We start from the raw sequence: 113,702 nt of genomic DNA on the forward strand, positions 1-113,702 counted from the left end.
GGATCGGGGCCTGGTTCTCAACACTGATTCTGCCAGCCTTAATCCCCTCACCTCCTAAGGGCAGCCGGTCACCAAACTGGAGGGCAGGGGCCGGGAACCACATTGGTGGGGATCTGCGTTGGGCTTTTGAAGTTGAATTTGGGAGGAGACTAGCAAGACCTGAGGTTTGCTGAGCTCCCTACTGTGTGCCACCACTGTGCCTCTCATCGAAGCCTCACAGCCGCCGCAGCTGTGGGTCTTCAAGGAGGGCAAAGGAGAAGGGGGGCAGACTGGAGAAGCACACAGGAGGGAAGTTGGAGCAGACGCTTCGCTGCAGCTCCTCTCGGGACCGGAGGTCACCGCTGTACCCCGGGCAGCGGCACCCGGGGGTTCACACAGGCGCCGGGCCCGCTGGGAATCTGGAGGGGCAGGGCAGCTGCTCTTGCTGCGGCAGCTCCTGTCCTCTCTGGAGGCTGAAGTGGTCGAGGGGACTCTGGGGGTCTCTGCAGACACTTCAGCACTCTTGAGTTTCTGTCCCAGAGAGCTCCGGGGCGGAGGGCGGGGGGCTCCCACCAGGCATCATGTGTAATCAGTGCCTGAGGAAAAAGGACATTACTGGAGAAGGAAGCTGGGGGAGTGATGGTTGTGAGCGGCTAGGGCAGACGGGCCTTGAGGGCCGTCCTCAGCCCCTCCGGTGGCCAGACCACCACCGCATGGGGCAGGTGTCCTGGGCCCCTCTGTCTTCTGGGCGCCCCACCGTCATTCTCATACGCCTCTCCTGAGTGGCGGCCCGCCCCTGGGCTGGAGCCCCTGGCTGGCCATCTCCCCTCTGGCCGCCCTTTGCCCTCTTCTGCCCCTGGGATGGGTCAGGAGCTTCTGGGGCGCCCGCCGGCTTCTCCCTTCACCACACCAGCCCGTCCGGCACTGGCATGGCGCCCTGCAGGGGCCCTCAGCTGCTGACAGGAGGTCCTCTTCAGCGGTGCTGCAGGGGGAGGCTGGGCTCGGCCCTGGGGCCGCCTCTTCCCTTCCTGCGGCTCAGTCACACCATCTCTCTGGTCTGGGTGGTCAGGGCTGCTGGTCTGACCATGGTCACCGCCCTGTTTGCCTGCTGGGCTCCAGGTGTGGGACACGTGCCGGACTTCCTTTCCTTCCTCCTTGAAGCAGCTCAGTTCCTTCTGGGCTATCTTTCCACCTTACCCTCTGCTCAGACCCCTGCTTCCTGTCTTGATGCAACGCAGCATCCTCCGAGCCCTGGTCTCCAGAGCAGATCTTCAGCCCCAGGAATTTGTCCCGGCCTGGCTCCCAGCTGGGAGCCAGCACGCCGAGTTGCGGGACTCTGCACCCTCGCTTTGCAGCAGCAGGAGCTCAGACCCATTGGCGTGGATGACCTTTCAGCACATTTGTATCAAGCACCCGCCACGTGCCAGGCACGGTGCTGGGCCCAGAGGACGGGGCAGAGAGCAAGATCGCTGTGTCCCTGCTGTTGCAGAGCTGATGTTCTGGTGAGGGGGAAAAGCATTACCCAGATTAAGCACCCCAATGTCAAGGGCTCAGGTGTGAGGAGGCAGAATCAAGCAGAGTCAGGGTCCATGTGATGGCACAGTGTGGTCAGGGGCCTCTGGTGAGATTGGGGAGAGCAGTGCCTCATCAGTGGGGAGCTGTGTGGACCCCCAAGGACAGAGTGTTCCAGCAAAGACCCCCAAGGGAGGGTGTGTGAGGATGAACAAGGGGGCAGCCAGGCTGGATGGAGCGCAGCGGCCCGGCAGGGTGGTGGGTGGGCTGGCCCGCGGGGAGGGACCGACGGTTCTGCACCTCATGCCCATCGTGGAGCAGGTAGGAAGTGTGGTTCCAGGTTTCCATGCTGGAAATTCACAGATTTTCCAGCAGTGGGGCCAGGTGTCAGAAAATTTAAAAAATTATGTTTTTATTTTTGGCTGCATGCATTCTGCAGCACAGGGGGATCTTAGTTCCCTGACCAGGGATCGAACCTGCACCCCCTGCGTTGGAAGCATGGAGTCATCCCTGGACCACGAGGGAGGCCCCATCAGTCATTTTTCTAAAAGCTCCCCAGCTGACCCCAGTGCGCAGCCAGGATGGAGTCCTGTGGGGCATGGGAGGGACTCTGGATCTCACTTTGAGCTGGGAAGCCCCTGACCCCTGCTTTTAAAGGCTGAGAGAGGCCAGTAGCATCCACGGGTCCCCACACACAGACACACAGACACACACATACTGGGAGGGTTCGTCTGCGGAGCCTCCCTGGGAGCGGACTCTCGCTTCCTTTCCCGCAGTGAGCCTGAGGCTCTGTGCCCCGTGGAGCAAGGGGGTTGTCAGAGCTCACACCCCACCTGCCATCCCGAGGTGTGGCACTCACAGGACGGCCCCTGCCTTCCAGGGCCGTGTGGGCGGCTGGCACCTGGCTTGCCTGCTGTATTCCTGGCAGCTGGGAGCAGGCCTTCGCCCTCGGGTCACCTGCGGATGTGGCTAACAGGCCGCCAGAAGCCCCGGATGGCGAGGCGCTGGGCCCCACCCCACCGCAGGCCCCTGCCATTGCCCAGCCCCTCCGGGCCTCCCCACCAACTCAGCAGGCAGCCTTGGGCACTGGGGGCCCAGCTGCCACTCCAGCGCTGTAGGTGACGTCCGTTTTGACGGGCGGTGCCCTGTTCCAGGGAAGGGGGCCAGCTCTCCTCAGACAGGACGGACGGGGTGGCGGCTGGAGGGACTGCAGAGGCCACTTATTGGTGCCTTCTGTCTCTCTGCCCCTTCCCCTCTGCCAGCTGCTCTTTCTGCTCCTCCCCCATCCCTTCCTCTTGCTGGGGGGCCACCTGGAGTAACACATGTCCAGAGATGAATCATCTGATGCAGCGTCTGCCTTAAGGAAGCCTCTCCTAGCTGCTCACCCAGCCCCCAGTCCCTGGGAAGTTGTCTCGATGCTGGGCACCATCGCTTTCTCCTGCACCCGAGTCCTCCCCATCCTGGTGAGGTCAGCACGAGGCATGGCTGTGCAGCACTGTGTCACTCGGGGGCCCATCCGAGTGGCAGGGACACGCTCAGCCCTCTAGGATGCCATCAGCGGTCCTCCCTGCTCAACCTTCTAGCCCAGCCCCTCATCTTCCTGTCTCTGAGCTCCTCCCACTCACATTTACTCATTATTCATCCAAGACTTCCTGACCACATGCGCTGTGTTTCCAGTATCTGAGACACCAACTCGACCCTGACTGGGACCCCACTTGCAGGAACTCAGAGTCTCAGCGTCAGTTAGGAAGTGGTCTTTGCTTCCTCTCATGAGGTCTGGGTTACTTGGGGGAGGGGGAGTTGTTCATTTGAAAAAAAAGTACCAAGAGTTTTTTTGTTTTTTTTTTTGCTTTTCTTTTCTTCAGACACAACCAAGACTTTATACCATCCGTGTTTTCCCTGGGGGAGGGGTCAGTGGGGTCCTGGGTTTCCAGGGAAGATTCTTGCACATCCAAGGCTCCAAAATACAGGAATCTGGATTCAGATCCCTGCTCTGCTGTTTGCAAGCTGATAAATTAGATCATACTTTTTTCCTTGCATTCTTCACCCTTGATAAGATCTCTAGTAGCAAGAATGTATTAAGCACTTTCTATCTAAAAGATTTTGCAAGACTTTAGGATGACTTCATCCTGGTTTTGTTTCTACAGAGCTTTAAGTATAGCTGGGGAAGTAAACATGCAAAGAGTTTTATGATAAAAAACACTGGGTCATGGGTATTACTTAGTGGATCAGCTGCCTTCTGAGGTGGTGAGCTCTCTGTCCCTAGAAGCATCCAAGCAGAGGATGGGAGACCACTTGGGAATTCCAGTGGCATGCAGTGTTTCTGGCAAGTCTTACCAGGTTGCATAGGAAGGAGCTGTCTTGGGGTTGGCCGGATCTCTACTTTGCCAAGGACAGGAAGATACAGCTCACAGGTAAGAAGCGTCCCTCAGAGATGCTAAGAGGAATGTTGCCAGCCGTGGTTGTAGGCTTGCAAACCCTTCCACCTGGATTGCAGGATGCGGGCCATTTGCTTTGAGGCCAGACCACCTTGGCTTTTCTAGACCTGGGGCTGACTCTGGTTGTGGGAACTCCTAAAGCTGGAGCTGATGAGGACAGAGGGGAGGGCTGCCTTGGAGCAGGAGGAAGGGCCCAGCAGTCAGGGCCCAGTTTCGTGCCTTGAGGTGATGACTTGAAGTTTACCCTCAACCGCCTGTGTTTCTACACCTCTGCTAAGTGTTCTGCTCGGTGGCGGAACTGGCTGCTCCGCTTCAGGGTACCAGAGGAGGCAGGGAGGTTGGAGTTCCCAAGCGACAGAGGCAGAGGAGCAAGACGGTCGAGAGCAGAGCTCTAGTGCTGGGCTGTCTTGGCTTGAATCCTGGCCCCATCACTTCCTAATTGTGGGATCATCGAAAACGGCTTCTCTGTGCCTCAGTTTCCCCATTTGTAGAATGGGGTGATCACAGGACTGGTGTGAAGATTAGATGAGTTAATACATGGAAAGCACTCAGAATTTCTTGGCCACGGAGAAAAGCACCGCCTAAGTGTTGGCTGTTGCCATGTTGCCTGTCCCCTAGGGTGGAAGCCAGCATCATTCTCTCAAGGGGGAAGGGTTGTAGGAGCACAGGAGGGAATAAAATCCATCTGTCCATGGGAACCCACCCATCCTTCCAAACTGCCACTAGAGTTTCAGAATTCTGATGTCCCTTGGGCTTCCCAGATGGTGCAGTGGGAAAGACTCCGCATGCCAATGCAGGAGATGCAAGAGACTTGGGTTCTGTCCCTGGGTTGAGAAGATCCCCTGGAGGAGGAAATGGCAACTGCTCCTCCAGTATTCTTGCCTGGAGAATTCCCTGGACAGAGGAACCTGGCGGGCTACAGTCTGTGGGGTTGCAAGGAGTTGGACATGACTGAGAATGCTCACACACATTCATTCGTATCCTAACAGATGTATGTCAGGCAAGGTACTGTGAACTTAACAAACCATTACCTAAATCAAAATTTTTAGGTAACATTCAGTTCAGTTCATCGCTCAGTCGTGTCCAACTCTTTGTGACCCCATGGACTGCAGCACGCCAGGCCTCCCTGTCCATCACCAGCTCCCCCAGTTTACTCAAACTCATGTCCACTGAGTCGGTGATGCCATCCAGCCATCTCATCCTCTGTCATCCCCTTCTCCTCCTGCCCCCAATCCCTCCCAGCATCAGGGTCTTTTCCAATGAGTCAACTCTTCACATGAGGTGGCCAAAGTATTGGAGTTTCAGCTTCAGCATCAGTCCTTCCAATGAATATTCAGGACTGATTTCCTTTAGGATGGACTGGTTGGATTTCCTTGCAGTCCAGGGGACTCTCAAGAGTCTTCTCCAACACTATAGTTCAAAAGCATAAATTCTTTGGCACTCATTAAAATTTAGATAACAAACCATTACCTAAGTCCACATTTTTTTCTTTAACAGACATTTATTAAAAATCTCCTTGGTCCAAACCACTCTGTGAAGTGCTAAAGATTCAGAATTGAGTAAACTCCTCACGGAACTCACAGATGCAGATAATCCCATAGGGTACGAGCAACCTGTCTAGGGTCTTTTCACTTACGACCACCTTCCCTCCCCTTCCTCAGCCTCTGCGTACCTAGCAGTGTTGCAGGTTTCAGAGAGTGAATTGGATCTCTGGGCCTCATAGTTCATAGTTGTGAACGAGAATGAATTAACATTGAAATGAAATATCCGATACGTTAAGAACTTGCTGGAACCCACCTCTGCAAGCCTTCCCTTCCTCGCCTGTTCCCGGGTAGTGAGTGCCCCCAGGTGACCCTCAACTTTGAGTTTAGACCTCTCTAGACCTGTGCCATTTAGTCACATGGTAAAGTCAGTCTTATTTCTAGGTGTTTCCTTACTCTACTCCTCCAACCCCCGTCCCACCCCCAGAATACTCAAAAGAATGTGGCCCTGGGCCACAGAGGTGCTCCTAGAGGCCTCAAGACATCCTGCCGGTTCCCACCATCATCTCTAAGGGGCTGTGCGTACCCCAGCGAGGTGCCCTCTGGGTCCCAGCCCTGACCCTCCTCTCTCTCCAGTTCTGTGTCTGACCCCCCACTGCACACTCCTCTCCCACTAGCAGACCAAGGATCACCTTTCCCTGGAAGGCGACTTCTCCTTCAAGTCTTTGAACCTCTGCCTGGACATCCCCTCCCACATCCTGCAGCAGCTCAGCCAGACGCTGGGCCTCAGGCAGGTGCTGGGCCTCAGTGCTCCCGTCCCTACAGTGATGGGGGTTGGGGGTGTAGATGCCCTCAGAGTGACCTCCCTGCTCCTGATTTTTCATCAACGTGTCTGTTTTCACTTTAGGGTTTTGTGGGAACCTTTTCCCTCTGTCTTCCTATTAGGCACGCCTCAAATCTTCCTCCAGGAAGCCTTCCCTGATCAACCCCTTGAGCACTACGTGCTCAGTTCTGTTGATGCCAAATAGGCCTACAGCAATGCTGATGCAAGGGCTTCACGGGGGCCTTAGCCCCTTATAACCTCCATTTCCCAAAAGTGAAGTGAAGTGAAGTGAAGCCGCTCAGTCGTATCCAACTCTTTGCGACCCCGTGGGCTGTAGCCTACCAGGCTCCTCCGTCCATGGGATTCTCCAGGCAAGAACACTGGAGTGGGCTGCCATTTCCTTCTCCAGGGGATCTTCCCGACCCAGGGATCAAACGAACCCGGGTCTCCCACATTGCAGACAGATGCTTTAACCTCTGAGCCATCAGGGAAGCCCTTTTCCAAAAGGCCACCCTAAATATACAGGACGCTAAGGAAAAACACAGAGCTTAGTATGGAACTGTGGCCTCCCGGTAAGTTCTCCAGTAAACGCTTCCCTGCTCCCTCTCCACTTATCCTACCCCACCCTGGCCCCCAAGCCTGTCTGAACATTCTCACAGCCTGTGGTCAGCACTCACGTGTCCATGTTTCCAAGCTGTTAGATCTCTTCTCTGGGTTCAGGTTGCCAGCTGGCTGGGCTGAAGAGGGCCATGTCCTCACGGGTGTTTCTCCCCAGGCATGCCACCTCACTCCCCAGTCCCTCTGCAATGACAATGACACCAGTGATGTGTTTATGGTTACTGAGGGGCTTTCATGCATGGTAGCCCATTTTGCTGTGAGAACACCCTGTGTAGTAGACAGGACATACAGGAATACTCCCATTCAATGGATGTGGAAACTGAGGGCCTGGGAGGTTTAACAGCTTGCACAGTCAAGTAAGTGCAAAGCAAGGCCTCCCACCCGGTGTGCCTACCTGCTGACTGACCTCTGAACAGCTTTGTTTACCAGGTCAGGTTTTAGTCCATTTCAGTGTCGGGGCTGTTAAGCAGTGGTCTCCGGGGACTGGCAGGGGAGCCAGAAAAAGCAGATTTGACTTGTAATCTAACCCACCCAGCTTGTTCCGGAGGCAGCCAAACTGGGGAGATCTGGTCCTGCTTCCACCCCCTTCCCCTCCTCCACAGCTGCCCTTTGCCTCCCTCTGCACCGCCATCCCCAAACTCTCGGAGCCGCAGGGTGGGGCCCCAGGAGGATGTGAGCCTATGGACAGGCGGGATGTTTTTCCTGCTCTGCCCATTGTGTGGGCTGAGAGCACGACATCACCAAGTCGCCTGGCAAGCTTTCAGCGGAGCGGGGAGTGTTTCCCGAGGGAGCTGACCCGTTATGAATGGCTGAAGCTTTTTACAAGTTTTGGCATTTCTTTGGATCAGCCAGACTAGGGGAGCCCGGGAAAGGAAGGACTTGTAGACTCCCGGTTCCTGGCAGCCTGCTGCAAGGCTGAAGGTCCCAGGGACCCTGGCCAACCAGAGGTTTGCCAATGCCTGACCCTAGCTAGGAATGGCTCACACCTCAGGGTGGGAACGGCCCTAGTCACCTTGAAAATGTCACTGAGCTCACCCCAGAGGAAAGGCAGGGTCAGAATTGTTTTAAAGCTGCTCTGTGTTTGCTGGGGGGTGAGTAATGTGCAGCGCTTCCCTCCCAGGGGAGGCATTTATGTCTGCATCCTCTTTGCCACTAGATGGGGTGTGCCTTCAGAGCAGGCTGGATGCCTGGTGCTTTGAATCAATTTTCTCAGGGTCTGATTGAATCCTCACAGCAAGACCAATAAATAGGCCGGTATAGTACGCCATGTCTTACAGATGAGAGGTTAGGAATTAGTTCCAGTCCACGTAGCTACCTCATGGTAGGCCTGGGATTTGAACCCAGGTCTGTGACACTCCACAGTCCATGGTCGACAGCAGGACTTCTCAGCCATTCACGTGCATAAGAGTTGACCGGACTGCTGGCCAAGTGCAGATTTCCAGGCCCTGCATTCTCCCCTACTCTAATTCAATAAATCAGGGTGGGGTAGGAATCTGCATTTTTGCCAAATAAGAGGGGATTCTGTAGCATGTGAGCAGGTTGAGAAATACTGCCTTGGTGGCTGGATTCTGTTTTGTGATTTCAGGCAAGAGAGCAGCACACTGGTCTAAAATAGAGGCACAGCCTCAGGCTCCTGCTGAGACCCCGAGAGGTGGTCCTGTCCCCTCACCTGTCCCTGCCTATGTGCAAGACCCAGGAGAAGCAGCCTGGAGCCTCGGAAGACAAAGGGAACCCATCTGCAGCCTAGAGGAGTCTCCCGTCAGCCTTCATAATATTCGAAATACATAGAAAACAAAGGCAGAATAAAGGGGCCCTCTCCATGGGAGCTTCCCGGGTGGCATAGCGCTAAAGACCCTGCCTGCTGACGCGGGTGTGATCCCTGGGTCTGGAAGATCCCCTGGAGGAGGGCAGGGCAACCCGCTCCAGTATCCTTGCCTGGAGAATCCCATGGACAAAGGAGCCTGGTGGGCTACAGTCCATGGGGCCACAAAGAATTGGACACAACAGAAGCGATTTAGCCCACACACAAACCGTGGGAAAGGGCTTGGGACAGACGCCTCTGAGATGGGGAATAGTTGGGCGCATCAGGAGCCTCCTTCTTCAGAGATACCTGGGGTTTGCTAAGAGCGCAGAGTCCTGGGCTCCGTCCCAGCCTTCAACAGTCAGAATCCGTGGTGGTTGAACTCTAGGAATCCACATTTTGTTTTAAATGTGTTCTTCAGACAATTCTGAAGCAAATAGAGAACTGGTGGCCGGAGGGTCTGGGGAGGAAAGGAACTCCCGAGGTGAGGCCCCCAAAGCTGCAGCCGCTGGGGGGTGCCTGGGGCGCAGCTGTAGACAAGTGAAAGGGGCCCCACCCCCACGCTCAGCGTGTGGAGTTCTGGGTTTGAATCCTGGCTGGGCCACTCTGCACTCCAGGGCAAATGACAGCCTCCCTGGGCTCAGCTCCGCACAGACCAGATGAGGGTCATCTGGTCCACCTCTGCACGTGGCTGTGAAATCCTGCAAGCACGCAGGGCTCCCTGCCTGGACAGCAGCAGGCGAGCAGTGGGAGGAGTGGACCCTCCGTGTCCAGGCCGTGCTGACCGAGGGCTCCCAGCAGCATCCACCTACCGCTGACCCACTTCACTCTGTTGAGAGCCAAGGGCTGGGCCGGCGGAGCGGCGGGGAGGGGGGTTGTCAGAACTCAGAATGAGACTGTGGGCTCTGATGAGTGGCCGGGGTCACCCTCAGAGGGTCAGGGGTCAGGCTGTGGCCTGCAGGACCCTGAAGCCCTGGTCAGGTCCGGAGGGCTGCTTCCACCACTCCACTCCTCTGTCTGTCCACTCCCCAAACCCTCAATTTCACGCCAGGAATCACACCAAAAGCATGCACTCTGAGGGGTCATCCCAGGGGCCCTTCCCACACGACCCACACTGCTGCTCAGGCTTATTTCCCTGGAGTTGTCTCTGTTGAGCTGGGGGACCTAACCATTCCTCCCTTCCTCCCCATCACCTTTGCGTGCCTCCAAGGATCCCTATCCTCTCTTCCTCGACCACCATGCCCTCTTTCGAGGCTCCTTTTCCCCATCCTCATCTCAAGAAGGCCAGGGGTCATCCTCAGGCAGGATCTGATAAACCAATTCATCTCCAGTGGTGGACGAGGCAGGCCTGCGGCCCTCCCCTGGAATAGGTGCACTTTACAAGCAGCTGCGAGAAAACGGTCCCGGGGCACTTGAGAAGGCCTCTCCCCTGGCAGAATAGCCTGAAGGTTAAGAGCGTAGGCTCTGGAGGCAGAGGGTTCATCCCGGCTAAACCATTCATTAGCTGAGTGACCTTGGGCCACTTGCTTCCATTTCCTTAGGTATCAAACAGAACTATAACGAGTGTATTTGCTTCTTTAATGCAGGAGAAGCACCCAGAGTGTGTCTGGCACATACTAAGAACTCAGTAAATATTACTCATTATTGCTCATTAATGGAAGGATTCGGGGCATGGAGGAGACCCTTAGTAGTTTGAATTTCATAGGTAAATGCCCGTGTCCATTCCAGGGCTATGTGCCCACCACGTCCAGTCTAGCCCTGACTGTCATACAAAGCAGACGCTGTAAGTGGGGCCAAGTGTCTGAGTTCTTGGGCTGAGATTAGTAAATCTTAGTAAATCTTAGTAAATCTCTTTGGGAATAAGGATATGGATGAGAGCAACAGCAGCCAGATTAGGGGAGAATGTTTGTATCTCTTAAGCCGGGGCTTAAGGGAAAGCATAGATAGATCTGAAGGGAATTTGACATCTGCTCCTCTCTGCTTTTAAGGCTCAGTTGCCCGCAGACTTGGGGCAGGGCTTGGTGAATCACTGGGTATCTGCACTCTGACAGCCGGGGAAGGAGTGGGATTCTCTGACAGCTTTGTTTCTCTGTACCAGTCTGTGAGTCTGTGATGAGGCAAAGCACAGGCTCAGATCCTCCAAGAAAGGGGATGGCTGATGGGGCCTCCTCCTCCTGCTTCTATCTGCTTCCCTTCCAGCCAATTTCCCTCTGGAGAGGAGTGGGAAGGAAGACTCAGAAGGCACCTGGAAGGGATTGGAAGTCTTTGGGACAGAGACATCTCCCAGCCCCACTTTCTCCAACAGACATGAGAAAAACACCTCCTCTGTCTTGGGCAGACCAGCCACCCTGGGCAGAGTGCGTTCCCCTCAAACTGGACTGCTGGGGGCTAATCTGTGCAGTTCTCTGTGAAGAATCCCACTAGGTAGAGGGCCCCACCGGGATGGGAACAAGGACTGCAGCCAGGTCCGCCAGGACACCAAGATCACAGCCCAGAAGCCCACAAACAGAAAGGAGACACCAAAGCAAAGTGAGCTTTGCAGCCAACAGTAACTCTCTTAGCACCTCCGTCTTGCAGAAGGTAGAGAGAGCCACAGGGGAGACGCTGGGCCCATACTTTCCCAGCGTCCACCCTGAATCCGCCCCTGGGCTGCTCCTGGGGACCCAGTGACTCAGGAAACAAGGGCCACATGCCTAAGGAGTCCATTCCCGAGGTCACGGAGCACAGAGGAGGGCGCCACTGATTCTGTCTGGGTGCGAGGACGTTTGAGCTGGATACTGACGTCTGGGTTGCATTTCTGTGGCACAGGGAGAGCGGCCGAGGAGTCTGTTCAGGAGTCACAGAGCCTCCTGTAGGGGCAGTGGGAGGGTTGATAGGAGAGGAGGGAAAACACAGGCAGGGCCTCAAAAGGCGCTTTGAAGTCACTGAGCTTCATCCCTGGACGGAGGGGAGTGGGAGCAAGCATGGTTTTTTCCTGATTATTAGGAGCAGTTACCTTTGGCATATAAACCAGAGAAACAGGAAAAGTATAAAGAAAATTTTTTTTTTTTTTTTCACTTGCTCACAGGAGGCTGCCTGTGAGGTCTTGTACCCAGCACTGGAGTCCAGACCTCCTGGTGCAAAATGACTTGGCTGACATCTCAGCTCCTAAAGAAAATTAAAATCATTTCTATGTCAACTACCCAGAAATAATCACTGATGTTTTCCTTTCAGACTGTTTCTTATAAAAAGACCTTTAAAACAAATATATGTCGGATAGATACAACATGCAATATATAGTCAAATTAGTATAGCAAAATACATATTTCATATTAAAAGATTGTGTTATATTAAACATATTCTGAATTCATAGAATAGATAAACATATGAGTTATTTTATAATCATTCAGTGTAATACAACTCCTTAAAAAACTAAATTGAGATAATATAAAGAGGGAGTTTTACTTTTTATTCATTTAATTTTAACAGACAACACATTCATGTGCTCCATAAATCAGAAGGCATGAGAGGGGTGGGTTTGATCCCTGGTCAGGGAACTGAGATCCTGCATGCTGCATGGCATGGCCAAAAATTATTTTTTTTTCAAAGAAAAGACTCAAGAAGTTAGTTATAGAGTGAAAAGACCCCTTTCATGCCATCCCCAACCATGCATCGCCCCTCCTTGGACTCAATAAATGTTCTTGTAAACTTCCAGGAACTTTATGCATAGACAAGAAGATAAACACGTATTATTTTTCCCTCTTTAGAAAAATGTTACACAAGCGTTAGTCCCTTACGTTGCATCCTTCAGTTTTTACTTGGTATATCTTAGATACCATTTCCTATAAATATATAAAAGTTTTCTTAGTCTTTTATGACTGCATACTATTCCATCATATTGTTGAAGGGAAAAGCCAATTCTGCCTCCATGTTGGAACTGTTTCTTTGACTTGCTTTCCTTTGCTTTTATTATAATCATATATAATAGCCTGCCTCAGAGAACCCTGCCCCTCTACTCGACTGTTAAAGCGCCTTTGTTCAGAACCCTGTCCACCTGTAGATGGCAGGAAGTGAAAGTGAAGTTGCTCAGTTGTGTCTGACTCTTTGAGACCTCGTGGACTGTAGCCTACCAGGCTCCTCTGCTGCTGCTAAGTTGCTTCAGTCGTGTCCGACTCTGTGCGACCCCATAGACGGCAGCCCACCAGGCTCCCCCATCCCTGCGATTCTCCACGAAAGAACACTGGAGTGGGCTGCCATTTCCTTCTCCAACCAGGCTCCTCAGTCCATGGAATTTTCCAGGCAAGAGTACTGGAGTGGGTTGCCATTTCCTTCTCCAGGGGATCTTCCCAACCAGGAAGAAATAAACACATCCCCTGCCTGAGGCTCGCCATTCTAGGAGATATTCGCAAGATTAATGGCTGTTTTACTTTGCTTCCTCACCTCTCCCATCTCTGATCCATAAAAGAAGCTGGCATCCAGACCCCACCAAGATAGTTATTTAGAGATATTATTCTGCCGTCTTCTCAGTCAGCTGTATTTCCAAATAAAGTCATATTCCTTGCCTCAACACCTCATCTCTCAGATTCATTGGCCTGTCATGTGGCAAGCAGAGAGAGCTTGAACTTGATAACAAATTTGGCTTAGCCATCCAGGATCCTTGCTGCTAGAGGCTAGCTGGCCCCAGTCAAGGAATATTGGGACAAGGCCCTAGCAGCTGCCAGGACCATCTTGATCTTTCCTTCAAGATTCTGGGGAGTGGCACCAGCTGCCCCAGTGCTTAGCAGTTTGAAATAAGGAACTGACCAACTTCTACAAGTCAATGAACTCAATTTCATAGGGTAAGTCTCCCCAGTTGATAGCCAGTTGATTTGTTTGTGGCTTTGCGTGCCCTTTTGTGTTATGAGTCAACAGACTTGATTTTGTAGGGTATGTCGCTCTGCTGTGCACGCTGGGAACATATTTCCCCCTCAATTTGGATTTTTCCTTTATGGGACAAACCTATTTGGTGGGGTACCCTGTTGGAGAGGAGAATTATTGCTGGACTCTACCTCAGTCGGAACCAGTTCATTGGGGAACTAGTTCTGACGTGGCTAGGCTGCCTAGTTGCAATTAGTTCATTTGTTTTGTAGAGTAAATTTACTTACCTGAGCCGGGATCCAGTTGCTCTGTGAATCGATGCTGGAATTTGTGCTGTCTTTGTTGAAATTCACCTACATCTTTTGTGTTTTGGTGTTATCAAACTTATAGAAGTGGGAAATATTTCATCTACCCTAAAGGAAAGCTCTCTGGGGCATATATTAGATATGTTGAGATCAGAAGAGCAACGGCCCATGAATGGCTCACAATTATGCAATCTTGCAGTTAGAAGTACTTTGCAAAGGAGGAACACTCTGAGAATGAGTGAATAGCTCTGGAGGCTCCCTTGGACTTGGTATCCAATTCCAGTTTCCCCTCTAGGAGCCCTGGGTAACTTTGACAGTGGAGAACTTCAGCTGCAGCTTGGGGAGCTTCCCCTGCGAAGGAAAACTCCTTTGATAAAGCATTTTGGACAAACGCCATAGATCTAATGGAACTGGGAGGTCACGTTAGTGTGACTTTCCAGCTAGCTAGGTTTTGGTTTATTTTGGTTGTTTGTAATTTGGTGATGCACAGACATCTAGTACTAACTGCTTAAGCTAAAATGAGACGTGCTTCCTCTAAGGTTCCTGCCCACCCCCACAGCAACTCTCTCGTTTCTCTCTCCTCAAACCCTCTGTAAACAGGCTACTGGCTGTAGAAGCAGTTGAGGAACTCCCGCCAGGGTTACTCTCTGGTGTGTTCTGAAGATCCCACAGCGCACTGTGGCACAGTAGCTATCCCCCAAGGAGGTGAGGGCTCTCCTTTAAGCTGAGGACCAGGTCAATTAAACTTGTGTGCCATGGGGTCAGGCACTTAAGAGCTATTAGGGCAGCTGCTGCTTGAAGACTCCCACAGCAGGATAAGAGGGTCACAGAATAGACCCGGCTCCTAGGGCATCTGCCCCCAGAAAGACTACTTCCGTGCAGTGACAGCACGTACTGGTTCAGGCACCACTGGCCCACTTCTCTGGCTGCCGCCTTCCCAGGAGGCCAGGGCCGCGAGGTGGGCTCCTCAGCCTGTCTTTCCTATTACCTGCACCTCTTTCCCCCTCAGTATTAAACAAAGGGTAGACAAAGTCATCCTAGGAAGAACTTGCCCGTATCTTTGAGATGAAAATGTCCTATCTGGTCTTCTCAGGAACCCTCATCTCTGCTGTCTTCTAAAATTCAAATTTTAGAGAGGGTAAAATAATTTAGAAGTTGGCTCGTCCAAGGTAATTAGAAATCTTAAGTCCTTTTTCTGCAAATATTTAGCCATCTACCCAAGTGAGCTTGCCTTGTTCCATGTATGAGAAACCCAATTTTAATCCAAGCTTTTTTGTAAACTTATGGGGTTTACATTGCTATGCCTGACTCAGGACTAAAATCTTGAAATAAGCACTGAGGCCACTCTGTGGATTTGGCCTTTTGGCTAAGATCAAGTGTAGTATCTTCCCTGGTGGCTCAAATGGTAAAGCGTCTGCCTACAATGCGGGAGACCCGGGTTTGATCCCTGGGTTGGGGAGATCCTCTGGAGAAGGCAATGGCAACCCACTCTAGTACTCTTGCCTGGAAAATCCCATGGACAGAGGATCTTGCCTGGAAAATCCCATGGACAGAGGAGCCTGGTAGGCTACAGTTCATGGGGTCCATGGGGTCACTGAGTGACTTCACTTTCACTTTTTGCCTTTGGATAACATTGCTGTGGTTGATTTGTAAAAGAGCTCTATTTAATTGGCTTAAATAAAAGTAAGTGCTTACAAACCAAACAATTCTAAATACAAGAGAAATTAAGCTAAATGAATTTCAGGTTCACAAGAACTGGAAAATATTCATTATTAAATTAGTACCTGGTATTTTGTTAAAGTTTGTTGATGTAATTAATATAGACATGTCTTAAGTGATCAACATATTAAATACAATATTAAGTATAATACTTTCATTGTGCCTAGGTTTAACATAAGCTTAATAAGATCTTTTTTTTAAAAAAGTATTTATTATTATTTTTTGGAGGCTAATTACTTTACAATATTGTATTGGTTTTGCCATGCTGCTGCTGCTGCTAAGTCGCTTCAGTCGTGTCCGACTCTGTGTGACCCCATAGACGGCAGCCCACCAGGCTTCTCCGTCCATGGGATTCTCCAGGCAAGAACACTGGGGTAGGTTGCCATTTCCTTCTCCAGTGCATGAAAGTGGAAAGTGAAAGTGAAGTCGCGCAGTCGTGTCTGACTCTAGCGACCCCATGGACTGCAGCCCACCAGGCTCCTCTGTCCATGGGATTTTCCAGGCAAGAGTGCTGGAGTGGGGTGCCATTTGCCAGACATTGACATGATATGTCAGCAAGGAAAGTAACTCAGTGTGAAGAAACTTTTGAGGAAAGAAAGTGCAAATGGGAAAAGAGTTTTGAGTGAACTTTTAGAAATATATGCTTTAGGATCTCTCCAGATATTCTAAAACTCAAAAGTTAAAATTGTGCTAAAATACGTTAAGGGATGAAATATTTGTGGAAGATGGACTCCCAAAAGGGTTTTGTACATGATCAGTCAGGACTAACTTTAAAACAAGTTTACTTGAGTAAATGAATCTTTAAAGTAAGCTGGTGCAAAACATAAATTTAGTTTTTCTCTCTGTCAAAACAGACAACTTTTCTAAAGATGCTAAACTGCCCTTGATAACATATTTTAAGTTTCTTTACCTTTTAAGTGATCTGTTCTATATTTACTTTTGGAATTTTTTATTGTCACTTTGGCTAAGTAAATAACTATTTTTTCACAGGAAGCTATGATCCTGTTGTACTTTTAAATGTTTTTTAAGGTTCTTTTGACAAAAATTCTCAAATCAAATTACCTCTAGCCAACTTTGGGATGCTTCAAAGGGTCCCTGAAACACCCCAAAGGAAGACATTAACCTAACTAGGTTTCTTTGGTATGTTAAACTACGTGAGAGGTATTGTCACATGAGCAATAAATTTTAAGTTATATGGTAAATGATACAGATATTCTAGAGAGTATATGGAGTTCCCTAAAATCTATCTCCTGGTAGAATATTATCAGTCATAATTCCAAATATCTGAAAGTGTTGCATGTCACAGCAGTAACTGGGTTGCTTTGTCAACTACACTGCAATCAGATTTAAACTTGCCTTCATAAGTCTTCTGTCATTATAGACAGTTATTCACACTGATGCCTTTGCAAAAATGTCTCCTCTTCAAGAAGGTTTATAAAAAGGACGTTTGGATAAAACACAGGTTTCTGACTTTCAGGTTATAATGCTGAACTGGGAAAGACATGGAAGAATTCTAATAGGGAAACTGATGGCTTCATAAAGCTGTTAACAAAAAGGAATAGTTACATACAACTGAGTAAACTGCAAATATGGTTATAATTTCTATGGTTTCAAATACAGGAAAAGATGCTCAACATCACTCATTATCAGAGAACACAAATCAAAACCACTATGAGGTACCATCTCATGCTGGTCAGAGTGGCTGCTTTTAAAAAGTCTACAAGCAATAAATGCTGGAGAGGTTGTGGAGAAAAGGAACCCTCTTACACTGTTGGTGGGAATGCAAACTAGTACAGTCACTATGGAGAACAGTGTGGAGATTCCTTAAAAAACTGGAAATAAAACTGCCATACAACCCAGCAATCCCACTGCTGGGCATACACACCGAGGAAACTAGAATTGAAAGAGACATGTGTACCCCAATGTTCATCGAAGCACTGTTTATAATAGCCAGGACATGGAAGCAACCTAGATGTCCATCAGCAGATGAGTGGATAAGAAAGCTGTGGTACATTTACACAATGGAATATTACTCAGTTATTAAAAAGAATGCATTTGAATCAGTTTGAAAGTGAAGAAGAACTAAAGAGCCTCTTGATGAAAGTGAAAGAGAAGAGTGAAAAAGTTGGCTTAAAGCTCAACATTCAGAAAACTAAGATCATGGTATCCGGTCCCATCACTTCATGGCAAATAGACGGGGAAGCAGTGGAAATAGTGGCTGGCTTTATTTTTCTGGGCTCCAAAATCACTGCAGATGGTGATTGCAGCCATGAAGTTAAAAGACGCTTACTCCTTGGAAGGAAAGTTATGACCAACCTAGATAGCATATTCAAAAGCAGAGACATTACTTTGTCAACAAAGGTCCGTCTAGTCAAGGCTGTGGTTTTTCCAGTGGTCATGTATGGATGTGAGAGTTGGACTATACAGAAAGCTGAGCACTGAAGAATTGATGCTTTTGAAGTGTGGTGTTGGAGAAGACTCTTGAGAGTTCCTTGGACTCAAGGAGATCCAACCAGACCATCCTAAAGGAGATCAGTCCTGGGTGTTCATTGGAAGGACTGTTGAAGCTGAAACTCGAATACTTTGGCCACCTGATACGAAGAGCTGACTCATTGGAAAAGACCCTGATGCTGGGAAAGATTGAAGGCAGGAGGAGAAGGGGACGACAGAGGATGAGATAGTTGGATGGCATCACCGACTCAATGGACATGGGTTTGAGTGGACTTCAGGAGTTGATGATGTACAGGGAGGCCTGGCGTGCTGCGGTCCATGGAGTTGCAAAGAGTCTGACACGACTGAGCGACTGAACTGAACTGAACTGAATGAGGTGGATGAAACCGGAGCCTGTTATACAGAGTGAAGTAAGTCAGAAAGAAAAACACCAATACAGTATATTAACTCATATATATGGAATTTAGAAAGATGGTAAGAATGACCCTATATGCGAGACAGAAAAAGAGATACAGATGTAAAGAACAGACTTTTGGACTCCGTGGGAGAAGGCGAGGGTGGGATGATTTGAGAGAATAGCATTGAAACATATGTGAAACAGATCGCCAGTCCAGATTCGATGCATGCGACAGGGTGCTCAGGGCTGGTGCACTGGGATGACCCAGAGGGATGGGATGGGGAGGGAGTGGGAGGGGGGTTCAGGCTGGGGAACACATGTGCACCCATGGCTGAGTCATGCCAATGTATGGCAAAAGCCACCACAATATTGTAAAGTAATTAGCCTCCAATTAAAATAAATAAATTAATTAAAAAATAATTTCTATGGTTTCTATCTAAAAGGATTACTGGTTTAAATCTGTGTTTTCCAGTTATAAGGAACACTTTCTCCTTAAACTAATTATGACTTACAGTAACTTCATAAATTATATCTTTGTAAGCAAAATGGAAACTTTTTTCTCTCCAACTGGTTGATCCTGCCAGTAGCACACACTTCTCTCAGAGATTAAGCTATGCATAGGTGTGCATGGCCAGTACAATGAAACTGCAGATAGCAGTTAAATCAGTTACGGCTCCGTTGGTCACTAGATTACGGCAACTGGATTTCACCTGGTTACATCAATCTTTGTCTTCATTTGTTCTTGTTTTCACGCTGTGCTCTGTGTCTCCCTGCTTCACTACTTCATTGTCAAATGTTACTAGCTGCGTTACTTACATCCTGTCTAATTTATAAGATTGTCTCTTACAGTACCCAGTGTATAACCAGGCCTTCAACAAAACTTATCTAGCTAGACATCATGAGAAAACAGATCACATCAGTAACATAAAATGGTTGTAATAGTGTGATTCTAGGTATGGGGAGAAGCAACAAGGGAATATGTCTCTTGGAGTATAATTAGAATTCAGAGGATCTTTAATTATTGATGGGGCCTGGTTCAAAATTTAGCACCTAGAGTGGCTTTTCAAAAATTTTCACCTGATCTGGAATGAGTCTCCCAGCACTGTGGGACACAATTTGATCACGAAGTATCTCCCAAATATTGGTCAAATTCCTGACCAAGAGGGGAAAGTGAAGTGAAAGGGAAAGTCGCTCAGTCGTGTCCAACTCTTTGTGGCCATGGAATTTTCCAGACCAGAATACTGGAGTGGGTAGCCTTTCTCTTCTCCAGAGGATCTCCCCAACCCAGGGATCGAACCCAGGTCTCCCACATTGTAGTCAGATACTTTACCAGCTGAGCCACAAGAGAAGCCAGAGAATACTGGAGTGGGTAGCCTATCCCTCCTCCAGCAGATCTTCCCCCTCCCAGGAATCAAACCGGGGTCTCCTGCATTGCAGGCGGATTCTTTACCAACTGAGCTATCAGGGAAACCTGACCAAGAGGGGAGGGTTTCTGAAAAATGGAAACTTTCCTGCCATCAGGGGTTGCAGCCCTCCAAAGTAAGCTGGTGAATCCTGAGGAAAAATATCTGCTATCTAGCAGCCATAAGACGGTGGCCACTCCCTGTGGTGAGTACTGAGAAAGCTCAGAATATGAGAACACAGGATTATAGACCCCAGATAGCTGAGGTGCACATCAAGAAAATAATTGTAATGAGCCCTGACTCTTGCATCTTCCCACACGTAGGAAAGCGCTAGATTCCTTGAGATGCTGCGTCCTGGGTTCAAAGTTCAATATTTCTAAGTCTACAGGTGTAGACTCTTCACAAGGGGAGCAGAGGAAGACAAACGTCAACACTTGAACACTGGCACCAATGGCAGACGCTCTCAGAAAGAGCCACCTTAGGTAACAGTCAGAAGGGTCATTGCCTCCCTTTCCACAAGATTGTGGAACAGACTTTGACAGTGGGGAATGCTAAGTCACTCCAGTCGTGTCCGACTCTCTGCGACCCCATGGACTGCAGCCTACCAGGCTCCTCCATCCATGGAATTTTCCAGGCAAGAGTACTGGAGTGGGTTGCCATTGCCTTCTCCAGACAGTGGGGAATAACTGCAGGGAAAAGCCAATTCTGACTCCATGCTGGAACTGTTTCTTTGACTTGCTTTTTGTTGTTTTTATTATATAATCATACATAATGAGCTGCCTCAGAGAATCCTGCCCCTCTGTCTGACTGTTAAACTAACAGTGTCTTTTTTCAGAACCCTGTCCACCTGCAGACGGCAGGAAGGAAGAAACGAATACATCCTCTGCTTGAAACTTGCCATGGGGTCGCTAAGAGTCGGACACGGCTGAGCGACTTCACTTTCACTTTTCACTTTCATGCATTGGAGAAGGAAATGGCGCCCCACTCCAGTGTTCTTGCCTGGAGAATCCCAGGGACAGGGGAGCCTAGTGGGCTGCCATTTCTGGGGTCGCACAGAGTCGGACACGACTGAAGTGACTTAGCAGCAGCAGCAGCAGGAGATATTTGCAAGACTGATGGCCTTTTAACTTTGTTTCTTCACCCCCACCCCCAGCTCTGATCTATACAAGAACCTGGCATCCAGACCCTGCTAAGGTGGTTATTTAGAGGCATTAGCCTGATATCTTCTCGGTCAGCCAGTTTTACAAATAAAGGCATATTCCTTGTCTCAACACCTCATGTCTCAGATTCATTGGCCTGTCCTGCAGCAAGCAGAGTGAGCTTGGACTCGGTAATGGTGTGAATGTATTCTAATTTAGTTAGCAAATCTCTACTAATAGTCAACTGGGTTGTCTCCAATCTTTTGCATTTATAAACAGTTATTGTGCTGCCACAAATAACTCTGTACATATGTCATCTTGCACAATAATAACTCCATATGCAGGAAAACTTCCTAGAAGTGCAATTACAGGTCAAGGGACAGGTGCAGTTATAATTTTGATGGGTGTTGTCAAATAGCCTTCTGTAGAGGTGATACTAATTGCTTTAAAATGTCCTTCCTTTAATGTAAATGAGGGATAAAATCAGGTCTGAACTTCGACTAAGGAAGCTGGATTAAAGGTGGGCAGACAGCCTCCTTAGAGGCTGTTGCAACAGAGCAGGAGAAACCCACCTGGACAAAGGAGCTGGAGCCGTGAATTAAGAAACGTTATGGACTTAGAACTGAGAGAAGACACAAATGGCATTTGGATGTGCGTGTGCAAAGGTCTGTGACAGGCTGACTGGGTAGGTATGGAAACGGTGTCTACAGTAAGACAGGTGAAACAAAAGCAGGCAAACAGAAGTAAGGGGTCCCCCGAAGTCTCCCCTTCTCAAAGTGTAGAGACATTTGTTACAATAATAAAGCTCTTAATTTGTTTCATTCTCCTATGTCAAGGAAAATGAGCTCCACTCTGAAAAAAGGTAAAACGGACACATTAAGAGGGGATTGAAGATCCCCATGAAGGACAGTTTCTTGGCCACACGTGTTTGCCACCTCTTCTGTGACCCCACTAAAATGACCACAAAGCAACGAGGAAATTTTACTCTCCTAATGATGAAGGGAATAGGAGGGAAGTCACTGCAGATAAGCATTGTCAGGAAACACACAGGAGCTGAGAAATGGAGAAAAGAGGTCACTGACGACGTGGGTGGAGGACAGAGGAGAAGTCAGCAAGACAGCTGCACACCATCCTTGCAGAACCAGAGGGGGCTCAGGCCTTGCAGACACCGTGAGGGGCAGAGGCGAGAGACACAGCCGCCGCTGAAGTGAGGGGGACGGGCCGGCGGCACACGGAACAGTCAGTTCCCAGCAGCAGGCTTGCAGCCAGGGGTACGCCCGCAGATGGAGGGTTCAGTGCAATGCCTCCAGAGCAGGGGCTTCGCCTCTAATACTGGAGTCCTCGTGCGATGCAGGCTCACTGCCAACCTCCCACCTGACCTGACCAGCCTCACTCTTAAATATGAAAAGAAAACGATCATCAGACATTTGGAAAAAAAAGTCTCTGGTATGAATAAAAGATACAGATAAATTTGGGGGGCGGATACTCCATAATAAAAATATATAATTTAGGGAACAGAAAAGTAAAGAAATTTTCAATAACTAATAGGTAATCAGGGAGATTTGAGGAAGTGTTACATACCTAAACAAGTACAGGATGCTATGAAAGGAGAACCAGAAAATAAATGTGAGCACCTGGAAATTAAAGATAGGATTATGGAAATTGAAATTTCAAGAGAAAGTGTTGAGAGGCAAGAGAGTTAGAGAATTAGTTTGATGACTACATGAGAGAAATATCCAGGAAAAAAAGAAGTAAAGAGAAAACAGAAGGGAAGAAATTCTCAAATAAGAAAACAAAATAATTCTTCAAAGCTGAAGAACAGCTTGTAAAGGGGACACCGAGGATCCAGCACAATGAGTGAATAAGGGACCCGCTTATGAACATCATCATGGTGAAATTTTAGAATAGCCATGATAAAGACAAGATCCTAAACATTTCCCTAGAGAATAAGAAAATTTTACCTTTAAAAATGTAGGAATCAAACTGACCTCAGGGCTCTCATTAGCAAAAGCTGGAATGATGCCATCAACATTCTGTGAAAAAAACAATTTTCCACAAAGAAGTCTATATCCATCCAAATCATCATTCAAGTATGAGGATGGAGCTGTAACACGTTGAGGAGCTAGAGACTCAGAAAATCTATGACATACCACACTCCTTCTTTCTAAAGAACCATTTTTTAAAATTGAAGTAAAGTTAATTACAATGTTGTGTTAGCTTCAGGTGTACAGCAAACTGATTCAATTACATAGGTGTAATACATATGTAACCAAGTATATATATATATTCTTTTTCAGATTCTTTTCCATTACAGGTTATTACAGGACATTAAGTATAGTTCCCTGTGCTATATGGTAGGTCCTTGTTGTTGTTTTATACACAGGAGTGTATCTATGTTAATTCCAAACTCCTAAATTATCTCTCACCCATACAAACACTCCTTTTAAGAAATTACCTGAGATGTGGTGCAGCAAGATAACAGCCTACACAAAAACAGAGGGAGGGAGGGACAGAATAAAGAAGGAGGGAAGGGGAGGAGAACAGCGGGACCAGCTCGGGCAGCAGTGAAAAGAAGCGCCCGGCCAACAGCTGCCTAACAGAAAAGCAACAGGCCCAAATTAGAGCATATAACGGAGGGGGCCCTGTGTGAGGCGCCTGGGGAAGACAGGAACCTCAGAAATAGAATACTCAATAAGCAGAAAAGTCAGAAACAAACATGAGGAAATCATCATGGCAAGGACAGAGAAGAGAAGGGTTAAGAGGAAGGAGAAGAAAGGGAATCTGAAACTGTAAGAAAAGAAAACAAATAAAAGAAATGTAATTACAGGGCTTTGCTGGCTTTGCAAAAGATATATTTACATGGTTACAAATGTAAACATTATTTATTGGCTTAAACTTTTAGAACCAACTAATAAATGGAACACAGAAGACAATTACACTTAGAAAAATTATACATACAGGTTATCAACATTGATCATCTAAAATAAACACGCAGAAGACAGAAGCTGGGAAGGGAAGCCAAACGGAGAGGTAGGGGTGATATCCTTATCCTACAAAATAGTGGGTCAAGACTACTGTCAATAGCTGATGGGATGAGACATAAAGATGTAAATCTGTTACTTAAAGCAGAATAGATAATCAACACACTTATTTTTATTTTATTTAGAAGATCTAAATAAAAATAGCCTGAGGGGTGCATCCTGCCCCTCGGAGACCAGACCCCACCAGCAGCGGGCACACGGTGCCTCTGAAGCACAGGCAGTAGACGTGCCAAGTTTGGTGCCCATCTGAGCCCAAGGGCCCCAGGCTCACTGGCTGTGCTGCCCAGGGAACAGACCAGCCGAGGGGCGAGCGGACTCGCCCAGCACCACCTGGCGAGTGGACAGCAGAGCCAGGACGGGCCCCGGCCTGTCCCCCTCGGCCAGGGCACCCACCACACCACACGCGCGGCCTTGTCCGACCCAGTCCTACGCGGAGACCTGACGCCCCGCAGCCCTGCTGCAGCCTCTGACCACGCACGGCTCGGGCGCCTGACCTGCAGTCACTGGTCATGGAGGCGGGCTGACCCCGACTTCCAGGGGACTGTCACTGTGGACGCCCAAGCGGCATAACTGAGATAAGGTGAATAAGAAACAAATAAAGCCGACTTTTTACAAAAAAAAAAAAAAAAATAGCTATACAACCACGTTGTGAGGGGGTAGGGGGGTTATTTGGATGATGTATATGAAATAAATTGTTATCTTTTATAGTTATAAACAAAGAAAGGATATTTTAAACTGAGAAATCCAGAAATAGTCACATAAGCACATTATTTAGAGATATAGAAGTCCTTCCCAGAATAAAGTGCTAACAGACTTAGAAGCAGTTGCCTCTGGGAGCAGGACTACAGGGAGAAGGAATGCGGTGGGACTGTTCGTTGTAAGCTCTTCTGCTTTATTTTTAACCATGAACACAAATTACTTGGCTATAAAAACTGAAGTCCATCACAAGACATTTGAGAACTTATGTGGCTGCAGATGAATTCTGGGGGCCAGATTCAGATGAATTAGATATACAGTCACGAAATAACTTGCAAGTAGGAATGAAAAACAACCTGGATAAACCATGAGGAAATTGGAGATAAGAAAACATTCTGATTTTCACAAAGAGACAGAAGGTATTTCTGGAAACTATAGACCAAATGGCTCAATACAGAATCCTGGCAAAAGTCTAGCACAGATTATTAAACAGATGGCTTGAGAGTGCTTTGTGATTTATTTATTTATTTATACTCTGCCTCCTTGCAAAAAGAAGGATTTGCAGTGGCTTACAGAGATACATACAATACAATAAGATCAAAGAATTTTAATGCGAAAGGAGTCTCAAAAATTTAAACATAGAAGTACTATATGATCTGACAAATGCACCTGTAGGTATATACCCAAGAGAACTGAAACATGTTCACAAAAACTTCTGCTGCTGCTGCTGCTGCTAAGTCACTTCAGTCGTGTCCGACTCTGTGTGACCCCATAGACGGCAGCCCACCAGGCTCCCCAGTCCCTGGGATTCTCCAGGCAAAAACACTGGAGTGGGTTGCCATTTCCTCCTCCAATGCATGAAAGAGAAAAGTGAAAGGGAAGTCGCTCAGTCGTGTCTGACTCTTAGCGACCCCATGGACTACAGCCTACCAGGCTCCTCCGTCCATGGGATTTTCCAGGCAAGAGTACTGGAGTGGGGTGCCATTGCCTTCTAAATGAATGTTTAAGCAGCATTATTCATGATAGCCAAAATGTGGAAACCCAAAAGTCCATGGAAAAACAAAATGTGGTACTTTCATTCTGAACAATGGAATATTATTCAGCTATGAAAAGGAATAAAGTATTGATACAAGCTTCAATGTAAGTGAACTTTGAAAACATTACACTAAATTAATGAAGCCAGACATAAAGGACCACATAATTATATGATTTCATTTATATGAAATCTCCAGAATAGGCAAAACCATAGACAGAAAGTTGACCATTGCTTGCCAAAGGCTGAGGGGAGGGGTGAAGGAGGAGCAACTGCCAATGGGTAAAGAGTTTCTTCTGGGGGTGATGAAAATGTTCTGCACTTAGTGGTGCTGCTCTCAGCGGTGATGTGACTATACTAAAAATCACAAATTGTACACTTTAAAAGAGTGAGTTTTAATGTGAGACTTAGATGGTGCATGATATGTAAGCAGCTCTTGTTGATAAAATGTGGATTCTTTGGAGCAGCGGTTTCCAACTTTGGCTGCACATTAGAAAGCCCTGGGGAGTTTTTGCAAACTGCCAACATCACAAGACTCCATGAGCCAGAAAGTCTGACATTTTTGAGATTTCAAATTATTCTAACATTCATACGTTCCAACTTAAGATGGCTCACTTCTAACATTTTGACTTGACAATGTGATATGCGCTCAGTAGGACCCATACTTGGAATTTTGAATTCCGGGCTGTCTATATGCAGTACAATATCCTCTCCTGATCCTAGGCGGTGGCAATGAACCAATGTTCCCAAGCAGCCGTGGGATCACAGACGAAAGCAACTGATGTGGTTACATTTTGCTTTTCACTTTCAGTACAACATTCAGTTACAAGAGATGTTCAATATTTTATTATAAAATAGGCTTTCTGGGACTTTCTTGGTGGTCCAGCGGTGAAGAATCCGCCTTCCAATGCAGGGGATGTGGGTTTGATCTCTGATCGGGGAACTAATATCCCACATGCAGTGGAGCAACTATGCCTAGGCGCCTCAACCAGAGAGCCCACACACCACAACTAGAGAAAGGCCTGTGCACCACAACGAAAGATCCCTCATGCCCAGCGAAGGTCCTGCGTGCCACACTGAGAGTGGATGCAACCCCAAATAAATAAATATTAAAACAGGCTTTCTGTTGGATGATTTTGCCCAGTGGCTAATGTAAATATTCTGAGCATGTTTAAGGTAGGCTAATCTAAGCCATGATGTTCGGTAGGTTGTGTATTAAATGCTTTTTTTTTTTTTTTTTTTGCCATACCATGTGGCTTGCAAGATCTCAAATCGCTAATCAGAGATTGAATCCTGGCCATGGAGGGGAAAGCCCAGAATTCTAACCACTAGGCCACCAGAAAACTCCCTATTAAGTGCACTTTTGACTTATAATATTTTCAACTTTGGGCTTACCGGGCTGTAACTCTATCATAAGTTGAGCAGGATCTGTATAGCCAGGTCTGAGAAGTACTGATTAAATAGAAGAGTTGTACATCCCTCATGGAATCCTCTATGAATATTATTTCTTGCCTCAGTTTTTCATAAATTCAAGATTATGATAATTAAACATGTATTTGCATAGCTAATATTTTCTAAATGCCACTTATATGCTGGGTGCTTGCTGTACAATGCCCTGATAATTAATGTGTACCCCAACTTCCATCCTCAAGGAGCTGACAGTTGATCCACATTATGGACACCCCAGTTAGTGACACAAGAAAGGGAGGTAAGTGAGGAGACGAGGGGGACACAGGGCAGGCACCTGAGGCAGCCCTCAGTGGGCTCCCAGTAGAATGTACAGCTCATCTGAGGCCTGAAGGAAAGATTCAATAGGAGAGAAGGGTGGAGAATGGTGCAGTGTGTTCAAAACTTTTCTCAGTGATTTGGGTGAGTACAGTCATTCCTGGTTCTGGGACCCACTGTCGATACACAAATCTGTGGATTATCAAGTCCCAGAGTCAGCCCTCCACATCCCAGTTTTTGCATCTGAGGATTCAACAAGCCACGGATCATGTACTGTATTTACTGAAAAAAAATCTGCCTGTAAGGGCGCCCTCAGAGCTCAAACCTGTGTTGTTCAAGGGTCAACTGTATTAGTAAATATACATTATGAGTGTGAGTTGCCATCCTTCCTCTGGAACAGCTGGAGGAGTAGCCCTTCTGCTACATGGCTGAATTGTAACCCAAAGCGTGCTGCAGGGGAGAGGAACTCAAACCCAAACTAACTGAAACTCGGGAACAGAAGGCAAGCAAGAAGTGTGAGCAGCACCACAGAGAGTCTGCAAGCTGTTGTGCGCGTGCTCACATCTCATCCCACCACAGCACTGTAAGAATCTGATATTTTACATTGAAGAAAATCAGATTTATAATGGCAGGCCCTGAGTCGACACAGCCAGGGGGGGGAGCCAGAACCTAGTGAAGGCCTGACCTTCTCCCAGGTCCAGGTTCTTCCCGTTATTCCATGTATACTAAGGCTTATACTTGGATTCAAGACATCAACTGCTCCCAAATGAAATGGGAAGACTTAGTTCAACAGTGGTTCCTGTGGGTGAAAATATTCACAGCTATAAGCTTAAGCACACATCTTACATGTCTAAGAAAGAGTATAAGAGGCAAATGATATCATGGGAAGCAGTCAGATGCTGGAATCAGGAGACCTGGCCCCAAATTCAGCCTCATTATTTTCTAAGTGTGTGACTTTGGGCAAGATACTGCGCATTCCTGAGCTTCAGTTTCTTTTTTCATAATATAGGGTTAATAATGCCTGTCTCACACGATCTTTAGTTAGTCGCTCAGACTCCGTTGTGTCCCACTCTTTGTGACCCCATGGACTGTAGCCCACCAGGCTTTTCTGTCCATGGGATTCTCCAGGCAAGAATCCTGGAGTGCGTTGCCATTATCTTCTCCAGGGCATCTTCTCGACCCAGGGATCGAACCTGGGTCTCTTGCATTGCCGGCAGATTCTTTACCATCTCAGCCACCAGATTAAAGATAATGTAGGTATAGGTAAGAAGCAGTTGTTTACAATACACTTATCAGAGAAAAGACGCATACCCAGAATATATCAAGAACCCCTAAATAAGTTTTTAAAAGACAAGACAGTCCAATTTTGTAGGTAGGCAGAAGACTTGAAAGGGCATTTCACAAAAGATGACATGCAGGTAGTCGGTAAGCATTTGATAAGATACTGAGCAGTATTTATTGCAAGGGAAGTGTAAATTAAAACCACTGAGATACTGGTGGATACCACCGAGACTCTACCAACACAACGATTAAGGCAATGCCAAGTGTTGACAAGGAAGTGGAGCAACTGGAACAGGTCTGTACTCTGATCTTATCACTTTGGTAACTGGCAGCAGCTACTAAAGCTAAGCCAGTCCCATGACCTGGCAATTTCATTTTTGGGCATAATCTCAATAGAATGAGAGCTCACGTCCACCAAAAGACAAATACATGAAATGCACACAGCAGCTTTATTTTCAATAGCGCCAAACCGGATACTGCCTGAATAGCCATCAACAGTAGACAGGGTATAAAAAGTGTGGTGTATGCATATAAAGGACTCCTACATATCAGTGGAAAACAAAGAACTACTATCATAGACAGGACACCGAACAATCACAGTACTGTTTCTGGGGTGGGTGCTGAAAGTGTTCTATAATTTAACCTGGGTGGCGGTCACTTGAGAATGTAAATACACATATAAAAATTCAATGTGTTCACTTAAGGCTTGTGCACTTTGATGTATATAAAGTTAATCTCAATAAAAAAGCAAACAAAAAGTTTTTGTATGTCACGTGGTTGGCACAGAGGGGGCACCCAATAAATGGCTGTCAAAGTTTCTAGGGAAGATGAAGCAGCTTTGTTTGTAAGTCTTTCAATACGAAATATGTATTTATTTATTCATTTATTTTTGGTGCCTTGGGTCTTCGTTGGGGCACACAGGCTTTTCTCTAGCTCTGCCACGTGGGCTCCGGAGTGCATGGGCTCTGCAGTTTGCAGCACGCAGGCTCTCTGAGGTGCCTAGGCTCAGCAGTTGTGCTACCAGGGTTTAGTTGCTCCATGGCATGTAGTATATTAGTTCTCCAACCAGGGATCAAACCCACATCCCCTGCATTGGAAAGCAGATTCTTAACTACTGGCCCACCAGGGAAGTCATTCAATAGAAAGTTCAGTTCAGTCACTCAGTCGTTTCCGACTCTTTGCGACCCCATGAATCACATCATGCCAGGCCTCCCTGTCCATCACCAACCCCCGGAGTTCACCCAAACTCATGTCCATCAAGTCGGTGATGCCATCCTGCCATCTCATCCTCTGTCATCCCCTTCTCCTCCTGCCCCCGATCCCTCCCAGCATCAGAGTCTTTTCCAATGAGTCAACTCTTCGCATGAGGTGGCCAAAGTATTGGAGTTTCAGCTTTAGCATCATTCCTTCCAAAGAACACCCAGGACTGATCTCCTTGAGAATGGAATGGTTGGATCTCCTTGCAGTCCAAGGGACTCTCAAGAGTCTTCTCCAACACCACAGTTCAAAAGCATCAATTCTTCAGCGCTCAGCTTTCTTCACAGTCCAACTCTCACATCCATACATGACCACTGGAGAAACCATAGCCTTGACTAGATGGACCTTTGTGGGCAAAGTAATGTGTCTGCTTTTGAATATGCTATATTGATGATCAAAAATATTTGTCCCTCAATGCCAGGTGGTTGCTACCTGCCCTGGGTCCATCATATCCCTTGGTGCTGGGTCTACTTTTTGCTTATAGATATTTGCCTAGTTATCCATATCGAGAGAAAACTAATAAGACATACTGAACAAGCTTAGAGGCATACTAATCAGAAAACATTTTATACACTACATATTTTTATCAATTATACCAAATTGTTGCACAAGCATCATACATGTGCTTCTAGCAACAGACTCACAGCAAGCTCTGATATACATTGTGGGTAGTTATACCCTGTGAGAACTTCACTAGAGAAACTTCTTTCTATCCTGAACATTGGAGGCAATAGTATGCTTAGACGTAAAAGAATAATTTCCAGTTTTGACAGAGAGATGTACAGTTGTTAAAAAGTGCATTGAACTGGTAGGATGGGTCTTACAGGTCTGGTCTGGATTCTTCGGTCAACTGTCTACCGTGGCTGTTGTCATCATTTTATGCTGGTGTCATTTGGGATTAGCAGTCCTTTCTATAGACCTGTTCAGGGCATAGGTCCTTCTTAAATGGGAAATACGAAGTCAAGAGTCAATTTCCTTCAGTTTTACTGAGATTGAGCTACTTAAGACTATTAAGGAGATTTTCTTCTAGGCTGGAGCAGTCCTTTCCCATATACATAATCTCATGATTACAGGTCATGGAGCATCTGATCTTCATCCAAACACAGATTGCTGTGATAAGCTTCAGAAACAAACACAGAGTGCACTTTTAATAATTCAATTAAACTTTACAATAATGTAACTTACCACTGGGAAGTGAGTCTTAGGCAATAAACACAGATCTTAATTAACAAAACTAGAATTTAATATTCACTGAAACATAATCTTTTTCTCTAAAATCACCCTCATTTCTACCAAATAAAGCCAAATTAAGACTAATTTGTTTGTAATTTAGTCTGATCTCAAGCTTGGTCTGATTATTTCATATATGTTACTGATCACAAAGGTTGTTTTATTTTACTGGCCACACCACATGTCTTTTGGGATCTTAGTTCCCTAGCTACAGACTGAACTAGGCCCTTGCAGTGATCCTAACCACTGGATCACCAGGGAATTCACAAAGGCTCTTTTAAATTAGATGTGCTGGAACTTTTCATGGGGAATCTTAGAACTTCCAAATGTCCAAGCTGGGTTTAGAAAAGGCAAATGACTCAGAGATCAAGTTGCCAACATTTGCTGGATCACAGAGAAAGCAAGAGAAGGCCAGGAAAACATTTACCTGTTTCACTGACTACACTAAAGTCTTTGATTGTGTGGATCATAGCAAACAGTGGGAAATTCTTAAAGAAATGGGAATACCAGACCATCTTACATGTCTCCTGAGAAACCTGTATACAAGTTAAGAAGCAACAATAAGAACCTTGCGTGGAACCACTGACTGGCTCAAGATTGAGAAAGGAGTATGACAAGGCTGTTTATTGTCACCCTGTTTATTTAACTTATACACAGAGCATATCCTGTGAAATGCAAGGCTGCATGAATTACAAGCTGGAATCAAGATTTCCGAGAGAAATATCAACAAACTTAGGTATGCAGATGATACCACTTTAATGGCAGAAAGTGAAGAACTAAAGAACCTCTTGATGAGGGTGAAAGAGGAGAGTGAAAAAGCCAGCTTAAAACTTAATTTTAAAAAAACTAAGATCATGGCATCCAGTCCCACAACTTCATGGCAAACAGAATGGGGAAAAGGTGGAAGCAGTGACAGATTTCCTCTTCTTGGGCTCTAAAATCACTGCAGATGGTGACTGCAGCCATGAAATTAGATGATTTCTTCCAGGCAGGAAAGCTATGACTCTTGAGAGTCCCTTGAACAGCAAGGATATCAAACCATTCAATCTTAGAGGAAATCAACTCTGAATACTCATTAGAAGGACTGATGCTGAAGCTGAAGCTCCAATACTTTGGCCACTGGATAGGAAGAGCTGATTCACTGGAAAAGACTCTGATGCTGGGAAAGACTGAAGGCAGCAGAAGAGGGTGGCAGAGGATGAGATGGTTGGATAGTATCACCAGTTCAATGGACATGAACTTGGGCAAACTTTGGGAGTTGGTGATGGACAGGAAGCCTGGTGTGCTCCAGTCCGTGGGGTCACAAAGAGTCAGACACAACTTAATGACTTAACAACAAGAACTCAGAATGAACTTTTAAAAAGCCTCCCAAGGCTAGAAAAACTACATCAAGGACTTGCCATCAAATTCTGTCTGTGATATCTATAGGTTTGGCTGAATTCCTCTCTTCTCAATTTCCTTAAACTATCTTGAGATTCCTGCAACAGTAGGAAGGTGGCCCTTCTTATTCGCCTTTTAAAACTATGGGAAACCTAAGAGTTTCCAATTTCTACAAGGATCAGGTAGAGAGAAAAGGTAAACGTTTCAATTCTGTGTATAAAGGAATAATTTGCTAAATTGCTGTAAGTCATAATTAGCATAAAGGGAAAGGTTTCTTTATATCTGGAAAACATAGTTTCAGTTCAGTTCAGTCGCTCAGTCATGTCTGACTTTTTGCGACCCCATGAACCGCAGCACCCCAGGCCTCCCTGTCCATCACCAACTCTTGGAGTCTACCCAAACCCAGGTCCATTGAGTTGGTAATGCCATCCAACCATCTCATCTTCTGTTGTCCCCTTCTTCTCCTGCCCCCAATCCCTCCCAGCGTCAGGGAGGGATGATGAGTCAGCTCTTTGCATCAGGTGGCCAAAGTATTGGAGTTTCAGCTTCAACATCAGTCTTTCCAATGAACACTCAGGGCTGATCTCCTTTAGGATGGACTGGTTGTATCTCCTTGCAGTCCAAGGGACTCTCAAGAGTCTTCTCCAACAATATAGTTCAAAAGCATCAATTCTTCGGCACTCAGCTTTCTTTATTGTCCAACTCTCACATCCATACATGACCACTGGAAAAACCATAGCCTTGACTAGATGAACTTTTTTTGGCAAAGTAATGTCTCTGCTTTTTAATATGCTGTCTAGGTTGGTCATGGAGAAGGCAATGGCACCCCACTCTAGTTCTCTTGCCTGGAAAATCCCACGGATGACGAAGCCTGGTAGGCTGCAGTCCATGGGGTCGCTAAGAGTCGGATGCGACTGAGCAACTTCACTTTCACTTTTCACTTTCATGCATTGGAGAAGGAAATGGCAACCTACTCCAGTGTTCTTGCCTGGAGAATCCCAGGGACGGGGAGCCTGGTGGGCTTCCGTCTATGGGGTTGCACAGAGTCAGTCGGACATGACTGAAGCGACTTAGCAGTAGCAGCAGCAGGTTGGTCATAACTTTTCTTCCAAGGAGTAAGCATCTTTTAATTTCATGGCTGCAATCACCATCTGCAGTGATTTTGGAGCCCCCCAAAATAAAGTCTGACACTGTTTCCACTGTTTCCCCATCTATTTGCCATGAAGTGATGGGACCAGGTGCCATGATTTTAGTTTTCTGAATGTTGAGCTTTAAGCCAACTTTTTCACTCTTCTCTTTCATCAAGAGTCTCTTTAGTTATTCAAGAGTCTCTTTAGTTTTTCTTCACTTTCTCCCATCAGGGTGGTGTCATCCACATAACTTAGGTTATTGATATTTCTCCCGGCAATCTTAATTCCAGCTTGTGTTTCTTCCAGCCCAGTGTTTCTCATGATGTACTCTGCATAGAAGTTAAATAAGCAGGGTGACAATATACAGCCTTGATGTACTTCTTTTCCTATTTGGAACCAGTCTGTTGTTCCATGACCAGTTCTAACTGTTGCTTCCTGACCTGCATACAGGTTTCTCAAGAGGCAGGTCAGGTGGTCTGGTATTCCCATCTCTTGAAGAATTTTCCACAGTTTATAGTGATCCACACAGTCAAAGGCTTTGGCATAGTCAATAAAGCAGAAACAGAAGGGGAAAAAATGGAAGCAGGGACAGATTTTATTTTCTGGGGCTCCAAAATCACTGCAGATGGTGACTGCAGCCATGAAATTAAAAGATGCTCGCTCCTTGGAAGGATAGCTATAAGAAACCTCAACAATGTATTAAAAAAGCAGAGACATCACTTTGCTGACAAAGGTCTGTATAGTCAAAGCTATGGTTTTTTCCAGTAGTCTTGTACGGATGTGAGAGTTGGACTAAAAAGAAGGCTGAGCGCCAAAGAATTGATGCTTTTGAGCTGTGGTACTGGAGAGTCCCTTGGACTGCAAGGAGATCCAACCAGTCCATTCTGAAGGAGATCAGCCCTGGGATTTCTTTGGAAGGAATGATGCTAAAGCTGAAACTCCAGTACTTTGGCCACCTCATGCGAAGAGTTGACTCATTGGAAAAGACTCTGATGCTGGGAGGGATTGGGGGCAGGAGGAGAAGGGAACGACAGAGGAAGAGATGGTTGGATGGCATCACTGACTGGATGGATGTGAGTCTGAGTGAACTCTGGGAGTTGGTGATGGACAGGGAGGCCTGGCATGCTGCGATTCATGGGGTCACAAAGAGTCGGACACGATTGAGAGACTGAACTGAACTGAACTGGATATTGTGTCTATACAATATAACTTAATGTTTATCACCACTCATTTGACAATGTTCTCATGTAATTTAACACTTCAAGTAATCCTAAATTAGCTTAATCTCTCTCTCAGATGCCTCAGAGTTCCTTGGAAACATCCCAAAGTTAACTGGAGGTCAAAGGAAATTCAATTAGAATGTGATATTTGGGGAGTTTATCAAAAATGTTGAAAACAAAATTTTAAAATACTTGGCCGAGAGAAGCCACGATGGCGCAGGTGTAGGTGGACGTGGAGCACATCTCTCTCCGTGGATGCATCAGGAGCACATCTTTAGATGCAGAAGGTCTTGCAGAACACCAGCTGAGAGCAGGCAGGAGACCCTGATCACCAGAAAGGAATACATAGACCCACGCAAAACTTGGTAAGACAAGCGAGGAGAGAAAAAGAGGAGGGAGGGTGAGCAGGATTGACCCTGCTGCACCTGAGCTGTGGGGAAACCGAAGCAGGGGTCAGATCCCCATATCGGGGTAACTGTTTGGGACAGAGGAGAAGCATTTGAGACTGTTGGAGAATACAGCAGCTGATCTGTGACAGTCTGAATGGAGCGAGAACCACACAGACAATCCTGGCTGCAGCCCTCTGTACCCTGGGCAGGGACGCAAGTCCCCTGGAATGTGAAGCAGCTGGGAGCTGGAGCGTAGGGATGGGAAAGCAATCCCAGCGGGAGGTCTGGTGTTGACTGCTGGGAGACGGCCTGAGGGGATGTGAGGGAGAAGATCTTAGTGGGGAATGCCTTTGGAGGAAAGCCAGGCAGCCATGGAGACGAGGTGATACTGCTGAATCACGCGCAGGGGATGGAGACCTCACTGTAGCTTTTCTCTCCCCAGCAGCACTGGCAGCTGACCAATAGAGAGAGATCCCAGAGACAGTGGTCCTTTAAGTGCCTGGTGCCAAAGCAATAGAGAAGAACCCCTGTCAGCCAGGCCTTTTGGTGCCTGACACACAAAGCAATAGAGAAAACCCCAGCCAGGGAGGCCTCTGAGCACCTGCTGCTCCAAGCAGCAGAGAAGGACCAGCCAGGGAGGCCCTTTGGGTGTCAGCTGCCAGAGGTTAGAAAAAGACTCTGATAGTGCCTCAGCACTATTTGCTATCTGGATCTCAGCTGCCGGCATCCTTTGCTTCACTGTCAGAGTCCACCTCCACCTCCCTAAGATGCCTTCTAATACTGGACCGGACGCTGACCTGCTGTGGGGACAGCTTACTTTATCATGGCCCTGCTCCTGCGTGTTCTTGCCTCAGCACCCGAGGCAGCTGGAATCCATCCACACTTGGTACCACCAGGTCTCTGAGATCCAAGCAGCTGCACCACCTCCACACTCAATCCTCACTAGGGCAGAGCTGCCAGAGGCTAGGAAAAAAAGCCCTAAAAGCACCGTATCTCCCATGCCAATGACTGCTGGCTCCCTTGCATACCTGGTGCTTCCAGGGTCCCTGAAAACCAAGCAGTTACACCACCTCCAGCCAGGTACTCACTGGGGCAGACCCAAGTCCTCCAGCGCAGCCTCAGGAGTAAACTCCTGCAGATGATCCACATGCGGAGGTGGGGATAAAGCCACAGTTGAATGCCAGGGCAATGTGGCTAACAAAAAGAATCAAAAACCTTCCCACCAGCTGTGCAAGCTGAACATTAAATCCACACAGGCAGACTCTGTATCTATAGAATATATAAAAGGACAACAAGAGTTCCCACACACAAAAACAAACACATTAGCTCTCCCAGCTGTGGACACTGGAGGCAAGAACACGCAGGAGCAGGGCCATGATAAAGTAAGCTGTCCCCTCAGCAGGTCAGAGTCCGGTCCAGTATTAGAAGGCATCTTAGGGAGGTGGAGGTTGACTGTGACGTACAGTGAAGGAGAGGATGCCGGCAGCTGAGATCCAAAAAAACCATTTCTTTCTATCCTTATATTTTCATTTGTTCTATAGTTGGTTCTGGATTTTCTTCTTCTTTTTTTATCTGCTGCTGTGGTTATAGATTTTATTATTACTGTTAACTTTAAGCTTCTGAGAACTTTTTAAAAAAACTACACTTTTAATTTCCTTTATATACTTTTACCTCTATGTTGGCTTTTTGCGGTTCTGTGGGGTTTTTCTCTTTAAAACTTTTGTTTTTGCTTTTGTTCTTGTTTTTTTGTTTTCCTTATTGTTCTTTTCATTCTGTAGTTATACTTTAATATGTACAAATCTTTTTTTATATACTTCTGTTTAACTTTGCTTTTCTATTGTTTTCTTTTCTCTTTATTTCACCATGTTTGAGTGTTTGTTTTGTTTTATTTGCTCTGTTTCCCAGTTGGCAGTCTGGTTTTGTTTTGTTTTCAGGTTTGTGTTTTGGTTAGTTTTGTTTTTAATTGGTTGATACCATTTTTGGTTTTCTTTGCTCACCAGGTTACTCTCTTATACTTTCTTTTCTTACCTTTCTTTTCTTTTTGGACTGTTTTGGTATTGTGTGTGTGTGAGTTCCTTTGTTTTTATTTGTCTGATTTTGTATTTACGATTTGTCTGGGATTCATCTTTTATTTCTTGTTGCTTTTGTGTGTTTGCTTGTTTTTGTGTGTTTAATGCCATGACAAATGGATTGTGGAATCTTGGTTCCCTGGCCAGAGACTGGGCCTGAGCCTTTGGAGTGGGAGAGCTGAGTCCAGGACCCTAGAATGCCAGAGAACTCCTGACCCCAGGGAGTATTAATTAGTGAGAACTCCCATGAGGGCCTCCACCTGTATCCAAGACCTGGCATCACCCAACTGCTGGCAGCACCCAGTGCAGGATGCCTCACACAAACAACAAGCAAGACAAAACACAAACCCAGTCATCAGCAGACCCACTCCTCACAGACACCCCAAAAATACCACCTCACACAGCCCTGTCCACCAGAGGGGAAAAAAAACTCACCTCCTCCCATCAGAACCCAGGCACAAGTACCACCCAACACAAAGCCTACAAAAACCACTGGACCAAACTAACCCAATGAGAGCAGAGCCAAAAGAAAGAAGGAATACTACCCTAAAGCCTGGGGAAAGGAGACCTCAAACACAGTAAGATAGGAAAAAAAGAAAGAAAAGACAGAGAGATATTGAGCAAATGAGGGAGCAAGGTAAAAACTCACAAGACCAAATAAACGAAGAGGAAATAAGCAAACTACCTGAAAAAGAATTCAGAATAATGATTGTAAAGATGATCCAAAACCTCAAATATAGAATGGAGAAAATGCAAGAATCAATTAACGCATTTAACAAGTATCTAGAAGAAATAAAGAAGTAACAAACAGAAACAAGCAATACAATTACTGAAATCAAAAATACTCTAGAAGAAATCAGTAGCAGATAAACTGAGGCAGAAGAAGGGATAAGTGAGCTGGAAGGTAGAATGGTGGAAATAACTGCTGAAGAATGGAATAAAGGAAAAAGAATGAAAAGAATTGAGGATAATCTCAGAGACCTGTGGGACAACATTAAATGCAACAACATTCGAATTATATGGTTCCCAGAAGAAGAAGAGAAAAAGGAAGAGTTCGAGAAAATATTTGAAGAGATTTTAGTCAAAAACTTCCCTAACACGGGAAGGGAAATAGTCAAAGTCCAAGAAGTACAAAGAGTCCCACACGGGATGAAGCCAAGGAGAAAAACTGAGATACATGCTAATCAAAATAACAAAGGTTAAACACAAAGAAAGAATATTAAAAGCAGCAAGGGGAAAGCAACAAGTAACATACAAGAGAAAACCCATATGTTTAACAGCTGATTTTTCAGCAGAAACTCTTCAGGCCAGAAGGGAATGGTGGATATATTTGAAGGAAAAGTATGTATATATACATATACTGAAAGGGGAAAATCTACAACCAAGATTACTCTACCCGGCAAGGATCTCATTCAAAGGTGACGGAGATGGGAAATAGATGGGGAAACAGTGGAAATAGTGGCAGACTTTATTTTGGGGGGCTCCAAAATCACTGCAGATGGTGACTGCAGCCATGAAATTAAAAGACGCTTACTCCTTGGAAGGAAAGTTATGACCAACCTAGATAGCATATTGAAAAGCAGAGACATTACTTTGCCAAAAAAGCTCCATCTAGTCAAGGCTATGGTTTTTCTAGTGGTCATGTATGGATGTGAGAGTTGGACTGTGAAGAAAGCTGAGTGCCGAAGAATTGATGCTTTTGAACTGTGGTGTTGGAGAAGACTCCTGAGATTCCCTTGGACTGCAAGGAGATCCAACCAGTCCATTCTAAAGGAGATCAGCCCTGGGTGTTCTTTGGAAGGAATGATGCTAAAGCTGAAACTCCAGTACTTTGCCCACCTCATGTGAAGAGTTGACTCATAGAAAAGACTCTGATGCTTGGAGGGATTGGGGGCAGGAAGAGAAGGGGACGACAGAGGATGAGATGGCTGGATGGCATCACTGACTTGATGGACATGAGTCTGAGTGAACTCCAGGAGTTGGTGTTGGACAGGGAGGCCTGGTGTGCTGTGATTCATGGGGTCGCAAAGAGTTGGACACGACTGAGTGACTGAATTGAACTGAACTGAACAGACAAGCAAAAGTTAAGAGAATTTAGTACCACCAACGGAGAAGGCAATGGCACCCCACTCCAGTGCTCTTGCCTGGAAAATCCCATGGACGGAGGAGCCTGGTGGGCTGCAGTCCATGGGGTCGCTAAGAGTCAGACACGACTGAATGACTTCACTTTCACTTTTCACTTTCATCCATTGGAGAAGGTGGTGGCAACCCACTCCAGTGTTCTTGCCTGGAGAGTCCTAGGGACGGGGGAGCCTGGTGGGCTGCCGTCTATGGGGTCGCACAGAGTCAGACACAACTGAAGTGACTTAGCAGCAGCAGCAGTACCACCAAACTAGCTTTGCAACAAATGTCAAAGGTACTTTTATAGGCAGGAACACAAAAGAAGGAAAAGACCTATAAAAACAAACCCAAAATAATTAAGAGAATGCCAATAGGAGCATATGTATCAATAATTACTTTAAATGTAAATGGATTAAACATTCCAACCAAAAGACACAGACTGGCTAAATGGATACAAAAATGAGACCCATATATATATATGCTGTCTACAAGAGACCCACTTCAGACCTAGAGACACATACAGACTGAAAGTGAGAGGATGGAAAAAGATATTCCATTAAATGGAATGGAAATCAAAAGAAAGCCAGAGTAGCAATTCTCATCTCAGACAAGACAGACCTGAAGATAAAAAACATTACAAGAGACAAGGAAGGCCACTACATAATGATCAAGGGATCGATCCCAGAAGAAGACATGACAATTGTAAATATTTATGCACCCAACAAAGGAGCCTGTCAATACATAAGGCACACTAAGAGACATAAAAGGGGAAATTGACAGAAACAATAATAGTAGGGGACTTTAACACCCCACTTACACAAATGGACAGATCATCAAAACAGAAAATCAATAAGGAAACATAAGCCTCAAATGACACATCAGACCAGATGGACCTAAGCGATATCTCTAGGACATTCCAACCAAATACAGAAGAATACTTTCTTCTCAAGTGCGCATGGAACATTCTCCAGGATAGACCACATCTTGGGAAACAAATCAAGCGTCAGTAAATTTAAGAAAATTGAAATTGTATCAAGCATCTTTTCTGACTACAACAGTCAGGCTATGAGACTAGATATCAGCTAAGGAAAAAAACTTTTAAAAACATAAACACATGGAGATTAAACAATATGTTTCTAAATAATGAACAGGTTACTGAAGAAATAAAAAGGGAAATCAAAAAATTCCTATAAACAAATGACAGTGAAAACATGATGACACAAAATCTATGGGATGTAGCAAAAGCAGTTCTAAGAGGGAAGTTTATAGAAATACAGTCCTACCTTAAGAAAAAGAAAAATATCAAATAGTCAACCTAAAACAACTGGAAAAAGAAGAACAACAGCAACAACAAAAATCCCCAAAGTTAAAAGGAAAGAAATCATATATATCAGAGCAGAAATAAATGAAAAAAAACATGAAGAAAACAATAGTAAAAATTAATAAAACTAAAAGTTGGTTCTTTGAGAAGATAAACAAAATTGACAAACCATTAGCCAGACTCATCAAGAAAACAAGGGAGAAGAATCAAATCAACAAAATTAGGAATAGAAAAGGAGAGGTTAACAGACAATGCAGAGATACAAAGGACCATAAGAGAGTATTATGAGCAACTACATGCCAATAAAATGGACAACCTTGAAGAAATGGACAGATTCTTAGAGAAGTTCAACCTTCCAAGACTGAACCAGGATGAAAGAGAAATTACAAACAAGCCAATCACAAGCACTGAAAACTGTGATTAAGAAAAGATCTCCCTAAACAAATGCCCAGGGCCAGATGACTTCACAGGTAAATTCTATCAAACATTTAGAGAAGAGCTAATGACTATCCTTCTGAAACTCTTTCAAAAAATTGAAGAGAAAGGAACACTTCCAAACTCATTCTATGAGGCTACCATCACCCTGATACCAAAACCAGAAAAACAAAAAAATAAAATTACAGGCCATAGATGCAAAACACAGGACATACAGAACATAGATGCAAAAATACTCAACAAAATTCTAGCAAACAGAATTCAACAACACATTAAAAACATCATACACTATGATCAAGTCAGGTTTACTCCAGGGAGGCAAGAAGTCTACAACATATGCAAATCAATCAATGTGATACACCATATTAACAAGTTGAAAGATAAAAACCACATGATAATCTCAATAGATGCAGAAAAAGCTTTCAACAAAATTCAACACCCATTTATGATAAAAACTTCAAAAAGTACGCATAGAAGGAATCTCAACATAATAAAGGCTATATATGATAAACCCACAGCAAACATTATTCTCAATGGTGAGAAACTGAAAGCATTTGCTCTAAGATCAGGAACAAGGCAAGGACGCCCATTTTTACCACTATTATTCAACATAGTTTTGGAAGTCCTAACTATGGCAATCAGAAAGAAAAAGAAATAAAAGGAATCCAGATAGGAAAAGAAGAAACAAAACTCTCACTATTTGCAGACAACATGATACTAATACATAGAAAACCCTAAAGATACTACCAGAAAATTACTAGAGCTAATCAGTGAATTTAGTAAAGTCACAGGATACAAAATCAATACATAAAAATCACTTGCATTCTTATACACTCCTATGACAACAAAAAATCAAAAAAGAGAAATTAAGGAATCAATCCCATTTACCACTGCAAGAAAAGAATAAAATACCTAGGAATAAAGCTACATAAGGTGATAAAAGAGCTATATACAGAAAACTATACAACACTGATGAGAGAAATCAAAAACGACATAAACAGATGGAGAGATACTCCATGTTCCTGGGTTGGAAGAATCAATATTGTGAAAATAACTACACTACAAAATGCAATTTACAAATGCAAGAGTCAGTGCAATCCCTGTCAAATCACCAAGGGCATTTTTCACAGAACTAGAACAAAAAATTTCACAGTTTGTATGGAAACGCAAAAGACCCTGGGATAACCAAAGCACTCTTGAGAAAGAAGAATGGAGCTGGAGGAGTCAATCTCCTGACTTCAGACTATACTACAAAGCTACAGTCATCAAGACAGTATGGTACTGGAACAAAATCAGAAACATAGATCAATGGAACAAGATAGAAAGCCCAGAGATAAACCCATGCACCGAAGAACTGATACTTTTAAACTGTGGTATTGAAGAAGACTCTTGAGAGTCCCTTGGACAGCAAGGAGATCAAACCAATCAATCATAAAGGAAATCAACCCTGAATATTCATTGGAAGGACTGATGCTGAAGCTGAAGCTCCAATACTTTGGCCCCCTGATGTGAAGAACTGACTCACTGGAAAAGACCCTGATGCTGGGAAAGACAGAAGGCAGGAGGAGAAGGGGACGAGATGGTTGGGTGGCATCACCTACTCAATGGACATGAGTTTGAGCAAACTGTGGGAGATGGTGAAGGACAGGGAAGCCTGGCGTGCTGTAGTCCACGGGGTCACAAAGAGTCAAACACAGCTGAGCAACTGAACAACAACAACAAGATGAAAAGATGCTCAACATCGCTCATTATTAGAGAAACGCAAATCCAAACCACAATGAGACATCACCTCACACTGGTCAGAATGGCCATCATCGAAAACCTACAAAGAAGAAAAGCTAGAGAGGGTGTGAAGAAAAGGCAACCATCATGCATTGTTGGTGGGAATTTATTGATACAGCTGCTATGGAGACCAGCAGAGAAGGCAATGGCACCCCACTCCAGTACTCTTGCCTGGAAAATCCCATGGACGGAGGAGCCTGGTTGGCTGCAGTCCATGGGATCGCTAAGAGTCAGACATGACTGAGTGACTTCACTTTCACTTTTCACTTTCATGCATTGGAGAAGGAAATGGAAACCCACTCCAGTGTTCTTGCCTGGAGAATCCCAGGGACGGGGGAGCCTGGTGGGCTGCCATCCATAGGGTCGCACAGAGTCGGACGCGACTGAAGTGACTTAGCAGTTAGCATGGAGACCAGTATGGAGAGTCATTAAAAAACTAGAAATAAAACTACCGTATGATCCAACAATCCCACTACTGGGCATACACCCTGAGAGAATCATAATTGAAAAAGACACATGTATCCCAATGCTCACTGCAGCAAGATTCACAATAGCTAAGACATGGAAGCAACCTAGATGTCCATTGACAGATGACTGGATAAGGAAGCTGTGGTACATATATACAATAGAATATTACTCAGCCATAAAAAGGAATGCATTTGAGTCAGTTCTAATGAGGTGGATGAATCTAGATAGAGCCTATTATACAGAGTGAAGAAAGTCAGAAAAAGGAAAACAAATATTAACATATATGGGCTTCCTTGGTGGCTCAACTGGTAAAGAATCTACCTGCAATGTGGGAGACCTGGGTTTGATCCCTGGGTTGGGAAGATCCCCTGGAGAAGGGAACAGCTACCCACTCCAGTATCCCGGCCTGGAGAATTTATTAGCACACATATGGAATCTAGACAGACGGTACTGATGAACCGATTTGCAGGACAGCAATGGAGATGCAGACCTAGAGAAGAGACCTGTGGACGTGGCAGGGATGTGTGGGAGAGAGTGGAACGAACGCAGAAGCTAGCATGGAAACATATGCACCACAATATGTAAAATAGACAGCCAATGGGAATTCGCTGTATGACTCAGGGAACTTAAATTGGGGCTCTGTGACAACCTAGAGCGGTGGAATGCAGTGGGAGGTGGGAGGGAGGCTCATGAGAGAGGGAACAACGTGTACCAAAGGCTGATTCATGCTGACATAGGACAGAAACTAACACAATATTGTAAAGCAATTATCCTTCAATTAAAAATAAATGAATAAATATAATTAATGTATAGGTATAGATTCATGCTAACAACCTAAAGAAAATCAGTCCTGAATATTCACTGAAAGGACTGATGCTTAGAAGAAACGGAGTAGCCATCACAGTCAACAAAAGAGTCCAAAATGCAGTACTTGGGTGCAATCTCAAAAACGACAGAATGATCTCTGTTCATTTCCAAGGCAAACCATTCAATATCATAGTAATCCAAGTCTATGCCCCAACCACTAACGCTGAAGAAGCTGAAGTTGAATGGTTCTATGAAGACCTACAAGACCTTCTAGAACTAACACCAAAAAAAGATGTCCTTTTCATCATAGGGGACTGGAATGCAAAAGTAGGAAGTCAAGAAATACCTGGAGTAACAGGCAAATTTGGCCTTAAGCAGGGAAAAGGCTAACAGAGTTTTGCCAAGAGAACGTACTGGTCATAACAAACACCCTCTTCCAACAACACAAGAGAAGACTCTACACATGGACATCACCAGATGGTCAATACTGAAATCAGATTGATTATATTCTTTGCAGCCAAAGATGGAGAAGCTCTATACAGTCAGCAAAAACAAGACCAGGAGCTGACTGTGGCTCAGACCATGAACTCCTTATTACCAAATTCAGACTTAAATTGAAGAAAGTAGGGAAAAGCACCAGACCATTCAGGTGTGACCTAAATCAAATCCCTTATGATTATACAGTAGAAGTGACAAATAGATTCAATGGCTTAGATCTGACAGACAGAGTGCCTGAAGAACTATGGATGGAAGTTCATGACAGGAGGCAGGGATCAAGACCATCCCCAAGGAAAAGAAATGCAAAAAGGCAAAATGATTGTCTGAGGAGGCCTCACAAATAGCTGTGAAAAGAAGAGAAGCAAAAAGCGAAGGAGAAAAAGAAAGATATAAGCATCTGAATGCAAAGTTCCAAAGAATAGCAAGGAGAGATAAGAAAGCCTTCCTCAGTGATCAGTAAAAGAAATAGAGGAAAACAGTAGAATGGGAAAGTCTAGAGATCTTTTCAAGAAAATTAGACACCAAGGGAACATTTCGTGCAAAGATAGGCTCAATAAAGGACAGAAATGGTATGGATCTAACAGAAGCAGAAGATATTAAGAAGAGGTGGCAAGAATACACAGAAGAACTGTACAAAAAAGATCTTCATGAACCAGATAATCATGATGGGTGGTCACCAACTAGAGCCAGACATCCTGGAATGTGAAGTCAAGTGGGCCTTAGAAAGCATCACTACGAACAAAGCTAGTGGAGGTGATGGAATTCCAGTTGAGCTATTTCAAATCTTGGAAGATGATGCTGTGCAAGTGCTGCACTAAATATGCCAGCAAACTTGAAAAACTCAGCTGTGGCCACAGGACTGGAAAAGGTCAGTTTTTATTCCAGTCCCTAAGAAAGGCAATGCCAAAGAACGCTCAAACTACCACACAATTGCACTCATCTCACACGCTAGCAAAGTAATGTTCAAAATTCTCCAAGCCAGGCTTCAACAATATGTGAACTGTGAACTTCCAGATGTTCATGCTGGTTTTAGAAAAGGCAGAGGAACCAGAGATCAAATTGCCAACATCCGCTGGATCATTGAAAAAGCAAGAAAGTTCCAGAAAAACATCTATTTCTGCTTTATTGACTATGCCAAAGCTTTTGACTGTGTGGACCACAACAAACTCTGGAACATTCTTCAAGAGATGGGAATACCAGACCACCTGACCTGCCTCTTGAGAAATCTGTATGCAGGTCAGGAAGCAACAGTTAGAACTGGTCATGGAACAACAGACTGGTTCCAAATAGGGAAAGGAGTACGTCAAGGCTGTATATTGTCACCCTGCTTATTTAACTTATATGCAGAGTACATCATGAGAAACGCTGGGCTGAATGAAGCACAAGCTGGAGTCAAGATTACCAGGAGAAATATCAATAACCTCAGATATGCAGATGATACCACCCTTATGGCAGAAAGTGAAGAAGAACTAAAGAGCCTCTTGATGAAAGTGAAAGAGGAGCATGAAAAAGTTGGCTTAAAACTCAGCATTCAGAAAACTAAGATCATGGCATCTGGTCCCATCACTTCATGGCAAATAAATGGGGAAACAGTGGAAACAGTGGCTGACTTTATTTTGGGGAGCTCCAAAATCACTGCAGTTGGTGACTTCAGCCATGAAATTAAAAGACGCTTACTCCTTGGAAGGAAAGTTATGACCAACCTAGACAGCATATTAAAAAGCAGAGACATTACTTTGCCAACAAAGGTCTGTCTAGCCAAAGCTATGGTTTTCCAGTAGTCATGTATGGATGTGAGTTGGACTATAAAGAAAGCTGAGCACTGAAGCATTGATGCTTTTGAACTGTGGTGTTGGAGAAGACTCTTGAGAGTCCCTTGGACTGCAAGGAGATCCAACCAGTTCATCCTAAAGGAAATCAGTCCTGGGTGTTCATTGGAAGGACTGATGTTGAAGCTGAAACTCCAATACTTTGGCCATCTGATGCAAAAAAACTGACTCATTTGAAAAAGACCCTGATACTGGGAAAGATTGAAGGTGGGAGGAGAAGGGGATAACAGAGGATGAGATAGTTGGATGGCATCACCGACTCAATGGACATGAATTTGAGTAAACTCTGGGAGTTGGGGATGGACAGGGAGGCCTAGAGTGCTACAGTCCATGGGGTCGCAAAGAGTCGGACACAACTGAGTGACTGAACTGATGACAGAAACTAGCACAATATTGTAAAGCAATTATCCTTTAATTAAAAATAAATAAATAAATATATAACTAATATATATGTGTGTGTGTGTGTGTGTGTATATATATACACACATATATACATATATAACTAAAAGTCCCTGGTGGCTCAGATAGTAAGGAATCTGTCTGGAGTGCAGGAGAGCCGGGTTCGATTGGGAAGATCCGTGAAGAAGCGAATGGCAACCCACTCCAGTGTTCTTGCCTGGGAAATCCCATGGACAGAGGAACCTGATGTGCTACAGTGCACAGGATCGCAAAGAGTGGGACACAACTGAGGGACTAACACTTTCACTTTCATATATATAACTGGAAAACAAAAACACCTGAAAGAGTAGAATCATGATTTACTGTGAAACTATACTTACTTAACCAATGTGACAGTAAAATAATTCAAAGACAAATACATAAAGTCATAACGATCACTTAAAATGTAAAGAAACTTACAGTATGTTATCAAAAGCAGCTCTATTTTCCAAGAAAATTTTGTCTTCTTTATAAAGGGGAAACAAATTCTAGTTGTGCACCATCTTATCTTTAATATTAAAATTCATTTATTCAATTAAATGTATTCTAATTTTAGTCAGTCCTGACCATACATAGAATTCCCTTCCAATGATTCTTTTTTTTTCTTATAAACCTTGTATACTTTCTATATTCATATTAATTTGTCCCTTATTTTCTTTTGCATTTAGAAATGATCAGCTTTAGGACAAAATCACTTTCTTTTCTCTTAACAAAAAACATTTCCATTCCTTATACCTTCTTTTTTCTTGCATACAAAAATATTTTCCTTATTACTTTTTAGTAGTTTTAATTAGAGATATTATTTCTAATCCTTAACCTTTAAAAACCTAGTTTCTAGCAAAAACTTAAAAGTAAGCAGTTTTTGTCTTTTATGTTAGTATTCTACCGGTACTGAGGAGAACTCAGTAGACCTGACTTTCTCTTCAGGTCATATAAACCTTTTGCCTTTCACGTGATCACTGTGTAGACTGCAAACTTATAAATACAAAAAACACATGCCTTCTTTTAGAAAATATCTCAGTATGACACCAAAATATTTATTAATAGTCCTAACTATCTTTAGCTTTTCTGTAAAAGGAAGGCTACATTCAGTTATTAATATTCCAGTATCTTATTTTATTTGGGAATGACCCAGATATTTAATAAACTCCCATCAGTTAACTTCATTTAGCAAAACTCTAAAATTTCAACTCACTAAAAATCTGGAGACACCGCTTTTAAGTAGACATTCCTAAAATAATCATTTCTAAAGAGTTTACCTAAAAACTCTCATTTCATTTACATTTAATTTGCTTATAAAACTTCATTATATCATGTTATTTTTCTTAATGACCAATTTTTGTAACAGAAACAATAAGATCCCTCACAAATATAGACAACACACTAGCGGTTACCAGTGGGGAGAGGGATGGGAGGAGGGCCAATATACAGGCAGGGGATTAGGAGGTCCAGCCACAAAACAAATGAGCTATAAGGATATATTGTCCTGCACAGGGAAAGCAAATATTTTATAATAACTATAAATGGAATATAACTTTAAAATCGCACAGTGCTACATTGTACATCTGAAACTTACATTATATTGTAAACCAACAATACCTTAATTAAATAAAGAGAAAGCAGAAAGGGAGAAATATGATCTTATTTGACTTTCAGTAAACCTAGGTACCAGAAAAGTATTATATTTAATGTTGATGATTCTTAAGACATCAGGGACTTCCGTGTTGGTCAAGTGGCTAAGAGTCCATGCTCCCAGTGCAAGAAGCCTGGGCTCAATTCCTGGTCAAGGAACTAGATCCCACATGTAAGAACTAAGACCCACCTCAGCTAAATAAATAAAATAAATATAAAAAAAAAATAAAGACACATCCATATTAGTTAAGCCAACAAGCTTAAACTAACTTTATAATATCAGGTATCAATTTAATACTGAATATTTCACAAATCATGTGAACTTTAATTAATTCAGCTTAGTTTCTTTTGTATTTCTGAGAATTTAATTTCCTTTAAGCCAATGAAATAGTTTACTTACAAATTAACTTTGATAATACTACCAAAATGTAAAGACATACATTTGTGATGCACACACAGACTTATAGACAGACACAACCAGAGATCTCATAGCTTCATTTTAAAACTTAGTCAAGAATCAGGTATAATACAAAACTCATCTGTTTATAAATAACAGTTGGAATAAGTTAAGTTTAAAAGGGTCTCTTTTCCCCTTTCCCCTCTCAGTCTCAGGAGCTGGAGATGGTCTAGATAAGAGTAAGATAAAATTTCTTGAGAGCCCTGGTAGAACATTTACATGTAGAGAAGGCATAGGTAGAAAAAAGCAAGTTCCCCCTAGAAGTGCTTGTTCCCTGAGTTGGAACACTGAAAAGATGTTTTATTAAGTCAGCAACCCAGTTTTGGGGAACAATACATAAAGGTGGTCTAATTTTGCAGTATCCTAAAAGGCTATGTTTAGAAAATGAACTTCTGTTTCCCAGTCCGCCAAATAGACCCACACATAAGACAAAAGTCAACCCAATTCCCAAAGTTTAAAGCCAAACCAATTCCAAAAGAAACCTTAGGCTCATAATTTTTTTTAAAAAAAGTATTTGTTTTTATTTTGGCTGCACGGGGTCTTCGTGTTGTGCATGGGCTTTCTTTGCTGTGGCGGGGGCGGGGGGCTATTCTTCGTTACGGCGTGCAGGCTTCTCTCTGAGGCGGCTCCTCTGGTGGCGGAGCACAGGCTCTGGGCGTATGGGCTTCAGTAGTTGCAGCACGTGGGCTCAAGAGTGCCCACTCCACAGTTGTGGTACACAGGCTTTGTTACTCCCAGGATGTAGAATCCTCCCAGAACAGGGATTGAACCCATGTTCCCTGCACTGGCAGAAGGATTCTTTATCCACTGTGCCACCAGAGAAGTTTCAGGCTCACACTTTTATCAAACCCAATGCATCCTTCAGTATCCAGCAACGGACCTAGGAGGGCATCAACTTACAAACATAAAAGTTTTCAGCCCATACCATTGTGCTAGTTCTTTACCATAGAGGTCTTCCAATCCAAAACCCATTCCTTCATTGCAAGCCTGGACTACTGCCTAGGGTTGTTGACGCTTGGTCCAAAAGGAACTTCCCTGATTGGATTTCTTGGCCAAAAGAGCCTCAGCTGCTAGATCTGCTAAGAGAAGCTCCACACTGGCAGAGGGCTGCAGACCACAGGCACTAACTTCAGAGGAACCTGGGAGGTCGCTTTATGGTGGCCAAATTACAACCTAGCCAGAGGGCTCATGAGCCCGCCATTTAGAAAGCCAACCCCTGAAAGCAGACATTTGCAGCAAAGTCAGGGTTTACTGCAGGGCATCAAACAAGGGAGTGGGAGACAAGCCTCAGATCCACCCCCATGGGGTCTTTTGAGTTAAGAGGTTTTTTTTTTTTAAATTTTTAAAAAGTATATTTATTTATTTATTTGGCTGCATGGGTCTTATTCGCAGCACGTGGGGTCTTCGACATTCTTTGTGGCATACAGGATCTTTGGTTGTGGCGTGTGGGATCCTGACCAAGGATCAAACTCAGGCCCCTCCAATGGGAACATGGAGTCTTAACCACTGGGCCACCAGGGAAGTCTCTAAGTTAGGGGTTGCTAAAGGGGAAGTTAAAGATTAATCATCATCATATGACATTTCTTAATCATAGCTCATAGTTTTAGGGGTCAGGATGCCTAAGGTTTATGAGTCTCTGGTCTGGTGGCCCATGACCCAGGACTCTGCTAGCTCATCCTGTCTGGAGAAACCATCTGAGTCTGTACATTAACAATGTTATTGTCAACAGCAATTTTAGTCCTCTAACTCTGGGTGATTAGTGCTTAGTACAGGATTGAGGTCAGAAGGGATAAGATGGGGAATACTTTTAGACAGAGAGGACTCAGAATGGGGACTCAATTTTAGGCAGACTTGGTCTCATTAGCCACTGTTTTAGCGTACAAGACTAGGAGAGCAGTTTGAATTGGTGTTGAAAATAATAATCATCATCATTTAATGAGAACTTGGTGTACTAGCTCCTGTGTTATACAATGTCTACATTTTCTCTCAGTAAGAGAAGAATTATTCCTCCCATTTTAGAGAGGAAGAGAACAGAGGCTCACTTTTCACAGGTCTTATAGCTTAGACTAGATTCTTCTGACATCAAGCCTGAGCACATTGAAGCTGTGGCCACCTTCAAGGATGCTGTAAATAAAATTCTGTTTCTGAGTGGGAGGTTGCACTAGATAATTTCAGAGAGTCCTTTCAACTTTCAAAGTCAGATTAGCTTCAACTAACACTTTTAACTCCAACTAAATGTCAGGTTCTATGCAACATTCTCTGGAGAAGGCAATGGCACCCCACTCCAGTACTCTTGCCTGGAAAATCCCATGGACAGAGGAGCCTGGTAGACTGCAGTCCATGGGGTCGCGAAGAGTCGGACAGGACTGAGCAACTTCATTTTCACTTTTCACTTTCATGCATTGGAGAAGGAAATGGCAACCCACTCCAGTGTTCTTGCCTGGAGAATCCCAGGGACGGGGAGCCTGGTGGGCTGCTGTCTATGGGGTCGGACAGGGTTGGACACGACTGGAGCAACTTAGCAGCAGCAGCAGCAGCAGCAGCAGCAGCAGCATGCAACATTCTCTCCAGGATATGTGTGGCCACTGGTCTAATTTTTAAGATGCTTCTGGGCCATTTCGCCTGTTCCTGTCCCTCCTATCCCTCCTGGCACCTTGCAGCCACCACCTTCTTCACCGTCCACGAAGATGAAAACTCAGTTCACCTGGATACTTGGTAAAGAAGGCTCTTTGCTATGTGCGTGGTAGGGTGGCTGGGTCATCCAGGGGCAGTCCTCGGTACCAAGCTATTTGCCAACCGCCCTATGCCAATCCCAGACAGAGCCTGCCAACCCACTTTCCACAGTCTGGCCAACCAGGTGAGGATGTGGACAAGTAGCCAAAATCTAGAAGTGGGGGAGGGCCAGTCTCATGCCCTGGAAAAGCCAGAGGAACCGCAGGATATGCTTAATGATCTTGAACAGAGACTTAACTCTGTTGCTCCTGCCTAGCTTTATGAGAGTCTGGGAAGCAGAGAACACAGGGCCCTGGGGACCGGGGGTCTCTGTGGTCACATAGAGGATTCTGCCAAGCATGAAATAGGCCTAAGTCCCAGGAATTCCCCCTCTAGATTGCTATAATCAGACCTTTTCTCTAGTCCATTTTGTAATACTTAAGGTTTTCAATGCTAATAGAAACAGTAACAACAACAAATGTACACTGTAGGTTTGCACACTAAGGCATCTGGGGAGCTGCGATGCGTGTGGAGGAATCATGGTGAGGGCATCTGGCTCTCACTTCACATTGTTACACTATCTTATTTGCTCTCACTTTGAGTATTCTCAGGATTTAGATCACCTATCCATAGTCCAGGACAACCCACTGGTTTATTGCTCGTAAACTTCGAAGTGCAGGCAGGAGTAAGTGCAGTGCAAACACTTCTCACCAGGAGTCAATCCTCATACCCAGTGAAGAACAAGCCCCATGACCCTTGCCTTGAACAGCAGCAGTAAACAGGTCATTATCAATGGTTTCCGTTGGGAGCCCCAAGGAGGGACCCTAGGAAAGTCAGAGAAAGCTTCCTGGAGAGGGTGACGCTTGAAGCAAAAGAGCAGATTGCAAGCAAGAATCTGAGAACTCTTCACTCTTTTTGCCAGGTCACTTTTTTTGTATTTTGAGGTCTCAAACTGCTTTCCAAAGCTTGTGAGAAACAGGGGTAATTTCTTTCCAATTTACAAGGAGGTAAATCAGAGAATGGCTCTGGGACTACCCAAGGTTTTCTTTCAAATTTAAGAATGGCCACAGGGTAACTAGATAGGGCAAGACATTTGAATACACAGCACAAAAGACAGACTCTGCCCTTGGGAAACTCGGTATTACTAGGAGAAAAGATATGTAAATGAAAATAAAAAAATAATCAAAAGGTGTTATGTAAATAATTCAGTTCACAGCTATGTATCCAGGGCTTGTTAGCTGCAAGGTGTTCTGTGAGGCATAAGGCAAGGGTGCTGTTGTTCACTCACTCAGTCATGTCCTACTCTGCGACCCCATGGACTGGATGCAGCATGCCAGGCTTCACTGTCCTTCACCATCTCCCAGAGCTTGCTCAAACTCATGTCCATTGTGTCAGTGATGCCACGCAACCATCTCATCCTCTGTTGCCCTCTTCTCCTCCTGCCTTCAATCTTTCCCAGCATCAGGATCTTTTCTAATGAGCCAGCGCTTCACATCAGGTGGCCAAAGTATTGGAACTTCAGCTTCAGCATCAGTCCTTCCAATGAATATTCAGGGTTGATTTCCTTTAGGATTGACTGGTTTGATCTCCTTACAGTCCAAGGGACTCTCAAGAGTCTTCTTGATTTCCTTTAGGACTGACTAGTTTGATCTCCTTGCAGTCCAAGAGTCTTCTCCAACACCACAGTTCAAAAGCATCAATTCTTCAGCACTCAGCCTTCTTTAAGGACCAACTCTCACATCCATACATGACTACTGGAAAAGCCAAAGCTTTGACTAGACAGAACTTTTTTGGCAAAGTAATGTCTCTGCTTTTTAAAATGTTGTCTAGGTTGATCATAGCTTTTCTTCCAAGGAGCAAGAGTCTTTTAATCTCATGGCTGCCCATCTGCAGCGATTTTGGAACCCAAGAAAAAAAAAGCCTGACATTGTTTCCATTGTTTCCCCATCTATTTGCCATGAAGTGATGGGACTGGGTGCTATGATCTTAGCTTTCTGAATGTTGAGTTTTAAGCCAGCTTTTTCACTCTCCTCTTTCATTTTCATCAAGAGGCTCTTTAGTTCTGCTTCACTTTCTGCCATAAGAGTGGTGTCATCTGCATATCTGAGGTTACTGATATTTCTCCCAGCAATCTTGATTCCAGCTTGTGCTTCATGCAGCTTGGCATTTCACATGATGTACTCTGCATATAAGTAAAATAAGCAGGGTGACTAACAAAGGTCTGTCTAGTCAAAGCTATGGTTTTTCCAGTAGTCATATATGGACGTGAGAGTTGAACCATAAAGAAAGCTGAATGCCAAAGAATTGATGCTTTTGAACTGTGGCATTAGAGAAGACTCTTGAGAGTCCCTGGGACTGCAAGGAGATCCAATCAGTCAATCCTAAAGGAAATCATTCCTGAATATTCTTTGGAAGGACTGATGCTGAAGCTGAAATTCCAAAACTTTGGTCACCTGATTCGAAGAACTGACTCATTTGAAAAGATCCTGATGCTGGGAAAGATTTAAGGTGGGAGGAGAAGGGGATGACAGAGGATGAGATGGTTTGAGCAAGCTCTGAGAGTTGGTGATGTACTGGGAAGCCTGGCGTGCTGCAGTCCATGGAGTCATAGAGTCGGACACGACTGAGTGAGAGTCGGACACGACTGAGTGACTGAACTGAACTGAACTGAAGCAGGGTAACAATACACAGCCTTGATGTACTCCTTTCCCAATTTTGAACCAGTCCGTTGTTCCATGTCTGGTTCTAACTGTTGCTTCTTGACCTACATACAGGTTTTGCAGGAAGCAGGTAAGGTGGTTTGGTATTCCTATCTCTTTAAGAATTTTCCACAGTTTGTTGTGATCCACATAGTCAAAGACTTTAGTGTAATCAACAAAGCAGAAGTAGATGTTTTTCTGGAATTCTCTTGCTTTTCTATGGTCCAACAGATGTTGGAAATTTGATCTCTGGAGATCAGTGACCCCACAAGAGACTGAGCCAGCCTTACCCGTGAGTGTCCAGAGTCTCTGATGGAGATGTGGGTTGACTGTGGCCTTCCGTGGGGTCAGAGCACTGACTACAGCAGTCCTGGGAGGCTCCGTCCTCTGGAAGGAGGTCACCATTATTACCATTACCTCCACCAAAGTTTGGCCTCAGATTAAACTACAGGGAGGGAACACAGCCCCACCCATCAGCAGAAAATTGGATTAAAGATTTACTGAGCATGTCCTTGCCCACCAGAGCAAGACCCAGTTTTCCCTGCAGCCAGTCCCTCCCATCAGGAAGGATCCACAAGCCTCTTATCTTCATCCATCAGAGGGCAGACAGAATGAAAACCACAATCACCGGAAACTAACCAATCTGATCACATGGACCACAGCCTCGCCTAACTCAGTGAAACTATGATCTATGCCGTGTAGGGCCACCCAAGACAGATGGGTCATGGTGGAGAGTTCTGACAAAATATGGTCCACTGGAGAAGGGAATGGCAAACCACTTCAGCTTTCTTGCCTTGAGAACCCCATGGATAGTATGAAAAGGCAGAAAGATATGACATTGAAAGATGAACTCCCCAATAGCTCCAGAAGGAATGAAGAGGCTGGGCCAAAAAGGAAACAACACCCAGTCGTGGATGTGTCTGGTGGTGAAAGTAAAGTCCAATGCTGTAAAGAACAATATTGAATAGGAACCTGGAATGTTAGGTCCATGAATCAAGATAAATTGGAAGTGGTCAAACAGGAAATGGCAAGAGTGAACAACGATATTTTAGGAATCAGTGAACTAAAATGGACTGGAATGGGCGAATTTAATTCCGATGACCATATATCTACGACTGTGGGCAAGAATCCTTTAGAAGAAATGGAGTAGCCCTCATAGTCAACAAAAGAGTCTGAAATGCAGTACTTGGGTGCAATCTCAAAAATGACAATGATCTCCGTTTGTTTCCAAGACAAACCATTCAATATCACAGTAATCCAAGTCTATGCCCCAACCACTAATGCTGAAGAAGCTGAAGTTGAACAGTTCTATGAAGACCTACAAGACCTTCTAGCTGCTGCTGCTGCTGCTAAGTCACTTCAGTCGTGCCCGACTCTGTGTGACCCCATAGATGGCAGCCCACCAGGCTCCCCCGTCCCTGGGATTCTCCAGGCAAGAACACTGGAGTGGGTTGCCATTTCCTTCTCCAATGCATGAAAGTGAAAAGTGAAAGCGAAGTTGCTCAGTCGTGTCCGACCCTCAGTGACCCCACGGACTGCAGCCTACCAGGCCCCTCTGTCCATGGGATTTTCCAGGCAAGAGTACTGGAGTGGGGTGCCATTGCCTTCTCCGGTACCTTCTAGAACTAACACCAAAAAAAGATGTCCTTTTCATCATAGAGGAATGGAATGCAAAAGTAGGAAGTCAAAAAATACCTGGAGTAACAGGCAAGTTTGGCCTTGGAGTACAAAATGAAGCAGGGAAAAAGCTAACGGACTTTTGCCAAGAGAACGCACTGGTCATAGCAAACACCCTCTCCAACAACACAAGAGAAGACTCTATACATGGACATCACCAGATGGCCAACACTGAAATTGGACTGATTATATTCTTTGCAGCCAAAGATGGAGAAGCTCTATACAGTCAGCAGAAACAAGACCAGGAGCTGACTGTGGCTCAGATCATGAACTCCTTATTACCAAATTCAGACTTAAATTGAAGAAAGTAGGGAAAACCACTAGGCCATTCAGGTATGACCTAAATCAAATCCCTTATGATTATACATCTTAGAGTGTGAAGTCAAGTGGGCCTTAGGAAGCATCACGGCAAAAAAAGCTAGTGGAGGTGATGGACTTCCAGATGAGCTCTTTCAAATCCTAAAAGATGATACTGTTAAAGTGCTGCACTCAATATGCCAGCAAATTTGGAAAACTCGGCAGTGGCCACAGAACTGGAAAAGTCAGTTTTCACTCCAATCCCAAAGAAGGCAAAGGTGGGGAGTTATAGGCAAATATAGTTGTAGTCCTTAAGAACTCACTGTTTAATTGGCCGCAGGAGAGGCAGGGTGGCAGGAACAGGAAGCTAGCACTTGGTGAAATGTAACAGCTGACATTACAAAGACTGTAGGGCAAAAGGAGTGGAGGGGGCTTGCTGGGACTTGGGAGCTAGATAGATATTTTTCTGAGAAAGCTTCCTGGAGGAGGTAGACAATGTGATGGTGCTGGAAAACAGATGAGACAGAGAAAGAGAAGAAAGAGCACATAAGCAAAACTTTTTCACATGTGCCCTTCCAGATCCAGTTTAGTAATCACCTGCTCCATGAAGCCTTCCCAGGCAGAACTGTCTTCCCTCTCCCCTAGGCTCTCAAAGCACTCCTATTATAGAATGTACATTATTATTTGTTTCCTTACCTCTTTGTCTCTGCTCAAGGGCCTCACACCTAAGGAAGGAAGAAAGGAAGGAAGGAAAGAAGGAAGGCAGAAAGATTTGACTGTAAGGTGACTGGGTGCTGCATTCAAGGTGGGGTATAATATTTATATGTTCACAACTGTGTAACCACCCCCCAGATCAAGTTATAGAAAGCTTCTAGCATTCCAGACACTGTGGACTTCCTCACTGTATCAGAGTCAGTGTCAAGAGCTGAACCAGTAGGATGATATAACTGGGAAGTACCGTCTAAGAGAATTATGAAAGAATTTCAAACATCTGGGCTGCAGAAGCCAAGTGTGGGGGTGAGGTTATTATGTGTGTGAAGGACTAGCATGCACAAAGCACTTAGACTTGTCCTGTGGGTGGCAGTGGGGAGCCACAGGGAGAAGCATTTCAGTTCAGCATAAAACCTTTCCTACAACCAGAGCTGACTCTAACTGGAAGCAGACCCCCGGAAATGATAAGTGAGGTCCCTGTCACTAAGAGGCACCAGTCAAGCACTGTACTGATGAGCATTTATCAGCACTGATGGGGTGGGGACAGGGGACTCAACTGGAGATAGCTCCTTCCAACTCTGAGCTTCTGGAATTCTTTGAGAGTGGCAGAGAGGACTCAATTATTTTTCTCCCCCCTCCCCAGAGGATAACATTTTACTTAATTGCAAGTACTGTGCAGGCCCAACATAATCACTACCATCAACTATAGACAACCAAGCCAGAGGGACCCTGGGGCTCCCCACCCTGGGAGGACGGAGCAGACGCTAGGGTGCCCAGTGAGAGCGGACAGGCACGTGCAAGGGAAGCTGGCTGCCTCCACCACACGTCGAAGCAGCGTGGGGACACCCGCTCCCTGACCGCCTCGGCCCTTTCAGCCTTGGTGCCCTGTGCCCGGCGAGCGGCCATGACGTCATGGCTCCTGCCACCGCCAGAGCGCCTGGGTCAAGGTGACCTGAGGGGCCTTTCTGCTCTGCCCCAGAGGTCAGTGCAGGACAGGTGCCTGGCTCCCTCCTGAGCAGGACCACACAGGACCCAACAGCCACACGGCCACTGGGGGGGAGTAACAGCCTGTGTCAACTGCAGGCTCCTGGAAGGACTCCCAGTCTGGAGTTTAACACCCTCCCACTCCACCCCCCAGCCAGCTCTTCTTCCAGTGAAGAAAAAAAAAAAAAGCAATTTCCCCCAAAACTCTTTTTTTCTTTCCCTCGAGGACGATTTTAGAATGCCTCCAAGTCACTACCCTGCTCTTCCCACCCTCCTCTCGCCCCCTTCTCAATAAGGAGGAAAGGAGAGAGATGTGTTCCTCCATCCCACCTGGACAGGGCACCAAGGAGATGTGTCTCAGGCCCTTCTGCTGAGCTTAGAGCGATTACCTTTCTGGTGAAAGCCAGGAATACTCTGCCTAGGAAAAAAAAAAAAAAAAAAAACGTATGCAGGAGATTTTGCCTTCTATTCCAGGGGGAGACCGGGCGCTGTCGGACGCCCGAAGTCCATCAGTGAAGCCCCTAGTTTAGTGGGGAGGGATCGGGGTCCCTTCACTATGAAAGCACAGGCCAGAACGCTGTCTGCGAAGGGCTGGCAGCTCCAGCCTCAGAGAAGCGCCGGAAGACCCCGCTCGCCAGCCTCCGGGTGTCCTTACTGGGCGTCTCAGGCTCTCAGTTTGCCCAGTTCGCCAATGGGCGTCCAGGGCCCTCCGACCCTGCGGGGCCGGATAAGGAGACTGGAAAGACACGGAGCTGGATGGGGGACGGGGTGGGGGGGTGACAAGTGGCTCCCGGAGGGTCTCCCGCAGCCGGGGGAGGGTGGGAACCTGGGTGTGGGGAGGCGGCGAGACCCGCGACTGGCACAGCGCGGGCCCGGACGCGGCGCTCCCTGGGCCCGAGGGCGGGGCCCCTCGCCGGGCGGCCCCTCCCCGCCCGCCCCCGCCCCTCCCCCGGCCCTGGGCTCCCCGGCCGGCTGGCCCTCCCGCCGGCGGGCGGGCGGGCGGGCGAAGCGGCACTCGGGCACCGCGCGCGCCCGCACCAGCAGCCGCGAGCCCGCCGGCCGGGGCCATGGGCTGCGACGTCCGGGTGTCGGGGCTGCTCCGCCGCAACCTGCAGCCCACGCTCACCTACTGGAGCGTCTTCTTCAGCTTCGGCCTGTGCATCGCCTTCCTGGGGCCCACGCTGCTGGACCTGCGCTGCCAGACGCGCAGCTCGCTGCCCGAGATCTCCTGGGTCTTCTTCTCGCAGCAGTTCTGCCTCCTGCTGGGCAGCGCCCTCGGGGGCGTCTTCAAGAGGACGTGAGTGCCAGCCCCCGGCCCTTCCCGTCGCCCTCGTTCTGCCTTCTGAGAGGCTCGCGCCGGGGGTCATCCCTGCCTCCGGAAGGCCGCGATCACCCCTCCCCGCCCCGCCAGCGGTGCCCTACCTTAGCCGGAGGGCTGCCTCCCTACCCCCTCTCCCCAGCTCTCTCCCCAAAACTCTCCGGAGACTGAAGGTGACTTCTGGATTATTTATTTGCCCTTACTCACAGACCCAGCCCTCATCCTGCTTATCCCACCCCAACCCCCTAGGGAGAGTGGCAGCGAGCTCCCAAAGGCCGCGGGGTCGCCTCTGGCACAATCCGTTTGAGGTCTGTCCGTAGCCCCTGCCGCCGGGGGCGGAATTGGAAGTGAGGTGGCAGGAGAGGGACTGGACCTCAGGGGCTGTGCCCAGTGCCAGGGCTGGCTGCAGCTGGACAGAGTGCCCTGGGGCGGGCTCCGCTCAGATCCTGAGCTCCACAGCAGCCAACAAAGGGTGTCCCTTCCCCGGTGACCACGGGGCTGGTGGGTCCTGTGTGGTCCTGCTCCTGGGGGCGCCAGGGTTCCTGCATTGGCCTCTGCAGGCAGCACCCTTCTGGCTCTGAGACAAGCAGGACCTTAGCTCTGAGTTCACCGAAGGGGAGGTGCAGGGTGACCCACCCGTAGCTTAGTGAGGTGACCCTCCATCTCTGGCCTGGGGTCCCCCTCCGCTTCTCCCACCCCATGTTACTCCTGCCCGCTGTCTGCCCCAGGGCAGGGCTCTGAGCTCTGTCTGGCATGGCCCCCAGAGGCTCCCCTTTGCCTACTATTGCAGAGCCTCATTCTCCAGGCTTGAATTTGACAGGGCCACCTCCATGCAGCCCTTTGGAAAGGCGGCAGGATCCACTCTCCTGGGGCACCGGGGAGAGGAGACCCAAGCAGGGGCTGGATGACTTGCGAGCCAGAGGCTGCTGGAGGCGTCCCTAGTCGTGGCCTCTGGCTGGGTGGTTTCCTGGACTGCATGGCCTCAGACAAGCAGAAGCCTGGGAACCAAGCCACAGTGGAAGCCTCTGGGGGGATGTGGGGGTGGGATTCTGGGCCGAAGCTCTGCTCTTCAGCTCACTGCTACAAGTGTCTGTGAGGTGGGTCCCCTAGAGCTGATGGGGAGGAGCACAGTGTCCATGCATGGAGATCCCACTTTATGCCACCCAGCTGACCAAACATCATCAATTCATGAGTGATTATCCCCATGGCCAAAATCCTCTTGTAAACCAAAGAAGTCTCCTCTTAAGAAGCAAGTATCCTTATGGACACTAGTGTTTCTGTGGGTTTTGTACAAGAGTGGATGTGTGGAGAACTCAGAAAATCTTAAGAAAAAGCTCAAGATTCTTTCTGATTCTGCCTACAGGTTTCATTAGAAATCATTCAGGGTATTTTTCTGTTTTTGTTTTTAAGTATTTTGACTTACAAAAGCTCCCTTACCTGGAACTTTTTAGAAACCTGTGTAGGGCAAAGAACAGGAAGGGGAATGAGGATAATTCTGAACGGCAGGTTGGCATGCCAGGATTTGCGAGAATAGCAAAGATACACACCCAATTGGGCCGGCTCTTCCTTACCTGCTCAGGACCTCCCTCAGGGCTCCTTACTCAACAAGGGGCTCTAAACAGGCAGTGGGAAGGGTCTTGGCACAGGAAACTGGCTCAGGGAAAAGGAGGATAATCATGGTAGCAATAATAATTTGTTTTTTTTGAGCATTTAGGCCATGCCAAGCACTGTTCTTACTTGGGCTTCTGAGGTGGCGTGGTGGTAAAGAATCCACCTGCTAATGCATGAGACACAGGTTCGATCCCTGGGTTGGGAAGATCACCTGGAGAAGGAAATGGCAATCCAGTCCAGTATTTTCCCAGGAATATTCCTTGGACAGAGGAGCCTGACAGGCTGTCAAAGAGTCAGGCATGGCTGAACACACAAGCCTGTAACTTCTTTCTTAGTAACGTTCTTGTATCAACTCATTTAACCTTCACGACAATCCAGTAGATAAGGTCTATTATCTTCATTTTGTGCGGAAGGAGGCCAAATCACAGGGAGGTTAAGAAACATGCCCCAGGTCACAGAGCTATTAAGCTGGCCAGGATATGAACCCACACGTTTGTGTCTAGAACCATATAGTTTGGAAATGCCTCTTGCTTTTTCATAAAAAAGCAAGCTGACTCATAGTAGTCAGCTTCAGCTCTGCAGGGTACAAGTTATACCGTATACTCTCCAGGCAGAGGCATACAGTCCATACTCATGGGCCGAGTATTCTTAAGCGGACACTCCCAGGGAGGAAACTGTGGCCTTCTGGGACCTCCTGCTGGGAGTGAGGGGTGGGGGTCGGGTAGGGCAGGGGGAGTATGTCCCATCTGTGATTCAGGTTTAAATTGTGAACCTCAGTCCTCCCACTGCAAGACAACATGTCCTAATCCTGTCCCTTGGTTAAGAGCAAAGTAGACGTCAGTGGAAGTAGAGGGAGGTCACAGGAGTGGCCTGTGCGCAGACAGGAGTCATCACCTACCTAGAAGAGCTGGACAGCTCATCACAATCCTCCATCCCTCAAAGCAAACAGAACCTCTGCCAGCCTGAAATTGGCCTCTCAGCCTCGACTCCTTGGGGCCTCACCAGAGCTAAAATGCTAATACGGCTGCTAGTGCTTTTCCGCTTAAGTGATTACTGCCAGTGTGCTGCTAGTTCTGCAGTGGGGGAGTTGGTTTAACAAACTGGGACGGGAGGGCCAGCTGTTGCGAGGGAGTGAGGAAAGTGTGGGATGGCACACGCCAGGGAGGGGAGAGTCAGAGCAGCTCCTGCTCGGGTCCTGCCCAGTCCTTGGCCTGCACTGAGGAGCAGGGCTGAATTGGCTCTCTGGTTGCCTCCACGAGAACGTGCTCTGGAGGGACTGGGTGTGGAGAGCCTCAACATCAGCATGGGTGCAGAGGAGGGCAGGCGCCCTCTTCTTGGGGGGACCAGCTCTCCCTCTTTTCTGACACAGGTGGAGAGCTCGAAGCAAGCACTACATGTAGGCCGAGAGGGGAGAAGGGTGTGTTTAGGGCTAGAAGAAGCTGGACACAACCTTCCTTAGAGAAATCTTATCAAGAGCAGGAAACTTTTCAGAAAAAAACCCAAAGCCACCTAGCTGGCAGGGTGTGTAGATATGTGCTTTGTCAGACAGGAAGAAGGGGTGGGTATTTAGACAAAAGGTTGGGGTTTTGTTCCTGGTTTCACGGGGACCTGTCTTACAACCCTGGGCAGTTTGGGAGACCCCTTGATCTCAAAGATATCAGGGCAGATAAATGACTTTCAGAGCTTCCCCAAACTTTCCCCAGCCTTGCCTGGGTGTCTCCTCTGCGTGTGTGCTCTTAATTGAAGGCTTGAGTTCGTCTTCTCTTTGCTCTATTAACTATCTTTTTCTCTACCTTTCTTTTTTTCCCTCAATTTCTTACAAGTCCCACCTTCCCAAGACCCACCTCTGACTCTCCCTGCCCACTGCATGGAACCCGGTCTCCGTGGCCATTTCCCCAGGCCACTCTCTGACCTACTTCCCCAGGATGCTGGCTCCCCGCGGTCCTGGGAACACAGTGCGAAAGCCAGTCCCCTTCTCTGAGCCAGGCCCGGGTTGGTCTCCCATCTAGAAAGCCTCCTCCTCTCCCGCCAGCAGCTTGTCCACCTTCCAGCATGCAGCAGACCTGGGCTTGAAAAATCTGTCTCCACGGGAGATAGCATCTGGCCCAACAGTTTCACTCCTAGGTATATTCTTCAAAGAACTGAAAACATGTCCACACAAAAACTTGTACATGAATGTTCATAGCAGCATCCTTCATAGTGGCTATTCATAACAGCCAAATGTTTATCTGCAGATGGATGGGCAAACAAAATGTGGTCTGTCCACACAATGGAATATGATTCAGTCATAAAAAGGCATGAAGAACTGACTCATCCTATAAGTGGGTGATCTTTGACAACGTTATGCTAAGTGAAAGAGGCCCGTCACAGGAAACCACTCTTATGGTGCCATTTTCATGAAAGTCCAGAGTTGGGAAAATCTTTAGAGACAGCAATGGCAACCCACTCTAGTACTCTTGCCTGGAAAATCCCATGGACAGAGGAGCCTGGTAGGCTCCAGTCCATGGGGTCACTAAGAGTCGGGAACGACTGAGCGACTTCACTTTCACTTTTCACTTTCATGCACTGGAGAAGGAAATGGCAACCCACTCCAGTGGTCTTGCCTGGAGAATCCCAGGGACAGGGGAGCCTGGTGGGCTGCCATCTATGGGGTCGGACAGAGTCGGACACGACTGAAGCGATTTAGCAGCAGCTAGAGACAGAAGGTAAATGAGTGGTTTCTTAGGGCTAAGGGTTCATGCAGAGAAGAACAGGGAGTGACTGCTAATGGGTGAAGGGTTTCTTCTGGGGGTGATATAAAATGCTCATAGATCATGGTGATGAGTTCATAACTCTGAATACATTTTTGAAAAAACACTTAATTGTGTGCTTGAAATAGATAGTTTATGGCATGTAAATTATCTCAATATTTTTTAATTAAAAAAAAATCTCAAAACCCATCCTAGCCTTTAATTCAGTAATTTAACAAATATCTCTTGAGCTAGACCCTGTTTTCAGGGTGAATATGACACAGGTCCCTGCTCCTAGGGTGCTTACATTCTGGAAGACTATTTTGGTGAGATGAAGGAAATAAAGCAAGGTAAGGATGTGGAGTTACAGAGTTGGGGTTACTTTAGCTCTGTGGGGAAGACCTCTCTGAGCTGACACCTGACTGCAGGAGAGAGCTGTGCAAGCAAAGAATGTGGGGAGAGGTGTTTCAGGCAGACAGGGCTACAAGTTTAACCGGTGTGCAGGGGGCACTCCGTGTGGGCCCAGCACCCACCAGGCCAGGGGACGTCGTCGTGCGAGGGTGCTGCCCTGATCTGGGGCTAACAGGGCAGCTGCCTTTGGCTGAGATCCCTCCCAAGTCAGGCTCCCTTGTTCCTCCTTCAGGGTCCCCTCAGCCTTAGCAGAGGGTGTCAAACAGGCAGGGGTGTGAGTGTGGGGGTGACCCTGCTGGAGGGCTTTCCCCTACCCCTCCTTCTGGGTGTCAGCCCTGCCCTTTCTCCCAGGCTGGAGCAGAGTCTGCAGCCCGCCCTTGCCCCTGTGGGGGTGGAGAAGGTCTGGATGCCTCTGACGCCTCCTGGGTCTGCCTTCTGCCCCTTGCCCTTCGGGGAGGAGCTTGTCCAAGGTGGACAGAGGGACTCCCTTGCAGTAGAACTGTGAAGGGAATGTGGCCGCCTTCTTCCCCACACCCAGGCAGTCGGGGGTGGGACCCTGGCTGACATCTGCCTGTTCAAGCCCTTCCCCTGTTTCGGAGCCAGGCAGCCCCGCCTCTTATCACAGAACCAGAAAGGCCAGTGCAGGTGCACGGGGGGTCACAGGTGCCCTCTGGGCAAGGCCAAGCCCCGGGCTGAGCAGTCAGCCGTGCTCAAGGTCACGTGGCCAAGGGGGGCGGCAGCTCAGCACTGCCCGCCGAGAGGGCCTGACTGCTCCCGCCCCGGTCTGTACCTCCCGTGTGGGGCCGTTAATAAGTAACTTGGACATTTCTCCGGCTTCCTGAGGAAGGGCTCCCCAGACTGTCTTGGGGGACCGGGGCCCTTCTTTCCACTGGCCTGCACTGGCTTCAGAACCCAGGCCAGGGAGGGACAGGCAGTGACACCACACTGGCCTTCTCCCGGGTTGTGGTCAGAAGCTGGGTCCCCGCGGGGCTTGTCTCACACCTCTCTCATCTGGGCCCGCCTCCCGATGTGTAAAATGAGGGTAGGGCTCTTCGGTCCTTGGTGCCACTCTGGCAGTTTCCGGGCCAGCCTCGCAGGATCACCCGAGGGCCTGGCAGCGGGAACCAGGGGCAGGGCCAGGGATCAAGCAAGAGCTGGCTCCAAGCCTCTGACCCTGAATGCCGAGTGGGCTGGTGTGTCCCCCTGGGGCAGCCCGGGACCTGCAGGTGAGCTGCAGATGGCTGAACGAGGGAGGCGAACAGCTAAGCAGAGGGGGACAAGCGGACATCTCACTCCCTCCGCACAGGAGCCTTGCAAGGAGGCGCTCACCATCCTCGACGTACAGCAGAGAAACTGAGGCTCAGAAGGGCTAAGTGTAAATGCCTTGCCCCGAGCCACCCCCTGGGAACTGGCAAAGGTGGGCCTAGGACCAGTCTTCTGATTACAAACACATTCATGCTGCCAAAGCAGCAGTGACCTTGAAGAAAAGTGCAAAGTGTTAGTCGCTCAGTTGTGTCTTACTCTTTGCAACCCCATGCATTGTAGCCCGCCAGGCTCTGCTGTCCATGGAATTCTTCAGGCAAGAATCCTGGAGTGGGTTGCCACTCCCTTCTTGAGGGATCAAACGCAGGTATCGTGCATTGCAGGCAGATCTTTTACTCTCTGAGCCACCAGGGAATGACATTGTTATTCTGTAATTTTCAATTACCCACTTTCTTAGAAGCGACCCTTGACCAAATCATTGTGACCAGGCCAATCAGTATATTTCAGTCTGGCTCTAGGATGTCTCTAGGACTCCTTTTTTCCTGACAGCAACATTACCATCCTAAAGAAATTTGTTCAGGGTGATTTTTGGAATGACCGGGCACAGCCCCACTGAAACAGCTGGGGAGGGTGAGCGGCCTGGGATGCAAACCCAATGTTCTTTGAGTTGCAGCTGTCCCCATTTCCTGGGAACTGGTCTTCACCCCTTGGCTGCCCCCACCCCACCCCACCCCAGGGTACCCCAGGAACCCAGCTGGCAGGCTGCAAGCCCAAACCACGGCCTGAGGTTGGCAGGAGCTGGCCTGGCTTGGCCCGGGGTTAGCAGAAGGGACTTCCCAGGCCAGCCTGCCTCCAGCCTTTCCTTTCCTCGAGTTCTCTTTCCATCCCTCTCTCCTGTCTGTCCCTGGGCCTGGGAACAAAAGGGCCCCCTCTGGATACTGAGTGTCCCTCTCTAGAACAGCAAAGTGAGAGGGTGCCCACTGGAGAGAGGAGAGGCCTGGCAGGGCTGCCCACTGGCCCCCAGCCCTTCTGAGCCCCAACCCTGTCTCCCGAGCCACCTGCTGTTTCACTCCGCACCTTCTGGCCACCTGGCCCTCTAGACTCTTTATCTCGTCACCTCTGTCTCCTTCTCTCTGTCACCACCATACCATAAGCCTGCTAACTGTCTCTGATCCCTTTGTCCAGGCCGTGCTGCATGGGGTGATAAGACAGGCCTTCCTCAAGCATACCCATCTCACTGGCAATATTTAGCAACCCCAGATCAAACACCTCAGGGATGGGGTCCAGGGACAGTCCAGCCGTGGGTCCCACAAAGAGCAGAAGGCAGCAGTTTCCTTAGGAAACTTGCGATGGAGCCAGCATTATCGGGAAGCAGTTGGAGCTCCCGGAACGCCAGCAGAGAGTCCACTAGGTTCTAGCGACTATAGCCGTTTGCTGCGCTTTCTATGTGCAAGGCTCTGCAGAACCTGGCCTCATTCATGCTCCCCTCTCAGCCCGGCGGGGTCTGTGGCCCAGCACCTGCCTTTTTACACACACAAGTGTGTGTGCACACTCCTCCATGGGAAAGCAGCATGGCGTAGGGAACAAGTCAGCAGCCCTGGGCGGCGGTTAGGGATCTGTCCACTGCTTTCTTAGCCCTCTCCTAACCGTCTCTGATCCCTCTCTGACCTTGGTTTCTTGTGAGTCACACGAGGCCCAGTTGCAAGGTCTAGCTCACAGCCTTATCGTGTGCACCGAATGTCCTGGACGCTGTGAACAAGTGTCCTTGTTCTCATGCCCACCTAACGTTAGTTCTCCCTTCTTTCCCCATACCTTCCCACACTCCCACCCCTCTCAGCTCACCGACCCCAGGTCAGGTGCCCCCAGGACTGTACTACAGGCTGCTTAACCACTCTCATCCTGGTTTTTCAAGACAGGAATGATAGTGTTTTTCCAGACAGCTTTAGGAGTAATACTTTAGGGTAATACTTTACCTTTTTGTACTCGGGGCATCTGTGCTTTACCAGAAAGTGGTGAGTGAGGAAGTGGCAATGCCAGGTCCATGGAGTAGCTCAGAGGGGAGACGTTGAGGAGGGGACAGGGACCCTCTGCTACCCCTGAAGTCAGGCCACCCCGGAGGCTGCCCAGTCAGTCTTGTGCAGGGAAAGGAAGGGGAGAGAGCTGTCTGAGAGGCCTGTTGGCCTGCGAGGTGTGGGCATCTTCTCTGTGCCAGTACCGGGAGACGACCCAGCGGGAAGCAGGAAGCAGAAGCACGTGAAGCTCGGGGAGCAGGCGGCTGTCCGTGCTGGAGGCCAGGGGTGCGGGGGGAGCAGGACGCTGGCTGGGGTGGGGACCTGAGCAGGCGTGCCCACAGCATGACCGCCTCTTGCTCCCCTTCTGGCGGCTCAGTCTCCCCTGTCTTCTCACACACAGCTCTGAGCTGGGAGTTGGCAGGGGTCACAATGGGTAGACTAGCCTGCAAACAAGAAAACGAAGAAATAACGATCCACTGCTATCAGCAGAGCCCTTCTGATAAGGGATTTAATCAAAGATGGAACGAGATGAAAACAGCCCAACAGGGTCACAGGCAAGAACTCCTAGGAAAGGACAGTCTGAGGGGTCTTTTGAGGCCTCTCGCTTGTCGTCAGTGAGCTGGAAATGCAGGTCTTGACGTGTAAATACTGACTCTCACTAACCCCCTTGACCCTCCAGGTCTGGAGAGCCAGATGGAGGTGCCTAGGGCTCTCCAACTTCTCATAATCTGAGGTGCTTCCTCTACAAGCCCTCCCTTCCAGAACCTTCTTCCGCCCACTCTCCTCACCCCCCTGCCCCCACCTTAGCCTTTCAGACTGGCCCCAGAAAACACGAGGCTTCCTTCCTTTCTCGAGAGTCTGGTTGCTGGGCAGGTGCACCCGAAAGATCTCAACAAAGCCGCAGGCTTCCATGCAGTGTTCACTCACTCAGCAGCTGCTCTGGGCTCCTCTGGGGAAAGCTCTCCACCCAGACACCGTTCCGTGGGGAAGGCTGAGGGCCTCGCTTCTGGACACTTGCTGGGCACGTAGAAGGGTCACCAGATTACCCAGATACCCAGGCTGAGGGCTTGGTTTGGGCAGCTTGGGCCTGGCGCCTGCAGAGGGCCCGGTGTGCCCTACACCTGTGTGTGGCGGGGGTCTGGCTGCCCTCCGGGGCCCACCTCCAGCCTCACATACGTGGCACAGCTCCCTGGAGATGCTCAGAACCAATTCACCCCACACCTTCCCTGAGAGGGATGGAGGTATCTTCGCATCATAATTGTTTATCAGCAAACAGTTTAAAGTAAATGATGCAAGATCACTTTTGTAAGTCCAATAATAGCAATTATGCTTTGTGAAGCGTCCCTCACATGGTTCTCACGGCCACCCTGCGCGGCAGGGACTATCACTGGAGGAGACCCAGACATCTTGCCCACAACCTATAGCTAATAAGCGAGAGAGCGCCACAGCTCCCCTCACCCTGGGACCAGAGGATGAGAGGAATGTCTCGGCTTCCCTGGGGACCTACCCAGCGAGTAGATGGGGCTGGGGGGGTCCTCACGCGAAGGGCTGCAGCCCCGTCCACTGACCTCGCCCCCCACCCTGCAGCCTGGCCCAGTCGCTGTGGGCCCTCTTCACCTCCTCCCTGGCCATCTCCCTGGTGTTCGCCACCATCCCCTTCTGCCGGGACGTGGAGGTGCTGGCCTCCGTCATGGCACTGGCCGGCCTGGCCATGGGCTGCATCGACACCGTGGCCAACATGCAGCTGGTGAGGATCTACCAGAAGGACTCGGCCGTCTTCCTCCAGGTGAGCCCCCGGCGGGCCTGGGGCTGGAGCAGGGCAGGGCGGGACTCAAAGGAGCTTCCTCAGCCCTCTCCGCGGGCCGAGTGTCCCTTCCTCACGGCCAGGACGGTGACCTGGAAAGAGCAGCAGGGTCAAGTTCAGAGTGCCCACTTCCAGCTGGGCCATACTGGCTGTTATCTCTGGACTTGGATGTCTTCATCTCTAAAACGGGGTAATGACCATTGTGCTCAGAGAGTCACAGGAATCTAGGTGCTAATGAGAAAAGGCTCTTTGTAAATTGGGAAGAAGTGTGATGGAAGGACTTGCTGTTCTCTCGTCTCCTCCTGTGTTTCTTCTTACATCCTTCTCCTCCCTGTTGCCCAGGACTCTAGTCCAGCCCTTCCCTTTATCAAGCCTTCTTCCCTTTTGGGTGTTACCTAGTGGATTCTAGCATGGGGATAGCCCCAGCTGAGGGTTAAGCTTTGGGAAAGAAGGGAGGGAGGGAGGGGTTGGTCACTGTCACCAAGTTATCTCAAGCAGGAAGGTGGGGACAGGAACTTCACTCCTCACCCCTCCTGCCTCCCACCCGCTGCTGCTCCCAGGCAGGGGCTCCCCAGATGGGACACGCCGGGGGGTCATGCAAAGCCTGAGCCATGCCTTCACCACCCCCAATTCTCTTCCCCCGCAGGTTCTCCATTTCTTTGTGGGCTTTGGTGCACTGCTGAGCCCTCTCATCGCCGACCCTTTCCTGTCTGAGGCCAACTGCTTGCCTGCCAATAGCACAGCCAATGCCACCTCTGTGTTCCATGCCTCCAGGGTCCTGGGCCGCCAGCACCCTGAGGCCCAGCCTCGGTCCAACCGGACGCTGCCTGGGCTGCCCTCGCAGGATGGGGCAGGGACCCGTGTGTCCTATGCCTTCTGGATTATGGCCCTGATCAACGTGAGTGCCCCTGGGCAGGGTTGGGTGAGGGCTAGTGGACAGTCCCCTACCAGTCCATACCAGCTCCCAGTACAGATTCTTCCGTTTCTGAGAAATGGACTGGGGCTGAGATATGCCTTCAGGAAGATGGGAGAGCCGACCCCCAGAGATGAATCCTGACCACAAGGAGTGCAGGAGGTCACCTCTAAGGCCCTTCGGTTGTGGCATCCTGGGATTGCGATTCTCCAAGGAGGTAAACAGTGAGCAGGTTTAGCACCATCACATCAGGGTCAACTTCCGAGTCCTCGGAGCTCCCTTAAGGCAACCAGCTCTCCTCCTCCACGGGCAGGCGCAATGGACCCTGGGACAGAGCCCTGCAGAACACGCCAGGCTCCCCTCTGGGGTCCTCAGTCACTAGTGGGCTTCTCCTGTTCCTGCTATGAGGTGGGCCCCCGTGGAGGCTGGAGGATGGACAAAATGACCTCCAAGGGGCCCCACGTGATGTGGCTGCCCTGGTGGGGACAGAATAGGGAGACCACCGCATGGTGGCCGGGGCGGATCCCGGGGCTCTCTGCACCCCAGCTCGCATGCTCCTCTGCCAAGTCAGGGCTGACTCGCACTTGGCTGGAAACCCCCAGGGGCCCTGCAGCCTAGGTCAGCCCAGGCTGGGGCCAGAGGGAGAGGATGGGGAACCCCCACCAGCTCCTGGCCAGCTTAGGGCCGATGGCTGGAAGCAGCAGGGGCAGGCTCTGGGGTGGGGGTGGTCTGCCCCCATGGGGTGGAGGTGCAACAGGCCCTGGGGTGGGGGGTTGGAGGTGCAGCAGGCGCTGGGTTGGGGGGGGTGGAGGTGCAGCAGGTGCTGGGGCGGGGGTGGTCCGCCCGGCCATGGGGCGGAGGTGGAGCAGGCCCTGGGGTGGGGGGTTGGAGGTGCAGCAGGCGCTGGGGTTGGGGGGGGTGGAAAATGGAGCAGGTGCTGGGGTGGGGGTGGTCCACCCGGCCGTGGGGTGCAGGTGCAGCAGGCGCTGGGGTTGGGGGGTGGAGGTGCAGCAGGCGCTGGGGCGGGGGTGGTCCACCCGGCCGTGGGGTGGAGGTGGAGCAGGCCCTGGGGTGGGGGGTTGGAGGTGCAGCAGGCGCTGGGGTCAGGGGGGTGGAGGTGGAGCAGGCGCTGGGGCGGGGGTGGTCCACCCGGCCGTGGGGTGGAGGTGGAGCAGGCCCTGGGGTGGGGGGTTGGAGGTGCAGCAGGCGCTGGGGTGGGGGGGTTGGAGGTGCAGCAGGCGCTGGGGTCGGGGGGGTGGAGGTGGAGCAGGCGCTGGGGCGGGGGTGGTCCGTCTGGCCGTGGGATGGAGGTGCCTCATAGTTTATCAGCCTGATTTGGAGTCTGCTAGTCTTGTCACCCATCCCAAGGCAGGCAGGCCAGGCCTCAGAGTGGCGCCATACAGGTAGCATTGAAAGAGGCCTTTGAGGACACCCAGTCCCACTAAACAGTCAGACCGTCACTGGCTCCAGGGCCTGATAAAGGGGCCAGTAAGAGACTTGACCAGGCTGGAACCCTGACTTCCGGCACAAGCCCCTCCCAGCTGCCTTGTAATCAACTGCTCATTTCCCTTCTCTTTTGTAACTTTCCCTGTACCAGAGTCCTCACGGGAAGGCCTCAGAAGTGCACCCCTCTCCCTCTGCTCCTTCTGTTTTCTTCCCATGCCCATCATTGTTTGGGGAACAATGCAGCTTTGGGCTTTGTCCTCCAAGGGGGACCTAGGAAGGCAGAGTGCCCTGTCAGTACAATGTCAAGGCTGAGACTCTGGGACCAGGAGGCCGGAACGTCCAGCCAGCTTAAGCCTGAGGTCTGTTTTCTCTTGCTCCACGAGGTACAGACTGGAGGCACTTTGTTTGCTGCAGGATTTCCGGACTTTTTCCATTGGTTTGTGTCTGAAGATAAACAGTCCACCCCAGAAGAGAATGGGCTAAGCATGCATGTGGGCAAATGCAAACACACAGGCCAGCCCACCTGGCATCCTCTGACCTTTAAAGTGGAGCCTCTCTTTCCTGAATGGGCTCCTAATAAAGACCCAGTGTGTTCCTGCTGGCAACATCAGCCAACCCTGGTGAAGTCCTTCCCACCACCCACCTCTCTGGAAAGCCCAGCCTGAGTGAGCACACCTCTTTTACAGCTGTTTCCCCTTGGCCTTCTCCCAGGCATTCTGCTGCCACAGGGCTCTGCATGTGGGTTTCCTGTTTCCCCCATCAGACTGGAGAGAGGGCTTCACCTCCCGCATCAGACCCAGGACTCCGGAGGCAAGGGCCATCTCCTCCATTCAGGCCCAGTTTATTGCTCTAATGCTGCTGGGGTGTGCCTGACTGACATTAATAAGTGGAAGGAGGCTTCCAAGGTGCCCCCAGGGAGGTGCCAGCACAGAGGTGGTGTTTAGGTGACTTGGGGAAATGCCTGTGTGAGCCAGCCTGTCTCCAGGCAAGGTAGAGGCTTGCCCAGGGCAGTGCCAGGCAGAGGCTGGCAGCTAGCTGATGTCTGCGCCAGCTTTGCCTGTGAGCCCCGAGGAGCCTATTGGCCCCTGGGACACTTCTACAGCTCCCTGGGCTTCTTCTTCTGAAGCAAAAGGAGCCGGGATGCAGTTACAGCAGGAAGGGCAGAGGTTAGACTTGACGAAGGACTTCCTGGCAGCAAGGGTGGTTAGACACAGGCAAGGCACCTGAGGGAGGCGGTGGAGGCAACTCCAGGAGAGGATACATTTCTCATTGCTCTGGGGAGTTCGTAAAACCTAAGCGACTTAACACAAACATCAGTCAGCCTGACTCTGGGCTCTGCGTGCGTGTTGCTCGTAGCATGTATTTCTCAATCTAAAGGAGTCCCTGCCTCTGTTTACCTTGAGGGCAGTCCCTATGCTTTTGTGAGGTATATCACCCAGAACAGCCCCTGACATGGAGATAGCACTGGTCAGAATCAGGATGCCTAGGTGCCAGTCTAATTCTGCCTCAAGTCAGCTGTGTGGCCCACACTAATGCTCTCAGACCTTCCCACTGCAGCAGGTTTAGACTAAGTGATAACTCTGAGCCTCAGGTGCCCCACCTGGAAAGTAGGTTTAATGATTTCCCCCAGCACGTTTTACAGAACTGTGATGAACAAAAGCCAAACTCCTTTCTAAAGCATCACATGCTCTACCAGCGTGAATGAGTGTGAGGGGCCATTTCCAGCCCTGCTCAGGACAAGGATGTTGGAAAGGAGTTTATCTCTTGCACGTCCTGTGCCAGCAGAGGCCCCATGTGAGTCCAAGCTTCGCGTGTGAGAAGCACCTGTCTCAGGGAAATGACTGCGGTTGAAGTCTGGCAGCAATTACAGCAAGCCTGCAGGGGTCGAGGCACCTCGCTATCTGAGCTGGGGTTGGCTCTCAGGGGACGCCCTGTGGAAGGAGCCGTCGTCTCCCAGGACCGTGCAGACCTTGGCCACACAGCCAGGCGGAGGGGGTGCAGCAGGCCTGGCTGGGAAACGGGCCGACTGGCGGGGCACGGGCTCTCCTGACCCTCTGCTCACCCCCAGCTCCCGGTGCCCTTGGCTGTGCTGCATCTGCTGTCCAAAGAGCGCCTGCTGGCCTGCTGCCCTCAGAGGAGGCCCCTGCTGCTGTCCGCGGACGAGCTCACCCTGGAGACACAGCCTCCTGAGAAGGAAGACGCGTCCTCGCTGTCCCCCAAGTTCCACCCAGGTGGGGGCTCTAAGGAACCCTCAGGCTCAAGGCCCCGTTCCAAGGCTCCCCTGCTAAGCCCTTCCGCCCAGAGGGCGGACGTGGATCACAGGTGGTAATGGCTGGGAAAAAACCCTTGGCCCTGCTGGTCTCGGGGTGTGGGGAGGGGCAAGAGATGGAGCAAACGGGCCAGGAGGAGAGGACAGCAGCTCCTGCCCCCTCCCTGCCTCACCCTGGCAGTGTGACCTCAGGCACCCTGCCTGTGTGACCTCGGGCACGCTGCCTGGCCTCTCGGAGCCCTGCTTCCAACCGCCCTGCGAAACGGATGGGGGCTGTCCTCATGAGCCGTCGGAAGGTGGGAGGCAGGAAGTGGTCTCCTTTCTGCCAGAACTGAGACCTGTCCCCCATTCCTGTGTCCTGTCCAGGGCACGAGGACCTGTTCAGCTGCTGCCAGAGGAAGAACTTCAGAGGGGTCCCTTCTTCCTTCTTCGCCATCCACATCACAGCCGCCCTGGTCCTGTTCATGACCGACGGGCTGACGGTGAGCCTGCCCTCGGAGGGCGCCCCTCATGGGGCACCCCCTGAGCCTCAAGTCCGGGCATGGAGAGAGAAAGGAGGTGGATCAAGGTTTCCTAGAGACCGCACCTCTAGTACAGTCGATCCAAGTGTTTAAACCCAGTATAAGTCCCAGGGAATAGCCTCTCTAGAACTGAATACAGCCTCTTGGAACTATGGTCTTCTGTGTCGTTCTGTTTTTATTTTCATGAACCCTGTGGATAGGAGACTCTGGTGTGTTACATTTTTTTCAAAGGGGCAGTGCCCGGTTCCCCCAGGTAGAGGTCATGCCATATAGACGCTAGGGCTTTCTGCTTCCTGGAACACATTCCAAGCCTCGGCCTCTCAAGCCACGTGGTAAACAAGCTGCAGGCAGTGTCCGGGCCCAGCTAGCTGTTCGGGCCACCAGTGACCTCTGTTACTCTATTTACTGCCTTTCTCCAGAAACCTCTGCAGGATTAGATTAGGACCGTTTGCAGCAGCTGCTTGATTAACTGGTTGCCATATGAGGGACTCTCCAAAGAAAAGGCCCTAAAGGCCTAGATGAACTGGTAGAAAGTACTCGTGACAGAACTGGTTGACTTCCAACGCTCAGTGTGACCTTGGGCAAGTCACTTCCCTCCACCCTTTCATCTGTAAAATGAGATGCCTGTACACACCTTTTTTAGCTGCAGTACCCTTCCTTTAGCAAAAAACCTTCTGTGGAATCCTCCTAAACGGGGCATGTGGTGAAACTCTGCTCTGGCTGAGGGGGGCGGAGCCTGCCTGCCTGCCTGGACCCTGTGGGGCTCCTCTGGGGCCCAGACACGCCTTCCTGAGCCCCCGGCTCCCGCGGGCACCGTCTGCCCGCTGTGCCGCCCAGGTTCCAGCCTCAGCTCAGGCCTACAGGCGCCGGGTGGAGCAGGGCCGGTCCCCGCCGGCCCAGACCACGCCTGCCCGGCTGGGGACGCTGCAGGTGTGCTCAGCGGGACCCGTCTCCCCACAGGGCGCATACTCCGCCTTCGTGTACAGCTACGCGGTGGAGAAGCCGCTGTCCGTGGGACACAAGGTGGCCGGTTACCTCCCCAGCCTCTTCTGGGGCTTCATCACCCTGGGCCGGCTCATCTCCATTCCTGTCTCCTCCAGAGTGAAGCCAGCCACCATGGTTTTCATCAATGTGGTAAGCGGCCCCTTTCACTCCTTGGAGACCCAGAAGAACCATTCACCCTGTGCCACAGCCCTGCCCCAGGACACTTTCTCAGACTGGACTGTGCCCCAGGTTGTGGGGTTGGGGGGGATGTCGGCGTACAAGGGTGGGAAAGATATGCTGGGGTGGAAACCCAAGGCATGAGGCCCACTTGCATGGTCTTGGAAAAGCCCTTTCCTTTCTCTGGGGCTCGGACTTTGTACCCACTGAAGAAAGAGGCTATGGGAAGTGACTGGTGCTGTGTCAGGAGCAGCTCCCTGCTGACAGCCTGCTGGATGAGGAGGGAAGCAGTGCTGACCTCGATCCTCCCTGGTTCACCCTGGTGCCCAGGGGGGTCAGAGCGCTGTGGCCGGCAGAGGCACCATCTCGGGGATGGCGCCTGGGAATCTGCATCTTGCAGCTCTCCCAAAGTGGCACGTAGAATGACCTTCAAGGAGCTAGTCTCTCTGGAGGTCTGGGCCTGAGAGGTGGTTAAAACTTTTCATCCTGATGTGTATCCCTGCCACCACCTATGACAAAGGGTCCAGATTACAGATTCCTATAAGGTGGTTTAGCCCAACTTCTGACCAGGGCTCAAATCACCTCTATAATACCGCTTCCAAGGGGCCCCAAAGTCTGTCTAAACACCCCTAGTGAATGGAAACTCACCACCTCTCCAAGAAGTCCAATCCACTGTCAGAATGTACTTTCTTGAGTTTCTAGAGAAGAGAGGGTTGGGAAATAATGTAGAGGCTCTTGCCTGGAGAATTCCCATGGACAGAGGAGCCTGGCAGGCTACAGTCCACGGGGTTGCAAGAGTCGGACACGACTGAGTGACTAAACCACCACCACCACCACCATAGAGGCCAAAGGTCATGAGCCCCAAGAAAGGCCCTTGGATTCGGCCTTGTGCTGACTGATAACTTAAAAGAAAGAACTTTTGTTCAATGTAGCTGGGAGGTGGGGGTGGCGTAGAAGCCAACCTCAAGGAGTTGAGGGTGGGAATTCCCTGGTGGTGCGGGTTAGTGGTGAGGACTCATTGCTTCTACTGCAGGGGGCATGGATTTGATGGGGGCTGAGAGCAGGGAAGGGAAGGGAGAGGGAGAGAAGGAAATAGACGTGTGAGGATTACAAATATGTCTGAGCTGAACAGGCTTGTTTGACAAGAGTTGGGTGGTGTGGGTGCGTTTGCAGGCAGAGGAGAAAGGGAGGGAGCCTGTGACGACACCGTGTCAGAGGGAATGCGAATGGGGAGGCCGGGGAGAGGCGAGGGGCTGGAGGGCAGTGTGCTAAGCTCAGGAAGAAGAGGTCCAGTTCTGTGGAGGGGGGTGGAGCCATGCAGGTCCCCCCGGGGGAGAAGATGAAGGTACAGAGGCTGCTGGTGGCCTGGCTCTCCAGCACACGAGGCCAGATGCTTAAAGACAGAGTGACTCTGGGTTTGGGAGAAAGCAGGAAGCTGGAGGCCTCCACAGGACTCAGGCACTGGCAATAAACTCACCCGGGGTGCTGGATTTAAAGAGGAAAATCAGATTCCTCGGTCCAGGTCAGACTTGGTGAATCTGAATGTCCAGGGGTAGGGGCTAGCAATCTATATGGTCAACAGACACCCGGGGGTGGGGGTCGGAGTTGGCAGGGGCGGTGTTCCCGTCTGTCATCAAGAAGTTTGGAAAAACACTATCCTACAGCAAGTGATTCCCAAATACATTAGCCCCCTCACCCCTGCTGAGGTGCTTTTGGAATATACAGATTCCTGGGCCCCGGCCCCGGGGAGTGGGGGAGGAGTGGAGTGGAACCCGGGTGTCTAAGTTGTTTTTAAGCTCTTCAGGTACTTTTCTTGGGCAGGTTGCTGGGACCATAGCTGAACCGCCCTGAACAGGCTGCAGCTGCCAAGTCTCAAATTCACCGCGGTTTCTTCCCAGATTCCGCTCCGTTTTAAATTAAGGGTTATTCTGCTCTTGATGTTCTCCTGGATCTCAGCAGTCACTCACAGGTTGATGAGCACACACGCTCTGTGCGGGGCCCTGCAGGGAACGGCTGGGCTGCCGCGTTCTCTAAGAGGAGCTCTCTGTGTTTAGGGCGCTTCCAGTTGGCTAGGGAAGAGGATGGGGAGAGGGAGTCTGTGTCCTGGCTGGAAGGCAAGGCGAGGGTGAGGGGCTGGTAGGCAGCTGGGGAGCGGGCTGAGCGCCAGTCTGCTCCCCGGCTGGCGGGCGGGGCACGCCGAGTAGGGGCGGAGTTGCTAATTTGCCCTGGCATCCTGCGTCTTCTGTCAATCAGGCTAAAATAAGAGAGTGACGTGGGATTTGTTGTTGTTGTTGCCACACCTCGCAACATGTGGGATCTTAGTTCCCCATCCAGGGATCAAACACACCCCCCACCCCCCATTCCCCCCCCCACCCCCCCCACCCCCCCCCGCCCCGGCGATGGAAGCTCAGGTTCTGAACCGCTGGACCGCCAGCGAAGTCCTGAGTTAGGTGTTTTTCAAACGTGCCAAGTGTAGCGATTCTCAGGTGACTCTTGGAGGCCTGGTGCAAGCGGAGGGGAGCAGGAGAACGCCCCTTAAGCTTGCGCGGCAGGCCGTCCGCGAGATGCCGGGGCTCCTCGCCCTCCTCTCTCCGGGTCTCTCCTGTCCTCTGCGTTCTCCTTCCTTGGCAGACGCCAGCTGGGGAAGGTGCAGTTCCCGCGCACTCCACAGGGCCGTGCCCTAGTCACACAGCCCGCCAGGGGCCAGGAGGCGTTTCTCACGTCTGGAGACGGACAGGCTTTCCTTTCTCAGCGGCCACCCAGCTGCTCCCCAGCTCCTCAGCGCCCCCATCTCTGCTGTGACAGGTCGGCGTGGTGGCGACGTTCCTGGTGCTTCTTGTTTTCTCGCATAACGTGGTCTTCCTGTTCGTGGGGACGGCCAGCCTGGGTCTGTCCCTCAGCAGCACCTTCCCCAGCATGCTGGCCTACACCGAGGACGTGCTGCAGTACAGAGGTGAGCCCCTCCTTCCTCCGCCTTCACCCTCTCCCTGGGGCCTTCCAGCCAGAAGGTCCCCGCCCACCTCCTCACTGCCTGAAAGTGGGAAAGGCTCATAAACCGTGTTGTTCCGACCAGCATGGCCCCCTTCTTTCAACATATGGTGGTGGATGGTGAGATTTCAGACCACAGACCAGCAGTGAGCACCTCTTCCCCATCTTCTTTTTCCCCATAGTGGTTGTTGGTGGTGGTGGTGGTTTAGTCGCTCAGTCCACCCTGTGTGACCTGGACTGTAGCCTGCCAGGCTCCTCTGTCCATGGGATTTTCCAGGCAAGAATACTGGAGTGGACTGCCATTTCCTTCTCCAGGGGATCTTCCTGACCCAGGGATCGAACCCAAGTCTCCTGCATTGCAGGCAGATTCGTTACCAACCGAGCATGTTACACAGCTGGCATTTTGTGTAACATGCATGTGCTGGAAATTCCAAGTTCAAGGAAAAGCAAATATGCATGGGAAGAATTATAGCACAGGGAAAGGGTTTTATAACTTATCAGTAAAAGTAGCTCCTTGCTTTGTTTTCTTGTGGATGTTGTTGGAAACAGAGGATTGGAACAATGACTCCACATCTGATTCAGGGTTGTGACATGGCTTCTTTGAAAACCTCTGATTCTCTGAACTAATCTTCCCTTTCTGTAGCCTCCCAAGTGTGCATAGCAAAGATCTTTTTCAGAAAAACAAGTTAATTAAAAATAATTATGTTTTGAACATTTAATGTTACCCTCAGACACAATCAGAGATTCCCTAGAGTGTTGGAAAACCACCACTAAAGATGAGTGATTTCTTTGGAGCAGGAGTGGGGGCAGTTGGTGTCTGGGGGGCTGGGGTGTGGGGCAAGACGGGATCAGAGCAATTAGTGCTACAGCCCACCCATCCGCTGAGCTGATCCTGAGACCAGGATCCTTGAAATCCCAAACTTCAAAGAAGTAAATGAAGGAATGAGCTGATGTGGGTATCACACGTCACCTAGTATATCCCAAGAGGTTAAAGGGATCAACAAATGTTAGAGTTTAATGATAATAACAATGTTATGTTGGTTGGTTCTGCTGCAGACAATCACTCAATCCCTCCTCTTTTCTCACCATCCTTGCCTTGGTTCAGGCCTTTAACAACCTCTCACCTGCTTGGAATAGTTAATGGAGCCCACCTTTTCGTGATTTCTGATCACCCCCATCCGTGCTGTGGCAGCTCTTGGCTTGTCTCCTGGCCTTCCGATTTGCCTTCATCAGAGGTTCTCAATGTGGTTCCACATTCAAATCACCCAGAGCCCTTGTAAACAGAGCCTGGGTTTCATCTCCACACAGTCTGATGTACTCGAGCTGCCGGGTGATGGTAACGTGTAGCCAGGGTGAGGGCCACTTCCTGGGCCACCACCCTCTGCAGATGCAGAGGGACCACTTGGAAATGCAGAGCTGCTCACAGTCCTCACGCCTTCCTCCGGAGCTCTCTCCCTTTCTGCAGCCGCCCTGCCTGCTTCCCCTCAGAGGCTGCCTCATTCAATCACCTGCCATCCCCTGACAGCACAAAACCCTGCCATCCCCCGATGGCACAAAACCCGCTGTCTATCTCCACCGTTTCCCGCAGTGGGGACCCTCGCCTGGAACGCCCTCTCATCTGCCTGCTGGTGCCCCCACCTTCACACCCTCAGGAGCCTCTCTGACCCCACTGGGAAGGCAAGCCCCCTCCTTGTCCCTGCCCCGTCTCGCCTGTCGGTCCCACCTCGAGACCTTCATCCTAACATTATCTGCTGCTTCTCGACATGCACCCTAAGTGCACCAGCAAGGGACGGAGGCAAGAAGGCTGCTTTGAGGTCAGCAGCAGACCTGAAGGTCCGCCTTGCCTCCTTACCTTCTGGCTTTGTCACCTCGTGCAATTCATCTTCCTCCCCCCTTCCTTTTAGGGTTGTTCTGTGCGTTAGAGGGCACGCAAAGCTCCTGACTCAGCAGCGTAAGGTGCTCACAGGTGCTCAATATAGGTGTTAACTCGGATGAGTCACCTGAGTGCCCTCAGGGTTTAGCACAGTACCTGCTGCACAGACGATACTGAGAGGTTTCTGATTGTCTGAGGAGAGCAGACACTCACACGGGTGCTAGGGACCATCTAGAGACAGGCTCACGGAGGGGACAGAGGACTGAGCTGGCCCAGGGTGGGTCAAGTCACAAGAGCAAGGGCGTGCTGGGGAAGGGAGGGGCAGGGCAGTGGGCAGTGTGAGAGCGAAGGCTGAGACGGGGGGACACCTACGTGGGAAGAACGGGGGCCTGGAATGCCGGAGGAGATGATGCTGATCTCTGAGTGTCTAGCATATGTTGGTGCTGGCGACAGGCAGTGATACAGGCCGCTGAACTAAAATTCAAGGTGCGGCCTCTCTAGTGGGCTTCCAGTCTGTGAGGGAGGCTGCCTGGCAGCCAGGGCGGGCGGAGGGGGCGCTACATGAGAGCCGGGAGCAGGGGACAGAGGGAGCACAGAGGAACAGCAGCTAATCCAGGTTCAGGGCTGGGGGAGATGATAATGAAGGCAGTCTCCAATGACGAATGAATTTTCCAGACCAAGAGGAGGAGGAGGAGTGTTCAGGAGAGGGTGAAGGCACGTGTCAGAAGCTGGCTATGAGCATGTGTGCAGATTAGCAGACTCAGGAGTCTCTCCTGGCAGGAAGGTGGATTGTGAGCAGACAGTGTGACAGTCTGAGCTTGCAGTGGGGCAGGTGATGAGGGCCCATGCAAGCCACATTAAAGCATCTGCCCTGACCCTGACGGCAGGGTGAGTGAGGGTTTAAGCAGAGAACCGGCATGGTGTTGAGGCTTGACTGTGGGCAGCGCTGTGCTGAGCGCTCACATGTGTTTGCGTCAGGGTTATCCACACAACAGCCCTGAGGAGATCCCATGCCCGTTTTACCAAAGAGACGGGGAAGGAATTGCCTGAGGTCTTGTAGTAAGTAGGTGGTGGAGCAGGCTTGGAACCCAGGTCTGACTCTGAAGCTTGGGCTCTGAAGGTCTGTGCCACGTGGCCAGGTTGATCAGAAGCTGGCTGATTAGTGCAATGCCAGGGAGTGAGGCCTGCCTGGCAGAGGAGAGAGGGAATCTTCCTGGAAAAGTAGTTGGTGTTCACAGTGGGAAGGGCCCTGAATGCCAGGCTAAGCAACTTGGAATAAATGCTGAAGATAATCGTGAGTAACTGAAGGTTTCAGAACAGGGAAATAATATAATGGCAGACCCAAGCATGGTGAAGGGCTCACATCTGAGAAACCTCAGGAGTCCACCTGGATTATGCCAGCGGATGTGTCTCCTTAACTTGCCATCACTAAGCCCCATCCTTCTCTCCTGCTCAGGCTGTGCGACCACAGTGCTGGTGACAGGCGCGGGCATCGGAGAGATGGTCCTCCAGATGCTGGTCGGCTCGGTATGTCGGGAGACCCAGGGCGGGGGGATGAGGGGCGTGGCCCTCCAGGCAGTGAGAAGATGTGGCCAGCCCCTCCTGAACCCGGCTGTCCCTTCCCCGGGCCTCCCGCATGGCAGGCAGGGCCCCACTCCGTCTGTGTCGCCTGTTTCCGCTTCTGAGCCACCCCTGGAAGCTGAGCCTCCAAATGCGGGAGTGGAGATGTGAAGGGCCACGAGGCATGGTCCAAAGCAAACACAAGCCGTGTCTGGGAGCGGGGCCAGGGGCCCCGTGGGAACGTTTAACTCTCAGAGCCCGGGACAGGCTTGGGCTGCAGGCCCAAGAATGGAGTTCCTTTCCATCCCCCTAACCCCCCATTCCCTGCCCTACCTCTCCTCACCTCTGGCCACCCTACAAAGGGCCCAGTTTTCCTGCACGACTCCTGCCTGATCAAGGGCCAAGTCGCCCAGTTCTCTTCAAACATACCCACGTTTCATTTGTTCAGCAGGGGAAAAAAAAAACCCATCTGCTTTTTAGGGTAGACTATAATGTAGATATTGTGATGCTTGTTTTTAGAGAGGATACTGAAACTCAGAAATTAAGCGACTTGCCCTCAGTCACACTTCTAATAACCAACAGAGATGATGTCCAGAGTTAGGCCTTTCAGTCCCTGAAACCCCTCTAACCACTGCTTGATTCTCCTCTCCCTTCGCGCTGCTGGACCAGGGGAAGAGCTCTCCCTTAGGACACCCTCTGCGTCGAAATGAGGTGGCACCTGGGCTTCACCACAGTGGAATCTAGTGCAGGAAGACATGAGGGATACAGAGGAAACGTGCTAAGTGCTAAAGCTGGGGATGGGCCCATGGGAACTCCATGAAACACACTGGCGTATGTTTTACATTTTCCATAATAAAAGGATATATATATGTACATATATACACACCTTCTCTGCAGAGTTCTGCTCAGGGCCTGTGGGTACAGAAACACCTAATATGACTGGAGTTTTAAGGAAGAGATGGAGATTTTCAAAGCGTCCAGGACGTAGGGCTGAAAGGGACTGCAGGGGTCAGCGGGTCCAACCGCTGCTGCACAGCAGGATTTCTGCTACCTCCAGAAATATAACCTTGAAACGAGGCCAAGATGTCCCTCCTACCTGTGTTTCTGTCTATAGGTGTGGCGGGCCTGAACTTGACTGAAAAACCTGCCACGGCCTGAGAAGGCGCTTCCTCCAATACATCTTCATGTGAGGTTTTGATGGCCTGTATCTCTGTGTTTTCCCCTTTGGCAGATATTCCAGGCTCAGGGCAGCTATAGTTTCCTGGTCTGTGGTGTGATCTTTGGTGGCTTGGCTTTTACCTTCTATATCTTGCTCCTGTTTTTCCACAGGATGCACCCTGGACTCTCATCAGGTAAGGAAAGAATCTATTTCTACACAAGAGGAGGAAAAGAGAGCAGGGGGGTGTGTGGGAGATGCCGTGGATCTTAGCACGCCACAAATGATGTTCTGTTCCAAGTAAAATGCAAGGAAATGTTTATTTTTCTACAGCTTCCTTTCCCCCTTCCTGCTTTGCCCTGCGATTGTCCGCTCTGGGCTCCCAGGGCTGGAGGGAGCGGGAGAGGCTGACTCACGGCTTCTCCATCAGGAGCGGGCCATGGTCTGTGACCTGGCTTCCTGCATCCCACCAGGCCCGGGGACCATGGGCCAAGAATCGCTTTCCAGCCTGGGCCGAGCACTGAGAGGCAGAGCCTGCCTCCTTGGCTGGAACTTGGCCCAGAAGCCTAATTGGTCATCTCTTTGCAGTTTGGGATTTGACTCCAGTCCAAGTCTCTTTCTCAAAAAGAAGTCCTCAGGCCAAGTGGCACAGAAAAGCTTGTTCAGGACAGAGGCACCCCCTAAGAATAGTCTCGGTCCTAGAGCCCCCAGGCAGGGGAAGTCCCAAAGCTATTTTCACAACCCTGAAACCTCACTTGCCTTTCCACCCAGAGCTCTCAAAATCCCAGCAACTGAACCAGCTGTGCATGTAGCCAATTCTTAAGAGAAGGTGCCCAGGCAAACCCTCCTCCTCATCAGTGAAAGCAAAATACCCCTCACAAAGACTGAAGGGCCACAGCCTCAGCCCTGTCCCTCAGTAGGCGGACATACGCTCCCTTTAAACATCAGTGTGAGGGCCCCAGTCAGCACCCGCTGCAGCCTTGAGCCGGAGGTGGTAGGACCCATGTGGTCCAGTCCAACCTTAGGCACGGTGCCTTCTGTTAAGCCACCGTTCAAGAAAGATTTGCTGAATATCCAAGGAGTAACACTTAAGGAGTTCCCTGTTCACAAAAGACAAAAAGAAGTATATATTTCCCAAGCCCTAGACACTAGTCTAAACAAACTGCCTCCACCAACTAGCTTGCCAGAATTAGTAGGTCTAACTTTCCACTTGGCTCCCTGATGTGAGCCAGTGAATAGCAGGGAAACAAAAAGCCTGGGTAAGGTCTTAGAGTAAATAAGGGCTAATCAGAGCTGCTGCAACGTGCTACCTGTCTTCTCTCTCTGGTAGGTCCTACTCGAGACAAAGCACTTGGAATGGAGAGCCTGGAGAGCTACCAGAGGTAGAGCTAGGAGGCGGAGGCAGGTGAAGACGTCCAGTCTCCTGAGCAGCAGCTCAGCTCAAAGGGCTGAAGAAGCCAGGGTGGCAGCAGAGGCACCTCTCGACTCCTTGGTTCTCATCTTCACTGATACTGGGTGGGGTAAAAGAAATTAAATTGAGTTCTGTACCCGGACCTCCCTGGGCAAATCATTAGATGTTTACCTGGCTGTTCAAGTTGCTCTCCTCTTCCCTGGCTCAGACTTTTGGTGAGAGTGAGTCAAGATACTCAGCTGGAAAGGAAGATAACGAGACGCTTCATCCATTGGCCACCTTCTGCATGAACCACACCCTGAGTTTGAAGATCACTCTTGGTTGAAGTTTGAAAAAATAAGTTGAAATTATAAAGAGCAATGATCATTGCTATATATAGACAGATTTTAAGTTAATCAAAACAAACCCCAGGTTATTCCTTGGCATGCTCAAAGGACTGTGCTTTTACTTATTAATCATCCAAAATCCCTCCAACCCCTGCTATCAGTAGTTCATCTATAGTCTAAAACATCGAAAGGAAAGTTGAATCTTGCTACCTTTGGGACACTAATTCAGCGGTATGCTGGGCTAGCTCATACCAGCTTATAAAAGCCAATTGTTAAGTTTTCATTTTGAGAGCTAGTTGTTAAACATAGCTATTATTTAAAATTAGAGAAATTTATTGCCTTTGTTTTTTAATGTAATTTATAACTACTCAGATGGTAATGGAGAAGGAAATGGCAAGCCATTCCAGTATTCTTGCCTGGAGAATCTCATGGACAGAGGAGCCTGGCAGGCTACAGTCCATAGGGTCGCACAGAGTTGGACACAACTGCAGTGACTTTGCACGCACGCACTCAGATGGTAAAGGATCTGCCTGCAATGCAGGAGGCTCGAGTTCAATCCCTGGGTCAGAAGCATCCCTGGAGAGTGGAATGGCAACCCACTCCAGCATTCTTGCCTGGAGAATTCCATGGACAGAGGAGCCTGGCAGGCTACAATCCATGGGGTTGCAAAGAGTCAGACATAACTGAGCAACTAACACTTTCACTCAAAAGATATCATCTTAATTTTTTTATACCTATGCTCTTGAGGCTTATTTATTGTACCTGCAGGGTAGAAATACTATATAAAGGTATCCTTCGGTGTATATCTTTCCAATTCCACTTTCAGTGATAACAGGTTAGTGGCTTGAGATCAGCCATGGTGAGAGTATTTATGGTGAGAAATTGGCAAAATCATGACTTTATTGTCTCCTTGGAGAATCATCTGATAAACATTTATCAGCATACCACTGCTAATCACCAATGCTAATTGGTCCAGAAGCTGTCTGAGAGAATGCGATGGAGCTTCTGCTTTTCTTACTGACATTGAATAGCTTAGAAAAGGCACAGAAACAGTACTAAGAATTTCTCAAAAAATATCTAATTTAAACTGTACATCTTCCATAGGGGAAAAAAAACTATACCACGTCAGAGTTCTTTTCTTTAACAAAACCTGGACGACTGAACACCTTGAGCTGTGCAGTATAGTGAAAGCAGTTCAGTCAAGGAGTACCAACTCTTGTCCAGATCAAGTCCTGCAGTCACAGAGAATGCAGACTCAGCAACCTGGAGGAGCTCTGAGTGTGCAGACTTCTGGAAGCAGTGAAACCGCCGCCACAGGGGCTCTCTGTTAGTTTACCTGCACTTCCTCTGTGTAAATACAAATGTATGCATATAAATATGCAGAATAAGTGGGTCATGGCTCTCAATAACCTGTCCAGGTGGAGCATTTACCTGCCCCACATTAAAAGGCTTATCGTGGAACCATAAGCATGGTCATGTAAGCCAGCTCCATCTGCCCTCCGCGTGGTGATGAGAACCTGGCTAGAGAGAGAATCCTGGTTCAAGCCCTGGCCTCAACTTGTGGACGTGTGGCTCTGCACAGATCACTGAGGCCCTTCCAGCCTTGCTTTCTGTACCTGTAAAGTGATATTTCTAAAAGAACACTACCCTACCTCAAAGGAATTCCGAAAGAATTAAGTAAATTTGTGTAAAGCAATTATATGCCTGACATAGAAATTTGCTTAAAAATGGTGAGCCATTTTTATTTTGAAAACCCCCCCATTAGCAGCTTAGAAACTGTTCATATGTTTGGTATGTATTTACTGTAAATCAAAAGATTCAAAATCTTTTGAAAGCTGGTGGCCTAGGGGTATAGTTTTAACTATGTCCATAAATACTTATTTTATGACAGCCAAATTTATGTATGTGCAATCTAACCTTACTGAGTGAGTGACCTGGGGAAGAAGAAAGCAGCTATATTTTCCTTGTGTTTTTCCAAGAAAACATCCTTTTCATACAGATTTAGAAGAATCAATGGTTATATCTAAGGTGATCATGATTAAATTTGTGAATATAAAAAACAAGACTGAAACCAATCTAAGAGTATCTTTCCTAAAATAAAATATTTTAAATTTAATAAGCCTGTTGTCCATTATGGACAATCGATCCTTTTATATACGCTCAAAGGCAAATGGGGGCTTCTCAAGTGGCTTGGTGGTAAAGAATCTTCCTGCCAACGCAGGAGCCGCAGGAGACATAAGTTCAATCCCTGGGTCGGGAAGATCCCCTGGAGGAGAAAATGGCAACCCACTTCAGTATTCTTGCCTGGAGAGTCCATGGACAGAGGAGCCTGGTGGGCTCCAGTCGACAGGGTCGTAAAGAGTTGGACATGACTGAGCGCGCACACAGAAACAAACGATCCAATGCTCCCTGAAGACGGGTCTCTCCTGACGTGGGTCTCTCTCAGCCATACACGTGGCTGATAGTTTAGAAGTAAAATTCTCAGAGCGGGGACTGAAAACCACTCTTCCCTCTTACACAGACTCAGAATAAAGAGAGACCGAAGGCTTTTATACCACACTTCCGTTATCAGGTACAGAGAAAGCGGGGCTTTCTTCCTGATCTTCTTTGGTGGGTTTTGACATTTCAGAGTGCTGTGGAATTATCCTGTTCCTACATTTCCTTCTGCTACTTGGAATCGAACCCATCAGTACACCAGATTCGCAAAAGAAAGACACAGTGACTAACGTCTTTTAGATCATTCATTCATTCATTTTAAAAAGATTTGCTGGTCACCTACTAGGTTTAAGGCACTGATCTAGGTGCAGATACAGCAAAGAATTAGAAGTCCCTGCCTTGCAAAGACAGTACACGGAGAAATAACATGCCGCAGGATGAGTGATAACCGAGTGCCACAGAGAAAAATAAAGTAGGAAAGGGGGATGCGAAGACGGCATGTCAAGAGAGGCTCCAGATAGCCTTTTTAAAGAGGTGGCATTTATGAAGAAACCAAAAAGAAAGACACGATCAAGCACCCGGGGAAGATCCTGTCAGGCAGGGCACACAGTGTGTGCAAAGGCCTTGGACCCTTAGACTGAGTACGCTTGAAGAATCTGAGGGCCAGCAAGCAGGCCAGTGTGGCTGAGTGCGGTGAGGAAGGCGGAAGAGTGGCAGGAAGTAACTCAGGGTGGGAGTTGGGGGCTAGATCATATAAGCCATGGTAGGAATGTGGGTTTTTTTTGTCACGTGACCGTTATTGGGAGAGTTCCAGGCAGGCAAGTTTCATGATCTGATTTACGTGTTTAAATGTGATACTCTGGTGGCTGTGTGAAGAGACTGTGGAACAAGGATAAAACTGGGGACACCAGAAACGGTACAGCTGCAGTCAACTACGTAAGTCAGGCGGTGATGGTTTGGACAATGTTGGTAGCATCAGAAGTGGTGAAAGTGATTGGGTTAAAGTGTATTTTGAAAGTCAAACTCAAAATATGCTGATAAATCAGGTTGGGGGCATGAAAGAAAGGTGGGAATCAAGGATAACCCCAAGGCATTTGACTTGTGTAATGGGCATGTGATGACGCCATTTAACACTGAAGACAAGGGGGTTGCTCAACAGTTGTCTCAGGATAGTTCTTTTATGATGCAATCTTGGATGTCAAGAATGCTGATAGATATCAAATCTAGAGCTTAAAAGTCAAGCCTGAAGGTATAAATTTCACGGTCACCTATATATAGGTGACCGTGAAATATATATATATATAGGATATATATATCTTATATATATATATTTGCTATATATAATATATATATAGGATATATATATATAGGACCTATATATATATATAGGTCACATATATATATATATATGGATTGTTTAAAGCCATGGGACGGAATGAGATCTTCCAGGGAGGAATGTAGAGCTTGAAGGTTGAGCCCTGGGATTCTGTAACACGGAGAGGTTTGGGAAAAAAAAAAGAACAGGATCCAGCAGAGCAAATAAGAGAAGCCACAGAAGCAGGAGGAAGTTCAGGAGAGAATGTGGTTTCCTGGAAGGCATGTGAAGAGTATCCCGAGGAGGAAGTAACCAGCGCTGCCACAAGGTCCCACGTGGACTGAACACCAGGCACTGGATTTGGCAATACCGAAGGTGACCTTGACTAGAGAGGGTTTCCTATCAAATGATGGTGTATTCAAAACATATGAGAATCCTGAAATCAAGTCTGATGTCTCAGGAACCCCCCTGACACCAGTGCTTGCCACTAACCTTGCACAGCTGCTAGAAATTACTGTTCCTGTTTCATTTTTCATTATATAATGCCCTCTTACTGTAAAATTATTCCAAATGAAGTCAACTTCATGCGCTCCCTTCATGGTAACATGGTGTATTCCAATAAGTGCAGTACTTTGTACTGACAATCAATATGAAATCTTACAACTGTTAATGATTCTCTCCTACCTAATAATCCCACCTGGAAAATTACCCAATATTAGGATATTTGTTTATCACTAGATTGCATCTCTGAAATACAAAGTAATTATAAAATCAACATTATGGCTCTCAAAAGAGGGTGTGTCAGCAGTCAGAGAGGTTAGAAGTGGTGGATTAAGCAAGCTTTTTTCCTAAAGGACTCCTTAGAGCTTTTAGTATTCTAAAAGGCTTTCTGACTCTCCAAGAGGTGAAGACCCAATTTCCCAAACTTATTTGCCCTCATGGGACTACCATTGTAGGTACCAGAACGTTGGTCTAGGAGAATCCAGCAGGCCTTACTAGTAGGTACCACCCCCTGTGCTGAGGGAACACTGCCCACCGTCTGAAGGGGTCTCACCAGGGCTGCCATGGCCCTCGAAGCAGTGTGTTCCTCTGACTTTCATCTGGACACATCAAACAGACCTCCAATGTGATTTTACACCTATTAACCCCACCTGCACCCATGTTTATCAGAACAGTTCTAAAAAGGCCTGATTTCATTTGCTAAATGAACTGAAGTCTCTAGTTTCTAATTTGAAAAACTATGTGAAGAAACAGTGCCTAGAGTGGAAATAAGCAAAAGCTGCTACTTACAAAGGACTAAAACAAAAAAGTCTGATTAAAATTTAAATACTTCTTTAAAATGTAACTATGAAAAATGAACTATGGACGGAGGTTCATGACATTGTACAGGAGACAGGGAGCAAGACCATCCCCAAGAAAAAGAAATGCAAAAAAGCAAAATGGCTGTCTGAGGAGGCCTTACAAATAGCTGTGAAAAGAAGAGAAGTGAAAAGCAAAGGAGAAAAGGAAAGATATACCCATCTGAATGCAGAGTTCCAAAGAATAGCAAGGAGAAATAAGAAAGCCTTCCTCAGCGATCACTGCAAAGAAATAGAGGAAAACAACAGAATGGGAAAGACTAGAAATCTCTTCAAGAAAATTAGAGATACCAAGGGAACATTTCATGCAAAGATGGGCTCAATAAAGGACAGAAATGGTACGGATCTAACAGAAGCAGAAGATATTAAGAAGAGGTGGCAAGAATACACAGAACTGTACAAAAAAGATCTTCGTGACCCAGATAATCACGATGGTGTGATCACTCACCTAGAGCCAGACATCTTGGAATGTGAAGTCAAGTGGGCCTTAGGAAGCATCACTATGAACAAAGCTAGTGGAGGTGATGGAATTCCAGTTGAGCTATTTCAAATCATAAAAGATGATGCTGTGAAAGTGCTGCACTCAGTATGTCAGCAAATTTGGAAAACTCAGCAGTGGCCACAGGACTGGAAAATATCAGTTTTCATTCCAGTCCCTAAGAAAGGCAATGCCAAAGAACGCTCAAACTACCACACAATTGCACTCATCTCACACGCTAGCAAAGTAATGTTCAAAATTCTCCAAGCCAGGCTTCAACAATACGTGAACCGTGAACTTCCAGACGTTCATGCTGGTTTTAGAAAAGGCAGAGGAACCAGAGATCAAATTGCCAACATCCGCTGGATCATCGAAAAAGCAAGAGAGTTCCAGAAAAACATCTATTTCTGCTTTATTGACTATGCCAAAGCCTTTGACTGTGTGGATCACAATGAACTGTGGAACATTCTTCAAGAGATGGGGAATACCAGACCACATGACCTGCCTCTTGAGAAATTTGTATGCAGGTCAGGAAGCAACAGTTAGAACTGGACATGGAACAACAGACTGGTGCCAAATAGAAAAAGGAGTACATCAAGGCTGTATATTTTCACCCTGCTTATTTAACTTATATGCAGAGTACATCATGAGAAACACTGGGCTGGATGAAGCACAAGCTGGAGTCAAGATTGCTGGGCGAAATATCAATAATCTCAGATATGCAGATGACACCACCCTTAGGGCAGAAAAGTGAAGAACTAAAGAAGTTAAGAACTTTTCCACTCTTGATGAAAGTGAAAGAGAGTGAAAAAGTTGGCTTAAAGCTCAACATTCAGAAAACTAAATCATGGCACCTGGTCCCATCACTTCATGGCAAACAGATGTGGAAACAGTAGCAGACTTTATTTGGGGAGGCTCCAAAATCACTGCAGATAGTGATTGCAGCCATGAAATTAAAAAATGCTTGCTCCTTGGAAGTAAAGTTATGACCAACCTATACAGCATATTAAAAGGCAGAGACATTACTTTGCCAACAAAGGTCCATCTAGTCAAGGCTATGGTTTTTCCAGTGGTCATGTATGGATGTGAGAGTTGGACTGTAAAGAAAGCTGAGTGCCGAAGAATTGATGCTTTTGAGTGGTGTTGGAGAAGACTCTTGAGAGTCCCTTGGACTGCAAGGAGATCCAACCAGTCCATCCTAAAGGAGATCAGTCCTGGGTGTTCATTGGAAGGACTGATGTTGAAGCTGAGACCCAATACTTTGGCCACCTGATGCGAAGAGCTGACTCATTTGAAAAGACCCTGATGCTGGGAAAGATCGAAGGCAGGAGGGGAAGGGGATGACAGAGGATGAGATGGCTGGATGGCATCACCGACTTGATGGACATGCGTTTGGGTAGACTCCAGGAGTCATTGATTGACGGGGAGGCCTGGCGTGCTGCGGTTCATGGGGTCACAAAGAGTCGGACATGACTGAGTGACTGAACTGAACTGAACTGAAAAATGTGAGTAAAATTTAAAAGCAAAATAAAAAGATTTCACAAGGCAAATAATTTTTCTAGCCAGTTAGTATTCTTTTAATTCCTTTTTATATCAACAATCATTTTACAATTTCCTCTTTTCACTACCTATCTCAACACAGGCTTTAAATATTTTAATGTAGATATATATCAAATAGCTGAAGGCCAGGTTTTAATGATAACCTTTGGAAAAGCTGAACTTTCCTTATCCACATTTGGCACAGATGGAAATTTAATACATAGAGACCACCTCAATAGATGAGAAAGGAGGGAAGTAATTCAGAAAGTCATTTTATTAAAAATATTTATTTAAAAAAATACAATTGTCCATATCTAGTTGCACATACATCTATTAACATATCTATATAATTTTGGACTAGTAAATTTGATACAGTGCTTTCTTAAAGCCAGCTTGCCATTATACAAAGCAAATTCCTCTGTCAGTTCTTACATAAAATAGTTTTTTAAAATGTATTATCTTTCTAAAAAGATGCATATCATCATTACAGAATTTAACAATATTTTGTATAAAACTTGAAGCAATAGAAAACAAAGATCACCTGATTAGTTTTCAGAGCAATCCCTTACTCTGTCTGGAGATGCACTGAGTATTAACTACACTTTTTCCTCTTAAAAGCAGCATATTTTGAAGCCCTCAAAGTGTCAGCGCAGGCTCTTCCTCACCAACCTAGATTCTGTAAAATTTCTCTGCCACACACACGTAGAGCTAAGGCTCTGGCTAATCTTAATCACCTTAAGACAACACTCCTTAGTTTCCCAACAGGTAAGTCAGACTGCTCGGCTAGAGAGGTGGCAGTCTCTCTCCAGTTGCATCAATGATTGATGTGATTTTAATAAATGTGTAGGCAGTTACCGTCACTTGAATTGTTTTAGGAAAAAGAAAAGAAATGTGGTTTTAATACTTTGAAGGTCTCCCTCATGTAAGTTACACTGAAGTTAATCAAGACAAATTATTAATGACACTTTAGCAGTAATGCAGTCTTTTGGGTAGGTAGGTGTACACTGGCATTTTATGTAAGTATTCTGTTTATACAAGAGTAGAGGGTACTAGATATTATGAGAGACAGATTTCAACAGAATAAACAAGGGGAAAAATAAACAATGAAGTAACTGTCTTCACAGCTGAAAGAATCAAAGTCTGAGGAGAGCACCCTGACAAGTTCTCATTACCACAGAGGCAAGCTGAGACACGTGATGTAAAGGATGCGTCTCTGTGTGTTAACACCAGAGCAGACGTGCTTTTTCTTTCTGACTTACAGATTCAGTGGGTGAAAATCAAAAGTTTAACATTATTTAATTTTCAAGTGATGTCCACACTTAAAGACCCAGTAGGACTCATAGAAAATTATTTGTTCTTCAAAACACAAGATTGTACACTTTTTTAAAAAGTCAACTTGATTATCTAGTGAAAAGTTTTTTCATTCTAAAAATCTAGTTTTAGTCGAAAATTGTATTTGCCTCAATCCAAAGCCCATCAGTAGCAAAATGACTGGACTGAGTTTCATATTTAATCTTCTCTACCCACAAAGATAAATGAAACTGCTAGAAGGTAAAAGTGAAAAAAATACCTATGATTGTGACTAGAAAAGGCTGAATGGCCAAACCAAATAAATAGGCCTCAAGTAATCAAAAATTAGTTGTATTCATTTCTGCCTTTACATATATGCATCTTAGTTAATTTCACATATATGTATCTTAATTTCACTAATACTGAACAGGGAAATTCATACAATATGTTGGTGTTCCTTTATCACATAAGCAATGAATGTAATGTACACATAAACACCCTTGGTAATACTGCCATCAAAAACAAAAAGTATGAAATGTCTTAGAAGGAACTATGTCCCCTACATGATAGACAATAAGCAACAATGATTAAACAGAAAAGAAAGTTGGCAAGTTCACAAAGTTGAGTATAATGCACCAACTGCAAATTATTAAAAGTCATACATTTTTACAAAAGCACAATATTAAAAGATTGTAAATTTTTTAAAGCATCCTAGTCAAAAGAGCATACCTTGCAGGGCCTAGAATGGCTCACTGGGTAATCCATTTATCCCTTATCCAAATAGTCTTAAGTTCCAGAAAGTATAAACAATAAACCTTAACGTCCCTGACCCTCAATATCCTTAAGTTGAAATTAAACAAAATAATCATTAAGTGCTTCCAGTTATTAAAAAATGAAACAGTGCTAATAATGGTGCCCCAAAAGTGCCAAGTAATGAATGTCATACCAGTACATGGCATTCCCACCCCTGAACTCTAGGCAGGCTTGAACGATTCCACCAACTAGAAGTCAGGCCCAACCACAGGGCACCCCCACCCCCCAAACTTGTCCAGAAGATCCCAGGCCTTGTCTTCGCAGGGCTCATAATCCTTGGAGGGGACAAGAACCAGCATGGGCCCTGATGAGATGGGAAACAAGGCAAAACTAAGAACATGCAGCCCAAGATACTCTGAGGTTTCTGTGAATGCTTTCTATGTATAGTTCAAAAGGATAAACAGGCTACAGTGCCAGAATCTCTCCACCACTAGCTCAGTCATGGTTAGAGCTGTATTTTAGAAATACTACATCTTGTATAAACATCCTCTCTGAGAAACTTAGAACACAATATAGCAAGGATTTTACACAAAAATGTAGAAGTTTATAGAAAGAACATCCTTATTTGCTCAATAATACATGAACATAAGAGAACAGTTTATGGTGACTTTGCTTAAAGTATATCACAGGTAGCACTATACAGTATTTCTAAAATGTTGACAAGCAATTTTTAAGGCCTATGATTCTATGCATTTAAAAAAATGGAAATGTGCAAGGCATTAATTTTTTAAAAAGTGACAACTGCAAAGTGCAGCCAATTTTTTTCTTAAGTTTTAGTATAAAATAGCCTAGGAACCATCCTAGAGTAGGATGACCATGTTCCCTCTGAAACATAGATTTATTTATACACATACATACAAACACATACTCAAGTCAGTAATTAGTACACATACACACGCACTCAGCCAATCAGAATGACTTGGAAAAAAATGCTCTGGTTTCCCAATTAAATATTTTAAAATAAAAATTTAAGCCTCATAAAACTTCTTGATGTGTATTATACTCAAAAGATTAGAGTTCAAGAGACTTTCTATGCTGGATTGTATCCCTCATAAATTTTCTTGTTAAAGGTATCACTGAAAATGTTAACAACTGCCTGAATCTCCTGGTTTCTATAGAAAGCTTAGAGCTACCCTTGCCCCTCTCAGATAAACCACTCTCATTTCCATTTTCATAATGGCTAAGTGCAGATCACAGCACCCTAGAGATCACTGTTTTCTGCCAGGCTGTCAATCTATCACAATTTTTTTTTTTTTCTTCTAGAAAAGGAGCTTGAAGAAACCGGCAGCTTCAAATGGAACATTTATACTACATCAACAACTCACCTTTTCAGATCTGCTCCATTTACAGGTAAAAACATGACTTTCCTTCTAACAGGTTCCACCAAGTACGAGAAATGAAATCAAACCGCCTTCTCTTCTTGCTTAATACACCACCACCCACAAGAATTCTAGATTCTAAGATTAAAACTTCAACCTCAGTAAGCACAGTTCTGTTGACACAGAAGAATAACAGACACCTTGTTTCAGGCAATGCAAGCAGCATTAAATACAGTAACAAAACACTCTGCTGACCCAAAACCAGGAAGATAACTAACAAAACACTTTCCACCCAACTGATTCTCTGGTCAGAGTACCTGGCTGGAACAATCATGGCTGGCCTCCACTTCATTACTATGAATTGAACAATTAACTTCTCAATTCCGGCCTATCACACCCTCAGATAACAGACCACCAACTTTGTGAGGAGTCTAGCTTTCCTACTGGAAAGCGGTCCTTCACTCAGAACTCCAGGCTTCTGCACAGAGACCTACACTTGTCACCATACTTGTTTACATAGCTAAGAATGGTACCTCAGCACAACTCTACATTTCTGGCATAGGCAAATAAAATATATATACAGTAAATGAAGTGATACACAGAACAGGCTCATCAAGAAAGTATTTCTTCAGACACCAAAATGTTACCAAAATAATAATAATAAAAACTGAGTAATGCAGCAAGAAAATGGAGTTGTTATGTATTTTAAAACAAAGCAACTTGAAGTAATTCTGAAAGTGTTGGTAAAATATAATAATAATAAGGCCAAAAGAAATTTGTGAATGGCCAGTAAATTTTAAAGTCACCTAATATGAAAAGGAAAAGAGACAGCCACACTGTCAACAAACAGTAAGCACGAAGCTCTGTAAAACATTTGGTAATGGTTATTTACCAACGTATGAAAAAGAAAGAGCAAATTTCAGAAAGCTGATGACAAGCTCTGCTGAAAAGTTCCTAATCTCTTCTAGAGATTTTACATAAAAATCAGATCAAATATGTAAAGGATTTCCCCATATATCACAACCAAAACTTTTTTTTTCAAGATCAGACTGAGGAACAATATGCTGAGTCAGGGGTCTTTAAAGCAGAGTGTGCCCCAGAGGGTGCACAACACAATCTACTGGACGCAGGAAGAACGTCAGAATTTCTACTCAAGATTTATTTTTATATCATCCTTAATTTCTGTTTTTGTGTTTAGCAGTACGTAACCTAACAAACATACACACAAATTTGCAATAGGGGATTGTGTTCAAAGCCTTTTATTGATCAAGGTGTGTGTTCAAAAAGCTTAGAGAATGTTTCTCTGAAATGCCAAGGAGTGGCTCTAATGGGCCTAAATTCATTAGAACTGACTTTGAGAACTTCAGGATCGTAACACAAGTTCTGAGATCAGCAGGAAATACTGTCATCAGAGTGGACAGTACAGTGTAACATCAACAGCCTGCAGTTTCGGCTCCAGAGTTCCAAGCCTCTGACCTACATGTCCCTCCAAACCTAAATGACACACAGGATGAAAAAACTAGAAATCATGCCGTGTAAAATAGATTGAACAGTCAGTCTAGCCCTCTTTTTTTTTTGACCTCTAATAGAGTATGTAAATCTTCAAGGAATTCTTTGAGTGTAAAAAAAAAAAAAAAATCCAGTGTAAAAAAAAAAAAAAAATCCAGTTCCATTTTACTATATAGGCTCATGGGCTTATTTTCCCCATCAAAATCTAAAGAAAAAGTCACATTACCTGTATTTTAGCCACCAAAATACAGAAAAATTAAACCTATATTTTAACTTTTAACTCTAAGAAGCTTAAGGTTGATCTTTTGAGGGTTTTTGGATTCTTCCATCATGTATAAATTTTTTCAAAAATCAATGGAAGTTTCCACCTTTGTTTGAATACAAAAATGGCCATGAAGAGTACTACATCACAAAAGCACTATGACAAACCAAAAGGAAAAAATTATTTTAGAAATTAGGTGACAATCCACCCAAGGGCAGAATAAATGCAGTGGTTCACTGGCTGAGTGTGTGGACCTGAGCCCCCTGTGGGCATCCCTTCTCAGCTCCAAGGTGGTGGCCTGAAGTCAGCCACAGGGGAGTCACTTACACCACAGAATGGACTCAGCAAATGCTACAATTTAAGGCCTTTTCCCCTTCAGACAGCCTGGTAGTTAAACACCTTCCAGTACACAACTGATTTAGATACCGGCCAGAGCAAATGAAAAGCTAAGCTAATCACAGCAGAAGCTGCAAAAGTTCACTAAACCTGCTCTCCTATTTTAACCTGGGCTACTTCTGCCTACCAGCATTCATCCTGGCAAAGTGACTAGTGATGGATACCAGCTACAGCTACCAAATATAAGCCTCTCCAGTGAATACTGATCTGAAGTGGTATGTCACCTTTTGATGCTAAGAAGAACTCTGTGGATGTTTCAAAATCAGACTTTCCCAGGAAGGAGGTAGTTTACAAATAGAACAGCCTGCCTCATACACTTCACTATGGTTGCAGTTTTATTTCACTTAAAAACATGAACACATACACACACACACACCAGCTTCCCCTAAATAGTTATCTCAAAGAAAAAGCAGATCATCATCAACCTCGTAAGGCCCACACCTCTCAGAGACTTCCAGGAGAGGTTTACAGGCAGAGGACTCACTAAAACTGGTTCCTAGGAAGTTGCTTTGACTGAGTTTTAATAGTGCTGTTGGTTCCCAGGCACCCTTTTACTGAAACAGTTCGTTATCAAAGATACTATCTGTGAAAACAAACCAATGGCTTTTCTCCTTTGATTCAAAATAAAATACTTTTTGTGCTTTCAAAATTTTAAAGACTAGTTAAATCAAGCCATCAATATTTACTTATCTAATGTATAAAATGTGAATTAACCTAATAAAACTAGTCCAAAGCGCTGCTGAGCAGTCTGATTTCAAAAAAGCATGCAAACTACATGATTCAATGTGGGAGAAAAAATCCAGTATGTCTGTTCCCCATCACTATTGAACAGTACCTTTCAACACTACTATTGCACATCTCAGGAACAGAACTTTTCAGCTGATAACCACCAATTAAACAGTAACAGGTCTCCAACACTACAAATATAAAGGCAGCTCCCTGAAGACCATCCTTCTGCTACTAATGAACTAGCACAGGCATCTTATACCAGAGTTTCTCTATCCTGTATAAAACAAATTTCAAGCAAACATATACAACTGGGAGATGCTGGTTTATAGCAGTGTCACTTTGAGCCCTCAAGTCCTTTACTACTTTCGTATACCATTTAGTTCAAGTTGTTCAATTATAGGAACTATTTCTAGGCTTAAAAGAGTAGTTTAATGGGCAGGGGTGATGGCGGAGGGGTGGCTGCAGCGTATCATCTAATCCTGGACTTTAAAGCCAAATTTTTCAAAAGACTCCACTGTGATGTTGGCATCAAATCAGCTTAGGGGGTCAACAAATCTGTCTGTACCTGGCAGTGATGATTATATGCTAACATTTCACAAATCTGGCAGAGATGAAGGCCTACATTTTTCACTACTAATATGAATAATCCAGTCCCTATGTATGAGCACTTCCAGATGAGCTTTGCTACTTCCTAATTAAAAAAAAAAAAAAAAAAAAAAACAAGTGTATTTTTACTTCACTACAGATTTAAAGAGTTCACTTTGCATTTCATCTTCCTAATTAAAACTATCATAACCTCCAACAACTTTAAATTTAAAAGATAAATAAATAGTACGAAATGGGATAAAACGAACAGAAAAAAAGGTCCTTCACAATGGGTATCTTCTAACTGGGAAACGCCTACATGTTTCAAGTTTTTTCAATTGAATCCTTGATTTAGAGATGCCTCAGACTCTCAAATCCCAGGTTCATCCCCCTAAAAGCCATCATTTACCATAAGTATTCCATGGGTGTGGAATCATACCAGCAGATGACATTTCTGTGCCAGATATGAGGCCCCATATTCTCACTGTTTGTTCCAAATACTGCCTTAAGCCCCAGGTTTAAAAATCTTATGTGGGAATAAACTAGCTCCATGCTCTGTTCAGATTCAGGCAAGATCATACATAGGGCTAAGGGAACCACCCTGAATAAATGTAAATAAGGTAACTGTTTGTGGAGTTGCTTACATAGATTATACTTCACAGCAAAACAGAATATCCCCAATAGTCCTGCTCCAATCTTATTTCGTGTGAATAGGAATGATTCTTTTTCCTCCACTGCTTATGCACAACTCACTTTTAGCATTCAACAGAGCACATGTAAGTCCTAAAGATAAGGTTAATTTCATTTAACTAGTATTTCTTTATATAATATGCTCAAAGCACAACTGCCAAAGGGTCCCAATAAGGCAAGAGGAATAACTTTGTTCTTAATTCTCTTGCAAAGCATAGCTTGCTGCTAAACCCCATTAAAAATTTCCTTAACACAAGGTTCAAAATATTTTTTAAAAAGAAAGAAAGAGGAAGGTGGAGTTTGGACTCCAATTAAGGCATTTTTATATACAGTCTACCTTGAGTCCTATTCAAAGGGAATCCTAAAAAGCATTTTAATGGGGAACGGCAGAAATCATAACAGTCTATTATCAGCATTGTGAAGTATCAATCCCTCACTTTAAATGTAATCGTGTTGAATGTCTTTCTCTTTCCTTATGCCTTGATTCTCTCCTTCCACAAGTGCATAGGTTATGTTTTCTGTAGATCTGGGGAAAATGGGCCAGGGGTAGAAGGTCCATCCAGGCCAGACAGAGTGAACGGCCCATGACTGTTCAGCACAGAAGGAAACTGAGAAAGAAAATAAAACACATTATCATCCTATTATGCAATCCTAAACTTCACTTTCTGTCCCTGTTACATTCCCTAAGGCAGAACACAGCAGCACCTGCAGTGGCTCACAGGACAAAGGCACTGACTGTTTATCATGGAACAATATGATGTCACAAAAACTGTAAAAAAAATGTTTGTCTTACATATTAACACTCTCCAGCCTACCTTGATGGAATGTAAAGAACAAATCTATACTTTTCCTTAGATGCTAAAGTACACAGGTTCACACCTGACTTCGAATGAAAGTTCAGTAAATGATAGCAGGCACACTGTAGACTATAATTCAGTCATATAGCAAATCACAGACTGTCAAAAAGAGGTCCAGGAGGAGATGCCCATCTCATACCTGCTGCAAACAGCTGCAGTGTGCTCATCCTAAAAAAGCACTCCCCATCATGTATTCTGAGACCAAATCTGTATGGAGATTCCAGGCTGAAGCTACATGAGCACTATGGCTTTCTCTATATAAATCAATTATCTCTTTGTGAGAGGCAAACAAAAATGTAAAAGGAAAATATGGAAAATTTTCCATACTCTTTCTATTCAGCAATTTAGAAGCTTCTGCAAAAGTAATTGCATTAGTAGAAAGATTTAAACAATTTTTTTTCTTTCCCCACCCCTTACCATTTCATTTTCAAAAGAACAAATGAAAATTTAAATTACAAAATCTAAGAAAATCTCCCAGGGAGTCACCCTGGAATAAGTGAATGAATCAATATAAGAAAGCTGACCAAGTTATAAAGTCTAGATAGTTTAGGCAAAATAATGGTTTACAGCTATGAGATCTTTCTTAATAAGATTTTCGTTAAGAGGTAATGCAATATTCATTTTTAAAATATATACATGCATATTTAAAATGCTGATGAGTATCAGTTCTGAGTGACAGGAAAATGGGAGTTTTGATAATTTGATAATTTGATAATACTATTCTCAAGAGTTTTTCTATTAAAAAAAAAAATCCTCGGTTAAAAGGGGAAATCTATGTGCAGAGAATGCCCCCAAATATATATACATACACACACACACACACTTTTTTAGAAAAGAGGATGTCCAGCATTAAAATGATTTAAAAAACTGGATGAGCTCAAAATCTACTACAGTATTGAACAATTCTTAGTCTAATTCAAATGTATGGAATAGTAAACAATGAAAAGGAAACTCTGCTGTGAATATTTATCTGAGTTATGTGTGGGCCAGAAAACTAACACTTAGAAATTCAAAAGTAAATCTAAGGAACACTTTTTAAATAGAAGTTTTGCCTTTTTGCCTCTCTGTTCATTTACCATACCCCAGTTACAAAAGACAAGCTTCTGTGTAACTTACCTGAAAAAGTGTGTTAGCACCTTGTAGTCTGGCTGGACTCAGGGGAGCAACAGGGCTGAGAGTACTCCAAAAGTGGATACTGGAGAGCAAGGGGCTTGGAGTCAGTAAGATGGGTGTCTGCAATATACAAGCCAAAAATATAACTAAATGGCTTATCAGGATTATGTTTTATCCTTGTAATAATACACAATTAGCCCTGAACCCAAATATTGTCCTATTCTCCATTCCAAATATCTCCAAGTCTGAAATCTTATCCTCAGGAAACAGTCGGAAATTACTTTTACAACCCAGAAAAGAAAAAGGTCAAAGTATTTTCTAAACTGTTTCTCGTACAATCTTTGTCAAATAGAAAAATAAAACCAATCTGAATTCAAGTATGGAAAAATAATGGGTAACTGAGTCACAACTATGCTTTCCCCTTAACAATGAGTAGGTATGTGTTTAAATGTTCTATGAGACGAAAAAGTTAAGAAATAGCTAATGTTAGCTAACTGTAAAACTTGTTATTCAACATCACACCATGTTTATTAAGGTCCGCAGGATCTGTTATTTTCTAACGTGAGATTGTCACTGTTGTTTTATAAGACCACCCCCCGCCTCCACCAGAGAGAGAGAGAGAGATAGAATATACTTATTTTCTTTAGGACAAAGTGGAAAAATTAGGTTACTTTCACAGGGTCACATATAAACTCTCTAAAGCAAAACTACTATGTAGAAGAATGAGAACTGAGGTTATAAATTCTGGATTTGTTTTAAAAGATGAGAAAAAACAAGATAAATGGTGGCACTAAAAGGAAAGAGAATGTTACCTGTGAAAAAAGCGCTGGCGTAAGAGAAGCTGTAGGGAGAGATGGGCTTAATATTCCCAGTGGGCTTGGATCACTGCCCGTGATCACAAGAGTTGGTGCCAGCTCTAACCCTTTGGGCTTCTTGGACCTCGATGAATTATTTGTTTTGTCCTTTTCTAGCAAAGCTAAATCCTGGTCTTTAGGCTCCAGGGACAAGTTCTCTGGAAGCTGCATTGGCTGAGAAGCCACTGATTCCATGTCCGTGTCCATGTCTGGGTTGGAACTCAGCGGTGGTGAAGGAGTTCTAGGAGGCTCCTGCAGAGGGGACTCGGACGAAACAGGAGGTGTGGTGGTAAAAGGGGCAGTCACTCCTGATGCAGAAGTTGGTGCTTCCAAGGAAGGCAGTCTGGGGGAAGCCAAAGTCTCCAACGCTTGGATAGTTTCTTCTGAAGATGGAGAAATACCCGGGCCAGCTGAAATGGAGGCAGCAGGAGATTCAACTGGTGGCTTTTTAGAAGGTGTTGTTACAAATTTGATAACAGATGGAGTTGGCTCCTGAGGAGACTTTTTCTCTGCCAATTTCTCAGCCAGATTCTCAACCTTTATAGATTTGAAAAGCTTCCTATTGGAGGAGTTCAAAGAGTTGAGAGTAAAAGAAGAATATAAGCCGGAGTGTATGTAGTCATTGCGGCTCGAGGTCTTGGCACCAGGCTGTGGTGGCTTCTCTTTCCCGCCATTCTCCACATCTTTGGAACTGCTGCTGCTGAGCTCACTGAGGCTTAAAGCTTCACACTCCCCCTCAACCCTGCCCACTGTCATTGGGTCCATGTTCAAAATCTCTGGGTATGAGACAAACTTGTACACAAACTTCTGACCATTCACTTTTTTAATGATATTCTGTAGATAAATAAAATAAGCACTCAGACTTTCTTAAACTTTTCTTAAGCATTTGTTAAAACTTTACTCCACCCCCTCAAAGATCATGAGAAAGCTGACTGAATGGGGTTTTCTATTTGATAGGTAGTTTAGTTGAAAACTTCAAAATCACCTAAATTTATCCAGCCATACCAAACACAGTTCCAACCATTATGGAGTACAAGTTAAAAACATTTAAATGTCTTATTAACAACTGAACTAATATGTTGCATAAAAGCTGAAAGATTTTAATTGCTTAACTCCAAAGGTACAAAAACACTCATATCCTCAGGAAGCAAAAGGAATTTAGAACATTACTTCTAAGGTTCCTACTTCCTTCAGAAACTCGAGCTGTTTCTTACCTCATCTATCCACACAGGAAAGCTGATAATATCAACACTCAAAGGTGAAAGAAATTAAGATCCCAGCTTCTCACTCTAATTCTCCTCATTTGAGCATTTTATTTTACTTCCGTGCCCAAGAATGTATTCAAAATAATTAGAAATTACAAAAAAATTTTAACTAAGAAATCAAATCTAGGTATTAACAGTTATTCTTTAAGGTATTGTGTTCTGAGTTAAACTAAACAGTAAAAATTAAGTACATCTAAAAAAACAGTATGAGATAATTTTTAAAGTAAATGAGCGACTGATCTGATCTGATGATATAAACAAGAGTATTTATCTATGCTGAAGAATTTCAAATTTCCTTTTCCTTATTCTAACTCTATAATCATTTTTTATTTAAAGACAACTGCAATTAGGAATAAAATATGTGCATAGGAGTCCGGTACTGAATATGAATTTGCAGAAATACACTTAGAACATTTACATCTTTTATTCTAATTCCAAGCTGCTGAAGCTGTAAAATAAATTGAGTTAAAACCAAAACAGTGATCATTTCACAATGCGTACAAATATTGCATCATTATGCTGTACACTCAAAAGCAATATGTCAATTACACCTCAATTAAAAAGTTACTTTAATAACTGAACAAACCACAACATTAGTATGTCTAACCTCAACAGAAGAGAAGGAACAATTTTTGTTTCGAGGTGGACGTGTATTACCTTCACATAGTAGTATCTGAGGGCTCGGCTGAGTTTGTCATAATTCATATTAGGCTTGTTCTTTCGAATGCCCCAGAGACGAGCCACCTCTTCTGCCTGCAAAAGCTTGAACTCCCCATTATTAGAGGTCCAGCAGATCATGTGGTCGTTCTGAGGCTCCTTTAGGAGCTGAAGGAGGAACTGCCACAGGGTGATAGCACTGTCCATAGCAATGAGCTGAAAGAGGCAACACTGTATCACATACTGTTTTAAGCACTTTAAATGCATTAGACTATTAATTGTTCATTTCATCCCACAAGAATCCTTAAGACAGATACTACTGCAGCCTCATTTTATATGTGAAAAAACTGATTCATTACAGAGTTAAGTAACTTGTCTAAGCTCACACAAGTAAATGGTGGAGCTGAGATTTAAACCCAGGCAATCTGAATACAGACCCAAACTCTTAAACATGCAATACTGCTTAAGAAAAGTCTTGCTATGAGATAAAGCTAATATCATAAATTACAGGAGCAGACTGATGAATGCCAACCAGTGCAGTATCACTGTTACTAAATTTTATCTTAAAAACTCACTGTCGGGACTTCTGGGGGCCCCGGGGCTAAGACTCCATATTCCCAATGCAGGGGGGCTGGGCTGGTCTGTGGTCAGAGAACTTGGGCACACATGCCCCAACTAAGAATCTGCATGTCACAACTCAAACCTGGTGCAGCTAAATAAATAAATATTAAAAAAACAACTCATCGTCATATTCTCTGAAGTGAAGTCGCTCAGTCGTGTCCGACTCTCTGCGACCCCTTGGACTGTAGCCTACCAGGCTCCTCTGTCCATGGGATTTTCGAGGCAGGAGTACTGGAGTGGGGTGCCATTTCCTTCTCCATATTCTCTGAGGTGACCGCCATTTCAGCATCTATCTATACTAGCCTGGTTGATTTATATGCCAGGATGTTCTGTGTGTCTCAGGGTGGCCCAGAGATAGGGGGAATAGTTTCCATTATAATAAATGTAATTTTCGTATAAGTTGACAGCACTGAAAACTCAGCAGAATGTTCCCTGATTTACAAGTTCTGCCACCATTCTGTCCACAGGAAGTCCACCTATACACAGATCCTTTTATTTGATTAGCAACCTTTATTTGATTATCAAGATTTGAACTGAAAAACCTTTCAATATCTCAAGTTTTAAGATCTTCCTGTTTAGGCCAGTCTTTCTTAAATTCAGCACTATTGATATTTTGGGCCAGATAATTCTTTTGTTCTCCAGATAATTCTTTTGTTCTGGGAGGCTGTTTTGGCATTGCAGTTTAACATCCCTGGCCTCTACCAACCAGATGCCACTAACATCTCCTGCCCAATTTGGCAATTAAAATGTCTACACACATTGCCAAACATTCTGAGGGACAGTATCATCTCAGTTAATAACCACTGGTTTAGGCAATGGAGCGGCAGGGAAATGTTCTCTCAAAGTTATTTTCCTCACAAAAACTTTAAAACATCTTGTTTCTAAGAAAGAAATCTTAGGGTGGAAACTCTGGCCAAATATACATAAGCACATCCTAAAACGTCTATAAGGGAACTTTACACATACACACACATACACAAAACATTCCTGTTTTCAGTCTGTGAATTAGATCTCACTGGATCAGAACAGAAACTAAGTCAAATCAATTCTGTTAAAATACTATAAAAACAGATAAATTGGACAACAGCAAAAATTAAAACTTTTGTGCTGTAAACAATACCATCAAATGAGAAGACAATCCTTGGAATGAAAGAAAGCATTTTCAAATAATAAGGCTCCTTCATCAAAAAAATATAAAGAGTTCTTACAATTTAAAAAAATTGAAAATAAGCAAAGGATTTGAAAAGACATTTCTCCAAAAAGTAATACAGGTAGCCACTAAGCACATGAAAAGATGTGACTAGTTATTAGGGGAATAAAAGGCAGGTAGGTGATGGTCCTCCCTGGTGGCTAGGAATCTGCCTGCCAATGGAGGGGACGTGGGTTCGATCCCCGAAGACTCCACATGCCTCAGAGTAACTAGCTGTGCATCACAACACTGAGCCCATGCCCCACAACAAGAGAAGCCACCGCAATGAGAAGCCCACACACCACAGCTAGAGAGAAGACCCAGCAAGGAAGACACAGCAAGGAAGACCCAGTGCAGCCAAACAAAAAAGACAGATGATAAGTATTGGCTAAAACGTGGAGAAAAGTGAAACCCTCATACATTGCCAATGGGAATGTAAACTGGTACAGCCACTTTGGAAAACAGTTGCAGCAGTTCCCCAGAGTTAGCATATGACCCAGTAATTACACTCCTAGGTATATGTCCCAGAGAAATGAAAATATATGTCCACACAGACATTTATATGCAGGAACGTTCAGAGTGGTATTCATAATATCCAAAAAAGTATAAACTACCCAGATGTCCATCAACTGATGAGCAGACAAGCAAAACATAGCCTTTCCCTTCTCCAGGGGATCTTCCCAACCCAGGGATCGAACCCAGGTCTCCCACATTGCAGGGAGATTCTTTACCAGCTGAGCCACAAGAGAAGCCCAAGAATACTGCACTGGGTAGCCTGTCCCTTCTCTAGCACATCTTCCCAACCCAGGAGTTGAACCAGGGTCTCCTGCATTGCAGGCGAATTCTTTACCAACTGAGCTATCAGGAAAGCCTCCATATAACCCCATAGCGGAATATTAGCCAGAAAAATGAATGAAGTACTGATATGGGCTAGTTCAATGGATGAACCTTGAAAACATTAGGCTAAGGGAGAGAAACCAGCCATTAATCTGCATAGGCAAAAAAAAAGCAGACTGGTGGTTGCTTAGGGCTGGGAATGGGGGATGGGTGTGGAAAAGAAAAGGGGAGTGACTGTTAATGGGGTGATGAAAACATTCTAAATTTAGATTGTGGTAGTGGCGATACAACTCTGGGAATATACTAAAACCACTGAACTGTACACTTCAAGCGAATTTTACTCTATGTGAAATATATCTCAATAAAAACGTTAAAAACAAACACTCCAAACAACACGAAAGTTAGGCCTGAGAAACCTAACACTAACAATGCACAACTCACAAAGGACGGGATCCTTAAGTCAACGATGTCTGCTTTCAAAAAGGCCAGAGATGAGCAACTATATCGTAAGATATCTCAGTAATTTTTCTGAGACATTCAAAATGTCCTCCTATTATTGTCATAAATTTGAAGCTGGTTATACAGAGATACTGTCGTCCAAAAGTAGAGATGAGAAAATAATTAAGAATACAAAAAGGGAGATGCCTCCCAAAGTTAGGGAGTTAACAGAGAAACTGAGGCCATGAATCCAAGTCTCTTTCATCACAGTCATGTACTCTGTCCCCAAGGGAAACCACTTTCCTAGATGGATAAGAGCATTCACATTACCTAGGATTATAAAGAAGTATTACATTGTATTACATTGTTAGATAATAACTGACAACAATGTACAAATATGAAGTGCTACTTTAATGCTAAATAACCATGTTCACTAGAAAACAGCTTTCTAGAGCCTCACTTAAGCTGGATTAAAACAGTGGTTTTATACTATATCCATCAAGTATAGTTGGGGGGGAGGGGTCCCCTGTCATTTCTCTTAATTTACCAGAGAGGCTTTTCTTCTAATGGTGACTGTCATGGTAAGTTACTTTTAAACTATATATATTTCCCACTTAAACAATTTGTTAGTCTAAATCTGTTACAACTATTCCCTAGTAAATTTCAGCTTAACCAAAGAACCCAAGTCTTTACATTTCCAGACACCATCTTCATGTTAAGAATGCTTACAGCAGTGTATGTGTGAGAGAGACGATGATGGTGACGATGCCAAAGCTAGGAGGAGGGGAGGAGGCAAAGGACAGACAAGCAGAGAACTGGAATATCAAGACTATTACAGGTTTGGTGCCTATAATTTCCTTTGTTTTTGGAAAAATTCCCCAAACCAAATCCTAGAGTTTTATGCCTATCTTGCAGATAATGCTTGAGCCCTACAGGTTTATAATGGCTAAGCAATACGTACAAAACGACAGAAATAACAGTGAATATTTCCGCAACAATCACACAAGAGTCATCCTGAGCAAATGGGAAGTGTTCCCAAGGTGGTGCGGGTTTAATTTCCACCTCTCCCTTCGGTTATTAGGGGAGAGTGTGGATTGAGCTTGAGTAAGTTCGGGAGTTGGTGATGGACAGGGAAGCCTGGCATGCTGCAGTCCATGGGGTTGCAAAGAGTTAGACACGACTGAGCGACTGAACTGAACTCAACTGTGGACTGAGCCAAATCCTGGTGGAGCTGTTGGATACTGCACGGCAGAACCTAACTGTGTGGAAAACGCTGAAGCTTCTGTAGTACTTGACAGTATGTCTAGGATAGAAAATTATTGTGAAAGAAAATGGGCACTGTGGTTTTGGACTGAAGTACTGGAAAAAATTTTTCTTCTATTGGGAAAAACTAACGAAGACGTAAAATGGACATCCTCAGCAGGTACTTTAAAGGAATATTTTACTCATTCAACTTTGATATGTTTATTCTTTGATTGAAAAGGCGGTGAACCACTGGGCACATAAGCTGAACCTCTTCATTTGAGTTCCTAAAAGTGTGCCATTGATATGAAATTAAACGATTTCTTCAGCTGTGAAAGGGGATTAAAGTAAAAACAGTCGGAAGTTACTTAAAATTACAAAGGTGAAATAAAGAGACACAAATATTTAATACATTTATTCTTATTCTTATCAAAAGAAACCCAAATCCTTTTTCTTGAAAACCTTTTCATGAAAACCTCAATGTTTTCACAACTACAGTTTTCCCCAAAATTTCAGTTTTAAAGAGTTTTTTAGAAGTAGTATAATGAGGAAGAGAAATACTTAACTGATCCAAATGAAGGAATCTGATTTTTGAGGGGTTATATATGGAAAACATAATTGATTCTAACACTTAAAATGGAGAAGGAAATGGCAACCCACTCCAGTGTTCTTGCCTGGAGAATTTCATGGGCAGAGGAGCTTGGTGGGCCACAGTCCATGCAAAGAGTCTGACACGACTGAGCGACTAACACTAACTAACTCATACTTAAAAGACAGTAGATTAATCCCTGTGCTAAAAGGAAAGAAGGAGCATATTGGAAGTAACTCATTAGGGAAAGGAAGTCTCTACTAAACGAAACCTTTTCCACCCTAAACATGTTTATCATACACACAGCCCAGTTGCTGTGGTGACCCATGGCCCAACTATTTTTCAGAAACAGTAGCTAAGACCCAAAAAATAAATGTCTCCAAATTCAGAGTGCTACTTAAGTAAAACAGAAACAAATTATAAAAGGCATTAAGGCGAAGTTTGAGTTAAAATCTTTGTATCTGTCAAAAAGTAACCTGGTGTATCTAACTATTCAGTACTCTATACCAACAGAATACTAAAAGTGTACTATTACAATAAAAACTTTAAAACATTTCCCTAAATGGATTCCACTTAGGCAGTTTTAACGTTTAAATAAAATCAAAGTGGGGAGAGTTACTGACGGGGAAAACTGAATCACAATAGGTTTTAAAGAAAATACCACTGACAGTCTTAAATACTGAAGTACCAAGTTTTCCACGCAGTGGGACGGTGAGTGGAAGAAGGCAAAAGGAGAGGAAGAAGGATCTTATACACCAACCAAAGAGATGGGTGAACCGTTCTGATGAGGGATGAAACTCTGAAGTCTTTTTCTTTAAAAGCCCTAAACTTCAAATACCAATAGCCTGGGGGGCGGGGGGTGGGAGCCAACCTTGTATCTCTTGACTACCTCGGTCAACAAGGTCCCCTGTTGCCTGCCCAGGTCAGTTAACATTCAGCCCCCAAAAGATGTTTCCAACTGGTTTTCCCAAGAAAGAAGCCTCGCGGCAGCTGTGTACTAACCGGAAAGTAACGAGGGGAGAGGGTTGGCTGGAAAGAAGTAGAAAAAGAACTGAAAGTCGACGCCGGATGAGTTATGAGCGTGGGGAGAGGAAGAAACGCGGAAGACCGCGTGCCCCCGGGGAGATCAAAGTCCGGGCCCGGGTGAGCACTGACTCGCTGCGCTTTCACTTTCCAACTTCCTGTCACTACAGAAAGCCAGAGACGCTCCCCTCGGGCCCTCCCCTCCGCCCCCCCGGCGAAAAAAGAAAAGAATAAAAAAACACTGCCACCTTTGGCCCCAGGGGCCTCGCGGGACCAAATAAGGGGCGAAGGGAGCAAGGCGGGTCTGTCCCGCGCCCACCGGCCCGCCAGCGGGCCGGGCCGGGCCCCTCGGGAGCGCGCCGCGGCCCCGCGCCCGCTTCCTGAGGTGCGGCCAGCCCCCCGCCCCGGCGCCCCGCCGGCGGGGGCGGCGACCGCGGGACCCAGACGCGGACGCTCACCGAGGCCACGCGCGGGGCTCCCTCCGGGTCTCCGCCTCCAACAAGACGCTCCTCTCCTCACGCCGGGAACTCGAGGACGGCGCGGCAGCCGCTGCGACCCTCGCGGCGGAGCCGGAGAAGGCGCCGGCGGCCGAGCCGAGCCCGCCGGGTGCCCGCAGCCGCCCGCATCTCCCGCCGCCGCCGCCGCGGCTCGTCGCGCCCCGCCCTCCCCGCCCCCGCACGCGGCGGCGGCGCGGGTCGTCAGGGCCGCTACCCGCCGGGCGCGCGCGCTCTGGGCGTTCCTCGCCGCGGCTGAGCCTGCCAGTCGCTCCGCGGCCGCCGCCTCTCTCGAGCCCCCCACGGCTGCGTCGGGGGCCCCTCCCGGACGCCGAAGCAGCTGCGCGTCACTTCCGGAGGCGGGAAGGGCGCGGCCGGCCGCTGAGGGGCGCTGCCGGCCGCCGCCGACTGCGTCCGCGGGGTGCCGGGTGAGGGGTGCGGGCGTGAGGGAAGCCGCCACCTGGGCTTCCCCGCGTTGCTCTCTCCGCCGGACCGCTAGCGGTTTCTGCTCCCTGAGGCGCGCGGTCCAAGCCCGCACGCCAGAGCTGCCGCTTGGGTCAGGACTTCGGAGGGCCTCGGTGTCTGCCCCGCCCGAGGGAAGGGGTGGCGCTCACTGAGTGGCTTCCAGGGGGCCGCGTGTGTCGTCGCGAAGCTTGAGTGTGAGGGCTTTTCCCCTCCAGGCCGCCCGTCCTGCCTTCTTGGCAGGGTGGACAGAGAGGTCGGAACCGCCACAGCTGTCTCGTGGAAGTGCCAGGCCCCAGGGCGCTGTGAACAGCTGATATACGTTCAGTCAGCCTTGTGGCCCTCTAGCCCCGGGGCTGACAAAGGGAAACACTGGTCAAGAGGGGAAAGCTCCTTCTGGCGTTGGAGTCAGAGACCTGGAATCCAGCCGTGGCTCTGCCTCTCACGAGCTCGCCAATCTTTAAGAACTTTCTTTACCTCCCGAAACAATTTCATCATATGTAAAATGGAGAGAACCCAAGTATAATCACCTCGCCGAGTGTCTAGCCCATCAGTTCGGTTCAGTTGCTCAGTCGTGTCCGACTCTTTGCTCATTAAATAGAATTCTTAAGGAACCAGGTCACACTTGATACAACTACTTGAACAGTATAGAGGCGGAAGGTGTATAGAGACTGCTGAACAAAACCTCCAAGAAATATACTGTGTATCCCACTTAACAGGAAGCCAACAACAAGCCAGTCCAGTGTCCAGTTACTAGCTTTGCGTCCCTTCACCTCTCTGAACTTCAGTCCCCCTCATATAAGATGAAGATCGTGTACAGCACTCCTGAGAAGATAAAATAATAAATGATGATGCCATTTAAAAAAAATGCATTTACTGGGCTGTGCCAGGTCTTAGCACACAGAATCTTCAGTTGCGGCCTGTGGGATCTAGTTCCCTGACCAGGATGCATCCTGGCCCCCGGCATTGAGAGTATGGAGTTTCAGCCCCTGGAGCACCAGGGAAGTCCTGAGGTCATTTATGTTTGCCTCCTCAACTCCACAGTTGATTTCTCTGTGGCGGCACAGAGAAGCTTGCAGGATCTTAGCTCCCCAACCAGGGATTGAACGCTGGCCACGGCAGTGAAAGCAGGAGTCCCAACTACTGGACTGCCAGGGAATTCCTCCTGGTAAAATTAATTGAACTCAGTGAAACGTGATCCTCTCAGGGAACTCAAATACTCTGGAATGACCTACATGGGAGAAGGTTAAAAAACAGTGGTGAAGTGAAAGTCGCTGACTGGTGTCTGACTTTTTGTGACCCCATGGACTTCTACAGTCCATGGAATTCTCCAGATCAGAATACTGGAGTGGGTAGCCTTTCCCTTCTCCAAGGAAGGGATCAAACCAGGGTCTCCTGCAATGTGGGCGGATTCTTTACCAACTGAGCTATCAGGGAAACCCTAAAAAAGAGTGGATATGTGTAACTGATCTACCTGGCTGTACAGTACAAAGTAACAACATTGTATATCAAGTATACTCCAATAAAAATTAATTTTAAAAAGCTATCATACTTACATCATACATACAAAATACTATGAATAATTTTATGAAGGTATATATGAAAACTTAGTTGAAAAAGTTCCTAGAAAAATTATGGATTTAAAAGGAATGAAGGAAGGAAGAAATGTGATCTTACTATCCCTTTGAAGCCTTTTGGAAGAGAATCATCACTTACTTTGATTTCCAACCTCCTCCACCATAATACAGAGTGATTATAACGCACAAAGGTATTCATGAAAAAGCAACAACACCTAAAGATGTTAGGCTTTAAAAAATAATTTTACCACATATTTTCATAAAGAAAGGTGTTCTACAGGGCTTCCCTGATAGTGCAGTTGGTAAAGAAATGTATTCTACAAATGAACCTATCTATGAAAGAGAAACAAAATCAGGGACTTAGAGAATAGAATGGTGGTTGCCAAGGGGTGGGAGTTTGGGACCATGAAAAAGAATGTAAATATATGTGTAGTGAGTCACTTTGCTGCACAGCTGTAATTGCTGCTGCTGCTGCTAAGTCGCGTCAGTCGTGTCCGACTCTGTGCGACCCCATAGACAGCAGCCCACCAGGCTCCCCCGTCCCTGGAATTCTCCAGGCAAGAACACTGGAATGGGTTGCCATTTCCTTCTCCAATGCATGAAAGTGAAAAGTGAAAGTGAAGTCGCTCAGTCGCATCCGACTCTTAGCGACCCCATGGACTGCAGCCTACCAGGCTCCTCTGTCCATGGGATTTTCCAGGCAAGAGTACTGGAGTGGGGTGCCATTGCCTTCTCCGCAGCAGTAATTAACACCACACTATAATCCAACTAA

General features: G+C 46.7%; 2 protein-coding genes and 1 long non-coding RNA gene across 4 annotated transcripts; 1 reads left to right on the plus strand and 2 right to left on the minus strand.

The window, feature by feature from the left end:
- Nucleotides 1-1,833: 1,833 nt before the first annotated feature.
- On the minus strand, nucleotides 1,834-59,434 carry LOC133227497 (uncharacterized). The gene is made up of 3 exons (XR_009729846.1): nucleotides 59,348-59,434; nucleotides 6,911-7,034; nucleotides 1,834-4,543 (listed from the first exon to the last, which is right to left on the minus strand). It is a non-coding gene; the product is annotated as an uncharacterized LOC133227497 (long non-coding RNA).
- On the plus strand, nucleotides 59,215-87,112 carry MFSD4A (major facilitator superfamily domain containing 4A). Of its 2 annotated transcripts, XM_061382020.1 has the most exons (10): nucleotides 59,219-59,518; nucleotides 69,153-69,351; nucleotides 70,016-70,267; nucleotides 73,797-73,959; nucleotides 74,364-74,479; nucleotides 75,479-75,652; nucleotides 78,485-78,632; nucleotides 81,997-82,067; nucleotides 83,332-83,452; nucleotides 84,587-87,112. In XM_061382020.1, exons 1-10 carry the CDS (start codon nucleotides 59,289-59,291, stop codon nucleotides 84,640-84,642), a joined length of 1,530 nt encoding a protein of 509 aa, XP_061238004.1. In that variant the 5' UTR covers nucleotides 59,219-59,288; the 3' UTR covers nucleotides 84,643-87,112. The 2 variants fall into 2 exon arrangements, with proteins under 2 accessions (XP_061238005.1, XP_061238004.1); XM_061382021.1 differs by lacking the exons at nucleotides 83,332-83,452; nucleotides 84,587-87,112 and adding an exon at nucleotides 83,215-83,324 and having other exon boundaries at nucleotides 59,215-59,518.
- A 5,263-nt stretch (nucleotides 87,113-92,375) lies between these two features.
- On the minus strand, nucleotides 92,376-110,946 carry ELK4 (ETS transcription factor ELK4). Its single transcript, XM_061382006.1, has 5 exons — nucleotides 110,856-110,946; nucleotides 104,459-104,674; nucleotides 102,495-103,370; nucleotides 101,686-101,802; nucleotides 92,376-100,320 (listed from the first exon to the last, which is right to left on the minus strand). The coding sequence occupies exons 2-5, from the start codon at nucleotides 104,663-104,665 to the stop codon at nucleotides 100,222-100,224; spliced, it is 1,299 nt and encodes a 432-aa protein (XP_061237990.1). The 5' UTR covers nucleotides 104,666-104,674; nucleotides 110,856-110,946; the 3' UTR covers nucleotides 92,376-100,221.
- Nucleotides 110,947-113,702: the final 2,756 nt, after the last annotated feature.

The sequence above is a fragment of the Bos javanicus genome, chromosome 16, assembly GCF_032452875.1.
Source record: "Bos javanicus breed banteng chromosome 16, ARS-OSU_banteng_1.0, whole genome shotgun sequence".
NCBI lineage: Eukaryota > Metazoa > Chordata > Mammalia > Artiodactyla > Bovidae > Bos > Bos javanicus.

What these genes read in the sequence shown, in the direction of transcription:
- MFSD4A (XM_061382020.1), top strand. Translation starts at nt 59,289, where the DNA reads ATGGGCTGCGACGTCCGGGTGTCGGGGCTGCTCCGCCGCAACCTGCAG. An exon ending in GGATTATGGCCCTGATCAAC is followed by an intron (nt 70,268 to 73,796) that starts GTGAGTGCCCCT and finishes GCTCACCCCCAG; the next exon opens with CTCCCGGTGCCCTTGGCTGT. An exon ending in CCATGGTTTTCATCAATGTG is followed by an intron (nt 75,653 to 78,484) that starts GTAAGCGGCCCC and finishes CTGCTGTGACAG; the next exon opens with GTCGGCGTGGTGGCGACGTT.
- ELK4 (XM_061382006.1), bottom strand. Translation starts at nt 104,665, where the DNA reads ATGGACAGTGCTATCACCCTGTGGCAGTTCCTCCTTCAGCTCCTAAAG. An exon ending in TCAGATACTACTATGTGAAG is followed by an intron (nt 103,371 to 104,458) that starts GTAATACACGTC and finishes ATTTATCTACAG; the next exon opens with AATATCATTAAAAAAGTGAA. An exon ending in CGCCAGCGCTTTTTTCACAG is followed by an intron (nt 101,803 to 102,494) that starts GTAACATTCTCT and finishes TGTATATTGCAG; the next exon opens with ACACCCATCTTACTGACTCC.